General features: G+C 34.0%; 9 protein-coding genes across 13 annotated transcripts; 4 read left to right on the top strand and 5 right to left on the bottom strand.

Annotated features, from left to right (window-relative positions):
• Positions 1 to 13,955: 13,955 nt before the first annotated feature.
• Positions 13,956 to 19,451, top strand: LOC105319833 (microtubule-associated proteins 1A/1B light chain 3C). Its single transcript, XM_011417532.4, has 4 exons — positions 13,956 to 14,120; positions 17,513 to 17,568; positions 18,476 to 18,582; positions 18,850 to 19,451. The coding sequence occupies exons 1-4, from the start codon at positions 14,066 to 14,068 to the stop codon at positions 19,013 to 19,015; spliced, it is 384 nt and encodes a 127-aa protein (XP_011415834.1). The 5' UTR covers positions 13,956 to 14,065; the 3' UTR covers positions 19,016 to 19,451.
• Positions 19,452 to 28,721: 9,270 nt separating this feature from the next.
• Positions 28,722 to 71,192, bottom strand: LOC105319832 (TALPID3 protein). 2 transcript variants are annotated; one of them, XM_034468645.2, is made up of 31 exons: positions 70,857 to 71,192; positions 69,557 to 70,506; positions 69,135 to 69,406; positions 68,764 to 68,906; positions 68,165 to 68,339; positions 67,774 to 67,956; positions 67,063 to 67,339; positions 65,746 to 65,833; positions 48,778 to 48,880; positions 46,700 to 46,744; positions 46,122 to 46,187; positions 38,524 to 38,738; positions 37,543 to 37,615; positions 36,963 to 37,229; positions 36,670 to 36,832; positions 36,346 to 36,453; positions 35,883 to 36,100; positions 35,328 to 35,549; positions 34,906 to 35,120; positions 34,641 to 34,783; positions 34,157 to 34,386; positions 33,525 to 33,771; positions 33,112 to 33,266; positions 32,615 to 32,814; positions 32,220 to 32,434; positions 31,954 to 32,042; positions 31,612 to 31,783; positions 30,662 to 31,225; positions 30,311 to 30,478; positions 30,010 to 30,135; positions 28,722 to 29,812 (listed from the first exon to the last, which is right to left on the bottom strand). In XM_034468645.2, the coding sequence occupies exons 1-31, from the start codon at positions 70,922 to 70,924 to the stop codon at positions 29,496 to 29,498; spliced, it is 6,477 nt and encodes a 2,158-aa protein (XP_034324536.2). In that variant the 5' UTR covers positions 70,925 to 71,192; the 3' UTR covers positions 28,722 to 29,495. The 2 variants fall into 2 exon arrangements, with proteins under 2 accessions (XP_034324536.2, XP_011415832.3); XM_011417530.3 differs by having other exon boundaries at positions 36,670 to 36,835; positions 70,857 to 71,191.
• LOC105319831 (interferon regulatory factor 2-binding protein-like B) lies at positions 54,329 to 58,080 on the bottom strand. The gene has a single exon (XM_011417529.4). The coding sequence runs from the start codon at positions 56,731 to 56,733 to the stop codon at positions 54,925 to 54,927; it is 1,809 nt and encodes a 602-aa protein (XP_011415831.3). The 5' UTR covers positions 56,734 to 58,080; the 3' UTR covers positions 54,329 to 54,924.
• A 3,941-nt stretch (positions 71,193 to 75,133) lies between the features above and the next one.
• LOC105319828 (acetyl-coenzyme A synthetase 2-like, mitochondrial) lies at positions 75,134 to 85,025 on the bottom strand. Its single transcript, XM_066086941.1, has 13 exons — positions 84,553 to 85,025; positions 82,992 to 83,088; positions 82,095 to 82,294; positions 81,435 to 81,607; positions 80,733 to 80,885; positions 80,311 to 80,462; positions 80,078 to 80,211; positions 79,684 to 79,889; positions 79,154 to 79,280; positions 78,798 to 78,925; positions 77,673 to 77,736; positions 77,296 to 77,417; positions 75,134 to 77,052 (listed from the first exon to the last, which is right to left on the bottom strand). The coding sequence occupies exons 1-13, from the start codon at positions 84,872 to 84,874 to the stop codon at positions 76,882 to 76,884; spliced, it is 2,049 nt and encodes a 682-aa protein (XP_065943013.1). The 5' UTR covers positions 84,875 to 85,025; the 3' UTR covers positions 75,134 to 76,881.
• Positions 85,026 to 85,080: 55 nt separating this feature from the next.
• Positions 85,081 to 90,434, top strand: LOC105319829 (uncharacterized). Of its 2 annotated transcripts, XM_011417526.4 has the most exons (7): positions 85,081 to 85,623; positions 85,956 to 86,145; positions 87,256 to 87,276; positions 88,081 to 88,280; positions 88,982 to 89,141; positions 89,480 to 89,625; positions 89,873 to 90,434. In XM_011417526.4, exons 1-7 carry the CDS (start codon positions 85,220 to 85,222, stop codon positions 90,108 to 90,110), a joined length of 1,359 nt encoding a protein of 452 aa, XP_011415828.3. In that variant the 5' UTR covers positions 85,081 to 85,219; the 3' UTR covers positions 90,111 to 90,434. The 2 variants fall into 2 exon arrangements, with proteins under 2 accessions (XP_011415828.3, XP_011415829.3); XM_011417527.4 differs by lacking the exon at positions 87,256 to 87,276 and having other exon boundaries at positions 89,873 to 90,423.
• A 3,134-nt stretch (positions 90,435 to 93,568) lies between these two features.
• On the top strand, positions 93,569 to 105,599 carry LOC105319827 (adenylosuccinate synthetase). The gene is made up of 13 exons (XM_011417524.4): positions 93,569 to 93,810; positions 94,933 to 95,035; positions 95,465 to 95,578; positions 97,022 to 97,079; positions 98,445 to 98,490; positions 99,184 to 99,245; positions 99,585 to 99,666; positions 100,648 to 100,771; positions 100,864 to 101,018; positions 101,385 to 101,509; positions 102,644 to 102,744; positions 103,126 to 103,275; positions 103,579 to 105,599. The coding sequence occupies exons 1-13, from the start codon at positions 93,652 to 93,654 to the stop codon at positions 103,629 to 103,631; spliced, it is 1,332 nt and encodes a 443-aa protein (XP_011415826.3). The 5' UTR covers positions 93,569 to 93,651; the 3' UTR covers positions 103,632 to 105,599.
• Positions 105,600 to 105,991: 392 nt separating this feature from the next.
• LOC105319826 (DNA replication complex GINS protein PSF1) lies at positions 105,992 to 109,642 on the bottom strand. The gene is made up of 7 exons (XM_011417522.4): positions 109,440 to 109,642; positions 109,166 to 109,230; positions 108,990 to 109,085; positions 107,974 to 108,064; positions 107,458 to 107,574; positions 106,970 to 107,044; positions 105,992 to 106,470 (listed from the first exon to the last, which is right to left on the bottom strand). The coding sequence occupies exons 1-7, from the start codon at positions 109,512 to 109,514 to the stop codon at positions 106,402 to 106,404; spliced, it is 588 nt and encodes a 195-aa protein (XP_011415824.1). The 5' UTR covers positions 109,515 to 109,642; the 3' UTR covers positions 105,992 to 106,401.
• A 1,385-nt stretch (positions 109,643 to 111,027) lies between these two features.
• Positions 111,028 to 117,841, bottom strand: LOC105319825 (phosphatidylinositol N-acetylglucosaminyltransferase subunit H). 3 transcript variants are annotated; one of them, XR_010714516.1, is made up of 7 exons: positions 117,454 to 117,841; positions 116,893 to 117,022; positions 116,699 to 116,782; positions 114,255 to 114,324; positions 114,021 to 114,148; positions 113,731 to 113,808; positions 111,028 to 112,381 (listed from the first exon to the last, which is right to left on the bottom strand). XR_010714516.1 is itself a non-coding variant. In XM_011417521.4 (5 exons), exons 1-5 carry the CDS (start codon positions 115,885 to 115,887, stop codon positions 112,292 to 112,294), a joined length of 405 nt encoding a protein of 134 aa, XP_011415823.3. In that variant the 5' UTR covers positions 115,888 to 115,998; the 3' UTR covers positions 111,028 to 112,291. The 3 variants fall into 3 exon arrangements, 1 of the variants encoding a protein (XP_011415823.3); XR_010714515.1 differs by lacking the exons at positions 116,699 to 116,782; positions 116,893 to 117,022; positions 117,454 to 117,841 and adding an exon at positions 115,714 to 115,968; XM_011417521.4 differs by lacking the exons at positions 116,699 to 116,782; positions 116,893 to 117,022; positions 117,454 to 117,841 and adding an exon at positions 115,849 to 115,998.
• A 5,659-nt stretch (positions 117,842 to 123,500) lies between these two features.
• LOC105319824 (NF-kappa-B inhibitor alpha-like) lies at positions 123,501 to 125,806 on the top strand. Its single transcript, NM_001305335.1, is given in 5 exon segments — positions 123,501 to 124,082; positions 124,494 to 124,813; positions 124,945 to 125,033; positions 125,263 to 125,502; positions 125,631 to 125,806. Coding segments are annotated over 5 exon segments (1,086 nt in total). The 5' UTR covers positions 123,501 to 123,651; the 3' UTR covers positions 125,637 to 125,806.
• Positions 125,807 to 144,179: the final 18,373 nt, after the last annotated feature.

Below are 144,179 nucleotides of genomic sequence, written 5' to 3'. Positions count from 1 at the left end.
AAGAAATGAAATTATGACAAATTAATGATGCCAACAACAGTTAACGGACAACTTGATCATTAGCCAGTGACTCAGCTGAAAAGAACATAAAGAAAAACTAAATTCTATGAATTTTCAGTATGTTTGCTCAGTAATTGAAAATTTAAGACATCTTTTAAATTATACATGTATTATTCATTATAAAACATCAAAAAGAATTAACAATGGTTTTAATTTTGATGTTTTGAATATTTCCAGACAATATTATATTTTGTAATTTATGATAAATTAAGGTTCACTTAACAAACGAATATCAGGTCATAGATTTCAAATCAATAACGGCAGTCAGCAGCTTTTATACAAACATTTTAATTTCCCTGATCATTCTGTTTTGTCGATGAAAGTTAGAATTTTAGAGAAAAAAAATAGCCCCTCGCTGAGTACGCCATTCAGTAGATAACAAGAAGAACTTTGGATAAGAAGACTAGGTACGGTCTTTCCGTATGGATGCAACGATATTGTTCAAAGTGTCGAGAATATTTCAAGTCCAAAGTGTACCAATGTTAATGTAATGAAAATTTTTAACAACACCAAGAGACGTAGGCGTAGTCTTGGACATCAGTCTTATAACAAACCACTTATACACGATGTTTCCTTTGATTCATTATAACCTTATGTAAATAAACAATTGGGTCTCCATAACATTCGCACCAAACTTAACTCTGTCCCTTCGAAAGAGTTAAACAACCTTCTTGAAAATTTCAAGAAAACAAGAGGCCCATGGGCCACATCGCTCACCTGAACAGCAGTTCCTTGTAACATTACATTTCGTAGCATAAGCTTTTTCTATTTTAAACATTGAACCCCTTTCTGAGGACCCAGTTATGGTCCGAGGTTTATGGTTGGCTTGAACAACATAAATAGTAACATAGGAATGAAAATGTGAAGCACTGCGGTGGGACCGCACGTACACAACCTGAAAAACTGAACATAGCAGAGTTCCACTTCAAGAGGAATAACTCTCAGACTGTACATAACACAATTTGAGGATCCTTGCATAGTAATCTCACAAACTGTAGCATTATAGTTCTCGAGAAAAACTTTTTAAAAACATTTTCAATATATCTTTCTATGTTAAACTTTGAATCCCTCTTGGGGCCACAGTATTAGTCCAGTGCTAAAGTTTTAATTATTTGGAATCTACATTATTTAAGGATGCTTGCCTAGTTATCTCACAAGCTGAAGCATTATAGTTCCCTAGAAAAAGATTTTTCAACATTTTCCCTCTATATTTCTATGCTAAACTTTGAACACCTCTTGGGGCCCCAGTATTAGATTGAGATCACGGCTTTTATAATTTCGAATCTACACTATTTGAGGGTGCTGACGTAGTTATCTGACAAATTGATGCATTGTAGTTCTCGAAAAGAAGATTTTTAAACATTTTCCATATATACCGGTACTTCTACATTTAACTTTAAACCCATCTTGGGTCTCTAGTATTAGTCCAGGGGTCACTATTTTAAAACTGTCGAACCTTCATTATCCAAGGTTGTATGCATGATAGTAATCTCACAAATTGAAGCATTGTAGTTCTCGAGAAGAAGATTTTTTAACATGTTACCTTTATATTTCTTTAATAAATTTTGACCCCATCTTGGGGCCCCAGTATTGGTCCGGGGGTCACGATTTTACCAATTAGGAATCTACATAAGCGAAGGATGCATGCATAGAAATTCCACAAACTAAAACATTGTAGTTCTTGAGAAGAAATTTTTTAAACTTTTCCTTTATGTTTTTTAAAATGTTTAAATTTTGAACCCCTCTTGGTGCCCATCAATTGTCCGGGAGTTACAATTTTTTGAATCTACATTATTTTAGGATGTACATGTATGCATAGTAATATCCCAAACAGTTGCACTATAGTTCTTGAGAAGAAGATTTTAAAACATTTTCCTACATATGTTAAAATCTAAACCCCTACTGGGGCCCCACTTTTTGTTCGGGGGTCACGATTTTTACAATCTTCACTATGTATACAACCTTTTGTGTATGTATTGGCATTTTTGGTGAAGTGGTTCTTGAGAAGAAAATTTTTAAACATTTTTCATATGTAGTTCTATGTTAAACTTTGAACCCCGCCTGGGGCCCCAGTCTTGGTCCGAGGGTCACGATTTCTACAATTTAGAATCTTCACTATACATACAAGCTTTTGTATAAATATTGGCATTTCTGGTGCAGTGGTTCTTGAGAAGAACATTTTTTAAACATTTTCCTAAGGTATTTCTATGTTAAACTTTGAACCCCGCCTGGGGCCCCAGTCTTGGTCCGAGGGGCACGATTTTTACAATTTAGAATCTTCACTATATATACAAGCTTTTGTGTAAATATTGGCATTTCTGGTGCAGTGGTTCATGAGAAGAAAATTTTTAAACATTTTCCTATGTATTTCTATGTTAAACTTTGAACCCCGCCTGGGGCCCCAGTTTTGGTCCGAGGGTCACGATTTTTACAATTTAGAATCTTCACTATATATACAAGTTTTTGTGTAAATATTGGCATTTCTGGTGCAGTGGTTCTTGAGAAGAAGATTTTTTAAACATTTTCCATATGTTGTTCTATGTTAAACTTTGAACCCCGCCTGGGGCCCCAGTTTTGGTCCGAGGGTCACGATTTTTACAATTTAGAATCTTCACTATATATAAAAGCTTTTGTGTAAATATTGGCATTTCTGGTGCAGTGGTTCTTGAGAAGAAGATTTTTTAAACATTTTCCTATGTATTTCTATGTTAAACTTTGAACCCCGCCTGGGGCCCCAGTTTTGGTCCGAGGGTCACGATTTTTACAATTTAGAATCTTCACTATATATACAAGCTTTTGTGTAAATATTGGCATTTCTGGTGCCGTGGTTCTTGAGAAGAAGATTTTTAAAGACATGCACCCTAAACTTACTGTTTCGCAATTATCTCCCTTTTGAAAAGGGCTGTGCCCTTTATTTTAACAATTTATTACCCCCTTTCCATAAGGATGCTTTGTACCAAATTTGGTTAAATTTGGCCCAGTGGTTTTTGAGAAGAAGTTGAAAATGTGAAAAGTTTACAGACGGACGGACAGACAGACGGACGGACGGACGGACGGACGACGGACAACGGGTGATCAGAAAAGCTCACTTGAACCTTCGGTTCAGGTGAGCTAAAAACGCTTTCTGATTTTTCTACAACGGAATACAGATTCGGATCCATGATTATGGATACTGCTTATCATTGGCTTTTTAAACCTACACAAACAAAACATACTGCTCATGCACCACGTTATTTTTTTTAAACTGCAGTATGCCAACGAGGGAATCGCTGCCGTTAATATAAGCACTATTTTTAATCACAAAAAAGTTCAGTCCTGCATTCCCCCATATTTCAAGATAAAGTCAACCCCTTGTATTTCATACAATTATACTTCAACCATTGCTTCCAAACTCTTCAATTACAAACAAACTCTACAAGACCTTAATATCGAACATCTGAATGATAATCCTCCAACGTGTTCATGTTCGTCATCACCCTACAACTATAGTCCTGCCGGACACGTCATTACTGGTGATGTTAATTTAGTTAACAACGAAGACCTACGATCACTTATTATGAAAGGACCAAAATTTAGGGAGCCTAGATCCTTCACATGGCGTCGTAATTTTATACATATCATGAATTCTGTTGAAGATTACGCCAAGCGAAAGAGAAGACCTTGATACCTTGTCAGAGTGGGTTAAAAGCATCAGACGTATATCAATGTTTCGTATGAAACAACTGAGAGGTCAAATGAAAACCACCTATCCTTCTGTTTTCAATAAAGCAGAAGTGAGAAAAGAACTATATAGATTGCACGATCAGTATGTACTGGTCCCTGCTGAGGCAAGTAACAACATTGTCTTTGTTTGTAAGGCAAATTACATTAATTGCATTTTCAAAGAACTAGGTTTCGATTCTACATAGGTAATCCTACTTACATCCATAGCAGCCTTTCCAAGCAGGAAATACTTCAAAATCATAAATCGGTTATGGATATCTTTAATATCCCCAATAAACAAAATGAATTTGATTTACGTTATTTGTACTGGATTCCAAAGCTTCACAAAAGTCCTTACAAACAGAGATATGTAGCAGGTTCCAGTAAATGTTCTACCAAACCTCTCTCTTTACTCCTTACAAAAATTCTTACAGTAGTGAAGGAGAAACTTCAAGAGTACTGTACAACAATATACTCCAGAAGTGGTGTGAATCAGATGTTGATGCTAACAAACTCTAATGAATTATTAGAAACTTTGAGGTCACAAAATCTTACCAAAACCAAAAGCATCAAAACGTACAATTTTTCAACGCTTTATACAACCATTCCCCATGACAAATTAAAATGTAGGCTTTTTGATATCATTAACAGTTGTTTCTTCAATAAAAATGGAAGTCGTAAAAATGCTTACCTTTTCATTGGAAATCTAAAATACTATTTTGTTAAAAACCATTCAGATTGCACACACAAGTAGTCTGAATTGACATTAAAAAGGTGCTTGAGTTTCTGATAGACAACATTTATGTAGTTTTTGGAAATCAATTCTTCCAACAATCTGTTGGAACTCTCATGGGTACCAATTGTGCCCCATTGTTAGCAAACTTATTTTTGTATTCTTATGAAGCAGAATTTATTCCAAAAAAATAAATCACTCGCTGTGGCCTTCAACTCAACATTCAGGTATATCGACGACGTATCATCAATTAACAATTGTTATTTCATACTTACGTCGACTCGATATATCCCAGTGAACCGAACAACAAAACTAAATGATAAACGCGATGACTTCAATTTTTCTCTAGTCAACTTTCCTTACTTAGGTAGCAATATACCTTCATCACCTGCGTATGGTGTTTTTGTTTCTCAGTTGATTCGATACACGAGGGCATGCTCTTCTAAGATGAGGCAAGCTACTGACAAACAAGTTGATAAAACAGGACTATCAACAGTCTCGTTTGAGGTCATTTTTTCGTAAGTTCTATGATCGATACAACGACATTATAAGCAAATACAATCCTCCACTGGGTCGCATGCTGACTGACGTTTTTCATACTAATTGTTAGACCATAATTAATCACCTAATTGTCTACGGACTTTTCTGGGTTTTTTCCTGATTACGACAAAGAGTACATGGCAGGTGTGACCGGTCAGCAGAGGATGCTCACTCCTCCTTGGCACCTGATCCTACTTTTATCTATTTAGAGGTCTGTGTTGCTCTGCTTTGAATTTGTATTTCGTTTTATGGATTTTTTAGATGGTTGACAGTTTGTTATTGTAATTTTTTCATGATACAAAAATTGCGATATTATTTCATTCGATACGATAGTGTATGGTTTGATCCAAAACAATATTGTTTCAATGACACAATACGATATTGTACCATATTAAACAGTGAGATACTGTATCATTTGTAACAATAATATAGTGTATCATATCATGAAATGATATTTACTACATTACATTAGAACTTAGGGAAACAATATCTATTTTCTTGATACATATTGAGCAAAATGTCCAGACGCGAATTGTCTTTCAGAGCTACACGTCCAGCATTTTTACAATTAACGCTAGAAGCAAAACTATTGAAATACATTAACTGTGTATTTCGTTTATTTAATTCTCTGGGGTAAACTTAAAGAATTGGCTGAAGGCACCTTTACTTATGAGTTCAATGAAGATAAAATGTAAAATTTTCTAAACGACCGGTAGTTCTTTTTTTCAAGACAAAGTAATAAATTTACATTTAAGAAATACTATGTCTACTTCTTTCAGGTCAACTTCTTACAAAATCCACAGCCTGATGAGGAATAAACTACTCGCGATCGCGTGTAGTGAATGAATGTTTAATAGTCATGCCTATATTTAATCACTGGGTTAATTATAGAACAAAATATACATTCTTTCTGCATAAAAGCAAAAATATGGAAACTATTATTGTATAAGACGACCGATGCGAATAATGTTAACTACAGTGAACAAAATATAAATGTCTTTTTTCATACACAGAGCACGGTGAATTTTAGGAAACTGCACGGAGAAAAAATCTGAGAAAAGGGGCCAAAACTAGGTTCATATATGTCAAATTATGCAATTTTCTGCAATAAGTAACTGCATTTCAATAAGTTGTAACTTTCGCCAAAAAAAAATAAAAAATAGGGAAAACCCAGAAACGACAAATATTTTCAATCGGTCTGGTAGGCATAACGTTATCAGAAGCACTGTATTAGCTTAAGTACATGGCAGGAGAATACATTCAACAACGTTTCACAATATATACGTAAATGTATTAAAAAAATCTTTAACAAGTAAAATGGGTAATAGTTCCTGTGAGTTTCTAAATTTTAACTTATTGTGCTACGATGTAGGTCTATAATAAATATATTATAAAGTTTATGTTTATTTTATTGTTTATTTCAAAAGAAAGTACGCTATAGCGTGTAAGTATTACATATCTCCTTCAGACAACAGTGTAAATGGTATAGCCCATAAGTGGACCAGAAAGTTTAACAAAATTCGTGTTTGATGAGAGATCACATCTATCTTCAACAAATTGCAGAGGGCCCGCATATCACATTCTCAAGAGCTGATTCAAGAGATGTATTCTATTTTAAAGCTATTTATGTGCATTGAAACTATATGTGGGAAGAAGGTCGCTTAAGGATAGTGATGTCCGACAATGTATCCAAGAATATGGTGCTTTTAGAATTGGTGAAAGAGAGGGACAATTTCGTAAGATCTTCGAAAAATTAAAAACAAAATGTAAAACGAAAGGACCAGATACTTTTCCCACATGGAATTTTTGGCAAAGAAACGTTAACTCTAAACCATTACATTCAGCATAAAACTATTAGATGACTATATCCTAGTTATTACTGGTCCCAACTTCAATAAACTTGCAAGGATGGTGCGTCTTTTGATACCGATGTACTGGACAAGCTTCAATGCTGAATCTAAGTCATAGTTTTCGGATGCTGAATGGGGTTAAGGATTTTGAAGCCGGTTAAATTTTTTGAGCAGGTGCACTTCGATGACTATATCTTAATTACTTATGGTCCTAACTTGACTAAACTTGCATGGATGGTGATACTTTTGGTACTGATGCACTGGACAGGCTTGGATGCTGATTGAAGTTCAGGTTTTTGGAGTTTGTTGAAGATTTTGGGAGCAGGTGCCCTTTGTTGACAATATTCTAGTTATTACTGGTCCTAAATTCACTAAACTTGTATGGATTGTGCGTCTATTAATATTAATGCATTTTTCGGCCTTGAATGCTGAATCTGAGCCATAGGATTCGGATGCTGAATGAGGTTAAGGTTATATGAGCTGGTTAAAGTTTTCAGAGCAGGTGCCCTTTGATGACTATATCTTACTTATTCCTGATCCTAACTTCACCAAACTTGCATGGATGGTGCGTCTTATAATACTTATGCAATTGACAGATTTGAATGCAAAAGTTTCGGATCCTAAATAAAGTTAATGTTTTTGGAGCTGGTTGAAGACAGCTTTTAGTTATTATTGGTCCAATCTTCTGCAAATTGGAATAGATTATGCATCTTGTGATACTCATGCACTCCACAGGCCTGGATGCTAAATCTGATTCATAGGTTTCGGATGCTGGAGAAGGTTGTGTTTTTTTGGAGCAGGCCACATGTTTATATAAATAATAGTATTATTTAATAGTGCATGGTTGATTTTACTTTATAAATAAATCACAGAAGTAGCTTCAGATACAGAGACTGATTTTGATTATCTAGATGATTAGACAGAGTACGATTTTAGAACTTAAATTGTATTTTGCTCTTGGAGCTGGTTATAAAACGATGTAAATGCTGCTTATACCTTGTCAGACACGAACAATTGATATAACTTTGGATGTGTAAATATAGGTAGCTTTAGATACAGAGCTCGATCTTGATTATCTTGATGCTGGAGCAGATGTTAAGTTTACTGAGTAGTTAAAGGGGCATGGTCACGATTTTGGTCCAATTCTATTTTTCTGTTTATAATATTAACAATGCTTTGAGAATGCATTTTTATGACAAAATGAAATTTGGGAGTCAGTCGTAGAGTTATAGGCAAGATACAGGGCTCATAATTCTGTTATATGTAAACAAGGCTCGTGCATTGATTTTGTTTCCATCGGTTCAATATTCATGTACCAGTAAAAATCTTTTTCAAACTGACTTGTCTATATTTTTATTCAACATAATCCTAAATAAACGGTTCCTAACGTTTAAAACATTTATTTTAGGTCTTAAAAAATTAGAATTTTTACTTTAACATTCAAAATGTAAACAAAATATGTAAACAAAAAGTTTTGTTTCCTTAAAATATTGAGTTCTAGCATATGTTAGATTTTTTTTAACACTTTATGTGATAATCGTTAAAAAAAAGACAAATGTATGGAATTCCATATACGTTTGTCTGGTATTGTAGTCAATATAATGATCTGTTATTCAACGAACTGCTTGGCCTAGTGGTTCCGCGGAGACCAACATGTACCAGGCAAAGGGGTTCGAGCTACGGATGCAGGAGGTATAACGGTTTATTATTATTTTTAATTTGATCCCTCGTTTTATTCCATCATATCCATCGTGACCTAAATTACAATAACTTCGTAAATTACATGGATACCATCGATTTTTAAAAAATTTCATTTCATTTATAAAGTTTGATAAATAACATTTTTATAATGAAAAATTACTTTGAGGCTGAGGATCGGAGAATCTTAAAGAACATAAAATTTTTAAATGACCGTCATGATTTCATGTTTGACTAAACGTTTGCCGGTCAAAATTTATGATTTATGATTATTATTTTTTTTATAGATGAGCAACTCTAACAATATTGGTACATGCTTTTAGTTTATATGATTCCTTTTATTACAACAATTAAACATTAGTTCCATCTATTTCTTTATCCATCATATCACCAGCTCACTGGTACTGTATTTTTTTTTAAGAATTCTACTGTATTTTTTAAAGATTCCGTCAATATCGTGTCGGAAGAGAGATAATTCCACAAAGAGGTGAAATGGAAATTACTCCAAAAAGACTCCAAGCAAAACAAAACCAAAAAACATCAATATCAAGACTTACGAGTGTTTTCATTGTTTAAAGGGATATAATATTTTGTGTAAAATTTACACAAGAAAATAAACATATACAGTCGCAGTCCTATATGTGTTACAGTAAAAGTTTAAAATCAATAATTTAAACTTAACTATAAAACAGTTTATAAACTCTACAGTTATAATTAAGTTTAAATTGATAAATTTTTAACTCTTAATGTATAACACATGGGGTTGAGCTGAAGTAATTATTCTAATTCATTTGATTTTTTAAGACTGTCAGTAATTCTTAAATCAGAAGCAAACTGGGTGTTTCTAAGATGTCATTCTATAGAATAAACACCATGAATTTAGTTTTGCGTCCACAAAATAGTAAAAAATGACCAAACACGATACATGCAACGCGTTTTTTTGTTTTTTTTTCCTATTTTGTTTTGAACATATTTTATTGACTAAACAAAAGGATCAGAAACAAGTTCTAACAACTTACAAGTTCCTCTCCTTAAATATAACAATAGTTGTCATGCATATGAATATAGAACAAAAGAAAATATAATATTGATATACACAAATAAATATTATTTAAATCTCAAGGATTCGTCTATAAACTTTTGTACAGAAGCAAAAATGCTTTTGTTGATAAGTAAAGGAAGGTTGTTGTTACCATATAAAAGTAAAACAGTATCAATATTGACTAAATCTAACATAAACAATTGATCAAACATGTTGTTTCTCGCTCTAGAGTATTTTTTACAAGAAAAAAAGAAATGATACACATCTTCTGTTTGACCACATAAACACAACGGATTATTTATAATATTACGTTTACAAAGATCATAGTTTAATACACAGTTATGTCTCAGCTTTGTGTGAATAATGTTGGTACAGCGTTTACCAAAAGAAAAATAGATAGGGGGTTTCGTAACTTTAGGCATATGTTTGCAAAACAAATTGATTGAGGTGGCTGTTCTGGCTTCTATATTTAGTAAATTCCATTGATTGACAGCATTGGGTACAAATGATTTTTTAAGTAAATCTAACCTGCACTTAGGAACATTAAACTGATCCTTGTTTCGTGTGTTGTATCGCGATATATTTTCTATGGTGTTCCGATGGGGCCACTTCGACCTTCGCACTTTCGTCGCGACGGCGAAAGTGCGAAGATGCGACGGCGAAGCGCGAAGATGCGAAGGCGAAAGTGCGAAGATGCGAAGGCGAAGGAGCGATACTACTATCGCTCCTTCGCCTTCGCAACTTCGCACTCTCGCCTTCTACTATACTACTATCGCTCCTTCGCCTTCGCAACTTCGCACTCTCGCCTTCGCAACCTCGCACTTTCGCCTTCGCCTTTTTTGATAGCATTCAGAAAGTCTCGGTCGATTACATAGAATTTGATGCAGGCACCGTACTCGCCAAGGTTTTCCGATTAATCCATGATATTATTGGTACGCATGCGCTAGGCCATTGTGCTTACTATGAATGTTTATAATTACTTTAATGTGTATGTATGTGACATATATGTTTACCAGTGCTGGCTATATATGCCTAATCATTATATACTCCATATAAAATGTAATGTCCACCATAATGTATACATATGCACTTCCAGACTCCTGTCACTTACCAGCTGTCTGTTTACTGTGGATCAAACATTCTAATTTCATTATGCGACACTCCTTGCTGATGTATGGATCTAGAGGGGGAGAGGGGGTCAGCCCCCCCCCCCCCCCGGAAAATTCAATATTAATAACTTCATACATGCAGTAAAGGGGGAGAGAGGGTCCGGATCTCATCCCCCTGGAAAATTTAATTTTATTAATTATATATAATAAAATCTCCAAAATATGTCTCGGAACCCTTCCCCACCCCCGACAAATATAATTATTTATCCACCCCAGCCCCCTAGAAAAAGTTATGGATCTGCGCAGGCTGTTGAAAATAAATTCTTAAAAGTTCATCGTCTGCCTCAGATGTCCTTTTATACAGCTAAAATTGTCTTTAAACGATAGAAAGCTCCACAATTATAAAAAGGCGAAGGCGAAAGTGCGAAGATGCGAAGGCGAAAGTGCGAAGATGCGACGGCGAAGCGCGAAGATGCGAAGGCGAAAGTGCGAAGATGCGAAGGCGAAGGAGCGATACTACTATCGCTCCTTCGCCTTCGCAACTTCGCACTCTCGCACTTTCGCCTTCGCCTTTTTTGATAGCATTCAGAAAGTCTCGGTCGATTACATAGAATTTGATGCAGGCACCGTACTCGCCAAGGTTTTCCGATTAATCCATGATATTATTGGTACGCATGCGCTAGGCCATTGTGCTTACTATGAATGTTTATAATTACTTTAATGTGTATGTATGTGACATATATGTTTACCAGTGCTGGCTATATATGCCTAATCATTATATACTCCATATAAAATGTAATGTCCACCATAATGTATACATATATGCACTTCCAGACTCCTGTCACTTACCAGCTGTCTGTTTACTGTGGATCAAACATTCTAATTTCATTATGCGACACTCCTTGCTGATGTATGGATCTAGAGGGGGAGAGGGGGGTCAGGCCCCCCCCCCCCCCGGAAAATTCAATATTAATAACTTCATACATGCAGTAAAGGGGGAGAGAGGGTCCGGATCTCAACCCCCTGGAAAATATGTCTCGGAACCCTTCCCCACCCCCGACAAATATAATTATTTATCCACCCCAGCCCCCTTGAAAAAGTTATGGATCTGCGCAGGCTGTTGAAAATAAATTCTTAAAAGTTCATCGTCTGCCTCAGATGTCCTTTTATACAGCTAAAATTGTCTTTAAACGATAGAGAGCTCCACAATTATAAAAAGGCGAAGATGCGAAGGCGAGAGTGCGAAGTTGCGATGGCGAAGGTGCGATAGTAGTATAGCTTCTTCGCCTTCGCAACTTCGCACTTTCGCCTTCGCATCTTCGCACTTCGCCGTCGCATCTTCGCACTTTCGCTCCGTCGCCGTCGCACCTTCGCACTTTCGCCGTCGCACCTTCGCACTCTCACACCTCGACCTAGAGGCGAAAGTGCGAAGGTCGAAGTGGCCCCATCGGAACACCATAATTTTCCCTCTTGTTAGGAATAATATCACATAAATAATCAGGTAGACTCCCCATGTTAAATTTGAACATAGTTTTCATTTTGGCGATGTATCGTCTGGTTTGTAAAATTTCCCACCCTGTTTCTAAGTAAAGCGCTTCCCTTGGTACAAAAATTGGCAACCCAGTGACAATTCGTGCAGCACACAATTGAACCTTTTCAAGTTTGTCTGCATCATGCACAGAACAGCCATCCCACACAATCGAAGCATATTCAAGGGTAGGTCTAATGAATGAAATGTATAATTTAGAGAGATGCTCTATACACAATTTTATACTTAAGTTTTTTTAAGAGTCCTAATCTTTTGTATGCAGAGTTTACAATACCATCAATGTATTCAGACCAGCTGAGATTTTGCGATAATAAAAGTCCTAAATGGCGATGGGTCGAGACAAACTCTAGTTTATCGCCTTCAAAAAATAATTTAGGTAAAACAGAGTTATGCTTCTTAGTAAAAAAACAACCTATTTTGATACACCGGGCGTTTAATGAGATATGGCTTGAATAAATGTTTACGCTCTATTTTGTATGTCCAGTCGTAATTTCCCCAAAATTGGTAATTATTTTATGAAAAACGGACATCTGGCAAATTTCATCACTGTCAATATTTTTCGCAAGGGGGTACATCCGTCTGAGAGGTGATAACAAACAAACTAGCATGTACAATAATACATATTTTCTTTTGTATATGTATTGCTAGAGTGTATATCTATCATTTAAAACTAAGCTTTTAATGACTGAGCCGAGTATAGGTATAATTTTATTTTAATTTGTCCTGTCATTTTCAACTTTGGGTATGTTCCCTTTTAACACAGGAAAAATCATCAAACAGCAATAAAAGACAACGAGTATGCTTTAACATATAAATCTTGTTCGGGAAGACTGCTGAAAATCAAGTTTTAGATTACTTTACCTTAGTTTTATCTAATGTTGAGAATACTTGTACAGATTTCAGATTATGACGTACTTGTACACTGTAACTATGAATCACAGAGGTTTTTTCTTCATCAAACATGACAACTCCCGAAGCACCCTGAAGTCAGTGTGCAGTGTACAGAGAATCTTTAGGGAGGCTGGGTGGTCAATAATTACCTATTAGATCTACATGCACCTTTAATTAAAAAACGATTTGTTATAGGCGACCAACTATTTTAAAGGTAAAGAAAAAGTTCATATATTTCAACTTTGTGTCATGAAGTTTTCATATATTTTTGTACAGAGCTTTTCTTCTTAAAGAAGACATATCTATTATAGTCTTAAAGTGGCATCCACCACTCGGTCCTATTGAAAGAAAATACGTGGACTACAGATCGAATCACTGGAATTTTTTAGGGTGATACTTTGGCGGTATCATCGAATTCCATAAACAACGGCCAAACTACCAGCCCTAGAACACTGTAGAATGACATCGGGTGTCAAATAACTAAATGATGATGACAACAATGGGTAGGACGATCCCAACCTCTATCACCCCCCCCCCCCCCCCCCACACACACACACACACACACACACACACAACACCATCATCAAAACACACAAAATACAGAGAGTAAGGTCCCTCAAAAACTAGAAATGAGGGAAAGATCTGACAAATCTTATAACTTTTTAGTGCATTTAATTAAACCATGTAAACGAGGAAGTGAAGTGCTGATAATGCATCATGATTTGATTTTTCGCGGGAAAACTGTGCTTAACTGTTCGGAATACCCTCTTGTCTTATTAATAAAAGATCACAGCTGCGTCAATTGTTTGCGCCATTTTCTGATAGTGAGCGACTAACACTTGTCAAAATCAGTTGACCCGTCATTGTAAGTGAGGACACTTAACCGTGACAATGCCAGAGAAAGGTGGAGATACCTATAAAACCTTCAAACAGAGGAAAAGTTTCGGTAGGCCGATTTCTTTTTAAAATGTTTAAAGCAATCACTTGTTGCTCTTCTTTCAAAATATAAATAATAGTGTGATCTCTGATTATACAGGCTTACTATCTCTGTCATCTTTCATCATTCTCAATCATTTATATTCTTAGCCTATATACACAACATTGTCATCTAATGAATTTGTCGAATGAAATGATTTAATCGTTGACAATTTTTAGATCTTTGTCCAGAAATACGATTGAAACCCAACTTTCAGTCGACATATGTGCATCGATTCAAATCTGGCCATGACATTTTTTTTGTCTGTGTATACTATATACGCACTTCTTGTTGTACACAGACAATGACATATTTGGCTCATATGGACTTCATAAAATTACATGACCTACTGACGATAGACAATATATTAATTAGTGGCACACGTTTTAATTATTTTTTTAACCATGTTAACTGTTTAAGTAAAATTTGGCATAGTTATTTGTTATTTTTAATTGATTGTCAGTGCTGTGTAAGTTTATGCTATGTATGTTTGTATGGAGAAAAGATATAAAGACATGCCCTGGTTTTTTTCCTACCAAATTTGTAAAACATGTAAACTTAGGGTACATATTCTTTTTCTAAACAAATGTCAGCTGATCTGTCCCAATATACAGGCACACTGCTAATCAACAAACTGATCAAACATTGAGTAAGTAAATGTCTTAAATGAAAATTCCATTCCTTTAACCTACAAAGTGTAAGTCTATTATTACTATGGACAGGTAGATTTAAAGATTGTTGACCTTGAAGCAAAATAATTATGACTCGTGAGTGACTTGTTCGGGACCAGACCACCTGGTGCAAGGTCATACATACATGCAATGGCCAGCCAGTACTGGTATAGGGCGATACTGACTTTTTATCTAACTGATGAAATCATGTGCAAATTGATTGAACATCACATCAACTATGATATGATAGAAATTGCATGTATATAATCATAAAGCTGTAGTTGAACACACTTAGTACAGTATAATACTGTAACACATACATATTAACTTCAATTTCTTCTATGTATAGTCTCTCCCAAGATATTTAAGTAGCACATTTGGCTGAATGTTAATAAAAATACACATACCTGTGAAAGGAGTGCAATTGAAAATGATAAAAGGGAAAATTTCTAAGACACAGACACATTACAATTTTTCATTCAGAAAAATTAACAGGAATGAAAACAGATGTCTTACACAGATTTGTACGGGGGAATGTTTACATCTTAACTCGCCTGGAATACCTTATGCAATTTTTCAATGTTATCATTCAGGCCTGCTGCAAATTCCTGTAGACATAACTTTTTTTAGCCGTGTATTGAAATTTGATAAGCTAAAGGGAACAGAGAAATCTTGGAAATTTTTCATACTTCTAAATGAACATCATTTGATTCCTGAGGTACTTATAAGTATCGAGTAAATTAAGCAAAATGTGAAACAAGGATATCTTGGGACAGACTATAGCTGGCTTCTTAAAGATATTCTTTTTAACTCGACCTGGAAAAATAATTAAATACTTGAATTTTTTTAAATCTGGAAAAATAATTAAATACTTGAATTTTTTTAAATCTGAAAATTTTCTCCCACTTTAGTACAAACTTTAGTACAACTTCTTTTTTTTCAGGACTAGTACTTTCTAGTTTTACTGCATATAACTCATCATATTTATTTTTAAGGTTTACACGAATTGTGCCAAGAAATTGAATCCAAACAGTGTTAGGTCATTGACATTCTGTTGTATGTGTTTAACATTTAATAAGCTATGACACATACAGAGCCGTAGACTGACAGGTCATCTACCCCTAATGATATAGAGATCCACAAATTAGGGTACCTTGAATTATTTCATCATTACATGTATATTTAGTTTAATATGATACATCTTATATATGTTTATCTTTATGTTCACTTGGCTATCTGTCAGTACACGGCTCTACATGATTCTGGAGAGATTCCAAACCAGCTGTTTCATATTTTTTGTACATCATGATCAACTGAGGCCGAGTTATGTAATAGTTATCAATGAACTGAAATTAGCGTCTTGTCTATGTAATTATAAGATTGGGCCTTAAAACTTCTTTCTTAAATTTGGTATTCAGAGTAAGTGACTTAAAGCTGCTTGGTCCGATTTTTTCGTAATTACAGTATCAAAACTTTGTGCATACAAATCATTTATCTTACAAAGTTATGGACTTTCTCCTATTTACACCAGCAGAATCAATCTCCTTTCAAAGTTAGAAATATTCAAAGTAAATAAAAATAATTTCTCTTTGGGCAAAAGAAAAAACAAACCAAAATGCATCACGGGAATGTTTAGAAAAGGAAACCGCATGGTTTCGTCCCCCAAATGATTGGGGTTATTCAACCCGCATGCTATGCATCGATTGTAAAGAAAGCAGACTTTAAAAATATTGGCGAACAAAACGTACACATGTTTATTTGAAATTTGTCTGATCATTTGTCTGACCATTTCGACCTTTATTTAAAGCGATGTCAAATTCGTAATACAACCATACCCGCCTCATCTTCAGGGGTGAAATTTAACATGAGGCGAAATAACGCGGTACCTTTTAATGTCGTATGTTTTGTTAGCAAGTTTTGTACGTATTTTTCTTCATTGAAATTTGGCATAATTGACTGGGAAAACTACTGCAATGTCTATTATTATACATATACTAAGCATAGCCATCGTTTAAAAGTGTGCATAAAATTTGATAAAAAATCGGACCAAGCAGCTTTAAAAAACATTATAATGGTTTTGTGCCTACTTGTATACATATAGATTTAGTACATATAATTCCCCTGTACATTCATATTAATGGTTCATTGGTGAAGTATATAATGGTCGTATATATCACTGAAGAACCACATTGCAAAAAGTCTTTTTTGTTATTAAAATAGTTCAATTGCAAGTTAATTTCATTTCTTATTTCTCCCTGTTCATCTGAACTTGCTCCATATCTAATCAGTGTGAATGTTTATTAGAAATAAGAATTATATTGCTCTACTTGACTGAGTATTCAGAGTTTTCTATCCTAACTGCTGAAGGGTTTTCTCTCTTATTGATTTTATTGAATAAAAGTTCAACAGCTGTTTACAGTTAGGTGGGGTCATTTTGTCATTTCAGTGTTTAGTGTCTAGCCCTCAAGATCAATCTACATTCTCTTTTTTTTTTATACATTTAATTATGAAGGACATCCTGTTCAGTCATTGGGATATGAATATGACAACTAAAATTGAAAAATGATCACAGTCAAACAGACATGCTACTGTGAGCATTGTACGATTGTATGGTGATCTTAATATGAACTACATTTATATATGTTTTATTGTGCTAATTTCATATGGGGTTTAAATTGGTTATTCTTTCAGCGGTGCGGAAAGAAGAAGTAGTGGGCATTAGATCAAAGTTTCCTACAAAAGTACCGGTAAGTTCTTTTTTTCTGTTTCTTCTATTATTTCATCAGCATCCAGAGTTTACATATATGCACAATTGTTTTTAACATTAAAATCAATAATAGAATGCTTTTGAAACCTTTCCATCATTTCATAAAAACAAAGGTTTCAAACATAAAAGTTTGAAAAATGATATATAATTGTAGAATAAAGCAGGTGATACAAGTACTTCAATACTGGTGTGGATGATATAATATTATAGGATATGTAGTTCCATCCTTTTTCTGAAGGACATCATTGTCCAAATAGAAATTTAGTTGTCAAGAAAAAGTAGATAAAGTTTTTCATGGGAAGGAAACCAGAGGCTTAACTAAGCTAGTGTAAAATCTGCCTATGGGATTTTATATAGTCAGCAAGAGCTTAGGATATCAGTCAAAATGTGATCCTCTGATAAAGCTGTCTGATAAAGATGTGATGGTGAGGACATACATGAAATCCAATGAGGAAGTCCTTGAAACAGTAGTTTTGTGTTCCTTACAACAAGATTCTTTTCATTCTGTATTAGTTTATATATACATATAAAAAATACCAAGAAAGCTTTCTTCTATATATATTAAATTTACTTGTACTCATATTTCTAATGAATAAATGTGATTCAGCCCCCCCCCCCCCCCCCCCCACCTTCTGCTGAAAAATCAAAACCTTTTTTATTAAATTAAAAGATATAATATAGAGGATTTTGGAATGCAAAGGATGAATAATGCAATGATATAATTTTGAATTGAATACAACTCTGACAAACTTTTCATTGGTCAAACTGTGGTGTTGTTTTTTTTTTTGCGGAAACACGTAGATGTGATGTATGACATTAAAAAAAATTTGGATCACAGCAATGCAATCCTGTGGCAGCTAGTTATGACCCTGGTTTTGTTTCTACAGGTGATCGTAGAGAGATACTACAAGGAACAGCAGCTACCTATGCTGGATAAAACCAAATTCCTCGTGCCACAAGAACTCTCCATGTCACAATTCGCTTCCATCATTAGGTATTTTGAACTGTTGTTTTACTTTTCTTCTAAAAGCCCACTGTAGAATAGGAAACATAGGAACTAATTGTATGGAAAATCATGTAATTCAAAATATAAAATTGATATGCAAGAGGAATGAAAAGTTGTCAAAAAAGAAAATTTGAAAAATTGAGTTCTGACCTTTCATTCCATACGTATTCTTGAAATGCTTTCCATGGGCAAATGCATATTTCATAATTACTATTAACATTACATCAAGTTTTGTCATCTTTTTTTTTTAATCAGGAACCGAATGTCACTGAACTCCAATCAAGCATTTTACTTAATTGTGAACAACAAAAGTATATCAAGCATGTCAATGACTCTGGCTGAAGTCTATCGGGATGAAAAAGATGAAGATGGTTTCCTTTACATGACTTATGCATCACAAGAAATGTTTGGAGGATGCTGATGATAACCCATGCAAGCTGTGTTGTGATTGGACAGTGTTCGTCAGGTCATATGACCAGATTTAGGAAGTTGCCATGGAGACTGCCTTAGATTTTCAACCAGTGCCATGGTGACGGACTTATGAAAAGAGCCATGAAAGGATGTAAAAAATGCGAAACTTTTACAAATATTTTCATATTCATTATTTATGTGATAAATGATTATGACCAATGCATAGAGATATATAAGTATATGATTTTTCACTTTAAATCCATGGTTTGGATTAAATCATACTAGACTTTGGTGCATCTCATGTATCGGTAAGCATTTTTCCATGAGAATGAGATTCAGATATCTGCATACATGTAGGTACTGTTGATTCTTTTGATCAAATTGCAGACAGATGTGCTATAAACATGATGAACACAGAGTTAAACCAGCTTACTATAGATTTGAATCTCACAATATTCATTTTTTTTTTTTTATCTAATATTGAAAGTATGAATATGTGCACATTGTCTCTTGATTGCCTAGAAATAAATTGCAATAGGAACTCCATAGTATCGTAATGAATTACCATAATTCAATTTTGCAATATATCCAACCCAAAACAATGGAATAATGTAAGCAGCAGTCTGGTTTGATGAACCTGTCTTTTCTTAATTTCATGGATGACATTGTCATTTTTACTAACAACCAGTTAACATTGTACCGGTACTGTGATAAATGAATTGATCAGTATGGATCATCAGTTGTATTTTGTCAGTGAAAATTGCAAAACTTTAACTATTAGAGAGACTTTTACAGGGGTTTTTTTTCTTGTAAAATGCTGGTAAAATTAATGTTAGTTGAATTAGCAAAATTGCAATATCATATACATGTACTTGCATCTATGATTTTTTTTAAAATGACTTTAAAACACGTGCAGATATATGTTGTTTAATCATTTTTTTCTTTCAATTCTTTATGAGTTTCATATTAGTACATTATAATGGATGTTGTGCAATAAGTTGTGGACCATATAGAAATAATTATACATGTATAAATGTATATATTCATGAAAACAAAATGGTAATTATATTGATCATAATAATTATTCTATATTTTTGATATTGCTCAGTATACTAAGAAGTTAAAATTAAGTCTCAAATCATTGTTAAACATAAAATTTTAAAACCATATGAACTTGCACTGTCTCTTTTATATTTGAAACATCTGCCAAATCTTATGTACTCTCAGAGTTACTCTACTGTTTCCTTGACTTGTGATGATGAAGAATTTCAGGCTCAATTAATTATAGATATTTGAACTGGCATTTCCCCTTTTCAATTTATTTTGTTGATATTTATTTCCTATTAATGTTCTGCCTGCAATTTTGATCTTCATTATGTTGTCTTTTGTGTTGGAGAAATTTGGCATTTGTTTGAAACTTTGGATAAAGATTACACAAACACACTTCATTGTTCATCAGTATTTAAACATATATATCAAAGAAAAGAGGATTATGAAAATAATGTTTTATAATATGATGTCTGAAAAAAGGGTAAGATGATTTGTTAATATGTGTTACTCAAACTAAGTGCTTAATTTCTTTTAAATATTAGCATTCCAACAAATGTATAAGCTCCTTATGCTATGGCATTATTATCTTCTTTATCTAGCAAAATCAGAGAGTAGAATTATTTATTTTTGTCAGATGTATTTATATTGATGACATAAGATGAAATGTTTTCATTGCATCATATAATGGCATGTGTAGTGAAGCCTATACAACACTGTGCTTGAATTATGTCTGTGATATCTGTTAATATTTTGGCATTTTCAGTTGTACATTTGTAATCTGCCTTTTCGCTGGTTAAAGGTATTAGTGATCTAAGAATTAAATGTAACTGTTCAAATAAAATTCACTGAAATAATAAATATTAAATACTTTATCAAATGCTTGCTTTATTTCATAGTTTCGATCAATAAGTTATGTTTACAAGTCCTGTCTACCTGTCTAGAAAGCCTGACAATTACTCCAACAATCCTCAGTTTGAAATCAAACGAAATACATATATTAATATGATTTCAATAATTATTAATTGTGGTCAGAAATCATTCATTGAGTATTATGAGGTGATCAAATCCAACACCCAAGGACTTCACGATAAATCTTATCACGCCGGATCTTATTTGATTCCTTATTACAGCTGTATTATATATGATATGATAATTTTCAGCAATAGTACTAGTATGATTAAATATTTAAAACAATCATTGATAAAATGTTTTGTACTATCCATTTCCATCAAAGGTAATTTGTTTCAAAGATTATGCTATATGTGCCAATGAATATTCGTAAAATTCCAGTCTTCAAAGAATTAAAAAATGATTAGTTATATTTTGGCTTACATTTAAAAAAATGCTTGATCACATAAAGTACTAAAGCAAAGGGAATGATCATATAAAAAAGTACAGTGTTCTCTTTTGTTCCTCGTTAGTAAATAAATGTAATTATTCTTGGTAAGCAAAACTGTCTATGGTATATGAACCATTCAAAGAAAGTAGTTGTATATTTTATTGACCTTTCTCCTATAATTTTTATAACTGACTTGACTTCGTGAAGGCCAAAATAAAAATATAAAGTTGAACGTATTCTATTCTGACCTTTACCTTCAAAAGATAAATTGACCTCAACCTAAATATTTTTTGGGGGTCATACAACAATTTCCTCACGACCCCCTCCCCTCTTCCCCCAAGCCCAAGAAAAATAAGACCCAACTAAACAAATACGACTGTTGAGTTTGATATAAATGTTCGCTTACTGAAATTTTATCACAACTAAAAAATATACCGGAACCAACAACAATTATATATGCTGGTCTTCCTTCACATACATGACGTAGTGAATACGAGATGGTGAGGGTGGAAACCATAACTAATTGTACATAACGTATTTTGATGACAAAATGTAGCATAAGAAATAGTTAGCTTCAATGTATACTACATCCTGAATCTGTTGTATGCCTACATATATACATTTTATATCATTATTTTTTAACATATGTACTTAAACCTAATCCAAACTCCCTCCCACATATTTTCTAGTTTTAAGTTCCTTCCCACGGGTATCCCCGAGTACCCAAACTCCGTCACCATAAGCAGAAAACCTCCTGCATTTCTCTGTAAATTATTTTTTGTGGTTTTTATCATTTGCAATCACTAAATATGATCTGAAACAAAATAATTTATAAAATTATTAACAATATTTTTATTTCTATTCAAATAAGCCCTCTAAATACGACGTTTATCACGCGTGCTTATTATATCTTATGAACCTAACTCCGTCACCCACATGCTCTATGATATGGCAGGGAATGAAGACACATTGACAATTTAGTTAAAACTCCATTTGTATCTAGGCCAAGTTATAATAAGTAAAAATGGTGCATACAATTTAAATTGTATTTAATTTCATCGAAATGAAATGATCGCCAGAATAAAAAATGGGTCCATGTAACAACAATCACAATGGCCTTTTCAGGATGTATGGATGCCATTTGATTTATTTCCTTACATATTTCAAATATTTATATCATTAATTAATATATTACATATTATATTATTTATTTATTACATTTTTAGGTCACCTGAGTCACTCAGGTGACCTATTGCAATTGGTCTGCGTCCGTCGTCGTGCGTCGTGCGTTAACAATTTTACATTTTTAACTTCTTCTTGAAAACTACCAGGCCAATCGTTACCATTTTTGGTGTGAAGCATCTCCGTGGTAAGAAGAATCTAAATTGTGAAATTTATGGCTCTACCACCCCTGGGGTGCCACGGGCGGGGCCAAATATGCAAAAAAAGCCAAATTTTCAAAAATCTTCTTCTCTACTTCCACACATGTGAGGAAAAAACTGAATGCATGGTTATGATGTCCATGAGGCCCTCTACCAAAATTGTGAAATTTATGGCCCCTGGGTCAGGGGTTCTGGCTCTAGGGTGGGGCCAATATGGCCATATAGTAAAAATGTATTAAATCTTAGAAAATCTTCTTCTCTACTCCCATATATATTTGTTAAAAACCAAATGCATGGTTATGATGTCCATGAAGCCCTCTACCTAAATTGTGAAATTCATGACCCCTGGGTCAGGGGTTCAGGCTCTAGGGTGGGGCCAATATGGCCATATAGTAAAAATGTATTAAATCTTAGAAAATCTTCTTCTCTACTATCATATATATTTGTTAAAAACTAAATGCATGATTATGATGTCCATGAAGCCCTCTACCTAAATTGTGAAATTCATGACCCCTGGGTCAGGGGTTCAGGCTCTAGGGTGGGGCCAATATGGCCATATAGTAAAAATGTATTAAATCTTAGAAAATCTTCTTCTCTACTCCCATATATATTTGTTAAAAACTAAATGCATGTTTATGATGTCCATGAAGCCCTCTACCTCAATTGTGAAATTCACGACCCCTCGGTCAGGGGTTCAGGCTCTAGGGTGGGGCCGATATGGCCAAATAGTAAAAATGTATTAAATCTTAGAAAATCTTCTTCTCTACTCCTATATATATTTGTTAAAAACTAAATGCATGATTATGATGTCCATGAGGCTCTCTACTAAAATTGTGAAATTCATGACCCCTTTCTTAGGTGTTCATGCTCTAGGGTGGGGCCAATATGGCCATATAGTAAAAATGATTTAAATCTTAAAAATTTTTCTTCTCTACTCCCACACATGTGGGCAAAAAACTGAATACATGGTTATGATATCCACAATCTCCTTTACCTAAACTGTGAAATTCATGGCCCCTGGGTCAGGGGTTCAGGACATGAGGGGGGGGGGCAATATGGCAATAAAGTGTTAATGCATATGCATTATATAATGCATTATATAATGTTTAAAAATGTTTAAAAATTTTCTTCTCTATTCTCACACATCTGTATAAAAAAAAACGACTAATAATTATGTTTACCAGGAAGTCCTCTACTGAAATTTTAATTTTCATGTCCCCTGGGGTATGGGTTTTGACTCTAGGGTAGGGCCAAAATGGATGTATAGATGTTAATGCATATAACGTTTAAAAATTATCTTCTTTACTCCCACACACCTGAAAGGAAAACTAAATTCATTATTTTGTAGACCAGATCTTTTAGTTTTTCACCAAAATTATAGGTTTCACAGTTCTTTTTGAATTAAATGTGGTTGTCATTACAAATTTATAATTTTTCTACTCCAGTATGAAACCTAATAAATTAGATGCATATATGAGACTCCATGACAAGTTTGTGTATTGGATATATGCTACTCAGGTGACCGTTAAGGCCAATTGGCCTCTTGTTAGAAATGTAGTATATTCTAAATAGGGATATACCGGATATATCTATACCCTGTATAAGGCATTTTTATCGGCAATAGCGATTTGACGTTATCATCAAGAGTAGTGCATAAAGGCTATTGCGGACTGAAAAAAATGTATTAATTACCTTAATCAAAAATGTATTACATGTGAAATGTTTCATCTTGACCTCTCTAAAAATGGCTGACCACCGTAAATGATCGAATGGGCTCGCATGCCAGAAATATCGGTATTTTAGTGCACCCGGGAAAAAGTTTTAGCTGATTTCACACAATTAATGGTGCATAAAATGAACAAGGTTTAATTCTGTTATTTTTTGACACATTCTTAAATTTAAGCGTTGCAAATTGTTGACATTTGATTTAAGATTTTTGACATGTAAAAAATTACGTCATAATCCTACTCGATTTCAAACGGCGAGGAGTTTCCCGAAAGTGACGGAGTTAGGGTAGTGACGGAGTTAGGGGGCTATGCGATAAAGCTGGCAAGAGGGAGATGCTATACAGCATTGGTTTTTGTGTTGGTGTAAGTCCGATTTCGTTGACGCTAATTAGTATATATTTACATTTTCCAGTGTCTTTGCCTGTGATAACACTACGTATCGATTTTGTACTATATAACCCATAATACAAATGACGCCAAATTGAGGCGCCAGCAGGGTTTGCTTATTTATATTTAAATATTTGATCGTACGATGGCTAAAAATTATATAAATATAAGTAATAAGGAATCATTCTTTGAATATTATGAGGTGATAATTTCGGTCGGGGCATGATCAAATCTATCATAAAGCCCTTCGGGATTTTATTGGATTTGATCACGCCCCGACCAAAATTATCACCTCATAATACTCAAAGAATGATTCCTTATTCCTTATTTAACCCGGATCTTCGTTTAATAAAAAAATAAATAACCAAATCCGATTGGGTATCGTATGAATTCATCGATTTGAAAAACAAACAACACAGAATTTAATAATTCATTATTTTTACACAGTATAACGCTGTGCATTGAATATTTACAGAAGGCTCAATATTGCAGTTAATGACAAATTTTAGGTCCTCTGCAATTTTTTTCAAGATGCAAGTGTACATGAACAGTTTATCTGATAGGAAGTTGACTCCACTTTATGTAATGTTTAATCTCGGTCATTTAATCTTATCACGGCGGTTCTTATTAATGTTCATCAACCGATTTTTAGAATTGTAAGAGTCAGTGAACCATACGATTTAGTCATAAGAACTTGATCCTCAGTTGCCATGACAACAAATCAGCTGGTGTATAATATTGTCCAACTTTGGGAGTACTGCGTTTTAAACGATTTTTAATCTTAGTGATGCTTTACAGATCGTCTGATCATATTGCAACATTTTATAGTGGATTGAGGACTGACCTATATTTGTGGTCCAAGAACCCGAAAAGTCCAGTATCAGCACGTTTGTACTATATATTAAAATTGCCCCCCCCCCCCCCCCAACTATTACCACGCCTTTTGTTGCAGAAAGTACAAGATGATTAATAATGCCTGTTTAAGTGACTATGTAGCACACATATATTCAGTTTTAGACATTGATTTCATTTATTTATTTACTTATTTTTACATGAGCGCAACAACAAATATTTGCGGTAATTTTTTTTTTTACGGATCTACCAATTAGACCAGTAGGAGGAGGATAAAGTCATACATGTACAACAAGGTTTTCACGAACAAGGCAAAAAAAGGACAATGAATCTTTCAACAACAAAAAATACTCAGTATTTATAATAATTAAATTAAAATAATGACTTAAAGCGCCTGTAAAGGAAACACACGGTTACGCGTATTATTTTACTTCAATCGAGGTCATTATTGGTATCGTAGACTAGAGTACATGATTTACACAATTTAAATCTTTTATGTTACAGACTTCGAGATTTCAAGTGAGTAGAAAGAAATTGCAGGTAATCTCAATAGCGTTAAAGTTTGCTAGATTCGTCGTCTTGGAAATAAATTCTTCAAAACACAACATACATGTAATATGTTTTTGTTATAAATTTTGGAATTTTCGACATTCCCAGCTCCTTCAAATGAGCAATGTGTCGTCTTGGTTTTTCAGATTTAAAAAAAAGAAAAAAGAAAAAAAAGCTATTTTATTAACAGCTGACGTTGAAGGCACTGATGGGGGATACCCAGTGTATGATACAGACAGTGGATATCGCTCGACATGATTCATACGCCGACCGCTTTTATCACTTATCGGCCAACTTGTCTGGTGGGTGTCACTACACACATCTAGAATCAGGCCGAAATATCAGATATGACAGAATATTTGTGCAAATCAGCGACCTTGTAGATAAGTATTTTCAAGATCATTGCACTATAACTACTATAACAGGCTAACCTTTTGCACTGTCAAATTGTTCTCCTCGGTCAAGGTATCAAAATTCATGGTTACATTTACTACATGATGAGAAAACACGTGTCATAATGAATTGTGCCGTTCATACTCAATGAACTTTAGCAATTATTTTCAGGATTTAGTGGTTAATAGAGTTTTGTTAAGGGAACAGACATCGGAAACAAAATAAAAAAAAATTGAAGGGGCAAAAAAACTATAAACTGAATCGTAATTAACAATAATTTTTTATAATATCGTAATGATCCCACATTCCTGTGAGGTGTATTGTAATTACACATGTACTTCACAATTCACAAGTTCTTGCCGTACGTTTTACTCAAATACATGTAAATATATTACACGATTTGAAATAATACTTTTTTTAAACTTAATTCCAACTTCTTAAATGACCATTATTCTTATATAATTCAAATGTAATTGATATATCAGTTGTAACTTTGATCCTTGGGGAGAGGACTGAAATAGGCATAGCCTGATATCCAATCCTATTATGTATTTATTTGCACAATAAAATATGTGTTAAGTTATAATACTTTAGTATAAAACACAAAAAATGGATGCGCGGACATTTGCCTATAACTGACTGTCCATTAGCACCCTGTAAGATGGACATGTGTTCATCAGTCACGCCACACATCACACAGGGGGTACTGATCAGGTCTATCTACCCGAGGACGTCTACCCCAACTGACTGCTGTATAGAATCTATCATATAATCAACAACTTGTTTTGTATTATTCATTGCAGGGATATGGAGAAAGATGAAATAGGGTGTTAATTGTGTACAGCCAAAGTAAATCAACATGTTTATTGGGTCTGCATGAACTTTAAACTGTTTTTCAGACTTCTTCAGTTTCAGTTGCCACCCAATAATACTCTTGATAAGTATTTTCCAGTTCATTGCACTATTACATCACGAACTAACATTTCAAATAATATGTTAATTTTTTTTTCTTCGTCCAAACTGGACACTTACGATGAGATAACGTGTGTTAATTGACACGAGAGAGAGAGAGAGAGAGAGAGAGAGAGAGAGAGAGAGAGAGAGAGAGAGAGAGAGAGAGAGAGAGATTGTGTCTGGATTGAGTTGCGGTGGTAAACCTTGTGTACTACTTTGGATACACGGTTTAGAATTGTGTTCATGAAATTGCTATTGCGATACATGCATTAATGAAATACGGCAAGATGTATACCATAAATCACTCCACCCCACGAACTGCATTATGTACAATGCACTGGATACTGAATTTTTTTTAGATGCTAGCAAAGACGATACGGAATAAACGAAAATAAAATACATTTATACGACGATGACATTTGCAAGTAACTGACCCTCCCCCCCCCCCCCCTCAAACGGACATGTGTCCATCAGTCACGCCACACAGTAGGTAGTTGATCAGACCTATCAATACAAGGACATCTACCCCAATTGACCGCTAGCTGGAATCAACTACAGTCCTACTCTGCCTGTATTATTTGTTGCAGTAGGAGGGAAGTTTGGGGGAGGGGGTGGGTGGGTGTATATTAATTACAGTGTACAGGAAGTTACAATGTAAATCATGATGTATACTTGGTCTGAACATTGCTTTTCAAACCTTTTCATCGGTCATTGAACTGTAGTTTGTACGTATGACTAACATATCTTTATTCCACATACAGATCTTTATCATTGGTAATTGCACCTTCTCTGCTAGCCTGTGTATACCTGCCATCACAATAATAAGTAGTTGGGGGAGGGGGAGGGGGGGGGGGGGGGGTAATACGTCTACATACATGATAGATGTCCATACTCCATTATAAAAGTCAGAGTATACAGTCATGGCAAATGGGGATTGTGGTTAATTGATAATGAAATTCTCTCAACCTATACAGCCGCATCATTTTGCTGTGAAAGAAAGTATTAGCCACCAAAAAAACATGAAATAAAATTTGGGAAATCAAGGCATCTTCTGATCAAAATATGTAAAGAAGACTAAAAGAGCTTGGTTGAATGATATTTATTCTCTAAACCACTATTGAATAACTCGCTGTACCATACAGAATATATGACATGAATACACAGAGAGTAAATATCAACCTATCCACGCCAGCCAAGGGTCCAGTTTACTCAGAGATGAGCTAGAATAAACAATCTAGACTCTTGCCTTAGGAAGATGATAACATCCATGTTCTCAAATCTTGTATATCTTGATAAAAAATAAGTTTTGTAAAAAGCCTGACACTTACAGGATACAAGAAGTCATTCATATGGCAAAGAAGAACATCACTTATATCTAATGTAACAGTTTATATCTACCAAATTCATTAATTAGAACTCCCCTTTCATTTGTAAAACAACCTGGACGGACAGCATCTAAATAGAGAAGCTTGTATCACAGAAAACAGAGAATGTACATGTACATGATATATCAGATCTCCTCTACATGCTAGCATCATTTTCTTACTCTATTTTAAAAAAGGAATCAACAACAGCTTCAAACTTTGTCTAAACACAAGAAAAAAAAATAATTTTTGAGACTCTAATACATGGCAGTTGAAATATACAACTAAATATGCTTAGTAATTACAATCAGATCAAAATTAATTTCACATCTATATTCTTAATATAGCATTATACAGATAAAGGAGAGAAAAGAAATAAAAAATGAAATATACATCAATAAATTGAGACTCCTAGCAATCCAGATATTAATTCTAAATTCAGATCTTAACTCTCATAAAATGCACTGATCAGTTTCTAATATATATGACACGTCTACAGAAATTCAGAATCGTCCATTGATGGCAAAGTCACGGACATCTTCAAAGAATCCGAGTCTGCCAGTCGTCTGAGTTCTGACTCGCTAAACGAGTCTGCAGCACCTCCTTCTGACTCGAATGAGTAAGTCATTCCTACGGACTTCCTCTCCTTGCTGAGTCGAGTCGGGCTGAGTTGTCGCTGTCTGTATTCAGGGGAGGGAACTCTTCCAGTGGAGGACTGACTGAATGTTTGGGACAGGTAGCCGGACTGTAACAGTTCCTCCATGTTCATCTGATCAGGGGTGAAGGCTCGAGTTCCTCTCTCACTCATACCTTGAAAATCACAGTCAAAATATCAATTTAAATCAAGGTTTATAAAAGGTAATCTCAAACAATTTTAAGTTAACCAACTCAGCCTTCCTCGATGATTGGTAACAAAACATAATGGACTTAAATCTAATTCGAATCCAAAGAAAATGAAGAAATGAAAAGAATGTAGCTGTTGACAATACTGGTAGTTGAGGACTTACTCTGCGAGGTCCTTGGGTCCTCAGACCCTGGCAGTGGGTAGGTCCTTGGTCCTGTCATGGTGACCGACTTGTCCGGTAACCCTGGTGACTTGGTGGCTTGAGGCGGCTTTTTGAGGGCAGACTTTACTGTTAAATAACAGTTAAATCTAAGTTAAATTGTTGGATTTTTGAAGAAGAATATCATTATCACTTTTATTAACAGGAGATTCTGATTCATGATTAAGTAAGAGTTATGGTTACAATGGTGATTTTGCTTTCACTAATAACAATATTTCTATCATTGTCCAGTACATGTACTAACTTGGCGATTTCCTTCCGCTGGTGAGGCTGCCCCCTAAGGACACTCCCCCTGGGGTGGAGGATCTGGTGGGGGTTCTTCGGCTGGGGGTGCCATGGGTGGTTCTGGTTGTCTTCTTAGTCGTAGTAGAAGTTTCAATAATATATCTATCAGCATCTCTCTCTTCCAGATCTTAAATAAAAGGGTGATAAATCTTACAGTCTTGAAATGAAATAATTTTGACATAGGTGATTCTTTAAAAAAAAACCAAAAAAACAACATTTTTATTATTTAAGGGAATTTAGATTGTAGATTTACTAATTAGCATGTTTGCTGAGAATGAAAGACTCTTTTAAGTTTATAAAATATTCATACCCATTTCATAAGATACTCTCAGTGGAGAAGTTCTTCCATTTTCTACACTGGATCTCTGAGGGGAGCGTCTTCCTTGTGAATCTCGGTGTGGAGATTTACGCCCATCTCTTGCATCTCTTTGTGGAGAATACCTCCCATCTCGAGGATCTCGCTGGGGAGAGTACCTTCCATCTCGTCGATCTCTCTCTGGAGAATATCTTCCATCCCTCTCAGGAGCATCTCTGTATTGGGACTCTTTTCCTCGACTAGGAGGTCTATCATATCTGTCGACTCTTCCATTAGGAGATGCCCTACCTTTGCTGGGAGATCTACGGCCATTTTCATCATATTCATACCGAGGCTGAGGGGACTTTCTCCCAGGGGAATCGTAATATCCTGGGGACACCCTCCCCCTGCTGGGTGACTGTCTCCCCTGGTCAGGGGAGGGAGATCTCAGGTGTCGGCCATAGTCGTATCTCCCATAATCCCGCTCTGGAGAGGCATGCTGCGTGCGGTGCTTCTTTGGCCTAACTTCCCCTACACTTCTATCCACAGAGGCTCTAAGATGGCCAACACTTAGGTCCCCTATAACCATTAGCAGAAATGTATTAGAAAACTTTTTGTAAAACTTTTTGTAAAAGATTGTTATGTTGTAGGTAAGGAAACAAATTAAAAAAAGATAAATAATATTTCTTAGGTTTCAAGTTATGAACAATTAGCAATTTCATTCTAATGAGTAAAATTCTTATATCTGTATATTGGTTAGAATGCAAATACTGTAATACAATTAACTTTTAAAGGTTCATGTAAATATTTGAAAAGTTCTCTGAATTTGATAACACAGTTTCCAAAGCAAGGAGGAGTGAGAGAATAACAAAACAGTGACTGAAAAGTGTGCTATTTATAAGAATCATTCCTAGGCATGCATTATATAGTATAATGTTTAATGATTATTCAGATAGATTTTTTACCTGTATGGTCCAGGAGATCGGACACCTGAGCCGACGTCATGTCCAGCTGCCCGGGGTGGATGGGTCCGTGCTGGAGTCTAGACAGCAGCAGTAGGACCGGGTCCTTCTCTGGGGGGATAGCTGGGTTATACTGGAACTCTCCCTCACTGATCGGAAACTCGGTGGACTCATCCTATATGAACAATCCAGCTTAACCAAGATCTCATGTCGAAAATTGTCTAATTATCCTCTTAATTTTAGATATATGTTTAAAAAATCAATATCATATGTCAAAGAGATCAGTCATACATAGTTATGATAAGTAGTGTTTTATACTAAATTTTCTGTATAGAAAAAGCTTACCGGGATTTCTGATGTATCTTTGAGTGTGCTGGCCATGCTTTGTTCTGCCCTCAGTCTAAGTGCCTTTTCCAATGCCCTCTGTCTTGTTACTACAAAAACCAAAAATAAAACCACCTATAGTCATAAGGACCATAAAATTAATGAACAAATAATTGACTTTAAAACTTTTAAATTTAATTCTTTAAAGCTAATGGCTCCAACACATTCATATTAAAATCCCATAATATTGTAATCAAGCTGTTCATTGACTGGTCAGTAGGTTTTACCTTCATCAATGGGGAAGTCAGCCACCTCCCCCTCACTCTTGTTGAGGAGCCACTGACCCTCGGACACACTCTGGTTGATTGTGTCAGAAACAGAGGACTCTGAAACACTCTCTGGGAGGGAGGGGGCGGGGCTGGGCTCGCGAATTGGAGATTTCTCTCTCTTGGGGGAGGGAGATCTCCTCTCTTCCTTAATGGTCTCTGTTGGTGGCAGAATCCTTCAAAAGGAATTGAAAGTGATATTCCAATAACAACTTTTAAAGCTACTTCTTCTCCATCATAAAAAATTGTAAACGAAATTAACAAGTTAAACAATTGTCTACATAAAATAAATCAAGAAAATATTGTTGAAATAAAAATCATCAGTGATTCCATTACTGCATAAAGTTGAGATTTACATTGGTTCTGGTTGGTCAGGCTCCATTGGGTCCCTGTACTCGGGGTTTTCCTCTGGGCGGGGCGACCCTGGGTCTCCCCAAGGCTCCGGACTCTGACCTGATTCCTCTGTAACCTTCACTGGTTCTTTACTTACAGTCTCTTCCTGAACAGGTGGAGGCTCAACTTTCTTCACTTCGACCTGAGGTGGGGGTTCCAAAACCTGTCAATATTTTCAGAAATTTGATATGCAACATCTACTTCTGCGTGGATCCGATATTTGTCACAAAACATAATTTATTTTCACATGATTGTATTTATTTAATTTAAAATGACTGATAAATTTCCTTTCTTAAAAGCAATTGTTTATCCAGCAATCTCTACTTAATTTATCTCAAGGGCAGATCACTCCTGTGTGTTTAGATACCACTATATCAGTATCTTCTGGGGGGGTTTTTTCCTGTAATTCCAGATCAAGGTCTTGCCTTTTCCTTTAAAAATTCTCAAGTGAAATGCATACCTTGGGTGGAGACTCCACTGGTCGTGGGGTGGGTGGGGGTGGGGACATTGGGAGCAGTTCCTGTGGGGGTTCTTCTGGGACAGGTGTGGGCACAGGTGTCTCAATGTCATGTACCTCATCTAACGACTGTGTTTTCACGGGTAACACCAATTTCTCTGAGGAAAAAAAATAAACTTTCTTGAAAAAGAAATGAATATTGGTAGTGAATCTCTATGAACTGAAATTAAAAGAGTGAAAAAAACTCTACTGAATATCTATTCTGTTGATCAATGTTATGTTCTACAGAGTCCAGAGATACTTTTCAGAGAGTATTCTGGCCTTTTTTCCATCAATGCTTGTACAATTACTACACAAGCATGTGTAGCAAACTCAATAAAAAAAAAGATGACCATTATTTTACATTGCAGACTCACGTTGGAGAATTCGTAGCTCTTCACTGAGATCCAGGGACTCGGATGCCTCAGACTCAGGCTCTGGCTGGGGTGGTGGCCTCGTGAATTCTGGAGGTGGCTCCACTTTCCTTACCTCTCGTCTGGGAGACTGTGGTGGGGATAATTCTGGAGTGACCGGTGGGGATACAACCCTCACCGGGGAAGCTATGGGGGTAGCTTTAGGGGTGGGCTGTGGGGTCTCTATCTGATCTGGACTGTACAGATACTCCTGCAGAATTAAAAAAAACATGCATCATTTCTTGATTTCTTTAAAAATAATCTTTTTGGTAATTTACAACAATAATTCTTTTTCCTCTTTCCCTCTGTTTCATATCTTAATACAGTTAAATATAGTTATAGCAAAGCATCAGGGATGAGCAATATTGATTTATCATTAACAGGTATTCTTTATGTCTGATAAATAATACAATTTTAAGATAAGGGAAATAAAACTGACTTTGCCGTAAGCATGAATTTGATATAGGTATGTTAACCTTCTTTGACTGTATATAGTTTTATTTATAACGTCTACCTATCTTGACACAATGATTTTAAAAATTTAGATTCACAACATATTTCATTCTTATATTTCATATTTCATTCTGTGGACATACCCTTGGGGATGGTTCAGTGGTTCCCATCTTGTCCTCATCGACCCCAGCTGACAATTTGGGGACTGCTCTCTGCTCAGCAGCCTGCTCCTCATCTGAAGGTCGCTGACCTAGCAAGGTCACGACCTTCTCCACTAAGACCTCCCGGATCAGGCCATTCACAAGGTCACTGTCAACAGCCTGACCAGCATCCACAAACAACTGCATCCCAGCTCTTCCAATAGAGTCCATTACTATCAATGTACAAGCATTGTACATTATCTCTTTACCATCACTCACTTTTTTAACAGATTACAATATAAGCTTGCTCTTATAAGAGTGTAAAAGTAGGGAAAACCATAAAAAAGCAAGTTATTCATTAGAATTGGTACAATTGCATGTATATGATGATTACCGGGTAATATTTAATAAATGGGTTGGTGCCTGTTATAAAGATGAATCTTATTTCACATGAATATCATAAAATACATAATAAATTTCCTCTTACCAAACATTGACTGTTCTTTATCTTCCACCTCACTTTGTATGGAGTCTTCATCCACAAAGTGTGGAAGACCTGAAGCAGGTTCTTCTTCTGCCTCAGTGGGACAGATTTCAGAAATCATCTTAGCCAGCAGCTCCTGCTGTAACCTGCAATGTTAGTTAAACAGTCCGTTAATTAAACATTCAAAGTATCTTTATTGCACTGCCTGCATTCATATATCCTTAATATACAGAGAGCCTGAGATCCTGGGATCGTGGGATTCACATACCATTCTTCCGCTCTCTTCTCTATATCATCTCGTCTTCGAATGTCTTCTGCTAACACATCAGACACAACTGGGTGCATGTGGTCCAGTAGCCTCTGTTGGGGAAACACTGGCTGTCTGTCCTCCACTGGGGGTGGGGATGGAGGATGATACCCAGGCAGGGCAATCCCTGGGGCATCCTCCGGGTTCAGATCACCAGAAACATCAGTCAGAGTTTCCTGTGGCAATAAATAGCATTTCTATGATGAACTCATTGCAACTCAATTACTGTTAAAACATATTCTATAAACTTTATGATTTTTATTCTGTACAATGAATTTATAATATTATTGTTATTTTCCAACTGATGATGTTTGTGAGGCAATGTCACTCTTACATACACCATTTCTGGTATGCACTCCATTACCAGTCATTCTGATACAAACCTCATCCTCCTCTCTGTGAAAGGTGACCTCTAGCCTGCTCTTGCTGGGAGACTTTTGAGGAGACTGCATTTGTACCTCCCCATGTTGTGTAGAGGCCCGACTCATGACATCTCTCTCTGGGGTAAGAGATCTGGGCTTCTCGGGGGACCTGGATCTTGAACGGGATTTCGGGATTGGTGAAGCCTCTGATAAATCGCTGTCTATATCCACACTTGGTAAAACCTGCAAACAATTTTTTACTTTAAAATATTTTCAAACAATTACATATTGATACATGCAAATGCATTTCTTAAGCTGAGAAATTTCAATTGATCAGTCTTTTGGGGCCAAAATGAAGACATTATCTTTGGTAATTCCTGGATACAGTAAACATGGTTACAGCGAACATGCTTAAACTGAATTCATGCTTACAGCACAAATTATTCCATTCCTCTAATCTTTAAATAGTATAATAAACTTATTAAATATATAAAGAGTTAGCATTATAATAAATCTAAATTACTCATCCCTTGTGGTGGAAAATTGATGTTCTGCTCAGAGAGACAATTTTTCTACCTGTTTCCCAAGTTCTGGTTCGGGTCGTCTTCTGAGGTCATCTTCAACAGGGACAGAGATCATGGCCACATTCTTGAGGGCCGACACGGGATGCTGAGAGGCTGGTGTGGAGGTAGTGAGGGGCCCAGGAGGGGGTGAAGCAGAGTAGGTAAGTCCTGTTTCCATCCTGGGGTCTCCAAGGGGTACTGCCATGGGCACTAACTGTCCTTGGATTGGGGCTGAATTTCAAGTAAAAATTAATTTGTTTAAATATTATTATACCAGGTCAATGTCTCTTTAATAGACACACAATATTAAAATACATTTTTAGAATATTTTAGTTTCATTGAAATTCAATAAGCATATCTTGAAAATAACACTACCTGGTACATCTCTCAAACATGTTAAAATCATACCGGGTATTACAAGTGATATATTGAACATAATAATAAGTGTGTTTAATTGCAGGTTGCTCTCTGCTTACCGTGTTGTGCTGATGTGACAGGGATATAAGTGCCATGTGTAGGGCTGAAGTAAAACTGCTTTATTCCTGAGGCAGTCTGAGTCTTTGATGATTTCACCAAACGAGCCGCTGCAATACAATGAATAGGAATAAATCTGATATATCATAATAATTTTATTTTATAAAAGAGTGTATTTTTCAGTTTGCTAACATGCATCCAACAAATGTGTGTTGAACATGTGGAAGGGTTCTGTATAGGTCCCAAAAATGACTCTTTGGCAATACATTACAGTCAAGATTTAGGACTCATAATCTTGAGTCTCTCAGTTAGACCCTGCAACTTACTGGACATGTCAGGGGCACCTGCCGGCCTGTCGGGCTTTGGTTTCGGTACGTTCTGGTAGTGAAGGTAGGGGTCTTTGACTGTGGTTCTCTTGTTTTGATAGGAAGCCTTCCCATAAACCTTGGTCATGTAGTTCTCATCCTCTACCACAGGTCGAATCTTAGGCTGCTACAGAGTGAAATGATTGACAGAATTTTAATTGTAAAATATTATATTTAGCATACCTATCATTCTACATTTGGTTTCAAAGTATGCATCTCAAACTGTATGAAGTTCTTATAAACATCATATTCACCTTTGCAGCAGGTGGTTTGTGTATTGCAGCGGTTGCAGTAGATGGCTTGTTTTCTTTCCCTTTCAAAGTTTTGCTGGGCGGAGGTCCAAAGCTTGGTCCCTTCATCCTGCTGAGCCCAGTGTCAATTTTTGCCCCTGCTCTGGCCCTTGCTGTGGCCCTCTGGGCATATGGGGCAGGCTTAGTCAGACCTGACTGGGCAGGCTTTATAAGAGCTGGGGCATCTTTTTTCTGCAGCTCAGCTAATATCACATCATCTGTTACTTCCCTCTGGTGGATGTACAGGTTAAAGACAACGATATTAGGTAATTGTATTACAGGGATTCAATTATTCTGATAGGAGAAGAACACGTAAGTTGTAAGAACTTGTTTCCAATCCTCTTGTGTAATAACACAATAAAATATGTTCAAATCAATTATTCTGATAAGAAATATCTGTTTCGTAAACTACTACAGTAGTATTGAAACGCATGCACTGCCTTGACTGTAGCAATGACATACAGTTTACATGCAATTTATCATTATTTATTAAAGTAAGAGACACTGAGGTTATTAAATAGAATCAATTTATGGCTATACAGACCTCAACTTGGGATCGTAGAAGAGATATCTTTTTATCCACCATCTTTCTGATTTTCAGTAAATCAGAATTATTTCTGCTCACAAAAGAAAAGATGATGACTTGAAAATTGAACATACTCATTTGACCAAGAACAAGAACTCTTGCAGGCTTGATAAATATCTAGATGACTTGTAAATTATTAGAATACAGTACTGCATAACATTTTTTTATATCATTTTTTCCATGCATGGCAATAAAGTCAAACAGAATAAAAACAGACATAAATACAACTACCGGTATAATGCTAAAAAAAAATTGTTTATCACAAGATATCCAAATAGGAACTGACAAATGATTAATGAGCTTGACAATGAACCGGTAATTAGCAAAAAACCTATTTTTTTGGCAAAATGCATAAATTGCACTGTAATTAAATTATCATCTTCATTAGATATAATAAATGTTGTCAGTCCATTTTTTTCTGCCCCAAGCATTGATATTTTTTGTCATCCAGGTAATTATCAAAATTTAACTATATGCAGATGTTATATAAATTATTGGGTAAGAAAAAAACAACAACTTTATTTTAAGTTCAAAATGTACAGGTAAACAGGTTAACTTTTTTTTTTTTGCAAATTATTCAGAATGTTAACACCCCCCCCCTCCCTCCACTCACCCCCCCCCCCCCCCACTCCCCAGTATATATGGATATATTTTACATGGTATGTCAGAGTGTTGGTATAATGTATTACTGAATGAAACACTGCTGTGTATAAGCAGGCTCAACTATGTCCCTTCCCCTCCAAACCACCAAACAGGGGTGTTTCTAATGCTTTTTTCAAAGCTTTGCATAAGGGAGCTTGAAAGTAGCCTGTAAATTCTCCACATAACACTATTTTCATTTATGCATGATGAGCAAAATCAATCATAATGTACTTCACACTTTACAGGGACATATTCACAGAAACAAGGTGCCTGTGTAACACCCCCCACAGAACATACCCCTCCTGATAGAGATTCTCCATGATGGAGAAGACTTCTGCCTCCTGCCTGGCCCTGAATACGGCCTCCAGGTTGGCCTCCAGGATGGCCCTGTTCTCTTTGACCTGTTGAAGGGTCAGGGCAGCGTCTGAGAAGCTGGAGGGAATGGTGGTACCATGTTTACTCTGACCTGGAATCATCTTGTAGGGACTCCTTAGATCCTTATTGGAGGGAAGCTGTCAAATACATGTACATGGTTTAAATTGTATTAATGTATATTCTCATAGGATAAAACTACCAGTACATGTATTTAGAGATATGTGTGATTTTGGCCATTCAAAACCTGTTATGATTTTTTATGGTTTAATGAGTTTCATCAGAGACATAAATAACATGTTATTAATGTCTCTGGTTCCATGCAGTGTTGGATAGATCTTGAAACTATTTTCAATAACAGATTTGATTTTTTGCTTCAGAATCATGACTAAACAAAATTAGCACATTCCAAAAATAGAAGTCAAGAACTCTAAACAAAATCATTTTTATATTTATGCAATCCTTAAACCTAATATCATTTAATTATCTTTGTTCGATGCAGGTGGCAATCTCTATCAATAATAACACCATTGTTTATTTCAACATGAACCACCAGGCCTTTGTCTGTACACACCCACACTTACAGATAACATAATCCTTATACTTTCTAATTATACATGTAACATTTCCAGAAAACACAAACAATATTTTGTTTTTATAAAAGAATTACGAAAAACAAAGAATCTACCAATTAAACATGAATTGACATATTTAAAATTCACACTACGTGTGTGTCTGAGTGTGTATAAAGATCATGGCATTTGCTTTCATAATAAGTGTGCTACAAACCATGAATTCACATAAAATGAAAAATAAAAAAAACAAAATCAGATTGACATTTATTTGCTTTGTGACCTTGACACTAAGAAAGGTAATATCAATGCATGTGTATATGTAAGCTGATACATTAACATCACGCAAAGACCCCCAACTTCTTTTATAACTTGATCGTGACTTTGAAGGGTCTTTATGCATGGTGACAATATTTTAAGCTATCATATGACTATCATTTTAAGATGAAGGAAAATTGAAGGTCACAGCTATTTGATACATAACCACACCTGTAGTTAAAATGAGAGCTATAACTGCACCTATTAATACATAAAAATAGATAATCTAAAACAATAATGACACCAGTACTAGACTTTTAATGCAAGTCCATCCCAATAAAGAGATGCAAATTAAGATACAAAACCTCTCTTGTATAAAGAAAAGACAGCAGTTGTACTAGAACAAAGGGACAGCGTGGATGTAAAATAAACAGAGATTATGTCACATCACACGCCACAATGTCAAGAAAAGTGGCTCAGTTCTGATGAAGAAATAATTACTGCATGTTACAATGACTGCATTGAATTCATGTCAGGCTTATGGTTCTTCTGCAACGATGCACACTTCCTGCATATATAAGCCAGAGGTGGAAACTTCCGGATTTCGACGGCCGAAGGTTTGGCATTTTGATGTGATTTAGTACAAGTCTGTCAGGTTTTGCTGTATGGGAACGTTTGCGTGCATACAATATCGTTACATTGCACTGAAAAACGGAACAAGTGTGGTTTTGTCACAGCTAGCTTTCAACATTTCTTATAAAACTCACTTCAATGAAGGATTGATGAAAGCTAAAGTTGATTCCAAGAAAGAATACAGTTAAAAGAGAAAGCTGCTTATACAAACGGTTTTGCTGGTATAATATATGCACCCAGGAAGTTGAAGAAAGTATTGAAAACCAGTCCAACAAATACAAGTCTGAATGAAAACAGTTTTTATGTACAATGCACACCCGAAATACATGTAGTCGGACACAATTTTTTTCTCATGAAATGTGAAGTTGTTGATAATAGGTCTTGTTTTCCAATATTGAAGAAATATGTAATAATAGTTTGCAGAGCAATTATAAACAACCATGTCCCCTGCTGGTTTTATTCTATACCTGTCTTGATCTCAGCTGTGGGTATTGTTTTTGAACAAATCGTCTGCATGGCTGTATTATTGGGAAAAACAACCTAACCACAAAGCAATATGTGCCTGACTGCTATGCCTCATATTTGATAACTGATCTTCTACATTACAAATAATGATGCTTGTATTTTCTATTTTCTGGAATCATATCACGTTTCAGAAGCAAATGATACCCTAAATTCAAGTCATTCTCTCAATTTACATGTCAAATCGTCTGGAGTTTTTCTTCCAATATCATCATTCCCAACTCTAAATTTGTGAGGATATCGATTTAATCTTGAAAGTACAACAAACATAACAGTATACTAGAATATAGGACTTCATTGAAAAATGAAGTCTGATTGGAGATGAAAACAAATCAAGTTATTTAGAATGAATGTAATCAGAGAGGATCCCTTTTCTTTTTGCTGTGTTATTTGTGTAATCATAGAGAATAGAACATGCGTGCGGAAGTTTTAAAGATAAAAGGGAGAAGAAATGAAAGCACCAAGTAATATAAGCTATATATTGTTCAGGGTAGAAAACTGGATCAAACCTTAAAAAAAAAACCATGTTTTTCTTGTTACCAGAACTTGATGCAAAACACATCAATATTAGAAGATATTTACAATTCATTAGTCTACCTACAACTAATATTTTTAAACTTTCTTTTTTCATGTAATCAATCATTGTAATGTTCATTCATTGATCATATGAAATCCTTTTATATTTTACATCATTAAATGAACACAGAGATCAATTTTCAAAAGGAATGTTCAAATCAATGCAAAAAAAAAAATACAACAAAAAAACCAACCCAAGAAAACAAGAGGCTCAGCAAAAACATTTCTAACCTGCTCATCTCCGCTTAATAATGAAAAACCAATCCTTTCTTTAAATAATTAATAAATTCAATTAATAAAGCCCTGTCTTGAAGAAGGTGTGGTATCAAAGAATGGTTTATGTCAAGAGTTTGGCTAAAATTGCTTAATGGTTCTAGAGAATAAGATGTTAGTACAAAAAAATATTGTGAAAATTTGCTGATGAGCATTAGACAGAGTTCATAAGAAAAGCTTACTTGAGCGAAAAATTCATAAGATATTCAAAATGATTAATAAGGGACTGTACTACAGTGTTTGTAATCATTTGCAATGTCAAAATTTCAATGAGACAACTAAACTAATATCACAGATTTAATTGACACTAAATATGTCTATATATTGTCAATGCTTTATCCAATGGTGCATTTATAGAGCAACATCAAGAGAAATGTTCCCTGATTTTCTTCAGTCTTTATATGATGTTCATGGCTTTTGATGTGAACAACAAGGTCAGAATTGAATTGCTTGCCAATACATGTATGTTTCTTTGTAAAACGTTTGATAAAAAAATCCCACATTTCTTTAAAACTGAAAAAATGAAGAGTGTGACAGAAGTACCAGGTACATAGGCATTTAAGATGGAAGATGAGCATTTCAAACATTAATAGCCCCAGCCATATATGGAGGGGGTAGGAACTGTAGATTCCTAATTAAATCAAGGGAATTAATATTGGCATAATATTGCAAAAAGCACATCCAGTTGATTTTAAAATCTCTCTTTTATTTTTTAAGACAGATGTAAAGTAAATGATACTATATGATAAAAATTTGGTGCTCGCAATTTTATATTCTTGCAATTTGATGCAAAACGTTGGAATCACAAAATTAAGTACTTGTGTAAACAAGAGGCCCATGGGCCACATCGCTCACCTGAGGAACAATAGGTATGATAAAATCAGCTTAATGGAGTCATAATACAAACTATCTGGACAATGTACAATAATACATGTAGATCCTGTATAAATAAAATCCATTTTCCCCTGGATATTCTTATGTTTATAATCATTAGTCCCTTTTCTAACAAGATGATTTTATAGTCATATCATATGTTGAGTATTGCAGTTCTCAAAAAGATCCTTAACAATAGTTTATATATTAGATATAAACGTACATCAAACTCTGAACCTTCTCGGGAGGCCAAAGAATTGTCCTTGGGCCCAAGTCTTAACAATTATAAAGAAACATCTGGCTGATTAGTTTCTGAGAAGATTTTTAAAGATTTACCCTATATATTCCTTTGTTAAACTTTGACCCCCCCCCCATTGTGGCCCCACCCTACCCCCGGGGGTCATGATTTTCACAACTATGAATCTAAACTACCTGAGGATGCTTTCACACAAGTTTCAGCTTTCCTGGCTGATTAGTTTCTGAGAAGAAGATTTTTAAAGATTTCTCTATATATTCCTATGTTAAACTTCGATCCCCCATTGTGGCCCCACCGTACCCCGGGGGTCATGATTTTCACAACTTTGAATCTACACTACCTGAGGATCCTTCCACACAAGTGTCAGCTTTCCTGGCCGTTTAGTTTCTGAGAAGAAGATTTTTAAAGATTTATTCTATATATATTCCTATGTAAAATTTCGATCCTTCATTGTGGCCCCACCCTACCTCCGGGGATCATGATTTTCACAAATTTGTATCTACATTACCTGATGATGCTTTCACACAAGTTTCAGCTTTCCTGGCTGATTAGTTTCTGAGGAGAAGATTTTTAAAGATTTACTCTTTATATTCATTTGTTAAACTTCGACCCCCAATTGTGGCCCCACCCTCAGGTGAGCTAAAAAGGTTAAGTTTACAATACAATAAGTTGTTATAGTTGGTTTAAGAAGAACAGACTTTGAAAATTTTCTTAATAAATATTGACAAATTTTTTACCTTTTTAAATTTTAGTTTTTAAGATCTGTGTACAAACATAGAATTGTGAGCAAATCTCTGTATCTTGCTTATAATTCGAAACTTAACACTCAAATATGGTTGGTAAATAGAAATTGTAAACAATTAAACACAAGAAACATGCACTACATGTATAACAAATAAAGAACACAATTTATTTTTCAAAATGAATCATAAACATGTATATACCTACATATTTCCGTCAGCGATATCAAACTCTATTTAAACTGAATAAACTCGAGAAAATGCCGAGCATCTCAACAAAATTTATTGCATTAATCTACATGTACCATTACGCAAAAGATAATGCCGAATTACCGATAGAATGAATTGTATTTCAGTACCCCTATATCCGATTTTGCTTAATTTGCGCAGGTAAACAGTTAACTGTTTGATTTACCGAAGTCTCTGTTTGATTTGATACGTAAAAATCACGAAATACAGACGATAGTTTCCAGGTTACAAAGCATGATGAGAACGAAACGAAAATCAGAACAAGCTAACACCAACGTCATGTGTGAAAACTGTCAACACATTGAAATATTTAGCCTCAATTTACTTCACAAAATCGGCACCAATATATTTTGTATGTTTCAAAATTTCCCTTCATACGCGAACTGTTGCACAACAAGCAAATTCATCATAGTCAGATCGACCCTTTTTCGTATAATGTCATGGCTGCTTTAAACAAAGAACCTCGTTTTAGAAGTATGGAATCATTTTACCGGATGCCGAACCCGAAGCTATTAAACTGATTGAAACACGCCTTTCCTTTATTATTATTTTCGTAATAACTCAGAATTGAAACAGAATTACCACTTAATTTTTGCAATTTATATTTTCCTTCCCATAAGGATAATTTATGCTAAACTAGGTTGAATTTGCCTCGGTAGTTCTTGAGAAGAAGATTTTTAAAAATGCACCCCCCTTTTTCTACAGTTTCAAGGTTTTCTCCGCTTTGAATACAGATCAAACTTTTATTTCTGCAATTTATATTCGCCCTCCCATAAGGATGCTTTGTGCCAAATTTGGTTGAAATTGGATAAGCGGTTTTAGAGAAGAAGTTCAAAATGTAAAAAGTTTACAGACGGACAGACGGACAGACGGACGGACAGACGGACGGACGGACGGACGACGGACAAAATGTGATCAGAATAGCTCACTTGAGCTTTCAGCTCAGGTGAGCTAAAAAGGAATTTACAGTATCTTGCAAGATATTCTAATGAAGAATTGAAATTCATATGCATATTAACTTAGGTTTATCATCCATATGTAGAATTGACATATTTTCTATATATACATGTATGTATAATGGGCAAATAGTACATACAGGGAAAATATGTTTCCTAGAAATTTCAGGAAGGAGCATCAAAAACAGCAATTTCAACCCAAAATTGCAGATATTAAGTTCATGAGTCATGCTGGATTATATGTCAAGTCACAATGATAAACAATGAAAACTGCTTCCTATCTAAGAGTATAGAATTTTCCCAGAGCAAAGACAGGAAATTTGATTCCCGTTTGAAGAACAGTGACTCAGTATATGTTGTTGAAAGGGATGAACAACGGGCATGATTTTGTCAAGACATGCAAGTATTTTGTAGTGAAATCAGGATATTAGCAGCCTTTGTAGTCCAATCTGTAGGCAATATTTAGAGAGTGAAAATACAGTTTGAACTGGCTTTTTCAATTTTATTAATTTTAGTATATTCCTCTGATAATATAATATTGAAATTGTAGCTGCATGGAAAGAAAAAGTGAAATACAGCAGCAAACATTTTTAAACAAAAATTTCAGTGACAATATAAAGTGTAAAATGTTTTCATTAGGATTTTTCATGCATAAAAACATTTTAAATTTTGTATGCGATTTATTTTTGTTTTCACAGTATATTCCTTCAAGGTTTAAAACACTGATTCTCTTAAATATCATTCATTGCAAATCAAAGAAAAGATATCAATATTCATAATACAGAGATTCTTTTGTCTCTATGTTCTCCAGCACCAAGATTTGATCAGTCAGCACTCAGGTGAGCCAAAGGGTGCCTTATAAAAACAGAAATGAAGCTTAGAGCACTGAATGGAATATCGTATGTGGGTGTCACGTCTCTGAAGGCTCATTCATATATTGATCTGTATCATTGTATAACTATTCCAATTGCTGAGAACACATAGCCTATCCATTCTAGAAATGACAAGAATAAACTGATTTGTACGCTCAGGTGGCGCCTACCCACTCGCTCCGATAACGGATCAAACTGAACCAATTGTATCTCTTTAAACAAAGGCACGATTTAATTTTCTTGTTATGGGGGTGGTAGATAGGAAATCTCCAGTAATTTGGCTGCTCAACTGATAGTGAATATGCCTTGGGCCAAGGAAACTCTTATTTCCTGAAGCCAGTCATACTTATTATTCCATTTTTGACCTTGACCTCGTGCGATCAATGACCTAAATTAAAGGTAACTTTGATCTTGCATTTCATGAGAAATGAATTTATCCCTGCAACAATAGTTCATAAAAGGCAACAGATGGAAATACGCACCGAATGCAACACAACCATTTTTATATACATGTATACTTTTACTTTAGAATATATAAACAGATTACGGTAGATTTTCTTTAAACATACACAGTTTCATGAAAAAAAGATAACATAAATGTTGTAATTTATATGATGCAGACTGATGAACAGACCAAGCCAAGATATCCTTTTGGTCCTCATTTTTAATCCCCAAATCTAGCCTCTATTGTATGAAAAAGAGTTCATTACATTTGAGATTACATTATGTGAATTAGTACGTACCAAATAAGGATCCAGAGGGGAGGGACCATGTAGCTTTTCCATCAGCTTTTTCTCATATTCTATATCCTGTTTCAATTATAATAAAAGTGTCAAAAATTTGATGCTTTTTTTTAAATTTATTTTTGAAAAAAATATAATTGTGAAATCAGAGCCAACTTTTACTTCTGCTTTGTCGATTAAACATTAATTGCATTTTTAACTTGAGTTTGAATTGTTTTTAATAAAATAAAGTATGCAACAAGATATTTGACATAACATATTAGGTACCAGCAATATTCTCAATATCTATTGTAATTTTAATGTGATTAAAAAACGTTATTTCAAAAAGTGTTGCAAACATGTAAACTCTCTTGGACAGTATTATTCATAACCAGTACACGTGATGCTTTTAAATGATTATTCCTAACACGTAAAAAGAAAATATTTCTCTCAAATCTGTTGTAAGAAAGTGCAAATTCTACATAAAATAGGGTCATTCCTTATCTACAGCCGGAAATACACTTTTGCCAATGAATAATAATAAATAGAATAACACATGTATGGTAACAACTATATATTCATGGGACTGCTTATATAACCTTGAGCTTCTTTTCCTCCAAATCTTTCTCCATGTTCTCTGCATCCTACAATACATATGAAACAAGAAATATTAACACTGATTTTCCTCCGAAAAACTTTTGCGGTTTCATTTTCATTTCTATTTGAAATGAAAACACGAATAGTCTGTCCTAATAATGCATATACAGGTAAAACGTGTAATGAATTTTGATTGGTGTAATCAATTTACTATTCATGAATTATGTCTTCTCAGACATTTCCATATCTGCACTGTGTAGCCCAAAAAACTATTATTTCAGGAAGAAAAAAAAAGCCTTTTGGAGAAAGTTGGTTAATTAAGTGCCTAGAGATGCTTCATTAAATTTCATACCTCTAATCAATTAGAGTTGAACAGATATAACAATGTAATAAAAATACCTTGCCCCCGGCAAATTGCTGCTTAATATTCCAAAGCTGTATTTACGTTTGACATAATTTGCACAGGCAGGGTTGAGTTGACACATCATTTACCAAAATGAGATCAAATATCATCTTAATTGTGTTAAATATCAGAGAAGTAAAATAACAGAACACACTGATTTGGATGAACCATTATTTCCTTGTTTTATAGCCATTATCTTAGATTAGCCCATGATTTTAATGTTCCTCTTGCCATATTGTTACCAAATCAGATATGTTTAGCATCCCTTTTGCACATTTTTAGATTATACAATGATAATTATTGAGTTTTTGAAAACACTGATTAGCAGACCTCAGAAATATAAAATCCAATGTATTAACGAAGTAAAAGTTAGATAAATTTGATTGTATTATACAGAAATTGTAATAACCTGTCTAATAGAATTTAGGATTCTAAAATGATGGTTATTTTAAGGTGTGCATGTACTGAAAGTAGTAAATTATAAAATATAAAAAAAGAAATGGAATAAAAAAATGTAGCTTTTTTAACTTTCATTTATTGTAACTCTATATGATTTCAATCAATAAATTCCTTCTTAAATGGTCGCATATATGTAAGTCAAATACTTTTTAAAGATTTCTATAACAAATTTTGCATGGACAAAACATATATTATATGGCACAAAAATCAATTTAATTTTTTAAAGATTTGTTCATTACCTTACTCATATCATATATCGACCCACTCATAGTCATATGCATCCGAAGGATTAATGGATATTAAAAGCCAAAAACTGAAAATTTTCGGAATACGTAAAAGGTACAGATTAAAATCATGTAACGATAGTTTTAACCAGTTTCAAAAATACATCAATTTAAGGCAATTATTCATCTATATTCTGCAACCATTTAGATTGATTATCAAATTACATGTCTATGTTTTTCCAATAAAATGACTAGTTTATCGAAATTGAGCCATCAAAGATCAATTTTCATAGTATTATTTTCCTTTATCTCCTCTTGACAGCTATTTTGTACAATCTATATCTTTGCTTGCATTTTATTTTTTTTTTGATAAGGTAGTGCCACAGGGCTTTTATTTGTCCTTTGAAGGCTTGTCACTATCATTTGCAATTCTTAAATCTGAGAGCAGATTTTTTTTCATGCATTATTATTTGTTTTTTAATTTTTTGTTTCTGTTTTTTTTTTCTTTTTTTTGGAAGCATAAAGAAAGAGCAGGAAAGGCTGAGAGTATATAGTATAAAGAGATGACATAAACTTGTTTTCAGTTCACGTAATCATAAGCAAATTGCATTTTGCTGTTAAAACATGTGCATATCTGTGAGTTTATTGGCTGTGCTCTTCAATTGTTGTTTACCATTTGCACATTGCTGCCTACATAAACACCTTTCAACTATAAGTATCTACATTTATTTCATGAATGCAGTACGTGTAAATTGAATCCATTATTAAAAGTCTCAAAATGTAATAACAAATCAAAATGCAAAACATACTTTAATTATCAATATGGCATGAACACCATAACATGCATTGGCACATTATGGAATATGCAACTGAAGCAATTACACCTCATACTGCCATATTTACTGAAAAATGTTTGTTTATTGCTAATGTGTCAACTTGTTAAAAGAAAAAAAATATGACCAGTAGTAGATTGTTTCCAACTGGAATAGCTTACAGCAAGATCATGTTGCAGCTTCTCTTTGACATCTTCAATCTGATGAACCAGTTTTTCGGCCCTTTTTACAGCCGGTGACTTCTCAACACACTCTCCTCTCAGTCTACAAAACATTTACAAGATTGTTTGCGTTGTAAAACTGTAAAAACCTATTTATATTTATTTACATGGTTCTGAAACAACCCCCCCCCCCCCCCCCCACCTGAAAATACATGTCAATGAGAATATTTGATGTTGTATAATTTCAGGGAGAAACTCTAATCAACAAACCTAAACAATGCAATTAAAAAATCTTCCAAATATTAATGATAATAAATAAATATAGGACGTAAATGACAATTATATTTTGTCTGTGTATTTCATGCATAAGATTTCCAATAAAAAAAAGGCTTAAAATCTGTAGATTAAAATTTATACATTTTCTTTGGGGAAATTAAACTATATAACTATTTTTTGGGGAAGAAAATAATGCTACAAGTGTATACAATTATTAAAAAAATATGTACATGTACATGGCATTGCTTTTCCTTTTGTATACCAGAATCTGCATGGTTATATACATTTAATTTATCGGTAAAAATCATCAATAATGTTGATTTTTTTTAAACAAAACATAAGTATCTTGCAATAACTTGAGTTGATACATACTACACATATATCACCGCAGTACTGACCATTTGTACAAATCTAGAGGTAATGAGAGGACTAGTGGGGAGATATTTGCAATTTAAAAAAGAACCTGACCGTAACAAACTTTTTACAGGTAAGTACACTCAATCAAAATCACTTTGAAAAGAAATTCTACTTATTTGTTTGAAAAGCTGGTTGTTTGCTTGTTTAATCAATACAAAAAATAATATTTGAAGTTTGGATTCAAGCAGGGTAAAGTTTCAGTTTGCTGGAATACAATAAACATGTTTTGGAAGCATATCCTTTAGTGTTTACATGTAAAGAGAACAGGATTGGGAAATTTCTTTAAAAGGGCTATTTCAAAATAATTTGACATAAATTCTATTGATATGATAATGAGACAGACTATATCTGAACTTATTGGATTTAAGAAATTCGATCAGTAGTTCATTCACCAGAGAATGATTCAAAATTGAAAACACTTGATTTTGCAGATCGTATATTTTAAATGTATTCTGGTGCTGCTAATGAAATAAATAACATTGATTCAGTGTTGACCGCTCAATCCCTTGCAGCACTGAATGCTTGTTAGTATAGACCCAAGAGATGCATGACTCCTAGCTCTTATATTACTGCAGACTCCAAATGCTCGTCAAAAAACACACATAATGGAGTTAAAATGATTTGTCAGACTTGAATGAAATCTGGTGTAAGTTCTGCTCTTGAATACTTAATGAGTGTTTGCACCATTCCTTTCTAAGCACCAGAACATGCTTTGCATATAAATTAGAGGATCATTTTTCAATATGCCATGTTTGGTAGAAAAACAAGATGGAGTGTAATTTCCATTCATGTCTTTCTTTACTTCCATGCTGTTTGTACTAATTACATGTTCTGCATTCTAAAAAGCCTTAGACACAATAAAAAAAAAGTACACAAATTCAAGCCTCTCTTCTTTTTCTAATAAAAAAGTTGCAATTTTCTTTTAGCGACAAGGAAAAAAAAATAATATGCCATTTCTTTTTTTTTACCCAAACAGAACATATGCTGCAACTTTCTTCAAGCAACAAATTTTCTTTGCCATGCAATTTAAACAATCACTTAACAGTGATAAAAACATTTATAATGTCTGACACCAAATCGTTGCTGTCATTTGTGCTGCTATTTTTTTTACGCTGATTGCCCATAAATCACGCTTCTCTCACATCGCTCAGATGACGACTTTTCATTGTAGACTTTTTTTTATTTATGTAATGTTCATTAGGGAAAGTGATGATTGGGTCACGACAACACCTTAATTACATGGAACTTCTGACGATATTTCAACCATCAAACAAATTTGCCATCACCATGAAGGTGTGCATACTAACAATTTTTCAAACACATTTCCTGTGAAAATTACACTTGATTTCACAGTGTATTGACGAATAAATTTGCAACATTAATGCCCAAAATGAACTTTTGAAATATTTTACATGAAAAACAGTTGGCCCTTTCATGCATTTGTAATTCTACTTGTTTGCTGACAATCAAGTGGATTTTCCTGCGGTGTTATATGTTTTGCAAATTTGCCAGATACAAAATAATGTTATTGGAATCATAGAAAAAAGATACACAATGTGCCACAAATCCAACTTATTGCTTATATTAAAGCCTTTAAAGTTTTTAATATTTGAACATGTATATTACAGAATACAATAATTCAGTTTAGCTTGATTACTGCAAATATTAGTGAAACATGATGCATGTGGGCCTAATTGCTCACCTGAGTAATGAAATTTTGGGTCATTTCTGTTACATTTTCTTTCTTATACATGTATATGGAAAGTCAAAGTTTAAATATTAGACAAAGGTTGAATTGATCTAATCAAAATGTATCTTTGGTTCAAGTTTGATTATACATGTAATATCTTAAAAAAAATTATTTTTGAAACTGTGGTAATTTTAAGGTATGAAAGATGGACAGGATGAACAAAAGTTAGAGGGATAAAAAGATGGACATTATATGCCAAATACATGATTGGGGCATAAGACACTGATGACAAATTGAGCCTTTGCCTCAGATAACCTAAAGGTGTTCAAAAAGGGTTATCAAATAACAGAAGCATGTATTAAATGGTGGGGCAAGGGTTACAGGTAAGAATTCATTTCATTTCATAAAGAGTTGAATATAGCATTTCAGAGTCATATGAAATTGACATGAATTACAATCAGAATAATTCCTAAATTATCTCTGTTGAAATGTTTAACTTGATATTCAAAGAGAATTTAAGGTCATGTGTGTAAGTTTATAGCATATTCTTTGAATAATACCTTGATAACATTTTTTAATACCAACGTTTTAAAAAAAGTGAATCAATTTTTTAATAATGAAATATTTAAATTATTAAAAATATACCCATGTCAAAGAATCACACTGGTATTGATAATTATAAAAATAAAGTAATCAATTTTAATGAGAGATCAAATTCCAGCTATGACATTCTAATCGGATGGAGAATTCATACAAATTTTGCTCCAATCCTTTTAACGAGGAATGTGTATCCAATCACCCAATAAAAGCCTCCATTTTGCAGCGCATTACATATCAACAGCGCACTCCACCTCTTTTTCTCCAGAGAGAAAAAAGGTGTCATGTTTCAGCTGCAAACTTGTAATTTGAATTTGCTTTTAGAAAGAGCATAAAGATATTAACTTTTACCCTCGCTTTGAAATTACGGTATAATAAAAACATTAAAACACTCCATAAACAGCACCGGGGCATTTTTTTTCTAAAGCTGCAACAGGGGAAAATTAAACACGTCCCATTATAGGGAAAGCGTCCTTTTGGTGGAATCCTACGCAGAAAGTTTTTGCCTAGGGTACGTAGACAATGACTTGAGTTATGCCGTATCAATAAGTTGATTCCTAGCACAGTATAATACCAGGCAACTGATTAATTCTGATAAGTGTGGAGTTCTAGCAACACCGGAATTCCCGGGAAATAATCTGTCACAAGCAAGCTAGTTATAGACTCCTAATATCAGCAGAAAGATTTTGTGTGGATCTCGGTTGTCCCTATCAACATGCACTTCCTGCTCCTATATTCAATATTTATTTTTTTTTATTTTGCAATTTTCTTATTTTTTAAAGGAAATAAAACAGGAAAGAATGAATAAAACTGAATTTAGCACTGTAGATTGTAGGTCAACTAAAGCTAGAGGTACTTTCATCATTAATCACTTTGAAGTTTTATCATCAGATAAAAAAAAAAGTTTAAAAAAAAGAATGAAATATCATGGCTAACATACACAATAAATATCTTTCTTTTCTTCCTTAATTGCATGATATGATTTATATAGCTAGATAAGTATTTTATATGCATGCACATACTGATTTAAAAGCAGTAATGAAAACAGACAGTTTAAGATCACAGTTCTCTACTGGTATGAAGTCTTCTATAAATATTTGTGTAGCATCAAAACAACCAATTACCCTTTCATGCTCTTACGTTTCTCATAGAGCAAATAAAAAAAGATACTTGAAATCTTTTTGGATGAAAAGTGAGGGTCAAGCACTAGCCTTTTACAGTTATTTCTAAAATAATACACCAGCCCACTGGTCGGGACAACGAAACTATTTCTTAGGAAAACTCTGAAATCCAGATTAATAAAAAGCTAGACTTGAACAGGCATAACAGATAAAACTTTCTAAAAATTTTCCGAATGTTAGATTTACAAGCAATCAATTCTTCTCTGTTCTTGACAGGCCTCCAGATATAATATGGTCTTGTGTTACTAGGTCTGGGTTTCATTGGAATGGGAGACTTTTTCCAATTTTTCTAAACTTACAAAGATAAGTAAAATATTCCATAACTGATCCACATATTAATTTTTTTCTATATATCTGAGAGAGAAAGAGGGAAAGAGAGAGAATTGATTTCTTCTATATGTAGGGTTGGGGTGCATTCACAACAGATGCATTAATGGCAAATCATACAGTTATCAAATTCATATATAATATCTTATTAATTTTTCAAAGTAAAGAAATAGCACAGCATCTCTAGCACTGTGACTTCATGATAGTGCGGCTCTTTAAATTTTTTAATTGTGTAGAGACGTGACGACAAATTTGCGCTCCGCTGTTAGCCAACTTTTTATGACTCAAGGTAGTCTAAAATAAATATCGCTACAATAAATTGTAACGTGCGTCACCATACGCAGAGGAAATGCGCATCTGCGATATGTTTGGCCCGCTAACCCTCTGCAAACATCGGACCTCAGGTGCGAATTCTCAAGTGTCCAAGTTCGTGAGGCATTTCCTTTATCTTCCGATTTTTGTTTTGTTTTTTAAATATATTAATAAAAACAGTTTAACTTCCTGTCTTCTTCTTTTTTTTTTTAAACGTATATAAACCAAAAACGAGACAGTAATGTGCCCACCTTTAGTTACGTTTTCTTCCAGCATTAGTATTCCATGCACGTGTTCAATTTATCTTATTACACGTGATGTTTTTTTTTCTTCTTCGCAATTCTAATACTACTTGATGTATGTGAACGGAAAAGAACGCTCGAATTCATGCCTTTCTGAATTTATTTCATCCTTTATCAATACTACGTATTTCCTTTCTTTTTTAATAACTTAAGTAGTATATGCTAAATATAATTTGTAAGTTTGAGCGATAAGTTAATGTATACACGAAATACATCTCGCTGGCTGTAACAAAAGAAACCTTGTTGTCGTATATAAGTAGGTTACTATTGCAAAACTTATGGAAATCGTAGAAGGCGATTCAATGACTTCGAGACTCCACGCGCTAAGCAGACGACAATATTTATATAAGTGTAACACGTAATAACTATTTATTCCTACATGTAGAACGTAATAATTATTTCTGTGAAAATGCAAACAATTAATTAAAATTGGATGAAAGACGTCAGAAAAGTGTTGAAATTTTCTTGTATTTACGAATAATTAACATACATAACGATAATAACAACTTTTAAAAATAAAAACAATATATCAACATTTATCACGACGATAAAAGTAAATGTCTGTGCGTTGAAAATTTGTCTAAACTGTGATCATACAGTAGTACAGCAGCACAAATTGTAGACATATAAGTTCGATAAAACACGACACCACAAGTGTATAATGGAGCGGGAACTGACCACGGCACTCGGCAGTTGTTGACAAACATGAAAAAATGTCACAAAAAAATTTGCAAATTACGCAATCTTTTGCTTTTAATCTATTTTTCACAACTGTCTCAATGCTTTCTTGCGCAAGTGTCCGAAATCCAGGCATGCTTAACACCAGTTTCATCGTCTGTGCTATTAACCGATGTTACAAAAAATGAAGTCAGTGGACACAATGTCAATGCCCGAAAAACGCTTCCGTAACTCCTTTGATAAAGTATATTCTTCTCGAATATCTTCTTGTTTGCAGGCAAGAAATACTTGGACAATATAAACTGAGAGAGAATATCAAAAACCGTTTTGGGTTTCGGTTTTAGTCACATCAATATTTCTAGTAAAGTCACGTGTCACGTTCTTTTTTGATATTCATGTCTGGTCTTACTTCGCCACCCAGAATTGTCGCAATTTCCCCCTGCATGAAAGCCCAGGGAACGTTGGACCCAACCAGGGGGCATTTCTTGCCACTGGGACAGTACACCTCTGATCCAGCGCCTTGCATTTTGATGCTATTCCTGGAGCACGGGAAACAGAACTTGTGCTCACTTATTGATGGACACTGTACAAAGTGCGTGTCCTCGAGACGCTCGTGGCAAAGTGTGCATTTTAAGGTCTCTGAGCTTTGTACGTTGGTCTCCAACAACGAAGACGGGGCACTTTCTTTGATGGATATTGGTGGACCCCGTCTTGCCACAGAGGTTCCTTGCGAACTACCCGGATTTGTGAGGGAGTTCCGGTTGTTCGGCGAGACGGGACCGGAAGTGATGTTATCGGTAACGTTCATCAAGGCAGCCATTGGCGAGGGGCCGTTCATTGTAGCGCCCTCTGGTGGAGTAGGGGTGTGGTTACTTGATGGGGAGGTCGACGAGGATCCAGCAGACCCGTACCCCGTGGAATTCATAGTCATCTTCAGCGCCTCCGATTGGCTTTGAATCCATTGCTGACGCTTCCTTTGCTCTCCAAAATCGTTATCCGGTTCAGGGGACGCCTTCCTCTTCTTAGACTGTCCCTCAAAAGATCCATGGGACCCCTGACTTCGGGTGTGTGCAAGAGGAACATGTGGCCGTGTGTTCGGTGTTGGCAAGGGTGGTAAACTTGGGTTGTGGTAGGGAGATGGAATTATTTCAGGTTTAACAGCTTCTTTGAAAAACCTTACAGTTTCTGATAAAAGCTCACTTAAAACTTTCCAGTCATTCGAATTATGCTTCATTTCGTACTCCAAATACTTGTAACCAGATGAGAGCCCTTTGCCCACATCTTTCATGCTGTCTACGTGCATTTGTTTTACAACACTTGATGCACTGTTGTAAATATTACCTGAACCAAGAGGGTACTCCATGAACACCTTCAACTCAAAATCGACACCATTTTTCGAAGTTGAATCAAATGCAAAGACACGTCCAACAAAATGATAGTCTTTCTTGAATCGAATTTCAAACGGAACTGCTGACGACAAGGCTGCAATTGTTTCGCGGACAATTTGTGGACGCTTCGCCATATCTTCCGGCAAGGTAAATTTGAAAATGTTATCCTCATGATGGTTGCCTGAAGCATCATCATCATCATGGTCCGCGCTACGTTTCTTTGTATGCTGCAGACTATGACCGCCCATTGAAGCAACGTTTGGGTTGGGTACGTACCCTGGTCTGCCCTGGGGGTGTGCGCAAAACCTGGCATTGTGGTCCGGAAGATGGTGTATGGGAAACACCGCTGACACTGCTCGAGCCGACGACATCGGCATGTTGGACGCGCGGTGGTGCTCTTGCATTTGATCCTCGACCCGCCCCGGGACACCACCGTTAGAATGGTTCTGTGGCGGCGTATTATAGTCACTCATCATGGCTCTAGACCGGCTGTCGTAACGCTCGAGGGGCGGGTGGCCACGTGGGTGGTCAATGGACCCATGCTGGTCAATGGCAGTTCTCTGGGGAGGCAGTCCGTGGTGTTTCACTGACTGGCGACTCTCGTGGAATCCATGCGACCTCTTCATACTCCGTGCACTCTCCAGTACCATTTCTATCCTATCTGCACCTTCATAGTTGACACACCCACGACATACCGGCTCGGAAAAGTCGTGCAGCATTGCCCATGGCATGCGGGGTAAATCGCACAAGTAACATTGTTGTCTCTGCGTACGGTGAGGCATTGACATTGTTTTAATCTTTTTTAGTTCACCGAAGAATCACCATGTATTATCTCTCACAACGTTTTCTTCGTACGTCAACACTCTAACGCATCGTACACACGAATGTCAACAAAACCGCCATCCACTTGAAAATCAACAATACAGAACATTCTTGCGCATGCGGATTTCCCAATACTTAAAACTCAATCATCCTTCACGTATGGCTTGCACAGTCGACAGTTATTCTGCCGATAGACACATTATACTTTTGCACAATGCGCTGTTCACCGGAAAAACCCATCCATATTGCCTCTGCACGCAACAGTAATTGGATTCCAAATGTACTAGCGAGGAGATCCGATGGAGACATCAGGAAAAAAAAATAATAGAGTGTCACGCAAACCTAAGAGAATTCTCGGCTATTCATTCATCTCTTGGTGACCAAAGACCGCATAATTATCAATCGGCTCTGGCGTATTTTGTTATGATATGCTTTAAATCAAACTGACACGTCTTCACCAAAAGGTGGCTTTTCTTTAAACTGCTCGAGACGAAGAATTCCCTTCCTAAACAACGGGTCAACACGCGATAACTGCTGTATACTATACCAGCAATAACATGTCCCTGGATAAAATTTACATGCAGTAATTGGTGTATTCTTGAGTTATATGCTTCGGCATGAAAATCGGAAAAAGTTGTGTTGATAAAATGGAGGTTGTTCGTGCCGTAAACGTATTTCCTTGCTAAGAATTAATTAAATCGCGTTCATTTGCGTGTCTTTATGTCATTTACTGTTCGTGACGGGCACGGGGTTTCCAGATTTTCCGATATGAACCTTGAGCACAGACGGGCACATCAATAACCTCGCATTAAGCCGGAGAAGGGGGTCCATATCTTGTAAAAAGAAACTGTATTCAAAACAGAAAATCAATTGTGGAAAAAAAAATCTATTGAAACGGTGTGAGAACTATGGCGCATGTGTCCTAATTTTCTTCTCGCCATGGAAACAAATCGTTCAATGTTCAAAATGACGTCACAACCCTAGATAATTGGTACTTAGCCAGTAGTTCTATTTTCATCAACCATCGATTTCCGCTGAGTCTAAGTTGATTTTTTGCAAGTTACACCGTTGCATCTCCTGTGCAATATATTACAGATGTCGCAAATTTAATTAAATTCGAGCGAATCAGACAAGGTCATGGAAATCAGTGAAGGTCACACTTTGTTTTCTCTTGCTCGTTGTTTGATTGCTGCTGGTAAAAGAAACTGTCTACTAATATATGTATGTGGGTCTATTGTTTTAGCGATCGTTGAGGAGGCAATGACGTCACAGCGTCCTAAGAAAGCTTTGCAGTACTGAGGGAGACCAATAAAATCCATCTTAACCTTTACTTTTTATTACCCTTGTCTTCTTCATTAATAATAAATACATAATACTTTAACATTTTAAAGTCTTCATTAGCTATTGTCAATACTGATACTTCATATAAACGAAAGTTAACAGAAGCGATACTAATATAGCTGCAAAACGACACTTTGAATCTAAATCTAAAAACTGTCCTCAAAACTGTTTGTCTACGGAAGCGCGTAAATATTAATGTCATGGGATTATTTTAGCTTAAATCATGCAATCATTTTTAATTTACAACCAAAAAATCGATTTATTGGTTTCTATTTTTTCTGCTAATTTATTGATGTACACTTCTAGTTCGGCTGCCATGTAAAGGAAATTACGTATAAGTTTAAAGTCATCTTCAAATTTGACAAAAAACTACGCTGGGTAGAGATCAAATTTAAACAAATGCTTTCTGAACAAGTGCTCATTCGCTTATATTCATACAAATACCGAGCGAATTCAAATTATATGTAGATACAACATAAGAAGCTGTTCAATGACCTGTCCTGTCAGCTATTAAGATAACCCAAGGGTCCATTTTGTATCCAAACTATTTTATTTTTCTAAAGAATGCAATTCTTTAGTTGCAGAAAGCCAAACTGGACAGAAAAATATTGAATATATGGGTTGATTTATTTTTTTTCGTGTAACATTACGTTTAGACAATATTATCTACAGTGTGCTTGTTTTGTTCCATAAAGTAAGTCACTGTTGTCTGATGCTACCTGATTCGCCTTCTCGGCATCCTTCTGTACACTTCTATGTTTACAATATATATACTCTGTACTATGAAGTTTAGATTCCAAGATCAGCCGATAGGAGGGTTATTTTGCACAGGGATCGGCGCGTCGCTAACAGATTGTGTCATTTTCGATAAGTCACGCAACTTTGCCTCAATGTACCACGAGATATAGACCTCGGGCACGGAATGCAATTAGCGGTCCCTCCACTCGCACGCCATTCAAGGGTCCAGATGACAAGAGAGATCAGAAATTAATCATTATTTTTCAGCAATCCAATCGCCTTGGACATGCAAATTGCATATTAAAATACATATGAACTGTTGACAATAATGTCAGGAAAGCTTTTTCTATGTAGAAGGGATGGCATGCTGTCATGAAAACAGAAAAAGCAAAGGGGGCATGCATGATTAAAATTTTATAGGGTTCAAGTCGATAAAATAAGATGGTATTAAAACAGACACGCCAAGATTTTCAGATTCTCTCTCTCTCATTCTCTCATATCTATCTATCTATCTATCTATATATCTATCTATCTATGCATGCATTTTTCTAGGAAAGAAAATGAAAAAAAAAAAGAACCGTATTTACTGAGTATACGTAAGTAAACAAATTATAAAAAAAGAAGAAGAAAAATATTTATTTACTTGCTGTGTATGTCTTATAAAGAAACATGTTAAATTTTCAATTGTGATCCAAAAATACGATGTATAGATTTTGATAATATAATTATTTTTAGTATAGCTCAATCAAAAGATCATCCACTTTCTTGGGGATTCGCTTTGGGGGACATTTCAAAGACAGACGTCTGAAGAGTCGTAAATAGCAGCTCTCTTGAAACACGTCCAAGACATCTGACAGATACAGAGCTTGTTCCGCTGAGAGTACAAGATGAAACTGAACGATTCAGGATATTTTTGGAGAGAAGTCTCGTCAAATATCGCATCATGGGCATCACTACGAGACGAGGGGTGTTAATGATCAGATGAAATTTTGATTTTCTTCTCGACTTTATCTGAACCATTATACAAATGTCGTTAACAGAAAGACACTTCATACACATATTTTATATATATAATGGACCCCTTCATATTGTGCATTTTCTTTCAAAATAAATATATAAAATTCAGTATAATCTTATAATTTTCTTTTAAATTCTTGTTGTCTAAAGGTGAAGCGCAAATGGTAACAAGCAGCTACACTGGTCTGCGAGTCATGAGTTCAAAAGCCGCTGTAGCTTTTACAGTTCTGGTCTTTCTTTAAAATTTTTAACTGTTTTTATTCAACTTCAAATTGAAAAAAAAAAACAATAAGATATATTAGGAATATGATGTACTTTCATCAACATTACCATCTTAATGTGACCCGTACTTTCTTAAGTAAGCCTTTGGCCAAAGTGTGCATTTCTGATCAACATTCAATATTCAAAATTTGTCCCATTTCTGTTATATAACGACTTCCTGAGACCCCCTACTGCGCTCATGATAAGACGCGCGGAGACTTTTAATAACAGGAAGTCTCCACCATTTGACTCGGGGCCGACAACGTTGAATGACCCAATTATACCCAAAACTCAATGCTGATTGCAATCCGGGGGAATTCTGGGCTTCACACTTCTAAAGCGATTGACAGGTTTAATTGGTACAAAGTATTTAGTCGCAGTTTTAGCTCACCTGGGCCAAACGTCCGGCGTCCGTCAGTTTCGACGTTAATTCTGAGTCCATTTCTACCAACATTTGGCACAGGACATTCGAGGGTTACGGGCTTTCATGATTCCTTAGACCCTTGTCATGGGGAATTAATTAAGAAATGTGTTAAATCATCCTCTCTAAAACCAGATAATTGGTAAAACATGTACATGTACCAAATACTATGGTTATTTTTTTTTAAATCAAGGATATGTTATTGTGCATGACAAGTACAGGATGTTTCTAATCTGTATTTAAATTACACACATTTTTATAATATGAATTTTCGGACTTTTTCGACACAAGAATGTTGATAAAACCCCATATGAATCATGTTAAGTAATATTAAAAGATAGAATAAATTCAATCAAACTATGTATCAGTGATAGAAATATTTCTGGAAAATTTATGGATCCAAGAAAATTTTGAACTCTCGTCTCGTTCAACCAAACGCTCGGCTGTCGCCGTTAATCTCCGACAAGCAAGGGAGACTCTCTGCTTGTCGGAGATTTACGGAGACAGCCGAGCGTCGAGTTGAACGAGACTATATATTGAACTATTGCGTGAGAATACATACAACTACAAACAATATCTAAATTGTTCGTACCATTTAAAATCTGACTATTTTCAAAGTATTTATAAATATGTTTCCTTGAAAAACAATGCTTTAGCATAGTGACTTATACATTATTTCGGATTTATCAATTATTCTCAAGAACTATTTCTTGTCAGCGGCGAAGATTTGTGCTTTGGTCCAAACACTGTTTCACTTTCGGTTTGTCAGAGTAACTGCATAGGAGAGTTGATTAAAATCAACTCCCAAAAATAAATGAACACTTTTAAAAATCTTTTGCTAAAGGGCCTTCCAAAATACCAATACGACAGCGTGCTAATGCACAGAAGCTTTAAGTTAGTGGGTACCATGACCTTTAGTATTGAGAGAGGTCCCTTTACTTACATTTATTTTATCTCAAAAATAATTCTTCTGAACAAAAAAGAGGCAATATTTTATGAAATTAACATTATTTTAGATAGTAATATTAAATAAAACTAGTACGCTGTTAGTCGGAGAAGAATGTCGTTGCTATGGTGAGAGCTGTAACCCATGGACCTCTTGTTTTGATGTCCGGAGTCTTTAACAAGCAATGTCATAAAACATTTTATGTGAGGTTTTTTTAGAGACTAATTTTTTAAGCATGAAATAATGACGTCTAGGACCTTTTGATCAAATGAAAAATAATGTTTTTTGGCCACTGTAAAATATCTAATACTGGTATTCTGTTTTCCAATTCAAAAAATATTAAAGTCAAGTATAACACTTGTGTCCACAAGACACAACTAGGTCTTTTCTAGGGGTCCTACATACCAAATAAGGCACAATTAAGACATGTTCCGTTAGCCACCTCCCCATTTCAAATTAAACAAATCAGAGAGCTATTTAATGAGTATGGAGTGTAGCCAGTTGTGTTAACATCAATGAAACACGTAAGATTTTATCACTTTGGAAATGATATTGAACTGGATGTTGATTAAATGTCTTTAGCATTTGTTTGCTTTTCAATGTCACTTCTCTCCCATATCTGACAGGATTTGTGACTCATTACACCAGCTGGATTTGCTGGGGATGAGACGTTCGGGGTCAAAGGGTCATGGTAGTGAGGAACTATTAGTGTGCAAATGACGGGGATTACATTCATTGATAAGTACCCTCAGGCCAAGTATATTGGAGGGACAATGTCACACAAACACACCCACATGCACACGGAAATGAATAATTTATGGACTCTCTGCATAGCTCTGGATCTTGGTTACATTGAAATTTAAAGGGTTAAACAAAGCTTTCGTATGTTTTGTTGTGAGGAGAACATTTCTATTGCCGAGTGGTTATACATTTGAATCAATATATAACACTCAGTAACGGAGTAATTTTTTTGCTTCAAAATTTATTTGACAACATTAGTTATTTTCACAGTTGTTTATGGTAAATTTTTCCTCAAATAAAATAATAAGGTATTTTATATTCTGCAAGACTATATAAAACCTTGGTTTTATTGAGTCAAAATGCTAAAAATTAACATTAAAATATATAGTCACAGGTTTTAAAGACTTTGATCATATTACCAATCAAATTTTCATCTCATCAAGCTCAAAATTCATCCCTCCTTATTTTCCTTTTGTTTATGGTGGCCTAGTAAACTTGATGATGGAATTTTTTTTTTCATTTACAGCCTTGTGACATCTAAAACTAAAATTCAGTTGTTGTCATGTTTAGTTCTTTTAAACACCAACGCTTCAAACAATACAACAGATTTTGGTGCATCTTTACAATGCAGATTGCATTACATAGGAAGGTACATACAGTCACACGCCCTTAATGTTAAGAAGATGAGTGAAAAAATAAAAATTCTTTTGCTTCAGTACCCCTTTGTTCCATAAGGTAGTCTGCAATGTAGTGATTTAAGAGTGAATATATGGAGCTTAGTCTTGACTACCGGTACCTGAAGCTGTGTAAGAGTACTTTAGGTAGTTTCCATGACTACCAAGTATAATCCCTGTCAGTGTCATATTGCACGGCCTTAAGCAGACTAGAATTGAATTTACAGTGCTGTACAATTCGTTTCCTCAGCGTAACCCTTTTTCTACTCTTTTCTACCCATAATTTTCAAGGAAACATCTTAGAATCTACATTAAAGGACAGACAGTAGGTCAAAAAGTAAGGAACACGTGACAGTCTTCAGGAATTGTTCCTACGTGATCTCTGGGGTTCCGTGACATGGCATCCCGTTAATAATCTACAGTCTACAAGTGGGTGTCAGTTAATCGGCCACCACTGGAGGAGTTCTGCGGAGGTGATCATGATCTGATGTACTGCATACTACAGCAGACACACAAATCACTAGCTTTCTTTAATTACCCCTAGTGTTCGCACTTCTAAAGGTCTTTTTCTATCATTTTGTTAAAGACAATTCCCGTTTTAGAACCAATAAAAGGTCCTTTGTAAAATAATTTGAAAAGGAACAGTAATATTGAGGCTAAATTTAATTAAAAGACAAATTACCTTATCTTCAACTCAACTGGATATTTTTTTTTCATTGTAATCTGTAGTCAATAATTGTTAGAATTGGTTCTTCCAACTTTGTAGTGATGAAAGAATCATGAAGATATATGTAACAATGCACATACCAGCCATACATGTGACAATCATTAAAAATTCTAAATAAATGTAATAGAGCTATCAAATCCAAAAATTAGAGTTCCCTATCTTTAAAATTTGATAGAAGTAGAGAGGTAATTTACATCTAACAGTCTCATTGGGCATATGCATGAAATTTACATTCTATTGAAATCTTTTTATGACTAAGACTGCACACTATAATTTTACAAAATTATGATATTCTCCAACCAATCATCGTAACTTCTTTATGTTATATTTTTATCAATCGGGAACATTTAATATTTCTTCCTGCTTGGCTTGTGTACTGTGCTTATCTGTGTATATATCTATACTTTACTACATTATGCAGATACACAATAAACCCATGAGTGCTTCTGTACTAACCACAAAGATCACTATCTGTGAAATCAACATGGCTTCTTGCCAATCTGTTAATATATACACCAATATGTAGTACATACATGCATAGGTAGTCTCTTCTGGATGCTCACCTTCATAAGAATGTGCTTTAGATTATAGGTTAGCAAAGATTTTGCATATACTTCTTAAATGCAAGCAAATTGAAATGTTGTATATTCCAGTACAAATCAATGTAAAAAAAAAATAATCTTAAAATTTAAAATATAACAGTCGGATGACTGAATAACATTGTTAAAATTCTAACAACCATGGAAATGTCTTTAAATCCTTCTAATCACCATTTTTGTATTTCAAGTACTTTAGGATATAACAGAGATAAAATCAATGTTTCAGGAACTTAAATAACTCTTAATTAATACATTATACATGTATATATACTTAAAAAGATATACATACAAATTCAGAAAATTTTTCCCCGGGGGGGGGGGGGGGGGGGGGGGGGGTCCTAAGGCCCTTTTTCTGTAATTTTACAATGTGTACTTATTAAGTTTAGGGGGGGGGGGGAGGGGTGTCCTTCCCGTCTATATCCGTGCATCTGCTCATGAATATACCAAGGTGAATGTAATTAAAAGTTGAGATTCAACTTCCACTTAGAATGATAAATGTGTTTAATTTTAACCATAGATTTATTATTGATTCCAGTGTTGCTGTAAATTCCTAATCAAAATTGTGGAATGATATCTGCATGAAATTGTGAGAATTACTTGTCACATATTTAAAGATCTCACTTTTATTTTCTGACAGTTATTAGTTATGAAGTTACAATAAAAGTTCAGCACTCGCTATTTTAAATTCTCTCAATTTGAAACAAAACAACAGAAATAAGTACTCCCGTAAAATAATGAATCTACAGTATCAATGCGAGTACATTGTACACATACAATGTACATGCAAAGTGTGTCACAGTGGATTCATAAAGTACAACTATTAATATGCCAAGAATTTTAAATCTGTACAACAATTCTAATAATTGGGGAAAATTATATGCAATGTAAATATCTGGAATCTGCATAGTTTACTAATTATAATTATTGGAAAAAATTATATGCACTATAAATATCTGGAATCTGCGTAGCATGTACAAGTATCAATCATACACGTCCTTGAAACATTTTTGGAAATTATTATTACTTTAATATCTACTTAGTAGTTATGTACTTTTTCCCTGGTGGCAAGTTAGGTTAATTCATTTTCCTCGAATCAATTGTTTTTATGTTTGTAGTGACTGGTAAAGTTCAATTCTGTTCAAAGTGGAGATAATCAAATTTTAATTTTTCAAAAAGCCTTGAAATTTCTGAAAATCACTTTCACAGTTATATATTTCATTCAGGAAGTTAAATGTATTTATATTGGTACTTTTACTAAATGTAAATAGAATCACAATAGCACTTATCTTGTTTCTATAATGCATATACCAGCATTTTTAGGAAATCATTACTACAGCCATTCATGAATAGAATTATTTAATATATATTTACATGTATATACATACACTTTACTTTTCATAGAAAAATTCAACTAGGAAAATAATTTCATTCCAAGGTAAATTTTTGCCCAATCTAGAATGTTCAATGAAAAGAACAGTTTCTGAAATATGATTATTTATAGATAAGATCTTACTTGTCTTTATCCTGGTACTTTGTGGGCTCCGGCACATCCCTGCGAGGGGATCCATCAGCAGCCAGAATTTCCTCCAAAATTCCTCGAGCTATAAATGAGAATAATTATGATATACCTGTAGTATCAGATACAGAATTGAATTTGACCCATGCTATTTCAGCCCAATTGCAGTAAAAATCAATTTCACTACTTCGTAATTTCCCCTCTTAACTAGTACGTACATTTATACTCCAATACAATTCAATAATAATTTACTGTTTTAAATTCACTTATAAGAGAACCTGAATGAAATGAACAAAAATAAAATCAGGACAAAAATAGCATCTTATAATCATATTAATTACAATCCCTTTAGAAAAAGTTACAAAATCATAAACCTTACCTATTTTCTGGTAATAATTACCAGTAAAACAAATAAACTCTTGACTAATTTATTCACTTGGATAATTTTGTTCACTAGCATGTTATGTTGAATGAATAACTGGTAATTTAGATCCTATGGTAAATTTCCAGGGCACCAAAGTTCATGTTCTTTTCATGACATTTCTTAGAAACTTTTCTTCCATGACCATGCAATTTCAACTGCATGATTAATCATAGTACTGAAGTACTGACGGGAGTTGATTTTATTGATTGTTATTTATTTTAAAATCAACGATATGTTATTTTGCATGGCAAGTAAATTCGTACAAGTATTTGAATTACGCACATTTTTATAATATGAATCCTACAGGAATTTCGTGAAAATCCACTATCAATCATGTTGTGTAATACTCAAAGAATTATTCCATCAAACTATGTTTTAGTAATTGAAATAGTTATGAGAAATTGTATGGATCCAAGCAAAATTGAACTCTACTCTCATTCAACCAGACTCTCAGCTGTATCCGTTCATCTCCAACAAGCAAGAGAGACTCTATGCTTGTCGGAGATTTACAGAGACAGCCGAGCGTCTGGTTGAACAAGACTATATTGGACTCTGGCATAGGAATACATAAAATGTACGACTTCAAATAATATCTAAATTGTTCGTACCATTTAAAATCTGACTATTTACAAGGTATCTATAAATGAGTTTCCTTGAAGGACAATGCTTAAGAACTCATTACATCGAATTTGTTGATTAGAACTAAATGTTGCCAGCGGTGTTGATTTGTGCTTAGCTCCAAACATTGTTTCACTTTTGGTTTGCCTGAGTAACTGCATAGGAGAGTTGATTAAAATCAACTCCCAAAAATATATTCAATAAAATATCATAATGACTGAATACATGCAATTCATTGTAAGTATAATACAAGTAAATGAAAATGCCATTACTTGATTGCTGTTTCTTGTTTTTGAATTCAAATGACAGTGGTTTTGGGGGGTTGCCCCGTGGTTTGGGGGTCTCTGGAGATTGATGGTCCTGGAACAGTTCCTGGTTGTAGTCACTGTGGCCCGGTTTTGGGACGGTCATCTTTGTTATAGGTCTTGGGGGAAACTCTCTCTTTCTCTGCACTGGGGGGCTCCTTGAAGGAGAGCGGATCGTGGGAGATTTCGGCCGAGGTACTTCCCCTCTGTTTTGGGGCGTTCTTGATAGTGATAATAACTTTGCCTTAAATGTGGAATAAAAGTTGATATCAGGTTAAGTTGTTACAGCTTTATAAAGTTATGAAATTGATAAAATCATTTCAATTTTGATAAGCTGTAGAAACATTTGCAAGGTATTGGAACATTTCATGTCTGATAAGAAACATCTATTGAAACAGTAAAATTTAAGTGCCTGATTGTACAAGTGTATGCCAACATTAGCTTGTCTATTATTAGGACAAAATTACTTTACACTTACATTTACTATATGCTCAAAGGGTTAAATGCAAGTACCTTCTTTCTGAATTGCAATTCTACTAAGATATACCGTAGGTAATGTCTTCTGGAAATGCTAAATACATGATTTTCAAGCCTCTATACTTTGGAACATTTCACCTTTACATCACGTTGTTATTTACAGTAGTCTACACATTAGGTACTGACCAGGCATTCACTTACCTGCATGGCCACCTGGTGTTCCTCTAACCTCTCCAGATGCTGTATTCTCTTTTCTGTGACTGACGCCAGCTGTTTCTCTAGCTCGACCACTCTTTCAGAGTGCGACTCCTCCTTCAATGGTGGGGCAACACCGGACTGGAGACCAGCAATTCGATTCAGAATATTAGCCATCTCCTGTTGTGCCTTTAATTGTATAAATATCAGATCATTCAATATCTAATCATGTCTGTATACCATCATGTACACTAAAAGTACCAGCATACAAATGCTCCAGCATTACAAGTAAAAAATTAAACTTATGTTGCAATATATCAATAGACTCATTAAATTTGTTTTCATCATAGCTTATGTCAGGTGCTTATACCATATAGTCTTTGCACCCCTTTGTTACCTTGAGGAATGGTTGTGTGGCGGCAATAGCAGCACTCGCTGCACTAGCAGCCACAGCAGCAGTCAGGGACTCTGTGGTTTGATCGCTCACATTGTTGGATTCCTTCTTCGAAGTCTTGGCAGCTGGACCTATAAGTCTGGGCTGGACCACCCTTTTCTTAGGCCCCCCTTGTAATCTGGGGAAAAAAGAACTTGTAATTGACCAAACCCATAGAAATTTTTTTTAAATCTTGACCGACGTCTCTGTCAAAGCAGCAAAATAAAAAGGTTTAAACCATTTTTTGAGCTGCATGGTTCCTTAGGAAATTGTTGATTGAATTGTTAATTTGTTATTCACACATCTGTATCTGTGCTAGGCTGTCATTTTTTATTTTTAATATGTTTTATACATTTGAATCAAACAGAGGATCAAGCAATCTTTATGATCGCTAGAGGAGCATATTCTATATGGCAATAGTAAATTAACTTCCCAAACCATTTTTGTGTTAATTCAAATATTGAATAGATTGTACATGTTGCACTGATACTCATCTAAGTCAGTTAACTAAATCATTTTAAGTTCTGCCGATATATCTATGTCAGTTAGGAAGAACAGCTTACCTCCTTGTAAAATTTTCTTTCATCAGCCGTTGTTTCTCTGACAGGTGGAATTTTTCCACATGAATTTCTCCAGAATCTAATGGATGATCCACCACGGATGTTCCATTGCTCTCAGATCCCTGCTTCAATCCATTACTGTGATGCTTTAAAAATGATGAATAAAAACATAATATCTATCATTATTTAACATACTAAGCATATCACTGACAATCAACATGAAAAAAATCTTGATTTTCTCACATACTCTGTAGATCTTTACACATAATGCCAAAATTGAAGTCATGAAAAATTTGCACTTATATATTGGAGAATTTCAAAATTGCAATAGTTCTCATAAAATAACCAGGTTTCAATATGCTTCTTCAACCTACTTTTGTTGTGTAATGATGGAACTTATCTGGCAGTCTGGGTGGAATTTTCTCGTCTTCCTCCTGACTGGCTGTGGATACGTCCTCCATGGATAGGGGTGCTGATATTGTGACCAGCTTCTCCTGAATGGTGAGTATCTGGCCCGAGTCGCTGAGAGAGTTGTCTGAGGAGAGGGAACTCCGGGTGGAGACCGTGACAATCCTCTCTGGCACAGTCACTATCTCTGGTTGACTGCTGGTAGCACTATGAATGCTGGTCTCTACTGACTCTGTAACTGTTGACAAATCAAGTTTCAATAAAAAATCAAGATTCTTCAAACAAAAATTCAATATTAATTAAAGCTTGGTTTAAATATTAATATTTTCAAAGTAAAAAGTAAGAAAACCCGACATTAAAATTTTCCCCCAAAAAATGAATATGCTACCTAATTTTTCAGGCACCATATCTTGACTCTCTGCTTGCTCTTTGATAAAGTCATCTAAGTAGCTGCCTTTGTCATCATGATCATTCAATGCTCTCATGTCTCTAAGAACTTTCTCCGGAGTGTGTCTTTCTACAAAGGCTGGTTGTGGGAATCCTCCCTTTTTCTGTGGTTTTTCTGGGGTACCTGGACTATCCCTCTTTGGCTTGCTGGACTGTTTGCCTTGTGGAGTGCTCTGTAGAGTTATAATGTCCTTGGGGTTGTTACTTACAGGTTTGGAGGAAACTTGCTGCCCACCTGTTTTTGAGTCTTGAACTGGTTTTGAGGTTGGTCCTTTAATCACAGATCCTGACTTACTTCCAGTGGAAGACTTTGATGTTGCTGAGTTTGGTCGACTAGAATGTTTTGCTACTCCTGGGTTTTCTCCCCCTCTGGAACTTGATTGGGACCCAGTTGAAAGTTCATGTGCATCTCTACTTGTGTTCTGTTTTTTAATAATGGCTCCTTCTGGTTGTCCATTCTGAATTTTGGGGGATTCATTTCCTGCATTTACTTCCTCCCGTGGACTTTCATAAGGAGATTTGATTTCCCTCAGCAGTTTCGATGAGACTTTAACTTTCACAGGTCCAGAACTATTGAAATTCTCCTTGCCAAATGAATATTTGGAACACTTTGAGATGTTACTTGTGTTATCCACACTCTGAAAGCTCTTGTCATCTAACACACTCCTCTCCCCTGGTGCAGCGGTGGTAGATCTTATCAGTACATCACTGGCAGTAGTACTGACGTCTGAACTATGTTGAGAAATATCTAACTCATCTACCTCTTTAGAATGAGATGGGAAAGTTCTAGGGGATTTGTCTTCTGTTTTACCTATCCCACTATCTGGGATTTCTGTAAAACTTTTCTTCTTGGACCCAGAGGAAGATCTGCTGCATGAAGATGCTTGTGATCTGCAAAATATAAATGTCACTCACTTTTAAAAAGTAGCTAAAGAATTAATATATTTAATCAATTACTGACTTGGTCTCTCAAAATTTAACTTAGCACTGATTTGTCCTGTTCAGAATCATCAACAAGATTAAGATCTGCATTTTTTAAAATTAAGATTAATTATGTCAACAAAATATTACATTGATTAGATTTAATGCAGAAAACATCTGACAGGAAATAAGAGATCGTACATGAATTGTGTACTATTTCAATGCTCTGCCTTCATCAGCTGCTCCAAAAGATACAGCTAGATCTATTATTTGACAGAATTTAAAGAAATGTCAAATTAAATGATACCTTCAGACCTTACCTATTAGATTTGTCTAACGCTTTTACTGCTGCATCTGTTGTTGACAGCAATTCAAGCATCTCTTCCATTTTCAATGCTTTGTTGAACCCGTTGAATGAACTCTTTTGAACTAAGAAAATTCGGAAGGGTGCACTGTTGTGGAAATGGCTCTTTCAGGCATTATGCTCTCCCAGACTTTAAGCAGTTGTCTATGAAGAATTATCATGTTTAAACACCATCAAGCAAAGCACACATATTTCTTATTTAGTCTATAAACTGAAAACATTTTTAAACACCCGCTACATTTTTGTCAACAAAAATATCTCCAGGAATGCAATTTGTAACGAGCTTTATCATTGGTGTATCTATCATAAACGATTGTCGTAAATTTGATATTTATTATTCATATCCAGCAAATTGTTTATAGTTTTTAAAATAAAAGACACAATTCGTGATTTTTAAACAAATAAAAGTTATGTGGTAGCATATTTAAAGTATCATTTTAATTTTGATCATAACTATCCAATCAGACATCGTGTAATCAAAACTTGGATGTCTATCATCACTTTCGGCAGAAGTTGTATTTGTCGAAACTTGTCAAGATTACCCACGTGGGAAGGTAAACAAACCCTTGCTGAATATGAAAATTGTTCAAAGACACAATTAAAAAATAATTTTATCATGTTACGTTAATTAGCAAGGTAAAATATGTGTATATTTGGAGACACGGCCAAATTTTCATTATAGTTCATTCATTTCGAATTTGTTCTGTTATTTCAAGGTTGCAGCATGTACTATTTTAAGTGCTTACATCATATGATACCTCACTGTACGAGGCTTAACACGAGCTGGCACCGTGTTTTGTTTTTATTTTTGCGACATCAATACTGTCTTTGTAATTAGTAAATCCATTCATTCTTTCTTCATAGTGTTGATATCATGCAAGGACTGCATTCAGCATGTTTACATTTTCATGACATAAATAGAGTACTGGCGTCCGACCAGTTCTCGCCGAGTACCATTTCTCGCCAGTACATTGTGACATCATTTTTGTCTATAGTTTTATATGTTGATGAAATGACGTCACAATGTACTGTCGAGAAATGGTACCTGGCGAGAACTGGTCGCACGCCAGTAGTCATTTATCATTTAGGGCCAGGAATATGACACTCAGACAAGTTTGATTGCTAGCATCAGATAGATTGGTAGAATATCTGACAAGAGAATCCGATCATTCAGGGGGCACATATTTATAGCCCGGTGTGCATGGTCCATCATTATGTCTCTCATCCTATTAAATTTATATGCAGGAGTACCCAAGGCTCAGATTTGAATCCCAGACTGGTCTGCCATTAAATCTCTCATCCTGATACAAATGCTAAGCTGTACATATTTAAATATATATATATATACATGTACAAACAAGTTTCATCTGAAATCAGAATTGCATGGTATCTTGCCAGTGTTTAAAAAGTATCATTAAGATTAATGAATGATGAATGAATCTTAAAAATTTAGTGAACAAACATTCCGAGTCTATTGCATACACAATGCATGTCCCTGTCAACCCCCCCCCCCCCCCCCCCCAATGTTGAATCATGTGCTAAATTATTATAATGGTATGTCACTCCTACATATTGTAAATTGAGAGCATCACTGATCTATCTCTGATCATCGTCAGAAACCCACAGTTAGTCTCACTTCTCTTACCTAAGAGAAAAGAGAAGCAAGACTGGGTTTCAAACGATGGGATCTTATTTATTCAGGTCATAGAAATTTAAAATCTCATTACACAACGTTACATGTTATACATTGAATAAAGAATTCTTCTTTATTTTAGTGAAACAAACACAGTATGGCAACCCCAAATTTACAAGAAATAGATCCAGAGGCAGCAGTTAAACAGGTTATTCTTAAAATCTACAATATTGAGAACAAAAAAATAACCATTTATTGCTCTCAGAATGATGCATTGATACTGCAAATTCAATAATGCATCAAAACAGCATTTTTTTGGCAATTTAAAACAATATTGATTATTGCAGTATTAAAGCTGTACTAATATACCTTAGAAATATGGTATGCATTTTTCAAGACAAGTTTTGATTCTTATTTCTATTTCATGCATCAGTTTAAAGAGTTCATTGGAGCATACAACAAAATCACTCAGATGTGTTTCAAAGACTGTGTTCATGATTTTACCACAAGGAAAATTTCTAATGCAGAGGTTTGTACTTGAATAATTCATTGATACTTATAGAGACACATGCATTCTAACAGAAAATTCCAATTATTTTTAAAAATCTTAAAAGGTTTGATAAAAACTAAAATATATGGTGGCTCTTTTGAAATATTTCTTTATTTACATTAACCTAAGTGATTTAGGTAATTTAAAAAAGAATTTTTTTGGCTAGAAAATATTAATATTTGGATAGAGTAAAGTATTTATTTGCTCTTGACTTCAAGGAAATGCTTAAAATTTCTCTATACCTTCTACACATTTTATGTGGTATTGATAATGTTTTTTCTAGCATCATTTCATATTTCTTTTTCAGAATAGCTGCTCCATTAACTGCTTAGAGAAGTATTTAAAGTCCACACAAAGGATATCAACCAGGTTTCAGGAGCACCATCTACAGTACACAGACGACTCTCCATACAAAGCAATGGCAGGCAAAAGTTGATGATATGTTTTAATATATAGGAGGACTTCATAACGAATTGACAGAATATTAGTTTGTGTGAAACCCATGTGATGGGTTATTGTAACAGTATCCATTGTGTATTATGCAATGTTTTGCCGAGATATCGAGACTGGAGAGATCTGTTACCATATATGCATGTATTAATGTGTCAACTGAGTAGATAAAATAATATACACTCATGATGAAATACACAATCATGATTGTTTTAAAAGTGTTAATGGTTAAAAAGCACCATCAGTACAAAAGAATACATCATACTGAATACAAATTGTGATAAATGGAAAATGTAAATTGATTGTACATTATTTTGTAGTTGATCAAATGTTCACTTCGAATACAACAAAATGTCAAGTTTTCTTGTTTGCTTATTATTCACATGAATTCCACTTGGAAATCTGACTTTGATTACGTAATATCAACTGAAACATGAAATAAAATTCCCATAAACCATTTACTGGTAAACAGTCATATGATAGTGCAATGAAAACTGCATCGTTGGAACCCACAGGTTTTCTATCCGTTACACTGCTTTCAACCGGGTTGAAAGCAGTGTAACAGATAGAAAATCTGTGGGTTCTCAGGATGTGAAAACTGCTTCCGGGTAATTTTCATGAAAACTTTTTCAGATAATGAGGCTGAATTAACCCATGCTTTTTATAAACAAGAGCTTATTTGCTATGTTGGTATAACTTGCATGTATATGATTGTGGTTGATCTCTGTTGACATGAATATTGTTATCTTTATACGGTAGCATTATATTTGGGAGGCTGCTGAGGCCCATGCATGGACCTCATGATAATATTGCCCTGGTTTGTAGGTGACTTATTGCAATTAGTCTCTCCAATATCAAAATCGCATTCAGAATATATTTTGTGTTCCCCTGACCCAATCTGGATTAAGTTTCCTTCATATAATTTGAATGGATAATGGATGTGCAGTAACCTTATTCAGATAAAAAAAATAAAAGGTCAAATCACATTTCTCTGTAAATCCCTGTTCAAAGCATATTTCCCCTACCCATTGTCTCATCTGGCTTATACTTCATCCATTGAAAGTTGCTTGTATATAAAAATGTGCAGTGATATTGGTCAAAAGTCAAGCTAGGTCATAGTAGATCTCTTCATAAAGTATTTGTCCAGAGCATATTTTCTCAAAGATATAAATTGTCTGAAATGTATTTTCTCTCTTCATAGGTAAAGGGGGTGCAATAACTCTAAGTGTACTTGATCAAAGGTCAAGGTAATAAATCATCTCTTTCTAACCAGTAAACCTATTATATATTGTGATCCATATTTGGCAGAAATAGATTTTTGAACAGCTAAGTGTAGTTTTGATTTAATAGAATTAAGTTATGTACTTGATACAGTAGAAACAGCTTCAATCAATTCTTTGGATGAAAGGTCAATGTAAAAGAGCATCATGGTGTAATTTTAACCTATCTTCAGAGCATATTTCCATGGTCTTTAGTGAATTTTACTAGAATTAGAATCCTCTGAGTTGGTCACTATTTTCCCGACACCTAGTTTTTTATGATAAACTAATAAATTCCCAAGTGAAATCATCTTTGCGAAAAAAGAAAATAAATGCACACGTATATTTTGCCTTGGATATATTTATCTATGATAAATAAATGACAAACTACATTCTATTATATATGTGTAGCCACAAAAACAATTATACAATGTAATTCATGTAACGTAATATACCAGTACATGTACATGTGATTATAGTCATTATACAGACTTCTACTAAAAAATACATCTGTAGCAGCTGATATTGATAGAACATATTATCTGATTGACCTAAAAATAAAAACATTACATGTATTTATAAAAAATGTTTCATAAAATATGCAAACCCTCTATTTTGGTATTTTTAAAGTATAAAACTGGAAAATACATGCACTTTGGCAAAACATACAATCTATTCAATAGAATATTATGGTCAAGAAAAGCTGGTTTTAATGCAAAGTACAAGTATACACAGTGTATAATGGCCAATTATTTTACACAGAGCCTAGTTTACATATCTTTAACATATATATATGCTGTATACATGTGTTTCATCAACCTTAAACGTTTCTTCATATAAATTTAATTCCTAAAAGACTAAATCACACTTTGTTGGAAATTAACATATAAATCAAAATTCAATGAATACAAAAGGCAAATTCTATACCTAAAGAACTGATAAAACTGTATAGCTCTAATGGTTAAGAATCGGGTATGACTAGATGATTAACAATATTATCTATCAAAATTGATCAGTTTATAAAAATAACAATGTATAAAATCTTAACAACAATTGATATACCTGGTATACTAGTATGCATAAAATCAGCAATAAACAACAATTCAATTTCCTACTGACCCAATTATTCTGACTTAATTATCTGCCCTCTTCTAAAATGAAGCCAACTTGGTTATTTTTTTAAATCTTGGCTAAATCTTTTTTGGGGTTTTAAATAATATGCCTGCCCACTGACTCATCTTAATTGAGAGAGCAAACAATCAATTTTTAGGTGATCTTATAATTTAATATTACAAGAAACACAAGATAACTGATGACTTTTGTAAAATTACAACACATGTAAAAGAAAATAATTACAACGTACTGTAATATACATACCAGTTAAAATACATAATGTATAAAGAACTACTGAGAAGGAAAAAAATTACAAAGGGGTTGCATAGTTTATATCGTTAATTCTTAAGGCAATTCACCACTTTATATACATTTCAATGTTAAAACTAATTTTTTTACAGGAATATTCGTAATAAATACACTGTATTTGCAACCGAACATTTACTTGTTTAATACACGCGATAGATTCTCACAGGTATTTCAAAATTAAAGAAAAATAAAATAATGAATTTACATTCTTTCCATGAATAACTGCAAGTTTCACAGACTTTGTTTACATTATAATGTTTGGATTTTTAATCAATTCCAAATTATCCAGATCTCAGAGCTAGCATATACAGCAATTTCTTGGTACATTGTATGTTTCAATCTTACAACCTGGTAAAAGTACTAAGCAACAAGGTACTGATGCAAACTTACAATTGCAGAATACTAAAGGTATAAAATTACAGGTCCTGAGGGCATGTTGAAACTAGATTTTACCTGTATTTAGAATTGAGCCTTTCAATTATAAATTAAGTTTACTGTATGTCAAAATATATTGCAAGAAAAAGGGTGTGGTAATTAAGGTACATTCACATTCAATGGATTAATACTGTTATTTTTTTCACCTGTCAATGTAAGACCCACACCAATGTCTCTACTTGAAATCAAAACAAAGAGTTAAATTGGATGGAACAACTTGGTCATTGCTCGGCTATTGCTTCTTTCCATAGACCTCCTCATGCTTTTCTACGATGGCATCCACAACTGATGGATCAAAAAGTGTGGATGTATCCCCAAGTTCATCAGGTTTATTTGCTGCCACTTTTCGTAGAATTCTCCTCATTATTTTACCAGATCTTGTTTTGGGAAGTCCAGGAGCAAACTTAAAACCAAAGAATAAATTATGCATAACAATTTCAAAGGAGATATTCATACAGGACATCAAACTCATGTTCAAGCACGTATGTCAAAGAAAAATTGTTTTATATTATAATCATCATACCTCCATCCCACTTGCATAGATTGATTGAATAAAAAATTTGGTTTTTTAATACATCAAAAGCACAAATAACATGTAAATTCAAAGCAACAACAATTAGCTTGGAAGCCATGTCAATAACCATACCAGAATCATATCAGGCTGAGCAAATGAGGATATCCTTGTTTTCACCATGCCCCTCAGCTCATTAGCAAGCTTGTCTAGAGGCATGTCATGTTCCCCTTTCAGGACCACAAATGCATAAATACCTACAAAAAGACCAACAAAAAAATAATTCAGCACTTCTAAGTAATAAATACATCTGTTCTCAAGTATCTGAACTATCAGTGACCTAAAATTAATTCACCAATTTGTGAATGAAATTAAAATAAACTCTACATCATATTCATTATGTAAATGCCAACTTTTTACATTGAAGAATTAAGGCATGTACGTATGATATTAAATATATGAAACATGATATTGTTTAAAATTTGTTCCCTTGGGGGAGAGGAGTGTCTTACCCTCTCCTTTGATGTCATGGGGATACCCCACAACAGCTGATTCTGCAACCTCTTCTTGGTCATCCTGCAAAAATAGATCAACCCAATGACAACTGATTAAAAATACATGTAAGTTGTTCTGAAATGACAACTGATTAAAATACATGTAAGTTGTTCTGAAATGCTGCAGCTCTCAAACCTCTAAATTAACCCACTTTGAGGTCACAGCCAAATGACCCAAATATCCTAATATTTATAAAAACATGTATAAAGATCATAACTTTTTCAACCAATTAAAATTTGTGCTTCTGAAATCTGTCATGAGAAGTAACAATACCAACAAAATAACTGTATCTGTAATGTACTCCAAGTCAGTAGAGCTTTTACATGTAAATGTCAGCAAAAATGAAAACCCACATATTAAGCACATTCTGCATAAAACATATCGTTTCCTGATGAATTTTTACTCATACTGGTATAAGTACAATAGCTATGAAAGTCTAATTGTGGTATACTGTCAATCTAGCAGACAGGCAGATCTGCATTGAACACAACTTTAAGGATTGTTTATGAATCAAGTGTTGAAATGAAAATTTGAGTGACTCTCTGTTACCAATACATGTAATACTTAATTTGTACTTTGATCAAACTTAAACATACATTGTATTTCCATTACTTTCAATCATATTTAATGTTAAACTTACAAGAACATCTTCATCTTGAACATAATGCTTACAAGTACATCTTACCTATTATTCTTACCAGTACATCTTTACTGTTTCACTTACCAGTGCATCTTCACCATAAACATTACACTTACTAGTAAATCTTTACTCTTATAATTACAGTACCGTACATCTTTTCTCTTACACTTACCAGTACTTCTTTACACTTACCATTACATCTTTACTCTTACCAGTACATCTCTTGCCAGTACATCTCTTGCCAGTACATCTTTACAATTACCAGTACATCTTTACTCTTACACTTACCAGTACATCTTTACTCTCACCAGTACATCTTTACTCTCACCAGTACATCTTTACTCTCACCAGTACATCTTTACACTTACCATTACATCTTTACACTTACCAGTACATCTTTAGTTCTTTACTCTTACCATTACATCTTTACTCTTACACTTACCAGTACATCTTCAATCTCTGCTGTCCCCAGTCTGTGGCCGCTAACATTTAGAACATCATCCATTCTCCCGGTGATCTGGTAGTATCCACTCTTTGTCCTTCTGGCTCCATCCCCACTGAAGTAGTACCCTTAAATGATATTCAAAGCCATTATTGTTGACTTTGAAATTGACATATATCAATCATCAGCTGGATTTCTGCATGTCAACAGTACTCATAATGTCAGAATATCACAGTCTCTACCATTTATGGTAATTGTACATCAATATCATGAAAATTAAATAAAAGTTTGTGTTTATGCTCGTAAGGTGAGAATGTGAAGAGAAGAAATGTTCATACAGAGAAGGTTGCACATACCTGGGTATGGATCGTAGTAGGTGTTCAGAAACCTTTGGTGGTCTCCGTAAATTGTGCGGGCCATCCCAGGCCACACTGATTTAATACACAGAGCCCCCTTGACATCATTTCCTGTCACTTCTTCTCCCTACCCAAAATAATAAATACCAATTTATATACTGCAAGTACCTTGTACATGAACTCATAGTATCATTAAAAGTCAAAAATGATTTCCAAGGAAAAACAAGTTTTGAAAAATTAATATTGTAAAAATCGATTAAGGAAAAATTCATGAAAATCAAAACAAATCACACTTCAAGGCATAAATCCAAATATCAAGCCAAACCAAATCTCTACCAAAAATTGTTTCTGGTGAGAATTATCAAGGCTGGCAAAGTTCTAATTAACCTTGTCCTTTTCTAACACTCGAATATGATCCCACCAAAGTCATGACCTTACAAAAAGCTTTTGTTATTATGACATTCTTTAGACCCTTAAGACCTATATATCCAACAATATTAACATACAATCCTAAAGGATCAAATTTCTACCTTTTGATCGACCAGTGCAGGAGCAATTCCATAGAAAGGTCTCATTGGCATGGCTGGTAAAATGGGTGCCCCTTCCTCTGAGGGGCGAGGTGTAATACAGATTCCCCCAGTCTCTGTCTGCCACCAGGTGTCTATCACATCACACCGCCCACCGCCTACCACATCCCTGTACCACTCATATGCTTCACGGTTCAGCGGTTCCCCAACTGAAAATACAAATTTGCTGAATAATATATATATATAATAGGTTATGAATTATGAAATTAATTTTTAAAAATACAATCACAAGAATTTACATTGCAAGTATTTTATATAGAAGACAAAATTGAAAGTACTGGAATAAAGTACTGATTTAAATTTAAAAAGAAAAGTTAACCAGATTATCTCCCCTTACCACATCCAAGCTTTCTTAATGAAGACCTGTCATACTTGGTCACAAAGTTATCTCCCTCCTTTAGGAGCATGCGGAGAGCGGTGGGGGACAGGTACATGTGTTCCAGCTTCAGTCGCTCTGTCATCTCCCAGTATCTGCCTTTAAAATGTTAAGAAACCTTTGTAATAAACCTTTATTGGACACATGCATGTATGACCCTTGAATGTATTATGTTTGAATGTTTTTTTGTTAACTTGCCTGCATCTGGATAGATAGGATTACTTTCAAATAGAACTGTAGTAGCTCCATTGAGGAGCGGACCATAGACCACATAACTGTGTCCAGTGATCCAACCAATGTCAGCCACACATCCAAACCTCTCACCGACCTTGTAGTCAAATACATGCTGCCAATATCAAAGGAATGGTGGATTATACACTGAAATCAATATGAGAGAGAGAGAGAGAGAGAGAGAGAGAGAGAGAGACACACACACACACACAGACAGGGATGATTAGTAAAAAGTTGTTCATCATTGCATAGCTTTTCAAATTCTTGTTCAATAAAAAAAAGGTTAATTCCTCAACTGTATCTGAAAATAAGCAACATAACCTTGATCACAGCGCATTGACAATGGACATGCAAACAAACTCCAAATACCTGGTATTTGACTCACCTTCTGGGTCATCATAGCATACAGCAGATAGCCCGCAGTGGAGTGGGCAATTCCTTTAGGTTTTCCTGTAGAGCCCGAGGTGTACAGCATGAACAAAAAGTCTTCACTTTCCATCAACTCCGGATCACAGACATCGGACTCTTTTGCCATTTCCTTTGGAAATTACACACATACACTGTATATGTAGATACACTGTAAATCATTTGTACATTTGTTTGTCTTTAATCAAAATCATATAACATCACATATCATGAATATCCTAGGTAACTACAGTTATATTTATTTCCTTTTTATTCATTATTGGTTTAAGGTGGAATAATACATCGTCACAAAATGGCTGACCTCTGATCGAAACAACATTTCGTTGTATTAAAAGGATTTTATTGACGGCATTATGTACCTTCCTTCATAGCCAGGTGGTTAAAGTGTTGGACTTGTGATCCGTTCAAATCCATTGGGGGCTTTTGCTGTTACTTACTGAATTGAATTTTTTAGATATTCATTTTTTATCCCCAACTGCAAATTTTTCGCTTATTTGACATATGTACAGTTTATTTATCATAATATCTTTCATATTCAAACAATTTACTGTTAATTCGAGTGACTTTTTCCAGGTGTGTTATTCCACCTTAATATCAAAGTTACATGTATTTATCAAAGCAAAACACAAAAAAGTATAATTAGTAACATCAGGATAATTACATCATCCAGTGAGAAGTCGTTTTTCCCTAGGGTTCCCATCCCTGTTCTTCGGTAGACAAAGACTCTCTTCACTGAGGGGCATTTGGATACCGATTCATCTACAACCTTCTTCAGGGGAATCTTGCGACCACCCCTCACACCCTCGTCAGCTGTTATGACTGTTTCTGCTTTTGCTTAAATATCAAAAGAAAATACATGTACATTACCATATGTAATAATTGGATAAATTTTTGCTGGGCCATAAATGAAGTTGATCCTGTGAGAGACTCTTGTATGCTATCTGATATCTAAATATACATGTACCATTATTGTATCAAAGAGGTTCTAAATCCTTGTTTATGTTTCAAAATGAGAAATAAGCCATACAAAGAAATATGGACAGGTAATACACTGTACCGGGTATATATAAGTAATTATTTTTTCTCTACAGTTTTTGTGATTTTATTAAGTTTCATTTGGGGGGGGGGGGGGGGGCAAATTATGAAATGAGTGGATAAAAAGGATAATATAATATTCATATTTCTTGTGACAGATTTTTTTTTTGTGCCTGAGATGATACAGCAAAATTTTAAAAAAAATATAGCACCCCAGAAAAATCCAGATTTACAGTAAGCTTTATAATGAGAGGGAACCCTAAAATATATGGTTAAAAATATCTACCATCTTCTATCCTCCCTGCCAGAGCCTCTGCACTAAACCCAGCGAATACGACACTGTGAACGGCACCAATCCTGGCACAAGCCAACATGGAGGCGATCGCCACTGGGGAGGTGGGGAGGTAGATGGCCACCCGGTCACCTTTCTTTACGCCATGCTTCTTCAGCATGTTGGAGATTCTGTTAACCATCTGTGACAGCTGTCTGTAATGGTAGAAAAATAATATATGTTTATAGTTATCTCAAAACCATCAATTACGTATGGCCAAAATTTGAATGGCTCCTTATTAATGAATAACATGAAGGCATATGAGTTGCATATCAAAATTTTCTGACATATTAACAAAATATTCATTATAAATTTTAAATTTTTAGTCATCAAGTTAAAATCACAGCAAATAATCATAAAGGAATTATCAATATTATGTTACATAAAATGTACATTTTACACATTAATGGTAATCAAATTGGAGCTCTCTCTCTCTGTCTCTTCCCCCCTTCTCTCTCTCCTCTCTCTCTCTCTCTGGGGCGCCTGTAAAGTGCAAAACGAAATCGAAACGAAACGAAACCAAAATATATTTCAATGAATTTATTTTCACTTTTATGTAGTCAAAATTGATATTAGTTTTGTTTAAATTCTGTTTCGTTTCGATTTTTGGTTTGGTTTCGTTTTGTTTCGTGTGATTCCCTTTCATTGCGATTTCGTTTCGCACTTTACAGGCACCCCTCTCTCTGAAATATTTTAAATGAAATGATATTCATAATTATTAATAATTTGTGGATTTATTAATTATTTCATTTCTTAAAATTAAACATAAAGGTTTATGTTCATGTTTTATTTGAAATATATAGCCGATAAAATTTCCTATAAGCCCTCCAATAGCACACTTGTGTATGTAACCTGTATGAAACATGTTCCTCGGTTCCTGGTTCATCTTTCTCCCAAATCAGGGCGGTGGAATCCCCAAGTGTATCAAGATGTCGGTCAACACAGTTCACTTCAAATAAAAGTAATAAATTAGTTTAAATGTCAATTGACTTCATAGACAAGAATCATTTGCACTTGCATTCTTTAGTTGTGTCGTGACCCAATAGGATTAAAGTGGGAAAAAGTTTGCTTTGCAGCGAAACATCTATACAGGTTGCAGCAAAGTCCAATATCTCTAAGATAACACCAGGAAGTAAATTTGTTTTAAATCTTTACTAGCATTCTCATTCGCAGAATGAGATTTTTTTGCCTACTTTAATGGAAACAAATCTGACTTTTCTTTTCTACTCCATTTAGAAGAAAATTCATTTTCATAGTATGGTTAATACATGTATCAGACTGCTGATCTGGAAACACTTCAGCTGTAAGAAATATAGGTGAAAGGTTAGCCGCGACAAAGTTCATCCACTTGGAGCAATTTTAACAAGAGCTTGGACTTTGGGCAATACATGACAAACTCTGATTTGATGAAGGCGGGTCTACTCATGGTTAACTGTCAAGTATTAATGGTTAATAGATATGAATACATTGAACACAATGACACTTGTCTGACTTCTTCCAGGGCTGTTTTTTTCATTTGAAACAGTGTCAATGTCACACAGGGCAAGGGCCTGGTATAACTATATATCAAGCATGCATTTTAATAATTTTTGAATTATGTTTATTATTTAAACAATAATTTTCATGTGTGCAGGATACAAATTTTTGATAGGAAGAAAATTCTGCACAGCAAGAATACAGTGATCAGTTCAATTAATAACTATACTATGTTTCCCTTTATTTCACAACTTTAACAATACGTAAAACATACTATAGATTCCTATTTAAACGCGACGAATTAATATCCGCGTAAAATCACGAGAAGCGCATCTCGCGAATTTAGAATTATCACTTTTATTTTTTGGACATACGGTATATGTAAACTTCATGAAACTATGATAAAAATTCGGCATTCGCGATTTTATCTACTCACGATTTGATAGAAAACGGCTGACTCGCAGAATTAAGTATTCACATAAAATAAGGAATCTACAGTAATGACAATGATCTTTATCTCCCTCTTCCTCATAAAATGGTAGAAAAGCAAAACTTCAAGTAAGACTTCCAGGGTAAAAAAAAACAGTACACCAAATGTATGTTACGTTTAAGACCCACATTAAATTTAATATATTAATCATGTAGGGACCAATCTTCCAAATGAGATAAAATATCCCTAACAGGTTATCATGACTCAAATGAGCTATATTTATAAGATATCCCATATAGCCACAGGCTAGGGCCTACATAAAATTTGGCGGTATATTTTGAGAATTTCCAAAATATGCTTTCAATGAGAGGGATCTGGATTGTTCACTGGAACCCAAGTATATACAAGACAGTTAAAAATTAAGCCACCATAGCCTTGGGTCATAACCTGTTTAAGATATTCTATCCCGTTTCGGATATTGGTCCCAACCTGTTAATCAAAAATTACCTGATGCATTCAACTGGCCTCCAAGGAACCACTTAATGTGTCCTTTGATAATGTCACAGTCCTTAACAGTGTCAAAATCTTTTGACCACTGCAAACGTGATCGTGCAAGGGTGCTCCAAAACTGATCAGGGTTCTCCAAACTGAACTTATAAATTTGGTCATGGCTCTGAAGTTGTGGATTATTCTTAAATTCTGGGAACTTAGTTGACAGTGGACGATGTTGCATCCAAGACGTGCATGCTGCCACCTTCAAATCATTTACACGACGCAGTCCTACAGTGCATCTCCCGATGATGGATTTGCAATGCATTGAGCTGGCCATATTTCAAACCCTCACCTCACAGCACAGCAAAGGGTCGAGATAACTATGTCACGTGACAATGCTTGACCACTGGATCTTCCAGTTCTGTTCGAATGCACATTTGGTTTGAGTTGATAATAAAGTAGAACAAGCTCAGCTGTATTCAGCTCAGTTTTGTTATGAAGTATACGTGTGTCAAGTTCAAATAACTAGAATTTGGACATTTTGACAGCAAGAGCGCAAAAGCGAAAGTAAATCACGTGATCATTTATGGTCACATGATTTCAAGATGGCAGAAGTGCAAGACATGATACAGAAAGAACACTGCCCTGTGTCCCTGTTAATAATTGTGTTTTCCTTTAGATAATGCTAAAATTTCTAGTTCTTGCAATTGGAATTGTGATCGGACTTTCTACTTCAACAATATTTACACCATTATGGCTAGACTCGATGAGCAGTTCTGTGATACCTGCCAACACGACTGGAAATTCTTCAACAATTGCAATCGACAATTACGCTGTCATCTTCATCGTCAGTGTTATAAATCTACTGCTTTTATCGGTGATATTGGTATCTATTTCACTTTTAGGGAAACTTTTCAAAAGCGGCCAAGTAGTACTGAATTCTCACAAGCGGGATATGCTATGGGTAGGATTTGCTGATGCTGTGTCAACTGTATTCCTGGTATATTCAGCCAACGGGTCACGCACTCCTCCATATCTTCAAGCTCTAGCCACTAATTTTGCTATACCAGTGACATTTCTCACAAGGTAGGCTCATCATATTCTGAATATATGTGCAAGTGAATTACGTTGTTAAATTTCTTATGTAACTGTGTGTATGTGCTGCAATGCTCCTTCTAGCACTAGCAGCAGCTAGTGATGGGTTATCCCTTCAACTCAGTGGGTAAATAAACTCATAAAGGTTGTAAGTTCGAGCCAACATGTGGTAATTAGTTCATTAAACTTAATTGGAATTTAAGGCTTTGAGGATCCATATATTTTGTATCACTTTACTCTGATTATAAAACTATTCTTTTTAATATGCATTAATATTATTAATTATTTCATGTAAAATAACCCATTACTTCTTTGTTTTATAGATTTATAATTCTTCGTAAAAAAACATCTGTTAGAAAAGCAACATCTGCAGTTTTGGTGTTTTGTGCTGAACTGATTGCTCTCATACCAAGCATATTTCCTAAGCTGGAGAATAAATCTGCAAGAAAAGAAGATGGTGGAGCACCTGGCCTACCAGGGATTCTGTGGACTCTCTGCTATTTTTTTGGATTTGTAAGTTAATTATTGTAAGAGCCATTTTACTTAGGGTAGTTGTGTCAAATAGAAATTTGATGAAGGCTTGCCTATTTTATTTTTTTTAGTCATTTTTTATTGAAATCAACAAAATATGTCCATGCAATTCTGTTCTGTACCATGGGCTACATAATTTGGGCTTAATTTTTTTTAAAGATCAGTGTCATTTTTAACTTGTTTTGATCGATGCAAGAGTTAGATAATACATCATACTGAAAATCAAGGGTTTAACAATTTTGAATTGCTCTTAATTAATGTATTAGCGACAATGTTCATGTGTTTTCAAATCTACAAACACTAATGGTCTATGCATACAAATTTTCAAGGGGAGGTGTTTAGGAAAGTACCAGGTAAATGGGGGATGTGTTCTATTATCTTCCTTCTCTGGTGCCAGAATCCACATTTACTAGTTACTTAAGTTGAAAAAGGATACAGATTTTATTGTACTTTATGTTCTTAGTTCGTTACACTCAAACGAACATAAATCATTTACCATATAAAACAACACATTATTATAGGATAGGAGGCGAAGCACTCAGATTTTATTCAACCACATTACATAAATTCTCTTTTTCTGTTTCTTATCAAATCCAATCACAGTAAATCAACTCGATCAATCAATCTCTCGTTTAACTCCATCCATATGTACAATCATCAAACTACAAAAGATAAATTATAACTTTAATACTGATAGCAAATCGATTATTACAAATAACATATTATAACAAGGGTTGGGTGGGTGGGAATATCTCTAATACGTGAACTAAGTTAAGAATCTGAGCCTTCGAATGGCTCATTTACCAAATACACGCCCTTATATAACATATCCACTCATGCGTACTAGTTACTATATAAATAGCCAATCATTGTAAAAACCAATCACCCGTACCAAAACAAACCCGCCTACTTTCCCACATGTACAAATAATGCTCAGAACCCATGATAAATACATTTAATTTGATATTAAAAATATATAAGTCCTTTTATAATTTATGATTTTATAATAAGCAGAAGTAGAAATGTACTAGATATAATGAAGTTCATAAAAAAGTCATAACAATTACATGTTTGGAAATTTTATACTATCAGAGAGCTGAAAATAAAGAACAGGTATGTTTACATATAGAATTTTAATCAGCAATCTTTTTAAGCATGGAGTCAGACTCTCTCTAATTTGTTTAATCTCTTCTGACCTTCAGAAGTAAACTTCTCTATTGTACTGAATTTAATCAATGTTGCATGACATTTTGCTCTTAGTTGCACATCTGTGAATAACATTTCAATTCAGTATAATCCTATTATGATCAGATTTAATATTAGGTTCATGCTGGTCATGTTAGACAGGATGACATAATATTATAAGTTCAAGAGCCACACTGGAGACTTGTATTTCTCCTGCTACTTCTTAATCATTGAATCATTATTTTTTGAAAGATATAGTCTCATAACTGCAGCAGTATTTGCATGCAAATTGAGTAACCTGCATTAGTGCATTATGAAAATTTCTATGCACACACCGCTGCAGTTATCAGACTAACAATGATTCAATTCTTATATTTACATTTTTTTAACTTCATGCCTTTTGCAATGTGATTTATGCCTTGAAATCCTATTTTATTCTAAGGGTAAGTTCATAGAAAGGGATGAGCCTCTGTAGCAGCCACAAATGTGAACTAATTAAAATATGGGTCTTGGTTTGTGATGTTTCCTTTTACAGCATTCAATGTTTGTGACCTCATAATAAATTGTGACATTTTAACTTTTCAGTACCCTCCCTGTGTATGTGTGTGTGTTACAGTGTTAATTATAACTGCAGTTTCCACACACTTTACATGCAAAAATAAATGGAAGGTATATATATATTATATAAGAAAGTATGAGTTTTATTTTATGTTTTTTTATTGCTTTTTTCAGGTTCCACAAGCCATTGTCAATGTTGTATTTGAGAAGTCTTCCAAATCTTCCACTGCATCAAAAGACCATGCTGTTCTTGAAACAATACACATGATGTTCTGGTCCTATTTCTTCTGTCTCATTTCGTTGATATTGCTCTTTTGGACTGATCTTATTCCTGGGTTTGGTGATGCAGACTCCATCAAGTCATTTTGGAAAGGGTTCGTATATTTATATTGATATTTGCATTATTTATAGCTGTAAGTTCTCTCCAGTTTGGTAAAATTTCTACACAGATTGATCAAGTTGTATTGTTATAGATTCATTACCGGTAAAAGCTGGGACTTTTGTCCAGAAATTTTTATTAGAGTGTTAATTGTTAAAGATATAATATATATATATCATAGAATTCAAACAGTACCTAATTCAGATTGGGTCAGTGTCAGAGAGGAAAACCCAGGTTTCATCAATGTACATTTATTGTCTTTATCATTGCAATACTGGCAACTAAATGCACTGGTATGTGATTTTTTTTTTCAGTGCCAAAAATCTATTTTAAAAAATCTCATTGTGGAATTTTCATTATAGGGATCCACAGAGGCATCTTATTTGCTCTGCTCTCATTGAAATATATCTAAATAATAGGTATGTATTGTATATGTCATAGAGAGCAGAGCGAATAAGATGCCCCTGTGAGTGAACTACATAGAAGCTTTTAATAGGCGTTAGCTCCAGAAAAGTTTCAATGTAATATTTTGATGGACCCTATTAATTTGTCCAGTCAGATCATAGTACTGTTAGGCTTCTCTATACCCAGAAGTTCAATATGTTTTTCTTTGAATTGCATTCAACTTTTCTATACTTTTTTTGCCTGTACCACATGTGCTCCAGTTCTGCATGGTTCCTTTCTATTTTCTTGTAGGCTTCGATTTAATTTTGAGTGCTTCCTTGGTGCTACGGACTGTCCAGACCTGACTCATTTATACTCAGGAATAACCATTCTAGCCATGTTACTGACTCGCTTGTTTGTTGTGCTGTTCTTGCACTTTTCCGAAGGAGCAAATTACCTCATTATCATCATGGTAAATAGCAAAGACATTCCTGGTAATATGTATTTCACTGATATATGTATGTCATCATCTGAAATCTGACAATTAATAGATACTACTGTACAGCATGTAAACATTAAAATGACATTAATTGCAACGGATTTTCAACTAATAATATCATAATTAATGGAGGATCTACTCTTAAATAATTTAAGTTTTATTATCAGGTCATACAGTGAATTTAAATCTACTGAAAGTATTTCAAATCTCTCTATATATTTAATTATGTCCATCATTTTATTGTTCATTTTGAATATTTAGTAGCAATAAGAGAGTGTTAGAACACAATTAAAGGGCAGTAACTCTTTCAGAGCCTCCAAACCCCGTTGGTTGTGCTGTTTTGGACATTGTTTAATGAGAAGCCTTTCCACTGGAACCCTGATGTCCATCTCTCCACATGGCTTAGCATGGCGTCTATTTGTATAATGCTGCCTGCAATTTACTGCTATAACAAAAAGTGAGTACCAATATAAGTGAATACAATATACAAAAATTGGAATACTTTTGTGTAGCTCTGCATGTTCAAACTCCATTGCTATTCCATGTAGTTATAAATGAATAGAATATTCTCTGTATTGTTTTATACAGGTATAACAGGTGTAATGATTAGTTTAGTGTATCATTATCTGTGTAATTATTTATCTGATACACACTTAATTTTCATATTTTAAATGACAATCCAGTTTATATCTTTATCTTCTCAGCTCTGTTGAGATGCCAGAGGAGAACAATAGGACTGAGTCCTCGTTGGAGGAGGAGCGAGGACTATTGGTCTGTTCTACAGACAGCTACCAGTCCATTGAGGCGTCCTCCGGTGTAGTCATCAACAGTGATTCTTTGAACAGCAATTATAATTTTGCAGGGTTACGTCGATCATATTCTCCACAGTTTGCTAGCTCACTAAATACTGAGGGTTCTGAGGTTGAATGGTCATTTTCATGAAATGGCTTTGTACAGTTATCAATATATGACTTTGATGGAGATTCTATGTATAATTAATACTCAAATTAGCTCTTATAATATTCTTTTTAATTCTTCGAGCAACAAACCAGTTTTTGACTTGTTATTATTTAGTTTTAGTGTTCAGTAGGCTAACTCAAACTCAATAACTGTTGTGAGATTGTGATTTTATTTTAATAAAAGAAAACCTTGTTACATTTATTGATGAAAAAATAATAATAAAATTGGGAGATTAATTAATATAGCACTATTATGTGTGAATTATTTGTTATAAAGGTATAACGATCATCGCAGAAAAATTACATTACCCCGGTTATGTATTTTTCTGCAATGTCGCCTCCTTTATATCCCCCAAGAATCACCAAAGAAACTTCGGTTGGGGGGGGGGGGGGTGTATATCTGTGACTTCCAATTTCACTCTTCATTTCCTCATTTCCATTTCAATTTTTTACATTCTCCTCAAAAAGTGGGGGGGGGGGGGGGGATGCAACTCAAGGATAATTCAATTCTTAATATGTAAATTTTAGAAAATTTGTTGCTGCGAGAAAAAGTGGGGGGCCACTTTTCTGCTCTAAGTGAAAAATGTTGAGAAAGGAGAAAAAAATTCCTTGCTGCATGACTTCTTCTTTTCAGTCAGTGCACGCTTTTATCAGTTGACTTTGTCTGTTGTCTAACCTCTCATGGCCAACAACAGATAACAATATCAAAGGGCGAGATGATGAAAAGTACATGTAAATCATAGGTGGACATTTTGCACAGGTGTTTTTTTTTTTTTGCAGTGGTTTATTTTTGCAGTGGTTTAGTTGTCTGTTACACTGTATAGTATAGTTTATTAGCTCAAAACCACATGGTTTATAGGCATTGTATAAATACATGTAAATGCATCATCAATGCATATGTGAACAAATTTTTTGGCAGTACATAGACACATTTGCCATTATGAGATATTAACACAAATGTACAATGTAATAATTACATTAAAAAAAATAGAAAAGAAAAATGTACATATATGTATTTTATAATACTTAAATTATCACATTAGGACGATAATATACATATTAATTAAAACAAATTATTTCTATACTCTGGCTTTCTTAAGAAAAATACATAGTTTGTTTAATTCTTATTTCTTCAACTCAGCAACTGAACAAGCTTGAAGCAAGAAAGCTTTGACCAGTAGTAATTTGGGGGAGTTGATTTTAATCAACTCTCCTATGCAGTTACTCAGACAAACCGAAAGTGAAACAGTGTTTGGACTTCAGCACAAATCATTGCTGCTGACAAGACTTAGTTCTTGAAAATAATTGATAAATTCGATGTAATGTATGCTAAAGCATTGTTTTTCAAGGAAACCTATTTATAAATACCTTGAAAATAGTCACATTTTAAATGGTACGAACAAATTAAATATTTTTTGTAGTCGTATGTGTATTCCTACGCCAGAGTTCAATATAGTCTCGTTCAAGTCGACGCTCGGCTGTCTCCGTAAATCTTTTTCGGAGATTTACGGTGTCAGCCGAGCGTTTGGTTGAACGAGACTTGAGTTCAATATTGCTTGGATCCATGCAATTTTTGAGAAATATTTCTATTACTGATACATAGTTTGATTGAATTAATTTTATCTTTAAATATTATTTAACATGATTCATATGGGGGTTTCTCGACATTCTTGTCGAAAAGGTACACAAATTCATTTATATAAATGTGCGTAATTCAAATCAAATTAGAAACTACATATACTTGTCATGAAAAATAACATATCAATGATTTTAAAATAAATAAACATCGACAAAATCAACTCCCATCAGTTCTTCAGTACTTTGATTGATATTAATACATCGTAAATGACTGTACATTGGACATTCTAGAATGAAGTGATATTCATCTTCAATCCTAATAAGAGTACAAAATCTACAAATGCGACGCGAGCGTACAGTTTGATTATACCGACCTTGTTCTATTGCTAGTCTAAATGCAGACAATCTATATTTTGTCAAATAGTGAACAATATTTTCTGATATACATTTTTAAAGATAATACTGGAGACTAAAAGGGTCGTACAAATACCGGTATTTGTATACGTAACATTTAGAGGAACTTGCAAAGAAGGCGTCTCTTTCCTGGATAAAGACATCACATAAAGTCTTTGCTTAATATCTAAAAATAGTTTTCTTTGATTTGGAACATTTTGTGCATACCAAACATTGCTAAAACCAGCAGAGCACAATAATTTTTTTACCATAGAAATCCAAGAGTTTTCACATTGGGTGGAATACATATCCTCATATATGTTTTTTAATTCTCGACGAATCTCAAATTCCGGGAAAAGTATATTAAATTTAATCCTCTGACAGTATGACATTAATTACATTATATAATATGAATATGTTTTTCATATGTGCTAATATACATTTTATAGCTTAATTCATGTAATAACACATTTATAAGCAGTCGTGTTTAAGTAAGCACTGGCAAATTCAGGGGGGGGGGGGGGGAGGGGGCGCACCCAGTGCGCCTCTAAAATTGTGAAATAAAGATAAATCATACTCCCTCTGGCAAAGAAAATGTACAAATTGCGAGTCTTAACTATCAAATTTTTGGAAACTCATGAGATTTTTCTACATTAGACTAATTTCAACGGAGTAGACTAGTATGATTTAGGTTCAATGATGTAAAGTACAAAAAAACCCTCATTTTAGTTACACTCTCCTTGGGTTCAAATGTGACCAGTCACCCACTTTTAAGTAATTGATATACCAGCTTGTGTTTTTTACGACTCTTCCATGTTTATAATAATACAAACTGGTATCGCTTCTTTTGTTGAACATCATTTACACCGTCCCATTGAACTAGATTTTTAAAACTGATTAATTTACAACTATTCGTAAGAAAAAAAATAAAAGGAAATATTTCTTATTATATTTCTTCAAGGCAGATGGTTTTGAGGGGATCTCAGCAGGTCTTAAATCTACAAACCTTTTAAAATTATAACTAGTGTTATTGCTTTTAAGTACAATAACGAGAAGAAGTTAATATCACAATATAAGTCTCAATATGAAGGCTACAATTTTACCCTACAAAAATCTCTAGAATCCAGGAGCTTCCGGGGGCTTCACCCCCTGGACCCCAATAAAAATTAAAAGAAAAGTTTCTTTATATATTTTTGCAAGGCAGAGGTTTTTGATAGGATTATTGCAGATTCCTAAATCTCAAAACCGTTAAAAATTGTAAAGAATTGTTTTACTTATACTAACATTAATGAGAACAAATATCACAAAATCCAAAATTTGAAGACTTCATGTTTACCCTACAAAATCTCTAAAATCCAGGACCCCCCCCCCCCCCCCAACGCCCTCCTGGATCAACCCGTGGTAAATTGAAGGAGTATTCTACGAACGACCTGCTATAGGCGAAACGCATCATACCTTCGCGCCTTTTTTTCCCTGTTCATGCGCAGTGTTAAAGTTTGTAGGGAATACACAAGCTAGATCTCTGAGCTCTGTCGAGTGAAAAAAACAAAAACATGGCAACGTCATTAAATGGCATTGCTCCCCATAAAAAACCTAGAACAGATCCCACACACCCCGTAACTGTTGTCCTTGGATCACAATGGGGAGATGAGGGGAAAGGAAAAATAGTTGACATGATCGCTGCCAATGCCGACATTTGCTGTCGCTGTCAGGTTCGTATTTCCGTGTTTTATCTTAATTCTCTTTATTTGTTGCATTATTTGACGTAGATTTTCACTCTTTTGTTACAAGTTATGTATTTGTAAAGTTTTGCGTGTATTTCATGTTAATGATAACCTTGATCGACCTTCCTATAACATTACAGAAGCATGTCGTTATTATTTCTCGAGGGACTATTTCAAAATCCGGAAAACGAAGAACTAAAAATAAGAATCAAGAAACGCTCTCTTCGAGTCTCGCGTAGTGAATTTGATCAAGCTTTGGGTTTTCTGCATTCCTGAGTATTATTCTTTCTCAAATAGCATATTTGGGTTACAGTGACATTATTATAACTAAGCAGGTTTTATTAATATCCGTAGAACGCGTACAGTTTAGCACAGTGCGTCTATAGTGTGTAGGAGGAGGCATGCTATGTTTCTACTTATTATCATTTGGCTGGAATCTGTTGAACTAATCTACATTAATAACGAGAGACACATGTTGAACACCTTGCGTGTAAGCAAAGATAGAATTGTGTCAAATCATTGGAAGGGGGGGGGGGGGATGTGCAAGGCATACTTTCATAACTTTGCCGTGAATTTTGAAAGAAGTTCAAACCAACCAATTAAGTAATAGGTCAACAGCACCCCCCCCCCCCCTCCCCAGGGCTCTTGATTGTCTATGGTTGCCCCATTCCCAATTCTTTTCCCAATTGAGTGTGTTAATTTTTCCAATTGCCATGTTTGCTATTTACATACTCCTCTTTATTGCAAAAACAAAAATTTAGTTGATAACAAAAGACCAGAAACCCAATGTGTCATGAATTTTATGTATAATGGTTAACAAAAAATTTAAGAGTTCCTATTTTCCCAATCGTAATGGCTTCAGCCCCATACCTTATTAGAGGTGTGAGAACCCTGAGCAGTCAAGGTTAATTAAAGCAGGGCATGGGAAATCGTTTAGAACATATTTTCTCTCCATTTGGTCCTATCTTGTTCAATTTATCAAGTTAGTCCAGCAAGAAACCTTTATAATTTTTATCTTTTATTGGTCTTTGAGATATTTATTTATCCCCTTTAAATGATATTAAAATAGTAAAGGTCTGAATAAATCAGTTCATTTGATTTTTTTTAAAGGGAGGCAACAATGCAGGCCACACTGTTGTTATTGGTGAAAATGCTTATGATTTTCATCTTCTGCCCAGTGGAATAGTCAACAAAAAGTGCACAGCTGTTATAGGTTTGTACAAAATTTGCATTAAAAAAGCTTATTTAAAGGGGGTTTTAGTATTTTGAGATACCGTATATTAATTTTAGGGATAATCTTGCAAAGTATATTAAGCCAGCTAGCGGCTTTGATAACATTTTTCCTTAGTTTTGCATGCATTGAAAGAAAATGAGAAGCACTTTACAAATTGAATATTTTTTTTTAAACTTGGCACTATCAATGCATCAATCATTCATCAAGAAATAATGTGCGAATCATCGTTTAAATTGAAATTAACATAAGATTGTTGTCAAACACCTCCAAAACTTTTTAAAAATTGAATTATCAATAGCACTCATTGATCAAAGGCAGTGCAAGAATGAGAAAGAAAGAATCGCAGATATTGATTCCATTTACATTAAATTTATATTATCTCTTATCATTCATGCACTCTTTATGCAGGAAATGGGGTTGTGGTACATCTGCCAAACTTGTTTGAAGAAATAGAAAAGAATGCTGCAAAGGGTTTGGAAGGTTGGCAAGACAGACTGTTGATATCAAACCGAGCCCACCTAGGTAAGTGCATTGCCAAAGTGTACAAAGTAATCTTTATTCAGAATTGTCATATATTAAGTAACATTGAAAGCCATTCAAGAAATATGGACTATATTACTGAAGGTCAAGGTTTGTCCCTGACCTGATTGAGAACTGCTTATTTGTGTTAGGTTTCTTACTGTTTTGCTAATTCACTCATTTGTTCTCCATTCCCTCTGCATTTGTAACAATCTACAGCTGCATGAGTTGGTTAAATGGGTTTCCTGTGGTCTTGACATGTCCCATTTCTCAGCATGATAAGATGCCTATTTTAAATGTATTTTAATCATTTATCTATTCATAGGATAATTGTTTATTTGCATTTCTGACAAAATAAATCAAAAAGAGATAAGATTACTTGAACAATATCATACAGAAAGGTAAACATCATTTCTTTACTGGGATCACATATGTTGTCAATTAGGCAAATATTCATGTAGCATATTGCAAATCCTACACAACAGGTTGGCGTTGTTAAGCTCTTTGTATGCCCGAGGTATCCAATATAAACATAGGTTTCTTTACCATTTTGTCAATAAAGATGAGTATTGTACAAAATCAATACATACTGATACCCCCAAAGAACAGGCTGTAATGCAGAAAGAAATATTCCTAATTGGAATATTCGTAATTGACCCTGCCAAACTGATCACAAAGCAATCACAATATTATGTAAATGGTACCTTTGATGTTTAAGAAAGGTTGACCTTGAAATTGATGAAAGGTTTTTTGCAGGCATTTGATGTGCTAAATTGTTCATTATTTATGTATGATTCCTGTTTGAAGGCAAAGTAAATCTCAGGATTTAGATGATTAGTTTTTAAATATTTAACAGGTTAAAATGATTTTGTGAGGAAAAGATGATTTCAAGGTCGTCTCCAATTAGTTGATAACCTACAATGCTGGGTGAAAGTATTTTGTCTTATTTAGTATTAACTATTAAGAAACCAGTCGGACACGAATCATATTTTATCAAACAATTAATCACCTGGAAAACTCTTCCCTATTCAGGAAAATAAATAAGGCAATCTTTTAACTTGGACAGTCATGGGTCTACATTGAAGTGTAGAATGTGTTTGTGTAATCTATACACAGTAGAGCATTTAGTCATTGTACAAGGTGTAATAAGATGCACATTTTCACTCTTCAATTTATTCTGCTGCTATGGGCATTCTATATTTACAACCCCATGTAACCAAATGCACAAAACTTTTTATAAAAAGCATTATGTTTTCAGGAAAAATTTGACCCATCTGTTGTTTGTTATCAATATCTTAAATAGTTTGCGGCAGCCAGACCCATTGTTACGTTTTATATTTTTACAAAATGACCATAAACACTTTTGTGCAAGGCATGAAAATGGAACTGTAACTTGGATTTCAGACCATTCAGTATCGTATGATTTGTTTTTTCCATTGTTTTCAGTGTTTGATGTCCATCAGATGGTGGACGGTCTCCAGGAGTCCGGGCGTGGCAAAAATGTGTAAGTATTAATTATTTCTGTCACTTTTGCTCAAAGGTCATCTCTAAGACTCTCATTTTTGTGTAAAATGCAGTCTTCCCCTACCGGTTTTTACCGGAGGGGACTATAGCTTTCCTCTGCGTCTGTCAGTCCGTCTGTCCGTCTGTCTGTCCCACTTCAGTTTTCCACACTTTTTCTCTTTATGCGTTTGAGGAATAAAATGAAATTTGCTGAACAGCTTCAAAATGTCAAACTACAGATCAAGTTCTACTTTTGTAGCGTCTGGTTGACATATTTTCGAGAAAATTAATTTTTTATATTCAAATTTTTTAATGTTCGGGTTCGATATTCTGCATAACAGTGCATTGTTTTCACAATTTCCACAAACCGGTAGGGGACGTGTATTGCTTATGCAATACTCTCAGAATGCTTGTTTCTGTCACTTTTGCTCAAAGGTCATCTCTAAGACTCTCATTTTTATGTAAGATGCATTTGTTTATCTTATACACGCAAGTTATATTCTTGTACAGCTTGGTCATGGATATGCCTGTGGTTTGAGATAAAGGATATTATTAGTCTAATTTATCAAGTGCATAACTGAAATGTGTTCCTAAACCAGGATTAAATAAAGACCACAGTATAAATTATAGGAGAATAATGCACACTTCATAATGACTGGGGATTTTTTTTGGCAGCATTGACATCAGAATTGACATTTGTGTGTGAGTGACGTGTACAGGGATCAAGACACAGATGTGGGATTTAAATACATTGTATAAACAACATAGCACTGAACTCTTGTACACTACCATCACAAGGACAATTTGCTCGTTAGTTTGAGTTTAACATCCTATTTTCATTCAAGTCAAAACAAAATGTCTTCAGATAAATACTGTAAGGAGCAGACAGCAGACTAAAGCTTACATCTATGTAAGCATTCTCCTTTCGACATCCTGGATTCTCTTGTCCTGGTATTTCAGTCTATATGCTGCCTGTTACAGATACTAAATCTCAATGAGACTTGTACAGTGATAATGTACTTGTCAAAGCTATAAATAAGCTAGAAGTGATTCCTTTATGTAAGACATTATTTAACCTGAATCCCTAAATATTTCCTATTTATATTATAACTAATTAAGGAACTGAACTACTTGCTACAGGCATATACATGTGTATATCATTTACAATTGTATATATGTTCATATTATTCTGATTAAAATTGATGCATTAAAATTATCAAAAGTTGTTTGCTCTTTAGTGTTAAGTTCTAATCCTGAACATACCTATAAGATACATGTTATATGGAAGTAACTTTTATGTCCATCACATTTATGTCATACATTGTAATCTTTGACTATATCTACAATAGAAATTTTTCCTTTATAGAATCGGAACAACAAAGAAAGGCATTGGTCCGGCCTATTCATCTAAGGTATGCAAAATCTGTTGTTGCATGTCAGAGGTTTTTGCGATTTTATTGTTATTATCTTTTTACACAAAAATTGTCCAACAATTTGCTTTTCTTTATTTTTGAACTGTCTGGAAACAGACGAAAAAATACACATCTTTGTACAGTTAAACTTTGATATCTCAAACACTGATATCTCGAGTACAAGGAATATGTTGAAGTGATTTGTAAGTCCAAACCACTTCATCAGAAGTCTTTACTGTGCATGACAGGACTAGAGGAAGTAAAAGCAAAATTGAAACTAATTAGTATTCTTTTGACGATAGTGCAATAGATAAGGGTTAAACATGAGGAGTTCTGATTCATACAAAAGTGGAAGTGAATATTTTTTTTCCAGATATGTGGCCGTATTACTGTCTGTTTGCTTCATTAAAAAAAAAAAAAATTTGCAATTCAGCTTTCTCAAAATCGATTAGTGAGGGTTGGCCTGAGAACCACGATTTTAATTTTATGTGACCTTGTCCTTTGATGCATTATATTAGGTATGCCAAAACTTTTTGAATGGGATACAAATGGGTGAATCCCTTTTAGTATATAGATTATACTCATCTTTTTTCTGAGCGATCAAAAAGTTTCTAAGCCAATCATTTGGGTTTTTTACCACTTAAACAAGAAATTGTATTTGAAATTACACTCACTGAATCTGATTTTTGTCAGGCAACTCGTAATGGTCTGCGTGTGGGTGATCTCGTTGGGGATTTCTCTCTATTTACAGAAAAGTGAGTACTTTTTAGTTTACTTGGCTAACATCTATTATTCTAGTTTGTATCTCCAACATGCCTCACTTTTGTTTCATTACAGTGGCTTAGGGATAATTGAAGGTAAAATGTAATGTTGGTGTAAAGATATACCTGTACATGTAGATGTTGCGACATATTTTCAGAAATCTTTTAGACATGGCACTTTTTGTGGATACTTTGCCATAAAATTCACATGTTTCCACAAGTTAAGGTCTGTTAACAGTAACAGAAAATCACTGGTGAGAAAAAAAACGGAATTGATGTTTGATATTGTATTTAGAAGTGCATAAAACGATTTTGTTCAACTCCTTGCTTCAGATTTAAGAAGTTGATTGAATACTACCAGAGTCACCACGATGATCTGGAAGTGGATGTGAACAAAGAGCTGGAAAGATACAAGGTACTGTAATTACACTGTCCCCAACAGATTGCCAAGGTTATAGCTTTATGTCATCAAACCCTTCATATAACTAAACTTACACATCTATAATATAAAGGCCTGTCAAGCAAATCATTCATACCTTTAAGGACAGACGACACGTTCCTCAATTTTATATAACTTTTTCCAGGAATTTGTTATTGATTTACTACTACTTTGACACGCTTTCTTGCAAAAAATCAGGATACCTTACTAGGCATTTCTGCAAAACACTAAGAGTATGCAATCTCCTTTATAATCTTTTTGAAAATACACTTAAATTGCTGATATAGAAATAAAAAAATTTACAGCACAGGAAAATTCACTATATTGGAGCTTCACCGGGGCCAGGGCTTGAACTCATGACCTATGAAACCCGCGCTCCTAGCAGGGAGTGGCCACCTCTCTAACCAGTTGGCCATCTAGACATATATCTATAAAGAAAATTTCAATCAAATTAAAAATAATTTTAAATAATAATAATCTTACTTGAACTCTCTATAACAAGGAGATACAAAAAGATGCTCGAGGAACGTGTTGTCTGACCTCAATTCTAAATATTTCTCTTATAGTAGAAAAAATATTAGGAAATGGATAACTGATTTATGTGTTTTTTGGTCTGTCAGATTTGTCAACAAGAAATTTAAGTGATAAATTATGATTTCATGCAAACGGCACGCTGAAAATAATTAAATATGGAAGAAAAATGTGCATGCTTGATTGATAAAACAAGTGATTTTTAATTTGTTCATAAATATTGTATACAGGGTTATTTTTGCCCATCTACAGTTCAGATCCCCTAGGCATGTTTGTGTTTAAAGAGAGACAATTTGAAACTTGGTATTCCCCAAGTCTTAAATTCACCTTCTGACTTTGAGGGCAAAAGGGGCTAAAATTCAATGGGGGCCAATATTTCCCTGTATAAGGTATAACTGTCTGTAATTGTGATTTATTGCTTTGCAGGTATTAAGAAACAAGGTGAAGCCGTTTGTGAAGGATACAATTCCATACCTGGCCAAGGCCATCAAAGATGGGAAGATTATTCTGGTTGAAGGAGCCCAATCTAATGTTCTAGACATTGACTTTGGTAAGAAGGGTTGAGTGAAAGTGATCTGTTAACTGTATGACTTGCAGTTGCTTGATGGTAAAATTTAATCAGCATTCCATGTCTTTAAATAGGATTGTACCCGTATGTGACATCCTCCAACTGCAGTATAGGAGGAGTTTGCACTGGACTGGGAATCCCTCCTCACTGTTTGGGGGACATTGTGGGAGTGGTCAAAGCTTACCTCACCAGGGTGGGCAGTGGGGGATTTCCCACTGAACTCCACAATGTAAGTGAACATGTTATGGAATGTCCTCTTTATAATGTCTGACATGATAATATTTGATACAATAGTTGAGGCATATTTTGTTTGGTATGTTTCTTAACAGAAAAGGACTCTGCACTTCTAAATCTTTTTGTTACTCTAAATTGATACAAAATTGGGACTTCTTGCTTCAGAGATGTTTAAGGTTAAAGCTAAATATTCAAGGTCATTCCAATATCAATTTAAAGGTGAAGTTAAGGATTATGATTCTATTTGGTTAACAGAAACTTATTGTTTTTGTGTATGACTTATTTAAATTTAAATAGAGAAATTGTATCAGAATAATACGGAAAAGTGTTATTATCCTCACTGAGCATCTATAATGAACAGGAAATTGGTGAAAAACTTGTGAATGTCGGACATGAGTACGGAGTGACAACGGGAAGGAAGCGACGCGTGGGTTGGCTGGATATCGTCATGTTACGTTACTCCTCCATGATCAACGGATTCACACAGTAAGGCTTAGGATTACTTCTCTTTCATCAACAGTAATTTCTTGAAGACTTGCTGGATATTTTACTTTTTTATACTGTGGAACCATTTCTTTTATTTGTCGGGGTTAATTTTCGTGGATAGCCAAATTTTTCCTTGTTCGTGGGGGTAGGAAGTTCAGGATAATTTATCAAATATTAAACAAATGCTTGTATACACCTTCGTGGGGACGTGTGCAAGGGTTAGTGGGTTACCCACGAAAGCCATGAACATTGGTCCCCCACGAAAAATGCTGATTCCACAATATTACATTTCTCTCACATCATCAGTGGTCTCCCAAACTAAGACTGCTGCCTTGCACAGTAAAACTAATGCAACACACTGCAGTCCTGTGACACATCTTTTTATGTCCCCCTTTGAAGAAGGGAGGGCATATTGTTTTGCTGCTGTCGGTATGTCGGTCCACCAACAATTTCCATTCATTTTCCTCACAGAGAGGAAACATATTGAAATGAAATTTGGTATACAGGTTTATCAGGATAATATCTAGGTCAAGTTTGATATTGGGTACAATTGAGCAATTTTTAACAGAGTTATGCCCCTTGGACATATAAAAATTCCAATTATTTGCAGTTTCCGCTCATTTTCTTTGGAGAGGATGAACATATTGAAATTAAGATGTTTCAGTTATTTGCAGTTTCTATTTAGTTTCTTCACAGATGTTTCAAAAGGAGGGGACATAAGTGTTTGACAAACATCTCGTTTTGAATGGATGTAATAAATGGAAAATGCTTTTAATAAAGTGCCTTGCTCCAAAAAAGAATTATTGAACTGAAAATGAATATGTCTATTATTAAAATGATACAATTTATGAGAATTGTGTCATTGTGATAATTTCATCATATTTTTTTCTTCCCTGTTAACTCGGTGATAAAAACAGTGATGAAGACTACAATTTGTGTATTCTAAGTTGATTTTGTCCAATGGCATATTTCTACTGGTACTTGTCAAAAGGGATTTACTCTGTAAATGGGTTCAGTCTCTTAGGAGTGAGAATACATGTAGATATAACTATGTATAACTATATAGTGTAGTCTAGTGTTTTAAACAAAGTCACTCCAAATAGATGCAGACATTTTTTAACATATCTTTTGTAGTCTTGCCCTAACCAAGCTAGATGTTTTGGATGATTTTGATGAAGTAAAGATAGGAATAGCATATGAGTTGGATGGAACAAAAAACTATGACAGTTTTCCAGGTGATCTTTGGAAACAATTTCAAAATATGTTTAACTCTTTAGATGTATATTATGCTATTAAAATTCATTTCATTCGGATGATAAATAAGAGACTAAAGTTTCTGTAATTATAAATGAAGAAGTGTCCTTGTGTTGAGAATTTTAAATGCTTTTAATTTATACATATAACTCCTTGAAGTTGAGGGAGGTTTGAGAGAGATTCTTCAATTGTAGTTAAAATTTTACTTTACTTAATAATATTTGTAGAAATTTTTAAAATCAATATGAGGCACAGAGATTTGGGGTATTTTAATTTTGCTGTTAAATTTGACAAAAAACAGCTTTAGAATACCACTACTGAAATAGGAATCATGTCATAATTTTGTATTTTTGTTATGATAGCTCTTGATGAAGATCTCTGTCGATTAGAGGTGGAATATTTGACACTGCCAGGATGGAAAAGTGATACCTCCGGAGCTCGGAACTTCTCAGAACTACCTCAGAATGCCCAGAACTACGTTCGTAAGATAGAAGAACTTGTCGGAGTACCAGGTACACCAATCTGAATGTCTTGCAATTGCATTTACAATCATTGATACATTACATATACTTTCATTCGCACATGAGGAATTTTCACGAGAGACTTGATCTCGTGAATTTTTTTCAAGGGAATCAATTTTCAATTGTCTTTGGTATATTATTTTCAAGACATGTACATCTCCCAAAATCAGTTATCATGAATAAGTTTTTCTCCTATAAGTTGTGAAATAAAGTCACAAATTTAAGTTTCTTTATGGTATGAAAAATCATTATTGAAAGTTGTAACCAATGTTGTTTATCTTTTCACATTTTCAGTCAAATGGATTGGAGTGGGACAAGCCAGAGACTCTGTGATTGAAGTCTGTTAAAATTTTATCGCCTCCAACATTAACAGTGGCATAAAAATGAAGAAAATGACAAATATCAGAAATCCACACCTCTATACATGTACCTGTTGGTGATGGAAAAATTTTATGAAATTGTTTAACAATAGAATTGACAATACTATTCCATATTTTAAGATATTAAATTATGTGACTGTGATCTTTCAATGAATCATGTTTTTAGAAATTATGATATAACATGTAAAATGGAAATGCTTATTGTACTGTGTATGTGGTAAATGTACACGTTTATTTTTATTTTTTATCACGGTATTTGTGTCCCATATGAAATGTTGAAAAATCAAGATCTACCAACAATGAAATGAGATATATTGGTGACTTGTACATGTTTTTTATGTCCTCTGTATCTACTGGTCAGTGTGTTAACCAGACTTCTGGGTATTGATTCATTGTGTTCATTGTAATATGGCATATCTGCATATAGTGTACCTGTACATTGTTGATTCTTCAATTAATGTACTTTAGCAGCAGCTGCAGAATTTTTAAAAAGATTTTTTTTCTAAAGATTTGAATTTGTTGATTTTTTTTATGTACATTGCATAGGGCATATTACATGTACTGTAATGCAGAAGTTATAGATTATGTTGACAAGGAGATTACAGTACTGACTTCATGACTGATATTCTGCGGGTATTTTATGAATTGCATGGAACAATTGTTCAGTCATCTTTTTATAGATTTTTCTTTTTAATGCCAGTGGTAACTTAAGTCTGTATTTTGGTAGCTTTATTATTTTAAGTAATGCTTAGTATTGAGAACATAAAAATCTGAATTGTGTCAAACTTAAAGAAATAACAAAACACTGCTGGATGTGTGTTAATTGGCTGTCAAAAAGTATTTGCTCATATATTCTTTCTCAAGTTATATTTTAGATACATTGTATACACATAAATACCTGTTTAATATTTTCTTACATCAAATTTACTCCTTTTCTATTAACTTAATAAAAAAAATTTCATACCTGCATATTAATATATATTTTCAGTGAAATGTACTGTTTTTAAAACCATTTATTAGTTTGACATAAATCAAATTTTTCAACTTCAAGTTCCATTGAAGTTTCAAGAGCCCATGGCAATAACTGACTGTCTCAATGTTTATTAAAGAAGAAAAATGGTAAAGACACATATACATGTATTAACCTGTAAATTCCATGACTGTAAAGTATACTGTCACAATATTGGGCTTTGACTTTAGAAGGTCTATAGGATCTCCATCTCTATCTGGTTACTTCAAATCTTCAGAGGGTTTGTTTGTTCGGTTTGGGTTATTTGCTGTAATGCAAGATTCAACAATTCTGGTTGCCGGTACTAAGGTTTCCGACAATGTCAAAGGTGTAGGCATTTTAATACAATGTTCTTACTTTTTGTCAGTCACCGTTGTTCAAAGCTAATAATTATTAAATGCATACATGATTATATTTTTCAAAACTTAGTTTGATTGTTGAATATCCTTCTTTGCCAATAATTTGTTTGTGTGAAGTGAATTTCACCTTTTATTCAAAGCATGCATCTGAAAGCCAAATTACATGTGATGCATAGAACACTTATGTTTTTCTCAACAGTAGATTCTATTCTCTGGGTAAGCCATTGTGAAAGTAAACAGATTATTATGATTTTATGGGTTTGTTGATTTCATGTTTTACACGTATTATTTCAAAAATGAAAAAAAAAACCTGTGTTTTTCATATTCAACCATCAGATTGAAGTTTATATTATATTAAAAAGTTTGTAGTTTTGAATATCTTTTTTTGAAGGCTTTTCTTTTGTAAAATTCCAATATGAATGTTTTTAGTTCAGTGTTATCTTCCAAACACTAAGGAGTTTTGAACACATATTTACAGTGAAATGATTTCCAGGGGCTTACTCCAACAGTGAATACTTGTGTAAATGTACCTACTTTTACCCTATTAAATAATCATGTCACATTAAACTCCTCTTGGTTATCTTGATTTACAAGGAACATAGTCTTACAGTGTCCCATATTTGTTAGCCAAGTTTCCCATTCGTAATTCTAATCTCCCTAGATAAAAATAATGTATAGAACACTTAGCTAGCAAAGTTAACAGTGTCCTTGTAAATACATAGGTTTCATTTTATGAAATCTGGGAAAGTTTTCAATTTGATATTTCAAATCTGTTGCTATTTTGCTAAATTAATCAAATTTTCATTTGTCCTCCTCTCTGATTTGGCGATAGAGGTACATGTAGTTATCCAACAAGAAAGATCTGGCATGGGGAATGATTAGAAATTCTCTATACACATTTTTAATCCATATTCATTCACTCTATACACTGTATTGCAAGTATAAAAAAACAAGTTGCAGGTAATTCCAACTCTTTATTTTAAGGAACTGATAGCATACCAGTATGCAAAGTTTAAGTGACATTTTTACTGATTTTAATGATATCACAGATGACCATGCTCAAGTAAGGATGTGTATTTGTACTATCCAACATGCACAGAAACAAAATACATATATCACTTGATACTGCTTTGGATTACTACACAAAGATGAAAAAATGGTGTAGAAGTTTTTTGTCCATTACAGGAAAGAAAAACCATTCCAGAAAGCAGCAATATAGTTGGTATCAATTGCTAGGTTGCATTGATGATTGGTAGTGTATCCTAAATGTATATTTTATGAAGTTGAATTGTTCAGCCTTGGAAATCAATTGGCTAAATGTACAGGCACTGTTGAGACTTCCTCAGGTCAGCAATCACATAAATTAACTTCAGTGGACAATGTGTTCCAGTATTCCCTGACGAATCAAATGTTCACATTCCGATCTCAACATGAAATGCTGAAAAATGTAACACATTGTCTAATCTTTTCTGAGGGATCAGATATTCTGCAGTTGGTTTAAAATTATACAAACTGAATTGCACAAATGACGAACATTTTCTTCCTATTACTGTGGAATCATTTAATTTCATAGGGGCCAATTTTCGTGAATTGTGGGTTTTTTGCTAATTCATGGGGATGTAATTTCGTGGATGCGTCGGTTTCAGTTTCAGTAAAAAAAGATATCTCCTTCTAAATTTGTTTTCGTTGAGGATGCAAATTTGTGGTGGAGGGCTACCAACGAAAATTGAGGCACAACGAATTCTAATGATTCCACAGTATATTGTCTAACCACCAACAAAAAAATATCATAAAATTTATATTCAAGTTTTCAATTTTTATTCAAACTATTTCTAATACTGATTGATCAAAAGTTTGTTGATAAACAGAGTTTTCTTTTTTCAATATGTATTTGTAATTTCATCACTGATATGTTAGTTATGTGTTGTGAAAAATACCTGGCTGTTTTTCTTCAATAAGAGAATATTTCCATCTTGTGTTTCGAATTCCCCATGGTCCATCAAGCATCTAACCTGTAAAATTTGATGTTTGCATTTGCTTTTAAATAGCTCAGCTTTCAAACATACTATTTTATTTACTAAGCAAGACGTCTCTGGCATTTAAGTTTGTCTGTGAAAAATAAACACAAGTGAACTACTAGCCTTGATTTTGGCAGCGATGTTAGACTTCAGGTTTGTATAACATTTCGTAGTTTTACAAGTTTAATCATTTCGATGTTGCTTCAATGGGTAAAAATCTAAGTAAGACTATAAAGGGATAAGCATTATTAGGACCCTTTGTCACCCTCAGAATTTCTCTTTCGATGGAGTGGAGGCAGATCTTATTCTTTGGAAGATATTTGACCCCTCATCCCCCCCCCCCCCCCCCCAAAAAAAAGAAAACCCTGAATCAACTTTATAAGGCCCATTAATAGAAACACCTTTACCTCTATATAGAGTGTTTTGGGAGGCTTTAGATCTTGTGTGAGGTCAAGGCCTCCCTCCCCTCCAATAGACCTCATATAATTGGCAAGCATCTTGTTGTACTTGCTAAACCACTGCACCTGAAAAGAATATTGGTCAGAAAATGGAAAGATTGAAGTATGACAATAAAAGACATATCAAATCATTTAATGAAAATTAAGAATTTTTGAAAGGCAATGATCCATGTAATTTCTATCATTCATCCCTCAGTTATGATATATAAGTAAAGTAAAAACATTTTATCTTAGCTGATAGAATAAACCTCTATAGCAAATATTACCTTGAAAAAAGAGACCCTTTCAGGGAACCTCTAGTACTGCTCTTTTGTAAGTCATATTATAAAGTTTGCGAGGTTTCAGTTGGTAGATAATTAAATGATGTAGATCAAATAATGCAGGTACTACGTTTTTTATTAAGCTGTTTTCAATTTGGCCTGCAAAAGAGCATTACTACAGTAATTGTGAGGGGTCTATTAATACCTCTTGTTCACACATGTTGAATTTGACCTCTGGTGGAAGAACACTTCCAAATTCCCACCTCATTTTCTTTATTTGTTCCAACCGATTGTACCTGGATTTATAAATAATCTATGATATTTACATTTAAATTTATAGAATATGAAATAAAAACATTCTGAATATAGTCAAAAATAGATAATGTTTTATCTTTTAACAACTTTGTAAGTTGTTACTGTAGTTGTTACTGTAGTGTTCTAACAGTTTCATTCAATGAATTTTCACTCATGAGATTATTTCTAAATGTTAATGATAAATTTAAACTGCTATTTATTATTCAGCAATAACTTATAATTGATTTATGAATCTGTGAGAGTCAGACTGGTTTGATTGCCTGTGCCAGATTGCTCTGTTGGTAAGAGACAAGAGATTCAGGGGGGTTGCGTTCTAACAGTCTAATTGTAACAGAGACACTTATTGCCTCTGCTGGGGTTTGAACCCAGGTCCTCTGGCACGCCAGTCCAGCACTCTACCTATCAAGCTAAAGGGTTAACCCGCTAGCCAGAGCTAGTAGGAATGCCATATACCTGACTCTACCACATTGTCCCCTCCAAGGAAAGAGGCAACCCGACTCTCCTGGAGTGCCAATGCCTGTGGGGCAAAGTTCTGGAAACAATCTCTCTCACCCGCCAGAGAATACCCAGGTCCCAACATGGGCGCCAAATGTAACAGAGACACTTATTGCCTCTATTGGGGTTTGAACCCGGGTCCTCTGGCACGGCAGTCCAGCACTCTATCGATCGAGCTAAAGGGTTACCCGCTAGCCAGAGCTAGTAGGAATGCTATATACCTGACTCTACCACATAATGACAATATGGTCCATCATTTTCAAAGATCATTTAAAAGTGAGGAATGTAATATCAATCCCCGGCAACAGACAGCTCATTTGGTAGAGCTCCTGACTAGAGACTCAGGGGACCTTGTTTTGAATCCTGGTCCATCATTAATTCTTTAAATACTGGTACAAATCTATTACTCACAAGTAAGCCAGGAGACATCTTTTGTTACGCTCCAAAGCAGAATGTCTCAGCTGAACACCAGAAAAAAGACCGTTTTCACCAGCAACAGTTGCACTCCTAAACAAATATAAAAACACATGTAGTTATTGGGGCAAAGGGGTGTACATTTAAGAGATTTAACCAATTACAAAACATACACATCTTTTTGGTTCTGTTCAAATAATGCCTTCATTTCTTCCAAAATTTGTCGGATGCCATCTTCCTGAAAAATTTATACAGATCACAATGACATTAAATTTATTTTTAAAAAGCATCGTGGACTCGGCTTTGGTAAAAATAAATTTATACTTTAATCAGAGTTGTGATTGATCAGATACTTTGCGCATATTTTTAAGTCAGAGCTAGATAATAAAATATGTAAATTTATAAATAGATGAATGAATGGGAGAGAACAACGATAAGTATTCACACATTGTATGGTGGTAAGGACCCATCCAACGTTCTCTGCAGTTCTCGTAACAGGTCAAGCGCTTTCTCTGCCAGCATTTTTGTTTACATTTTTCCCGCCATCTTAAAGAATTTATGTGACGACGTTCTTGATTGGACCAAAATATCCAATAGATGACAGGTTAATAAAAATCACACTTACTTGATAAGTCGTTCTACTTTGTTTCCGACATTAAAAAAGAAGGCAAAATCATTATCATAAACACAAAAACATTGTGTTTCTAGGAACACTTATCGTTACATACTTCACTGTCATTTTAAGAAGAGTTTTATATCATGTTCAAATTACAGGGTCTGAATATGTATACAATTGTTACTCATCATACATTCGTTGTTACATGTCACAAGTGCAAGTCTATAATTGGCATGTTCTTGGAAGTAGAAAGTCTAAGATATTATACATTTGGTTTTTTGGAAGCTCAGAGTGAGAAGTCATTATAAAAAAAGTAACACAAAGGGTTGACAACAGATATGCAAATTAAAACTCCATTAATGCAAGTAACTTAAACAAAAGAAAGAAAGTTATTTAAATCTTTTGGAATCAAATTGGCTGATAACTGTTTATATCAAAATAACATTCAAAAAAATGAAAATATATAATGATGATATTAAAGTTGTAAGACTGAATATTATCAATAAATTAATTGAGCTTTCTTAACAATGTATATGATTAATATTTATTTGTTCTATAATCATTATACACATGTATACATCGATATTATATAAATAGTGCCTGTTTGGGAGGGTAACAGTTGAAATTGACACCCCTCGAAAACCATTGTCAACCGACGCGAAGCGGAGGTTGACAATGGTTTTCGAGGGGTGTCAATTTCAACTGTTATCCTCCCAAACAGGCACTATTTATTTTGTTATACTGAATGTCTTTTTTAAAATTTTTAAGAAAATTTTACTGCTTTTATATAGGAATAACGTGAATTCTACAGCGAACCGTACGCGCATAATTTTCGCGCATGTAATATTTTTTAATGTTACCCGTTGCCAAGTGCGTTGCTAACGCTGAGGGTAATAGTAAATATTATTAACTGCGTCTTAACCAATCAGATTTCAGTATTTAACATGAAAGTATAACAATAAAAATTGTTTAATTTTTATATCACGTAAATCATATCTGTTCAGTAATAAAATAAATATGTTTAATCAGGTAGCTCTTAATTTGATCAATTAATTTCCTGAGATCACCCAGGACACATATAATAGTTATAAACATTCTTTGTCACAAAAAATTCTCAAAATAAAACATACACAGTCAGTTTTACACACTACAATACACTTAATGTGCAATTTAAACAACAGCAGCAAAGATGAAAAATCGTGGGATTTCTGCAGAAAACAAATTATTGTTGAGGTATAAAAAGAAAATATGACTAATAATGGTACAGGGGCCACATCGCTCACCTGAGAAACATTAATTGGACATAACTATAATCAGCTACAATGTAATGGCAGCTTTGGGATTCAAGGACAGCATATCCCTTCTAAAACCAAAAAAATAATATATATTCCAAAATTGCAATTAGCACAGCCAAAGACCCTGCTGTTACAAGCCACCAACAATTGCTCAACAGATCGAGTTATGCCATCTTACTCATTCAATAGTTTAATTCAGTTTATAATCATTCTATTTCTACACCTAACAGAAATTCAATTTCTAATAATTTTACACTCTTTTCTAATCATCTCCCATTTGGACAAAATATGATCCTTCATTTGAAAGAATTTGAAAGACCTTCTTCCAAGGATGCTTTGTGCCATGTTTAGTTAAAATTGGCTCAGTGGTTTTAGAGAAAAAGCTTTCAACACAGTTGACAACAATGATGACGACAAACAACAGAGAAATTTTAATCAGAAAAGCTCTTCAGCCTTTGGCTCAGGTGAGCTAAAGAGCACAATATTCATGGAATACAAGATCACAATCGATCTACTAGGTATCATTGGTATTGAAAATGAAACATCAAATTTAGCCACCAGTACTATTAAAAAAAGACTAGATTAAGTGTTGTGACAATTAACTAAAACAAAAAACAAACTGTTACACTCATAAATTAAGTTGGATATAAAAAAACACAAAATCTACATGAGTTTTAGTCCCTGAAATTTTCTTAACACATGAACTAATCAATGTATTGCAAAACAATATGAATATACAAAATTAATTGCAGACGTACAGAACATACTTTGTGAAAAAAGAGGAAAACTTATGATCTAGCTATTATAGTACGAAAGCCTTCATTTACCTGTAGGATGTATCATGGAATAAGTAATTAGTACAACGTACAGACTAGAATGTATAAATTATGATGCTGTTAACAGCTAATTCTAAAAATCTGTTAAACACATGAATACATATACATTAATATAAAGTTGTTCATTTTGACACTGAGTGATGGTATATTATGCTTAAAAATCATTATAATTCTAAAACATTCCATAATTTTTAGTATTGTATACAGAATCACTGTCATGTTGTGGATATTATCATTTTACATTACCAGAGACCTATGTGTGTATATAGTTCTCTGCCATAATAACTGGAAGTATAGGTAATATCAATAAAAAAAAAACAGTCAAAACTTATTGTCTTAGAATTAACAGAACCAAAAAATATCCAAGATCGATATAAAGGCTTAGAAGAGTTATAAAAATCCCATTATTATTTTGATATATCCTTGCTATTTCATGTATCACATTTACCATAAATATTAAGGTATAAACATCCTCAGAAGAGGCTCATATACACGTATATATACTAAGCAAATGGATAAAAAGGGGGAAAAAATGCTGAAAATAATCTTGGGTCAACTTTTCTTTTCTAATGAGGTAAATCTAAGATTCTTCTGAACTTTCTGGTAAATACTTTTAAGTTCTGCCATCTTTAATCTGCATTTCTGTAAGAATAACAATTAATAAGTAAGGTTTTGAACTTTGATTAAAGGTTCTTCACTCTTCATTTGAATGCCTATATATATTTTAATTTTCATATTCATGTATTTAAAAATAATATTGAGATTACCGGTATATAGGTTCTTGTGGCCGTTAATATGTATATGTTTAAATATATATCATTTAACTGTAAGTCAAAATAATACAAATGATAGTACGCTGTTCGTTGACTTATATATAACTACCCCCGCCAAATCGCTTATTTTATTAACGAATTATACAATTTAAATTAAGACAGAAACACTTGACAAAGCCACCTTGCTCCTAAAACATGTAAAATTTATTCACATATTGTAACAGTTTGAAAGTGACTAATAGGTCCGTTGGGCCGGGTGTATTGATGTTATATTTGTAAAAGGAATTTTGTAATTATGCTATATACACATATATATATTGTCACTATAATAAATTATTTACTTACCGGGGTACTTACTATATTGCGTGTCATATCCCGAATGAATCACCAAAGAGTGCATTTTATTGTTTAAATATTTACAAATGTAGATATAGAGTCAGGGGTAAATGTACAGTAAAATTTAGAGAAAAAATATGAGAAAAAAGTACAAATGTTCAAGGAGGATGGACTGATTCAAAAATTTCATATATAAATACACAGAGTTTTTTGAGTTTTTTAAGTTTTAAAGTAGACAATAATTCACAAAAATTGAAGGTGTTTGGTCTTTCACAAAATCTAGGTTCTAAGTATTTTTGATTGATACATGAGAGAGCATTACATTCTAATATAAAATGCATCTTATCTGCTATTTGATTGTTATTACATAAGGTAAAGCGTCTTTCATTCAGAGGAATGCCTAACCATCTACCAGTTTCTACAGAAAGTTGGAGATTTGACATTCGAAATTTCACAACTTTTTTTCGAAGTTTTGCTGGAAAATCAATTGAGATTAGAAAAGCCCACATAGTCACTTTATGATAGTTACATTCAATTTAATTCATATGCTCTAACTTATCTTAAACATGATCCTTTTTTCACTTGTTGAACAAACTTCACCTCCAATAAAATGTTCTCTCTCTCTCCTCTTGTTCTCAAAGTTGTTAATTGAAAATTTAATTGATGCGACTGAAATTCTAAATGATGAAGACAGTTTTGATGGGTGTAAAGGTTATGCTCTAATCACAGGCACCTGACTTTATAAATATTTCTCATAATAAAGATAATAATAAAAACCCTATACCTTATATTATTAGGTATAGGGTATATATTTTTATTATGAGAAAATTTATGCTGTCAGGTGCCTGTGGTTCTAATCACTGATTTTGTCACCAAGCTTACCATGAACAGGGGCTTAATTTTCATTTCCCTTGTGAAAGAATCGTGGTACAATATGACTGGATAGGTGGCAAGCCTTTGCTGTAAATACCAAATTTATGAAACAATTAGATAAAACATCAGACAAGTGTTATAAACCCTGATAATATTCAAGGTGCATTGCAGGCTTTTCCTTTTATGTTTTGTTTATTTCAGAAAAATGGATTTCTTGCATAAACAAATGAATCAAAACTGAAAATGTCAAAACCTATTAACATAAATAGAGGTATTTCTTTTTTTAATGATATATTCACCATGATTATAGCTTCAACAATGACAAGGTCCATGACCAGCTGTCTTGGGTAGAACTCTGTGTACACTTGTCCCAGTCTGTTGGCATATGTAACATTGATTCCAACTGAAGGAATCACAAGCAAGCTTTCTGGAATGCAACACACACATATCAACATTTAATTTGTATTTTTCAATTGACAAATGTCAAAATCTAGTTGTGAGATATGGATATTTAATATGAACAAAAAACTCACCAGATCTGATTTGCAATTTCAGGATTAAGAGGCAGGCAATAATAGTTACCCCAAGATGTGAGAGCAAAATCTAAAATGTATGAAAATTTTTTATTTAATTTATAAAACCATGATCCAGAACAATTATGCGTATATATATTTCTGAAACATGAACATACTATTGATAATGGTCTCAATATGATAATCACAATTAATACTGGAGTATATTTATTTTAAAGTCACAGTGCTGCATCATACATGATTTAACTATAAGCAGCAGAACTTAACTTTCGATCAATGCATAGAAATGAAACTTTACAAATGGATCTTTCCAAAGAGCTACAGTTCAGCAGCTAACTACCAGGATTAATGTTAATGTTGGTCAAAATAAATTCATTTCTGGGAAAAAAATATATATATTTTCCATTAGAAGATGCATTGAAAAATATAAAAAAGACTTGGATTGGGGGGGGGGGGGCATGATCAATCAGGGACTTACAATGTATATCATGTGCCAACCAACTAAAATATTCATATATGTTCCAGGGGGACATTAAATATACATTTCTTTTATTTATAACTCAGATATTTAAACTATACCCTTTTCCGCCCTGTGCAATATAAAACGAAAATTTGTCTGTGCATGTGTAATAAACCCTAGGGGTGTGTAATAAAATTTATCACACACCCTTTTCCAGCGCTCTTAGTTATAATTAAACATCTCTTTCTGTTATTAATTGGCTATTATAATATGGAATTCGGTATGTGTCATTCAATTCCAAAGTCTGAGTATGAGGTCAATTACGTCGACGTCAACTTGGTATACAAACAGCTGGCGCAAATTGACAGAAAAGTTTATAAGAGACAGGTAAATAGACATGGAGCAATTTGTTGACAATAATCATTCATTACATGATGTTTTCTTTAAGTATATGAAATTAAAACACTGTGACATGCCTGACGGCATTTTTTATATCGCACCCTATATTCTAAGCTCTCAGTACCTGTATATCAGCCCTCAAGCCTGACGGCTCTCAGGCTGAAATACAATGACCTTGGACTAATATAGGATGTGATTTAAAAAATGCCATGTAATATTCTATATACATTATTTATGAAATGATGAGTTTATATTGTAAAAGTACATGTACCTATAAATGTATTCATGAACATGTTGGTAAAAATATATATATATATAAATGTATTTGTAAATGCTTACGTGTTTTCCTTTCAATTAATTACATCTATGCATATGTATATTGTTTTACATGTGTATGACTTTCAGTTTATTCAATGTACGACATTGTTGACCATCATCCATAGCTTGTCCATTGAAAGGCATGCATTCATTAGGAATGAAATAGTTTGAATTTAAATATTTAAAGATCCAATGTTAATCGCTGGTTAGTGGTTTTTAAACTAAACAACGTAATTGATAAAGGTGTAATACGTATGCTATAATAGGTCGAACACACATCACCTCTTGTTCGAAATAACTCGCCAGATCCAATTTCAATCCAGGCCATGGGTTAAGTTTGGAAAATAGCCAAACCCAAAGTAAATTTAAAATAACAATTATAAACAATACTCTTGATAGTCTGAAAGGATATATTACTTTCACTTCATAATCTTTGTCCCACTGTACTTGATACATTGAATACCGGTATCTCGTTTGAACATGAAGGAAAACGAGAGCATGCCTAATGTTTACTAAGTGCTTTCATTGCACATGCGCACTTTCATCTTCCCAAGTCCAAGGTGTCCGATCCGCTCCGCTCATCTTTGTAAAGAGCGTATCGGATCAGAACCCGTGACTTGGGAATATACGCCCACTTGTTGGTTGATATATCAGGGACGTATGTACGTCCCTGGTATAAAATGACATCATTTTAAAATTATTTTTTATACAATGATTAGATTCTCTTTTATTTCAAAACAGTCTCTTTCACAAAAATTGGGTTCTTAATAAATGACAGTCACTGTACATGTATTACCATTTTTTTAAAACTTACATTCAGTAACCAATATTTTCTCTCAAAATCAACACCAAACATGTATAAAAATAAATATATATATATATGATTTCTTGATTCATAAAGTTGTCTCTCTTGGATCAAAAAATTTCTGGAAACAGAATGGTTCGTAATTAAGCCACAGGTGCTTGTGGACTGGACCGTGCACTACCCCCCCCCCCCTTTCTATTTTTTTTCAATTTTTTTTTTTATTTCTTTTATTAATTATCGTTAACAACCCCTTATCAAAGAACTATCGATGTGCACATAGTATTCACTGTGGTGCTGAGATAAAAGTCAAATCCTTACAAACATCTAAATCAAAAGTATCATCGATAGACATGGATTTGAAGTACATGTATATCAAATGTTTTTTGTATTTGTTTTTTATCTACATGTATTTGTGAATATCGAACAGCTGACAAGATTAAAGAGTGATCAAAGAAAAGTCACCTCTATGGCTTCTACGAAACGAAAGAACTTGCATGGTCACATTTCAGGAGATCGCTTGTCTGATCAATTAAGGAGGGTGAACACCTGAAATTTAACGAATAATTATAATAATAATTGCAAGTTTTTATATATTAAAATCGAATAAACGAAATCAATTTACTGGGCGTAAATCATTAGCGACAACCCTTTGTTACAATTGAAGAAATCCTAGGTACAAAGCGATTTAAAGATGTGTGTTCTTTTACAATAGTTTCTGCTTCTCCTCTTGGCCCAATATAGGATGTACTTCTTGTCTAAATGCTTTGGAAAAATATTGTACTGGATCTGAAATATGGATCTCAGACTATAAACTAGATCTAAAATCCTCAGAATTTTTTCCATTTGAAAAAATTCAAAATCATATATTCAAAGATATTCTAGGTGTACATAGAAAAGCATCAAATTTAGCAGTCAATGCTGAACTAGGTTCTTATCTATTCTACTATTTTTGTTATGAAAACATGTTTAAATACTATATCAGACTAAGAAATATGGAATCAAATACCACATATAATAATGCACTGTTAGTATCAGCTTTTAAAGAATACAAAGAGTTAGCTTCGAAAAAGAGTTATACTTTAAGTTTAAGTTAAATAAATTTTTTGTGGATATGATCTTTGAGCAATTTAACAAAATATCATCCTCTAACTCAGGAAAACTTCATTTTTACAGTAAAATATTAAATACTAACGAGTACAAGTTGCAAGATTACTTACAGTTTTCCTTGAAAAAGCATGAAAGATCCCTGCTAACAAGATTAAGAATAAGTCATTGAAACAGGTAGACATTGTAAACCAATTATCCCAAAGGAAAAACGTTTATGCTATGCTTGTAAATTATTAGTCGAAAAACATTTTGTACTTTACTGTCCTGTGTATGACAATCTTCGATTTCATTATTGTGATATTTTCAATTATAAATTGTACTGTGGTATTGATCCCATAAAAACAATTGTTAATCCATGTGATTATAATGCTACAAAATGTCTATGTATCTACTTGGATAAATGTTTTATGGTGATGTCAATAAACCATTGAATTGAATTGAATTGAATCTTGTAAAATATGTTGTAGAGAAACATTTCAAACGATTTTTTACATTCGTCATTTTTAAAAAACACACGCAGGTCAACATGTACGTGGAAAGATCTGGTTCGACTTAATTAGTGAGACGTACCAGTCTGTCAGAGAGATGTGTGTCCTCTAACACCGGGGGGGGGGGGGGGGGGGGGCTCAGTCATGTATGCCCCCCCCTTCCAACTTTTTCTCACATTAAACATTTTTCTTAAATTTACAATAAAGATATTGAATTATGATTGAGCCCCCCCCCCCTCGCCTTACCTTTTTTGTGAGCATGTAACAATTTAGGATTATCAATCATGAGTATTCATGACTTAATTTAATTGTAATTTTTTGGGGGGAGGGGTGGGGATGGGTAAAGATTTTTCGGACGAGTTTGGAGCTGATAATAGCATATGTAAATGCAATTTTTGTTAGTTTTTTTTTATTACTTTGATTGCTTCACGAGTTGTCTCCCTAAAATCAAAACTTTCTGGAAACAACGATTCGGAACTATAGATGGTTCAATAGTCAGAACCATAGGGCAGTGGAAGCCTCAGAATCACATGCTGTCGCGTAGGATTGACAAACTGCGTTTCAAACAAAATAGGAAAATCAAAAATGCAAAAATAGACTTACATCGCAGAAAATTGTTTAGTGTAAACCCCCAATATAACTACTTATTCATTTTTTAAATGAACTTAAAATGCGGGGTTTTTCCCCAATAAATTTGTGTATTATTCCGAACATTTCATGAAAACAATCACCATTCTAGTAATCTACATTTAAAAAAAATTGTAAAAATAAATCATACGTTTAACTGAAAGTGGAAACAATGAACTACCGCTATATCACAGGAGTCAAGCTCTATTTATGGTTATGCCATTGAAATTAATGTTAAAACGGGGTTGGCCCCTGTGCGCTATATCTATACACAGTATTCATTGTGGTGCTCAGATCAAAATCAACTTCAGCGAATTTCAGAGGAATATTGTTTGATCTAATTCTATTTGTGAATGCTTTGATTCAAGGACCCGGGAAACAGAGCGGGGGAAAAAGCTGACTCGGGGGAGAGAGAGAGAGAGAGAGAGAGAGAGAGAGAGAGAGAGAGAGAGAGGTGAGCTGATAAAGATGCATATATACATGCAGCAACCAAACACCAATTTAGTGTCCACGATGTTTAACGTTTTTGTGTATTTGCTGCACGAGTTGTCTCGCTTAGATCAGGAGATCAAAAAACTTTCTGGAAACATAATCAACATATTGCGTATTATATCAAAAAAGGAAAATACGGTCAGTCAAGTGCTAAAATAGATAAATATATCGCAGAAAATCGAAGTGTAAACACCAATTGAAACTAAACCTTAAATTCGAAAAAAAAATTGTTGTATTTTTATGTAAACAATCAAATTGAACTACATAACTCTGGTATGTTGCGAAGATTTTTTTTTGGGGGGGGGGGGGGGAGGGGCTGTTAAAGATTTTTCGGATGCGTGTGGGGCTGATAAATGCATATGGAAATGCAATTTTTTTTTACTTTGGTCGCTGCACGAGTTGTCTCACTTAAATCAAAACTTTCTGGAAACAACGATTCGGATCTTTAGATAGTTCAATAGTCAGAACTGCTTCACATGCTGTCTTGTAAGATTGACAAACTGCGTTTCAAACAAAATAGGAACCTACGGTCATGCAGTCAAAAATACAAAAATAGATGTACATCGCAGAAAATCGTTTAGTGTAAACCCCCAATGTAACTACTTATTATTATTTTTTTTAATGCAGGTTTGTTTTCCAATAAATTTGTGTATTATTCCGAACATTCCATGAAAACCATCACCATTCTAGTAATCTACATTAAAAAAAATTGTATAAAAAAAACTCATACATTTTAATTGAAAGTGGAAACAAAGAACTACCGCTATATCTATACACAGTATTCATTGTGGTGTTCAGATCAAAATCAACTTCAGCGAATTTCAGAAGTATAATCCATTTTTATGTTTGATCTATTTGTGAATGCATTGATTCAAGGACCCCGGGAAACGGAGCGGGAGAGAGAGAGAGAGAGAGAGAGAGAGAGAGAGAGAGAGAGCTGATAAAGATACATATACATGCAATTACCTATATTATTTAAAACGCAACCAAACACCAATTTACTTTAATGTTTTACCATTTCAGTTGTGTATTTGATGCTCTATTTTTCTCGTTTAGATCAAAAGATCAAAACACTTTCTGGAAACAACGAGTTAGAACCAGAAGGTTTATGTAATGTAATCGCGTAATAAACGACATACTGCGTATTATATCAAAAAGGAAAATACGACCAGTCAAGTGCTAAAATAGGTATAATTACATATACATCGCAAAAAATCGAAGTGAAACTAAAACTTAAATTCGACAAAATTTTTTTGTATTGTTACGTAAACAGTGAAATTGAACTAAAATATGAAAACTCTAGTATGTTGCGAAGATATTTTTCATGTTGTATGAGCTAACACGGCTACACTATCAGAGCAGTTAATACAGAACGACGACTGTTCCCCAATCACGCAAACATCACGTACATTCTTCTCTATTTCCATATATAAAGGAAAATACACAATTTTCTAACATTAGTTTTTTTTTAATTGTCGCATGACGTTATTAGAAATGCTCCAAATGTAGTCATGTGACAATCAAAACCCTATTTCGCTGCACGAGTTGTCTCGCTTAGATCAAAAAAAGACTTTCTGGAAAAAACTAGTCGGAACTAGAACTGAAGATTACGTAAACTTCAAAATCACGTGTTATCGCGTAATTTTGACAAATTACGTATCAAATAAATAGAAAATCACGGTGAGTCAAGTGCATAAATAGTATACAGTGCAAAATCATTAAGTAACTAAATTCTTTAACATATTTCAAGTGTTCCGATTCCTGATATAGAAGTATCTCGTATCCGCAAATTGCAGTTTTAGAAGAAAAATAATAAAAGATAAATCGAAAAATTGGTTGTCAGACATATATTGTTTTACATGTATTCCTTTGTGAGTGATTCATCAGAGTTTTAAAAATGCAGAATGATACTTTTTGAAACATCTTTGTAATCACCTCTCTCTCTCTCTCTCTCTCTCTCTCTCTCTCTCTCTCTCTCTCTCTCAAAATTCATGATCATTTATGATTTAGAAGTTATTTGATTTTCTTTCTTATTTTTTCTTATCCCGATTAGTATGTATGGAATCCCGATCTATCCATGATTACCTTGAGCGGCTAGTTCAATATTACAATATATTGTTTGAATAACAAAAAGTAAAAAGTAGTACATGCAAAAAGAGTACTTTTACTTTCAGGATTTATTAATACGTAAACTGTTTATCATTTACAAATGTTGTATCCTCTGTGGAAAAATAATTTGCGTAAATATGACAATTTTGATAGTCTAATATACAATAAAATATAGAACATTTAAATTTAATCTATTAATACATGAACACACTGAATAGAACCGTTTATATAAATTTTATCGTATATGAACCTTCGATAAATGTACTTGTCATTTTTATTTTGATCTTGGTCTTTCTAAACACTATATTTAGTCGCTAAAAAGATTTTAAAGTTTAAACGTTATTTACAGTGCATTTTAGTTATACAACATATTTTGGCAGCATGCCAATAATTACACTATCTATTGCAATGTTTGAAAAACTCAGAGATTTTTGTTGTATAACTCAAATCGAACCTAAATATGCTTGAATATTCACTGTATTACATTATTTTGGAAAATGTCTCAACCAAATGAAAACCTAATACATGCACGGATCTAGAAGGCGGCTGGGGGTCTGCAAAATTCAAATTTCTTTAAATTTACATGGTAAAATCCCCAAAATATGCCTCACCCCCCCCCCCAAAAAAAACACCCCTCAAATAACTGTGCCCCCCCCCCCCCCGGAAAAAAGGTCTGGGTCCGCGCATGCTAATATGTGATATCTTAAAATGCAGGGTGGTTGCCAATGCTAATATACTTAAAATTGTAAAACTTTAATTTTGTTCAAAGGAAGTTGCTTCTCTTAGAAAGCTTTGTGCGAGTCGCTTAATTACACAATTGAACGTTTGTGTTAAGAACAACCTTAATTATACATCCTTGAACTGATCTGCTCTTCCCGGCATTTACTGGAATGTTGGTTATGTCCGATGAACGCATATTATGTACAGATGCATGTGTGCACTGTTTATGGGTGTTTACAGTTGTCTGTGGCCAACCTCAATCGATTTAGACGCCTTGAGAGGTCAACAGACAAATATAATTGTGTAATTACATTTTAATTTAACCCATGCATTTTTTAAAAAAAAATCCAAAGAACGATTTTTACCCGTCCCATACACATCGCCTTTATAAATACGCCCTGCGAGGTCTGTCTTATCTTCCCAAGTCACATCGTCTCAAGCCACGGGTTTTGTGTCCATTCTATTTCCACAAACGTTTGTGGAAATAGAATGGACACAAAACCCGTGGCTTGAGACGATGCCCAAGTCAAGGGTTTCTGATCCGCTCTGCTCTACATAAACATTTATTTATGTTGACTTGGAAAGATGGGTCTGTCTGCAAGCATCCGTGGACTGCAATTACACGATTATTTTGTGGGATCTTCTAACGGACGAAGTATCATTTTTTGGGTGTTACATTATGCAAAACTGAAGTGTTTTTAATTTCTAAAAGTCCTATAAAATGTATATATATAAATAGGGATTTCTGAGCGGAAATTCTGAAATGTCCGGTATAAACTTACATGCCTTAAAAGTCCTAAGAAGATAACATAATTTCAAATATAAATATTAATGATTAGTCAGTTAACAATGTTAGATCTAAACGACATTTTCATGAGATTGCTACATATCATCATGACATACACATCATATTAAATTCGAACCTGAAATAAAGCTATTATAATATTGTTTATATCATAATCCCGTAAACAATTTCATTTTGTTTCTCTTGAAGTTTTTTTGTGTTTAATTTGATATTTGTTTATTCATTATTTAAATAAAATTATTTGTCAATTGACAAAGTTTGGGGGGGGGGGTGAATAATTCCCAATTTCTGAACATATTGAAAAACAAAGTTTCTGTTGTTTTTTATCAATCAATTTTCAGATTCGATAAGAGCACCATTCAATAAATCAATAAAAAATAAAAGCAAAAAAGTTTCCAAATGTAACAGAAACAAGACTCATAATATTTCTCCCTATTCATGTGTTACAGATCTAAATAATTATCATAGATGTACATGATTATTAATGCGTAATACATTGGTATTTGCATGTGATGTAGATTGTAAAATACATATTTATATTTTTTTAAAAACGGTACCAATATCAATGGATATTCCATTATAAAAGGCATGGCAATAGTAAAAATTCCACTTACCCGAGCTACGTATATATATAGATCTACATGTGATTTGAATTTTCTAACGTTATGTAATAAAAAAAACAAAAAACAATCGACACCCGAGTAAAAGACATAAATAATTTAAAAAGAACATATTTATAAAAATTTTAAAGTTAGTATTTGTACCGAGGTCTTATAAAAGCTTCTTCGTTCTCTTGTGCAAAACGTGAAAATGAATATATGTCTATGGCCTGTAGACGGGGATTTCCACTGACGTCATCACGGGAATTCCAACCATTGCATTTTAATATAAACATCGTCGGGGCGACGGGCCATTTGAAAGTCGGAAGACAGCGACACACGTATTAGTGTATCTCTTAACACAGGAACTTTATATAGACATACATTTGTTGGATTTTTTTTTCAACTGAAAGTGTGATTTTGATTAGCGTATTTGTACGAAGCGATCGCAGCCATATTTATTTGAAAATGTCGAACAGAGACCTTGCTCGCCACCAAAATTTGGCTGAAGATGATTTGGTTGAAGACTGTGCACCTTTTGGAGGTTCAACAGAATATTTGAAAAAGTCTGCACACCACTTTTCGTCAGACAAGTGCGATTCTGTGTGCGACAGCGGTGTGGATCTTCGATCTGTGGAAAGTTGCTACAGTTCGTATGCTGGGTCTCTTCCCGTAGTTGCCGAGAAGAGTCCAGACACTCAAACTATTGAGGAGAAATTGGAAGGGCTTACTTTGGGTTCTCAAAACTATCCATCTACAGAGGAAACAAAATGCTCTCTGGATGATGGTTATATAAGCTACGACAGAAAGGAAGTTTCGTGTGAATTATCACATGATCCAACTCCCCAAATATCACCAGAAGTATTCCAGCTATACAGTCAAGATAATGATGGAGACTCGTAAGTTCGCAATCTTATTTAAAATTTGCAAAATTATATAAAATTTAAACTTTTGTGTGCAGGGTGCAGGGTTTGTAGTTAACGACCTTTGTTCGATCTGGGGATTTCCAGTACTGCGCACGCGTGTAGGGCATGTGATCGGCCGCGAGGTCAACGATAGCTTTATGCAAATGAGTCAGACGTACTTCCCGATTCACTCATGAATAAACATGTTGACTGAGCTGACACATATATTGGATATATGTCAACATTGAATGATCACTCAAATTTTATAAATAGTGTTTACTTAATTGAAAAATCACAAGATATATGGTGATAAAAGCAGTATAAAAATAGATCAGAAGAATGGATGAAAAAATTATTATGAAACCTGAAACTTAAAATTATCTAATATCTATATTTTTTTTATAGGCAACTACACATGGCAATCATCAATTTACTGGTGCCAATTGCTCTGTATATCATCCAGCAAGCCCCTAGCAGAGATTGGCTAAATCTTCCCAACAACATGCTCCAGACCCCTCTTCATTTGGCTGTCATGACACGACTTCCCCAAGTTGTCAAGGCCCTCATTGATGGGGGAGCGGACATTGAGGCCAGGGATTCTAAAGGGGACACTCCCCTTCACATTGCCAGTAGAGAGGGGTATGACGATATCGCCCTGATCTTGCTTGCACCTGCTAGTACTGCAAGCAAAAGAACTCAGGACTTGGAAGCTCGAAATTATGATGGTATGCATGCAAATTTGCAAAACTATAACTGTGTATTCATATTTACTTCTTAGCCAGATTATAAGTGTTTCATAGAGGAAGAAGTATTTTTTTTATTCATAGAGAATTGTATGTTTTTCTTTGTTTTGTAGGTCAGACTTGTCTGCACTTGGCAGCAGAGAACACCCATCTCCCAATTATTCGTCTTTTAGTGATGTCAGGAGCCAACCTGAATACACAGGTAAGACAGCCTTGTCTGAAACAATGCAAAGCTATTAACCAATCAAAAAAGCTCTTCCTTCAAATGAAAGATTTATGAGATCATGTGTGACCTTTAATATGAATACGTTAATTTATACCTGTGTGGTATTTCCGCTACTCACTACACAACAGTTTGCAATGTATGTAAGAATTTTGTGGCTTGAACAAGAAAATTTAATTAACAATGTTCTTTTTTTCTCTTTTTCCAGGATGGAAAAAGTGGCAAGAGTGTCATCCATTATGCTGCAGAAACTGGGAACACTTTGTTGTTGGATTTTTTGCTGCAATACAGCACCATCAACCTTCATTCCAGAACGTACAGTGGACTCACAGCCATCATGTTAGCTGATGGACGAAATTATCACGACATTGTGCATCAATTGCAGAAATACGGGGGGTCACTGGAAAATGTTGCTTTCGATGACTCTTCAGATAGTGAGGAAGATATGGTAAGATAACGGTCCCTGAATCTAAAATAAAATTTATTTTCTTCAGAAAATTTACTTACTTTACTTTGCCTTCTTTTAAGTTCTAATGGAACTGATCCTAATGTTGAGTTTACTTTGTATTTTTTCAGAGTTGAAATGACTTTCCAATTGTCATGCTCACAACTGGGTCGGCCCAAGACGTCCCGAGATGACTCCCGGCACAATCTGTGATAACTTCGTCCCTACGAGGATAAATACGAGTCTAACTCTGGCAGGAAACTCAAACTACAAACTTTAATCCATGGTTGTGATTATTTGTAAAAAACAAAAAAAACAAAACAACAATTTTTTCCAGTATTTTCATCTAAAGGAATACATGTTTGATATATATGTATAATCTCGCAGTAGTAGCGGGAAGTTATGTAGGAAAAATGTGTTTTTTTACATGCATGAGATTTTTTTACCATGTGTAAGATTTTTTGAGTTTTGTATGATGGGTCTGAACATCTATGCAAAGGTGCCAGCTGGACTTGCCCTATGCCAGTATAAAGAACTAATCGCTGTAGAAATCCTGTATATTTATTGTGAATGTTGTATGTGAACAGACAGGTCAGTAGAGGAAGATCTACATCTATTCCATTCCACTGTGTTGTTTTTATCTGTTTGAGAAATAAATCGAATAATCATAAAAATATTACTGTGTTTTCTTTAAGTGAATATATGTATTTCACAGTGTATGTGTTTGTGTAAGATATGACACAGAATCTATTTCCCATATAAAGTACAGAACTTTTGTTTGCATGAGTACATGCAATATGTTTCCTTATAAAGTTGCATTTTTACCTAATGCACATGTAGTTTGCGAGATTAGGAAACGGTATCAAGTAACAAAGGAAGTTACTGAAAACTAGTACATGAAGGAAGATGCGAAGTTACATTGTATGGGTAAAGTAGGTCTGAAGTTACATTGTATGGGTAAAGGGGTTGTAATTTCATTACATTGTATGGGTAAAGGGGTTGTAATTTCATTACATTGTATGGGTAAAGGGGTTGTAATTTCATTACATTGTATGGGTAAAGGGGTTGTAATTTCATTGCATTGTATGGGTAAAGGGGGTGTAATTTCATTACATTGTATGGGTAAAGGGGTTGTAATTTCATTACATTGTATGGGTAAAGGGGTTGTAATTTCATTACATTGTATGGGTAAAGGGGTTGTAATTTCATTACATTGTATGGGTAAAGGGGGTGTAATTTCATTACATTGTATTGGTAAAGGGGGTGTAATTTCATTTTGCTGATAAACGGTGAAGTAACTTTAAATTATCATATTCACGAATCTTGTAAGTCAATATGACTTTTGAAAATAGATAATGAAGTATTTGTTTCATAAATCTTGGGTGTCAGTTACATCTGACACGGTGACACCTCGGTGAAATCATCGTCGTAAACCACGATCATTATGTACCACCCTCCTATCTGGAGGAGGGACCACAATGCGGTATAGAAGCCAGATGCCAGGAAACAGGATTCATGTTGGGATTTTGTGTATAAACTTCCATTTTTTATCACTTTTTTCCCTAAAAATCCCAGTTTTGTTAACGGACTTCCTAATTGTTAATTTGAGAAGATTTTCAAGATTAATGTGTCCACTATCACATACAAAAGGACAGGACTTTTCACGAAATAAGAACATTTTTTTAGCTGAGCATTTTTTAGCATTGTGTCCTAGTTCGGAAGAAATAGGATTGTTATCTTTGAAGGCAATTTTCCGGGCATTTTGCAAAATGTAGATAACAATGAAATTTGGTGCTCAATTCACGAAATCTTGTGACAGGCAGGAAGTTATGATTTCTTGATAGTGTCTTTTCAGAGATTCATTGAATCACCATCTTTATTTTCGCTACGACGGAAATTCACTTCAAATACCGAGAGAATAAATGCTGAATGTAGAGAGGAAATGCCTTAACTTTTGGCAGAACCCACAGGTGACTGGGGGAACTCCGTAATGACTCAAGACATCGACGAGGCGTTATACAATTGCATTCGGTTTTATTGAATCATTACAATTGCATTCGGTTTTATTGAATCATTTGCCAAAATATTGATAGATTTCGAGAAGCTATTTTGAATAGTGATAATTTCCCCCCGGGGTTTCGACCTCACGCGTGCGGAGGAGGGGGTGTCCAAACCTAGATAATTTTTTTCTGGGATCGAGAGAATCCAAGGTCTATATTCGATAACTTTGCTATCTGATTTAGATATTTATTTAGTTTTCCAGAGGGTGGCACTGAACCCCCTTTTGATCCGCGCCTATGGGCCCCTTTCCAAACCCTCACAGAGCTCGTGACACCCCGTACTTACACATAATTATTGATGAATAGTTCTTGTTACAAACATCAAAGCTAAATATAAGAAAAAGCAACAAAGAACATTTTTATTTGCTTCATCATAAACACAACGATCCACGTGCGTTGGATTTCCCAACAGCACACACGGTTAAATCATGCAACAAAGAAGAACTTACTAAAACTAAAATAACTAAATATATACCTGACGACATCAAAGTACAATTACAGGTAAAACATTTATATCAGGAAAATATATTTAATATCTTAGAAACTCTTCTTAAATAGTTTGAAATATTATATGAATTGTATCTATAATTTTTCATCGCGAGATTTTATCATCTAGGAATAAACAAATCCGGATTAATCCATTTTTATCTTCGGAAAAAAAAATGTTTAAGTTTTTTTATTTCAAGAACTAACTTTATAGAATCTTTCATCTATAGATCGAAAAGTCATTTTTAATTAAGTATTGATATACATGTATAAATCTATTTCCTGCTAATGTTCGATTAATATTCTGTGGCTAATGCCCCGCATATACCACACCGAATTTGAATAAGTTTGCCTCAAAATATAAAGGAATCACTTCATTTCTGAGAAACAATTAAGTGTTTTTCGATTATATTTTGCACCGTCTTTTAACATAGAAAAGTGCAAAAGAAAAACTAAAAAATACGTAGAGGTAATAGCATTCTTAAAATAGAAGATAAATTTAGAATGTTTAATTTGCGGTGTTGTAAATGTACCGTGTGATGGAAATGGAAACCGCCAGACCACAAAAACACGAATACAACACTGTTTTAAGAATTCCGAAATTTTTCTAAAAACCAATTATTCACTGTGTTGAACTTTATCATACGATGATAGACAGAAAAACGGTAATGTTAAAAAATGTACCATCTACCTAGTATTATGTAGAGTATATACATTTTCAATTACGAGAAAAATATATTACAATGTCAGGTGCCTGTGGTCTAAATATACCAATAGAATAGAGTTATTCCAACAGATAATGATAAAATATTATATTATATACAATGTATATAGTAATAAAATTTTGATCAGCTGCTACAGACTCATTATCGATACATGTATGTATAAATTAATTCACATCGGGTAATTCATCATTATACATGAATTTAATTTAATTTGTGTTACCAGCTATCGCTGTGCTATGATAAAGCACTAAACCAAATATATTCTAAATTTATTTTTGATTTCGTGAAACGGGATATACATTTTTAATGAAATGAATAAATGGCTCTGTAACATATAAAATCCGGACACATTAAACATCGAAATTTACCGTTTGAAAATACAGATGTTGTGCATTAATTTGTCTATAACAACAAATATAGCCATGAAATTTTCAACAAACAGGTGTTTTCAAAAGCTTATATGCATATTCATTCTAACCATTTTTGTTTAATTGCATACTAATTGTCGTAAAGACGAAGTTCTCTAAAAATGACAAACGCAATATGAACGGTTGTACATTAGGTGAGGTATCAGGATACGTCTGTGTTGATCTATGATAAAGGTAAACGACGACAGAGTGGAATATTTACTTTAACTAACATGTTTAAATATAATATATCCGTATAATGTTAACTTATGTATGTACAGTATTTGAAGAATGCAAATCTATTTGGAGAACAATTGTTGAACGTTGTATCATAAAAAGAGGTTCCAGCATTATTAAATATTCAATTCAAACATCACAGAAAACTGCAACATTTCCTCTCTCTTTTTATCTTCTTCAAGCTCTCAATTTCGTGCAATGCCTTGTTGGCATCATCGAACAGTCAGATTATATTGTAGGACGAAACATCTTTGATAAGACTGTACACATATTTAAGAATGATTTATATATTTTTTATAGTACGTAGATCAAAGTAAGATATAAAAGGTTTGCTTTGATTCACAATGACAATGCAGCAGAACGGAGATGGAACCTTTCGCCGAAAAATCCAGGAAATGTCACGAACTGGTTTTGTTTCGCCATTATCATATTAATGTCACATGGAGCTCCGCAGTCTGATGTTTAACGTACAATAAACCACAACCTTACAGGGACGTACATTGGATTAAAGATATAAGAATGTAGCAGTCTTATAGATGATTACATGTTAATTAGATTAGGAAGTAGATGATAAATGATGAATTCATTACGTCTTCTACAAAACGCGGAGTAAGGAAATTAGCTATCATTCATATTTTTGGTTAGATCTCGAGATCTTTTTATTCATATTTCAATGGGCATAAATAATATAGCTTTTGTTATGTAGAGATAAACCCTTATCTTTCCCTGATGGAACAGAAATCAAAATTAACCATGTTGATTTCCGCCATTAGCCATGAATATTTTTGCTAAAAGTGAATAATGATGAATGTGAAAAGAAACGCATAAAGCCCCGAAGGCGAATTCCGAAGTACATGTACAACCCCGACTAAGTACTGTTATATAGGTTATACTGTCAAATTAGAATAAACTCGTATTTTCGTCTCCATGAAAAATTCAGCAAAGGGACCTATTACCGTCACTTAAACATGTCCTAAGAAACTTTTGCTCGGTGGTTTAAAATCCTTTTGAAAAATACCATTTGCCATATGTGTTTGAGATAAAAAGTTTAATACGATTCATACCCTACACAGGACGTTGTCTTGGAGGGTGAACGATCTGTAAATAGGAGGGCGTTCGATAGGACATTACCCTTCGTTGAAAGTAACATTTTTTTTTAAAACTTTAACATCTCTCTCTCTCTCTCTCTCTCTCTCTCTCTCTCTCTCTCTCTCTCTCTCTCTCTCAATAAACAGTTAAAAAGCGTACAGTACATTAGCTATGGAATGATTTCATGTTTTTATGCAAAAAAAAAATAAGAAGAAGAAAAATGATTTCTTAAAGTATGATAAGATGTACTTGTTAATAACAAGGAAGGATCTTGAAATAAATCATACAACATTCCCAGACGTGCAGATCCTTAAAAGGGAATGCCGAAACGAGACCCATTTTTTCTTTCACTACTTTCGTAATATTTAATTTTATGCTACATGAAATGGGAAACCCAACTGCTTTGAGAAAGTCCAGAACCTTTTAAACATATTGTAATATTAAAGTAGGTAACCAATTTAAATACCCACCGTAAGCTATATATGCATAATTTTAGTTTTCATTGTTATACCATGTTCTAATTTCTGACCAGCTATGATAAGAACTATATTGACGGGGTTTTAAATAGCAACCGGCATATGTTTATATATATATATATGTGTACATGTAGATATACCGGAGATCTGAAAATTTCCACTGCTTGCATGATGTCCTAAATCAAGTAACTTACTTCATTGCACTGCTATACATGATTATAGCCCCCCCCCCCCCCCCCCCCCCCCCCCCCCGCATGAAGAATGCAGTAGCATTTATGAAATATTTAGGAATCCATGGAGACACCGTCCAATAATTTTTCTTTAGAATAGAAGAGATGGTATGTATACATCGATGCTTGGTAAAAGGAGCAGATTCAAATGGGGTGGGGGAGGAGGGGGTAAGGGGTCAGAGAGAGAGAGAGAGAGAGAGAGAGAGAGAGAGAGAGAGAGAGAGAGAGAGTGTGGGGGTGAAGGGACCCGGCCGCTTTCCTACAAAGGAATTATAATTATGCTCGGAACCACGCCTCCCTTTAAAAAGTGGCCTCCTTGTCCCTCCCCTGTGTGATGGTGTGTACTTGTATTAACTCTATCACGACTCGTTACATGTACTCTGAAATCTTTGTCTCATTTTTATAACAGTTCCATTGCATTAGACGGAATTGATACTTTTCATTAGTATCCACGCCCATCCTTTGCATTGGTATCCACACCCATCCGATGTATATTCCAACTTAATGATTAACCGCAATGCAGAAATACATTGTTTGATTAAAAGTTTTCATCAGAACATAGAACAAGTTATTGTCACAAGCTCTTGGGCATGGATACCCCCGATCTTAATCTATTGAAAATAAAAAAAAATATCCGAGCCGAACTCACACTTATTTCTTATCATGTTTTTATTAAGTATGTGCATAATACTTCTTCGATAATTCAACTTATTAGTCCTTTTTTAATTTGCTTGTTTAAAAAAGCGTATTTCGACTGATATGAGAGAGAGAGAGAGAGAGAGAGAGAGAGAGAGAGAGAGAGAGAGAGAGAGAGATTTCTTTTTATGTGTCAGTCGAAAAATGCGATTTTTGAAAATAGCTCATAGAATCGGAGAGGTTTCATTGTCTTAAGAAATAATATACAAACCACTGTTTTCATGTTAGAAAGTGAGTATCAGCCTCAGATTTTTAGAAAGCAAAACAAACGTGAAATGGGTTGGAGGGGGGGGGGGTGGTAGGGGTGTGCCTATGGTTATTGTGAAGCTTTCATAATGGAAGCCTCTCCACTGAAATCCAATGATCTGCAGATTTATTAATGTCTGATTTGATTTAAGACAAGATAATGATGCTCGCTGTATGTAAATAACAAAGACAGAATTGGATTTGAAGGAAAATTTGAAAGTATATTATCTTATAAGATAATTGTTTACAACTTTCACATCAGTATTAAAATCAAAACTGTGTTCAAGAATTATTATATTTTGTAAATATTTGATTTCGTATACAGAGTGCTGTGTGTTATGATAACCGATAAATCAATAAACTCTTACTGATATTTTTAATTTCAAAAATTTATTCTCATTATTTATAGATGCCACTATCCGTGAGGAAAATTTTCCATGGCCCTTTATATAGAAATGAAAACCAAACAATATTTCCGGGATGCATGTTATTTTTTGTATATTAAATATTTAAATAAGTAGCTTATACTGATGATTTTTTTTTACCAAACAACAAAATCCTTGTTTTGTTGAATAATAATTTAGCTGTAGATCTGCAGCTACGATGTACATGTAGGTAACCTGTTATAAGAATAAATTTAAAATAAATCAACAGAGAGAGAGAGAGAGAGAGAGAGAGAGAGAGAGTTCCTATTACTTTTAGATCTATACAAGATATAAGAGAAATTTAACCTGGGCACAATCGAAAATTCATCATTATTAATCAAAGTGAACAACAGGATAACATAAATACGTTAAATAAAAACGGCGACATCTTTATTACAGGCTAGCTGTTTATTTCGACGATTAATTAAGGAAGCTGAATGAAGGATTGTCTGAGTATTTATATCTAGAAAGGAATTGTTACAACAATATTTGTAATTGCGCATTTATCAATGGAAAGATATGCATAAGGAATGTTATACGTGCTATCCTACAAGTATTTTGTTTTTTGATTCAGCTATCAACCCCATCCCTCTCCGAGAAATGTTGTATATACATTTCATGAACCAGTCCTGTGTAATGTGATCTATTCGATTTACGCTGTGTACAACAATACAACAAATTGATTTGCTTAGCGCTAACATTTAACCAAGTTACACAAAAGCGATTGATGACATACATGTACACTAAGGAATTAGAATCGACAAATAAAACAAATAATGAAATTGTCAAGAACTCTCTTGAATATATATGTAGCCTATAAAATTTTAAAACACATAAAAGTCTTGAAGTGTATTTACAAGAAATTTAAAGCATATTTAAAATAGTATGTTTTTATATCTTGCAGGAAGGAAAAATACTTCATATGAAAGATCAGATTTTGCACAGACAGATATAAGTTGTCAAATTTACTTCCCCAAAATGTTAAAAATCCTGAATGATGTTGGAAATTTTATAATTTGGCGTAATGTAATAATGTAATGTAATGTAATATCCTCATTATGGGATCAAACGATAATAAATTCTAAATGTCCATCGTATTAAGCGTGTGAAGCATTCCGGTGTCGATCCTGTTATGTTTATTAATGAATCTGATTAAAAGTATCTCCTTATTCTTATCTAAACGTACATGGTATATGGTGTAAAAGTAAAATTCGTCATTGATATTGTTCAACCCCACTGTATATTGTTATGCAATATGTTCAATTTAAACTTCTTCGCTACCCCCTCTCCCCCCCTCCCCCTTTGCACCCAACAGTTACAATATAACCAAGTCATGCAAGTAAGGCGCTAAATTTACAGGTAAAATTCGTTTCTTTTTACTTTTTGTAATATGCAAACCTGATTGAAGCCACGTTAAAAGACAAAAGGGATATATACAAGGACAAAGATAAAGCAAAGATTTCGAAGCTATTTTTAGGTGTTATTTTTTCGGACATTTTCATAGTCAACACAGTGCGATTTAATGATATCATTAAACCGAGTAAAATCACACCATTTTCAGGGATGAAACTTCCTCTTACTTACTATCCCAGATGTTAATTCAATAAAAATATGCAAAACTGTCGGCATTGGATTGCATGTATAATTGCACGTGGGTGAAAATATGCCATTCAAAACTACACCCAAACACTACAGAAAATTGAAGGAAAAAAAATCCCCTTGTATCGTATCTAAGGCGTGTGCATTTCTTATTGTAAAGTCTTGGGTGCTGCATTGGGCAATGCGGGGGAGATATTTAAACATGCGGCGTATTGTCAGATATAGACGATACAGGTACGCGGTAATCCTCTTCGATTACCTGTTCACCTCGTTCTCGTTTTTGACATCAAGAAATTGCACTTCAGTATTGCATGAAGTAGCGATCACGTTTTCATCTTTCGCAACTCCAGAATTTCGTAAACTTTATTCATGGTATGGTTTCGTGATAAATCATGGACCTTGATGATCGATTAGGAGTGCAGTAATTCACGAATAATTTCTTCTGTGAGAGAGAGAGAGAGAGAGAGAGAGAGAGAGAGAGAGAGAGAGAGAGAGAGAGGTCTAATCTATTTAGTTCAAAAAACATATTCCACAAGTTCTCTCTTGAATAATACTACCGTCTTCCCCCCTCAAATTATGAACACATCAAGAAAATTACGAGAGAAAAATACCCCCAAATATTTTCTTGGTCTGAATAAATTTTATGCAATTCTTTGTGATTGTAAAGGACCGAAAAAACAAGTTATCGTTATTTTTCTTAAGAATTGTTACAAAACATTGTGAACAATATTTAAAAGATATGTAGGAAGTGAAAATCCTTTTATGGATATTTGTATGGAATATCAAGTGGAAATTTTACAATTTTGATCGGCATTTAATTTTTTAATTGAAAGAAGGAAAATTCCATTTACGGGAATAAGATGACAGACATATATGTTTATAAAGCTCGTTATATAAACAGAAAACCAAAGTTTTAAAGACTTTTTTGAATGGGCGTATTCATAAAAAAAATTTCGTTTAAAAACCTGATTTCTTTTACATAAAATGACTTGCAAAATAAACAAGGGCGAATTATTTCAATCATGTAATATTATTGAACCGCAAGGCAATGCCCATACTGTATTTTTTTTTTGTATCAGTAAAATAAATTTTCAATATTTATGAAGTTCATAACCACTAAACTCTGTGATCAATGTGCCATGTAGATGTTTATAACATATATAATTACAGCACTGATCCAGCATTTATTTCCTTCTTCGTCAGATAATTCTTCCAACTAATAGTGTGTGTTTTGAAAGCCCATCAAATATAATATTTGATATATGATAAAAAAAATTTATAAACAGATCCAACAACCTTCTACGGTATTGTTGTTCTATGAACTTTGTTTTAATTCTAGTTCAAATTTGATAGGACAATTACAAACGATTACATCATAACCATTCGTATGTTCGTATAAAAATTCAAATGTACTGTAACAGAATGGTCAACGAATTCTAAAATATGTTATTTCAAGATTTTCCCCTCAGAAAATTCAAAGCAAATGTCAATGATTGAACGAGTTTTGCTTTCAGTATTGAAAATTTCTGCTAAATTTGTAAATCACAAGTTTTTTTTAACTGGAAAAGTCGATCATGTCTACATCTCAAGAATGTAACTATATCAACTGCTATCTTTTCGACTTAGGTTTTAACCCCGAAAGGTTGTGCTAAAATATAATGCCATCCTACTACCGCAATATCCGTTATTGAACCGTACGATGTTTCTATTCATTATTTTACCGTTAAATCCCGCCACAATGTGACCTATTTCTGTTTGGAACTTCCATCGTACGACCTTTTTTTGATGAATTGAGAAATGTAAAACTTGATCACATGCATTTTACTCAAGCCCTATTCCGATAATGTCTATTGCGAAATTCTTAAAGCAAACAATATTTGGCACGCCAATATTACGACCTAATTATGACGCTCGCCATTTAGGAAAATTTGAAATAGGAGTATTGAAACTTCAGAAAACATGATTCCAATTGCTAAAGAAACGAATATAGTAAATTTTTCCTGAAGTGACTGTTATTGTTCATCTGATCGATGACGTGCTTATAAAAACCAAATAAAACCATGTGATTTAAATTTGTAATATAAGAATACAACCATGTCTATAAGTTGGTTTTTAAACCTTTTTTGGATAAGAATCGATACCTCAATTTAAAATAAATTGTAATGGTAAGCGGGACACACTTACAGGAATTTTGAAACAGATTTTTAAATCAAAACTATTTGCAAGTTTAACTGCCCTTTAATAAAACATGCCTTAGTCTGGTCCTTCATTCAAAGCGCAGGTTTTATGGTACCAGTAATAAGATTTTAGTGACATTTTCAAATGAAAAAAACCCCATGGAAATTCCATTTTGTTTTACCATGGACACGGAATAAATAATGTTCCGATTTGCATATCCATTTAGTTTTCTCCAAGGTGTTGTTTATTAAACCAAGTAGTATAGCAGACTCGTATATAGCATGCCAAACACTTGCATAACATTCAAACGAAATTTTGCAAATGGCATATGAAAGTATATCAAAACGTTTCCCTAGCATTCAAATATGTCAAATAATGTTATTGCATTTGTCGTATGTTCTTGAAAGTAATCATTTAGTGAAGGGAAAACAAGGGTTGGTTTATAAACATCAGCCTTAAAATAAAAATCAATTCTTCTGAACATGCAGTCGTCTTGGTGTTTTTTTGTTTTGTTTATAGTACACTATTAATTAGCATAAATGTTCATTATAACTAGCCGCACAAGTAAAAACTAAGCATCAGGCGGTCTTCGTTGTATTTTTCTACCTGGTTTCATTTTAGGAAATAAAGGATTTCGTTTACAGAAAAGAATTTACCATTCAACGTCTTTTAGAAAAATACATCTTTAACATAAATTTAAATCTTGGTTTTTCCATCCATGATAATTATCAAATGGTTATTATCACAAGGTGATAATTTATCTTCTGGAAAACAAAACATTCCCAGAAATCGTTTATTTGTTCGTCGCCGACCGATTTCTGTCAGATGGCCGATGTTCGCAGCTACAGAGGCAACTGGAATTTTGGAAAGAAAAGTTTACAAATTATTAATGCAAAATTCAGGCTTCCAGATGTTGTAGTTTAATTTCCAAGAAAATTTCAATCAACAATGACAGTGCATCTCTTCATAGGCCAAGGGCATTTAAATAATCGGAAAAACCTTACCTTCTCTTTGAAACCCGTTTTATACAGAAGCATTGATATTCTAAATATGAATATTCAATTATAATTAATAGAAACGTTTTAAAGAAATAATAAAAAACCCATATCTGTTTCTGCATATGGACCTGAAGAATGCAAGACAAACGACTAGATATAAATAGATAATGAAAGGTAATAGTTCATAAACATAAACAACACCATATTTGGAAGTATATGTTTGTTGCAGGAACATCAGAACCAATACAACGCAAACCCCATGGTTAGAATTAAAAAACAATCTTATTGGAAAATAACTTGATGACGTGTACACGATCTTTAAAAAAATGTTTACATCAAGCTATCGATTAAGTATTTACGTAGGCTAATCTACTTGAGTTTGTTTACATGTTTAAGTTGTTTACAAACTTTTAATGAAATGAATACCGACAATGTAAACAACCCTCTAATGATGACTGCATCCTGGATTACAATACAAGATTATGATCAGTTATATGATTTGTTTGGTTTAATTGCAATGTGTACAAATATGCATTTTTTAGGAGAGATGTGCAATGCATCGCACATGGTGCAATGAGTTATAACTGAAACTGAAGGATCTAAAAAAAACCTCTGATACTAGCATCAGCTCTCTAAGGCTGATTAAAAATCCACGGCCCCAGATTTGATAGTTCTTCCTGTTTTCTGACAAGAGTTCTTCTTCCCTGTTCTAGATAATTTAACGCTTAAGGTCGTTAGATCTGAAAGCCGGTAAATATTTAAAGCCTTCGGGATTTCCCCCTATGAAGTTTCAAGGTCAACTCTATATACTAGTTGATTCAAATCTTGATAAGAGATATTTTTTGAAAACAGTTTGCATTTGCAGGCTATGCAGCTGAAAGTTTTCCAGACTGCAAATAAATGTTCCATAAATATAACATTCAGTTAAATCTTTGTCGTATCACTATGTACGCTTTTTGAATAATGCATACTTAACAAAAAGGGTACAGTGCTAGATATGTACCACATTTGGAATCCAGAGGTTTTATTTCATCTAAAAGAATGCAAATATATGAAAACATGTCAAAAGTAGTTCACATGGACTTTTCGTTAAGACAGGATTTTTCTCTAACGTCTATTATCTATATCTATTTAGTGTACAGGCATCTAATTGCCCCGGCCCAGTTTATGAACTCAATGTCATCTTGGTAGATGAAGATCACAGACTTACCAGTATGTCATTATTATAAATGCAGTGTAACAATAAACATTGGAAAATAATATGATATTAGAGGAAATTCACACTTAGCAGGCTTTGACTAAAATCTTTCGGATTTCCCCACTGCTTTCATATTTACTGATGTTAATACATAAAATTTTCTATTTCAGTTTCACCTTCAAGAAAAATACTTCATTTACAAAACCTGATATAAATCGATTGTGCATGTCTAATTCTAAGGTTTCTAAGATCTGTAGACATCTTGTACAAAAGGGCATTTTTGAGTTCACATTTAACAAACCGAAAGGAAAAGAAAGAAACCTATTACGGAAAATTAAAGCGCAAGTTTAGACATGTAATATCCTTTAAGACCAAAGGTATGTTGTTCGAATCAGGACAATAACTATGTCTGGCGTTTGTGAAAACCCTTTATTTTCGTTTCGATTGACCATGACCTACAAAAGCAACCTTTAAGCTACCTCCTGTAAAGTATAACATCAATTTTTTTATGGGCTTTTAAAATGCATAAGGAAATGTACTGTAGAATCTATGAATGACCTGTATATGGTTCAACTGAATAAAATAATTATGGTATCTGTGAAAATGAAACGAAGTGTATGTACGGTGGCTTGGAATCAAGAGACAAGCATAAAACATGGTAAAACATTATAATGAAGTATTTTTTATGCTTGATCTAAAGACGCCAAGAAGTTCTATATTGCAATTTCAGAACTAATCCTCCGATTCTGAAGCAAAATTTGCACGAAAGGCAATTTAATTGTTTTACCACGAGAAGTTATTATGCTTGAAAAAACGGCAGCTGTTTAGTTCGCTTATCTATGGGTTTTTTCCCCCATTTATTTATTTATAGTGTACTTATTGATGTTCGACTGAAATAGAAAATAAATTCAATTTTTTTTTTCCATCTTACACATAGGAATCTTTCCTCCTTTATTTAGAATACAGCAAATGTTGTACAGTGTTTGATTTCTGACAACGCACGCTGTCTTGTTCATATAATAAATTACTACATTTATAACTGGTCTTGAAACAAAACGAAACTTGATGCAGCCAAAATAGCAGTAGCATCCGCACTTAAGTGCTGAATTGTAAAAGTGCAAACAATCATCCCTATATTTCGCCCATAATTGGCCTTAATGGGCCCTTGAAATGATGAAACTTCCTTAGCGCATTTAATATCCGTTATCCAAAGCAATATTTCATTGACCAAACTCACTACCAGCAATTATATATATATATATATATATATATATATATATATATATATATATATATATATATATATATATATATATATATATATATAGTTTTGGGAGACGATAACACAATACTCTATTTCTTTTGAATTTAATCCAAAGCGCTTTCGCCTGATCGGCTCTTCAGTGGATTGTTAAAATGATTCCTTACTTGTCTCTTTACGTCAAGATGGCGTCATTCATTAAATTGTTTAAATATCTAACAGTTTGAAAAATAATCAATTATACTTATCGCGTCTTTTAATGTGGAAAACCAATCTTTAATTAGGGAAGTCCAAGTGTAGTGATAATGAAGAATTGAGACAGTACCATTTTCTTGAATAAGTATTTACCATTATGCAAATTTACTGCATAGCCAACCAGAGTGCCGTGCAGTCCCAGGCTATCTTTACAATCCTTTGTTACACTAGGAGAGGCTGTAAGGAAAAAAAATGATCGGTTAAGAAACCTCCAATTCTCCCTAACCTGTCAGGTTGATTGCCTTTTTTCTGCACCACTTTTATTTTCATTGTATTTCGTTTTTAAATGATTTTAGCATGTGTACTAGTTTTAGCATTTTTGTATTAGGGAGACCCTTTTTGTTTTATACTCTGTAAGTTGTTTTTCTAGTCAACTCTTTGTGGGTCGTCCAGCCACTTTTGATGTATATAATATTGTTCTATATTCTTGTGTCATTTTTAGATAAATGACAATATTTTAACTATTACGAAGTGTTATTGACAAGGAAATGAAAACAAACAATGTTGCCTTGATCGGTTAAAAAGGGGTTTTTAACATAAAACATAATAAAATCAATCAGTGTTAAAGCCAGACTGAGTATATTGCTTTTTGCAATTACTGTGCGAAAAATATATATTAATCAAGAAAGAAATCAACACGAAGGAAACCCAGTAAAACTTAAAAGAGTATCTAAATATTAAATATAAATATAAATATTTAATTGTATATAAGTTAAAAGCATTTCTGAAAATCTAATAGAAATCAGAGAAATCCAAACCAATACCAAAAGACAGCATTGATAACTAAAGACAATTTATTTATTTTTGTATGAAATTGAATAACTCCCTTGAAAATTGTTCACGTGCCTAAATCATCGGAGGGCAAACGTGTTTATATTCATATAGTTCAATCATAAGTGATAAGGCATCTGAAAGCAAGCATTGAACCACTCATAGTGGACGATATGATTAACTTCAAATCATATTAGAGCAATATAAATGAATTAGAGGGCAATAGTGCAAGTTTGATATATTTTGGGATTATGTATGATTATTTTAAGAAATAACAGATGCAATTAGGAATCAGGTACTGTAATTTTATGCATCGATAAAATTATTTTTCCCGTCCGGTATTTTAAAAAACGCACGTTAGTTTAATTTGTTTTGAAAAAATATACCAATAAAGCTTAAAAAACCCCAAAAATAAATCTTATATTTTCTAAAATCTCTGCTACAGTTTTATGCATTGGAGACATCATAGTTGTTCGACTCAACCAAAACCTGTGTAATTATTAAATTTTACTTTTCTCAATGATTTTAAAATTAAAGTAAAATAAATTAACGCAAGAGAAATATAATAAGATATGTATATCATGGCACCCTAAAAGATAGAGAATGTTGTAAGTAAAAAGAAATAATGAAACCAATTTAAAAAAATAACTAACATAACAAATTATACTATTTGTACAAAGGTTATGATAGATATCTGAACTGTCAACCTGTAAATTAAAGACATCATAGAAAACTGTGTAATGCAACCAAGTATAAAGATGAGCGTGGTTAAAAAAACAACAAGTCCCTCGGTATTCACATCAGATTTTACTTTACTAGTAAGAGGAAAGAGAAAAGGAGAAACTGCTGGGGAATATATTAGTAAGTATACTGCGGGCCTTGGTTCAACCACTTCACGTGTACTTCACATATCTCCTCAGTGTCTTTTTCTTTTGAAATATAAACACTCCTTGTTTGTTTCTTTACGTCAAGATGACGTCATTAAAATCATATAAAAGTTTGAATTTCTAACAGTTTGAAATAACTGAATTATATTTATTACGTTTGTAGATGTGGAAAATCCAATTTAATTAGGAAAACCCAAGTGTATAGTGATAATGATAATTTGAGACAGTAGCTTTTTTGTGGTTTATAAGCATCATCAAAACTTATCCGTGAGATAAAACCATTATTCTTTTGGCAAATTTTGTTCGAAAATATGTAAGTATGAAATTAATCAACACGCAGGAAATGCAATGAAAAACATAATAACATATTAATGAAATTATATATATGAAAAAGATTTTCAGAGATTTTCTAGAAGTATAAAGCGTTCTTACAAATCTAATGAAAATAAGATGAAGTCAAATCTATACAAAACAGAGAAGAGAATAAAAACCTTTTAATGATACTAGTGTACCACTGGAGACTTGGATATAACATATCATTTAAAATAGATGAATGAATGCCACGGTATGTTGATTAAAGTTACATATTATGATAAACAACATTAGATTAGAATCTAGTGAAATGATACATGTGTCTATGATTACAATAATCAATTGTATCTGAATTGTGCGTTTTAAAAACGCAAAACCCCCAATTTTACAAGTATATCAATCTACATTTAGATACCAATAAAGCTAATACAAATATCAAAATTAAATCATTTCTGTTTCACGAATTTATAAAAACATCAGATCTGGTAAAGTTTTTATTCATTTAAAACATATTTTTTTTTCTCTAACAAAACTTGTCGCATTGATTTGGGAATGACAGCAATAAGAATAAAGTTCAACATAAAAGAAATATACTTAACGATTACATTTATCATGACAGCTTTCAAGAAAAATATTATAAGCATAAAACATGTGAGGTAATATAAAATAAATTCAAGCATTCATTTTAAGTCGTTGTATCTACTGAATATCGATCTTCGAACTGCCACCTTGTAAATTGCAACTTTAGCATACACGAATAAAAAACCATTTTTTGAAGAATAAAACACCTGGAAAGTTAACATACCATAATATTTACATTTTCCAGTGTCTTTACGTATCGATTTTGTACTATATAACCCATAACTTCAAATGACGCCAAATTCAGGCGCTAACGGGGTTTGCTTATTAAAGTTTAAATATTTAATCATATGATGGCTTAGAATTATAAAAATGTAAGTAATAAGGAATCATTCTTTAAATATTATAAGGTGATAATTTCGGTTGGGGTGTGATCAAACTATCATAAAGCCCTTCGAGCTTTATTAGATTTGATCACGCCCCGACCAAAACTATCACCTCATAATATCAAAGAATGATTCCTTATTACTTAAGTAAGAAAATATAATAAGTGCAGTATCACACTTTCCAAGACTTTCACTAATACGATATTAGAATTAAGATATATCGTAGAAAAAAAACTTTTAATACAATCAGATAAAAAAAATGAGAGTCAATATACAAAACAAGCCCCACCCCTTTTCCAACAATTAGAATAGATTTAACCATAAGTGGAAGAAACTGAAAGGGAAAAGACTGGTATACTACAGTCGCTGATTCATCCACTCCATGTGCACTTGTTATTCATCCTCTATGTGGTTTTTTGTCGAGATATAAAACATCCTTGTTTTCCAAGATTAGATCAAACAAAATTAATCATGTCGGAGATTCTTCTTGTGTCATAATGTGGGGGTGACCATAACGATGAATCTTATTGCTCCCTTGCTGCGAAGACGGAAATCGCTGATTAAGTGAAATTTGCACTTCAGCCTTCACACAGAGAATTCCACGAATGTCTAGAAGTGTATTTGACATGTACAATTCAAAATAATTTGAAATTCCCAAGTATTGATATTACACGCACTGTGAGATACCAGCAGCCAGAATAGATTGTTTTTATAAGAAGGAATGAACTTCCATGAACAACTTAATTTAAACCACTTTCAAGAATTTCATTGATACTGATTTGTAATAGAAATAGTGCTTACAATATATCAGTTTCAGTTTGGGGAAAATTGCTTGAGTCTCCGAATTGACTAAATGGGAAGAGATAGTATTGTATTTTTTTAAATTACAACTTGTTACAAGCTATTATGTCTATTTTTATGTCTAGATGGACGCCGCCCCCAAAGTTACAAAGAGTAAAGGTCACTTGTACTCACAACTACTAGTATTTACTCTAAGCACCATTACATCAAACATGGTTTACAAGAACAGCATGTTAATCATTGGATGAACCAGGTTTAATTAAATTCAAACAGCATTTTATCTTAAAGAGATATAAAAGGATTGGACAGCGGAAATTACCTACAGTCTTTACCAAGTTTAATGAAGTACATGTACATAAATCATGTAAGATAAGTATT

This window comes from Magallana gigas, chromosome 6 (assembly GCF_963853765.1).
Source record: "Magallana gigas chromosome 6, xbMagGiga1.1, whole genome shotgun sequence".
In the NCBI taxonomy this organism is placed as follows: domain Eukaryota; kingdom Metazoa; phylum Mollusca; class Bivalvia; order Ostreida; family Ostreidae; genus Magallana; species Magallana gigas.
The sequence above is the reverse complement of the archived record's forward strand: the minus strand, read 5'-3'. Positions and strand labels throughout refer to the sequence as shown.

Bases quoted from the DNA above. Each gene is read 5' to 3' on its own strand.
- LOC105319832 (XM_011417530.3), bottom strand. From the start codon at position 70,924: ATGGAAGAGATGCTTGAATTGCTGTCAACAACAGATGCAGCAGTAAAA. The intron at 32,815-33,111 runs GTATGCATTTCA...AAATATTGACAG, and splicing joins CAGTGGAGTCTCCACCCAAG to GTTTTGGAACCCCCACCTCA. The intron at 32,435-32,614 runs GTAAATCTCAAC...TTCCTTTTGAAG, and splicing joins CCTGACCAACCAGAACCAAT to GATTCTGCCACCAACAGAGA.
- LOC105319825 (XM_011417521.4), bottom strand. From the start codon at position 115,887: ATGTATCAAGTACAGTGGGACAAAGATTATGAAGTGAAA. The intron at 114,149-114,254 runs GTGAGTTTTTTG...GTTGCATTCCAG, and splicing joins GAAATTGCAAATCAGATCTG to AAAGCTTGCTTGTGATTCCT. The intron at 112,382-113,730 runs GTAAGCTTGGTG...TTATTCTTACAG, and splicing joins AAATTAAGCCCCTGTTCATG to AAATGCAGATTAAAGATGGC.
- LOC105319828 (XM_066086941.1), bottom strand. From the start codon at position 84,874: ATGGCCAGCTCAATGCATTGCAAATCCATCATCGGGAGATGCACTGTA. The intron at 77,418-77,672 runs GTAAGACACTCC...GTCTTTTTGTAG, and splicing joins CCATGACATCAAAGGAGAGG to GTATTTATGCATTTGTGGTC. The intron at 77,053-77,295 runs GTATGGTTATTG...TTTGGTTTTAAG, and splicing joins CTCAGCCTGATATGATTCTG to TTTGCTCCTGGACTTCCCAA.
- LOC105319833 (XM_011417532.4), top strand. From the start codon at position 14,066: ATGCCAGAGAAAGGTGGAGATACCTATAAAACCTTCAAACAGAGGAAA. The intron at 14,121-17,512 runs GTAGGCCGATTT...TTATTCTTTCAG, and splicing joins CAAACAGAGGAAAAGTTTCG to CGGTGCGGAAAGAAGAAGTA. The intron at 17,569-18,475 runs GTAAGTTCTTTT...TTGTTTCTACAG, and splicing joins AGTTTCCTACAAAAGTACCG to GTGATCGTAGAGAGATACTA.
- LOC105319831 (XM_011417529.4), bottom strand. From the start codon at position 56,733: ATGTCAATGCCTCACCGTACGCAGAGACAACAATGTTACTTGTGCGAT.
- LOC105319827 (XM_011417524.4), top strand. From the start codon at position 93,652: ATGGCAACGTCATTAAATGGCATTGCTCCCCATAAAAAACCTAGAACA. The intron at 95,036-95,464 runs GTTTGTACAAAA...CTCTTTATGCAG, and splicing joins AAAGTGCACAGCTGTTATAG to GAAATGGGGTTGTGGTACAT. The intron at 100,772-100,863 runs GTAAGAAGGGTT...GTCTTTAAATAG, and splicing joins TGTTCTAGACATTGACTTTG to GATTGTACCCGTATGTGACA.
- LOC105319826 (XM_011417522.4), bottom strand. From the start codon at position 109,514: ATGCTGGCAGAGAAAGCGCTTGACCTGTTACGAGAACTGCAGAGAACG. The intron at 109,231-109,439 runs GTGTGAATACTT...TAAATTTTTCAG, and splicing joins GGTCCTTACCACCATACAAT to GAAGATGGCATCCGACAAAT. The intron at 106,471-106,969 runs GTATTTTTCACA...TACATTTTTCAG, and splicing joins TATTGAAGAAAAACAGCCAG to CATTTCATGTTGAGATCGGA.
- LOC105319829 (XM_011417526.4), top strand. From the start codon at position 85,220: ATGCTAAAATTTCTAGTTCTTGCAATTGGAATTGTGATCGGACTTTCT. The intron at 85,624-85,955 runs GTAGGCTCATCA...TTTGTTTTATAG, and splicing joins CCAGTGACATTTCTCACAAG to ATTTATAATTCTTCGTAAAA. The intron at 89,626-89,872 runs GTGAGTACCAAT...TTATCTTCTCAG, and splicing joins ATTTACTGCTATAACAAAAA to CTCTGTTGAGATGCCAGAGG.